Source organism: Coregonus clupeaformis, chromosome 1 (genome assembly GCF_020615455.1).
Source record: "Coregonus clupeaformis isolate EN_2021a chromosome 1, ASM2061545v1, whole genome shotgun sequence".
NCBI classification, from domain to species: domain Eukaryota; kingdom Metazoa; phylum Chordata; class Actinopteri; order Salmoniformes; family Salmonidae; genus Coregonus; species Coregonus clupeaformis.
This window is the reverse complement of record NC_059192.1, coordinates 50,032,831-50,164,733: the sequence shown is the minus strand read 5'-3', so window position 1 is coordinate 50,164,733 and position 131,903 is coordinate 50,032,831. Positions and strand designations below refer to the sequence as shown.

The 131,903-nt window shown below is 43.8% G+C and overlaps 1 protein-coding gene across 1 annotated transcript; it reads right to left on the bottom strand.

Annotated features, from left to right (window-relative positions):
* Positions 1–13,734: 13,734 nt before the first annotated feature.
* Positions 13,735–130,864, bottom strand: LOC121569551 (tight junction-associated protein 1-like). Its single transcript, XM_041880615.2, has 10 exons — positions 130,557–130,864; positions 82,600–82,715; positions 76,450–76,508; positions 73,780–73,980; positions 68,190–68,218; positions 50,677–50,838; positions 43,009–43,075; positions 34,748–34,855; positions 34,468–34,551; positions 13,735–17,632 (listed from the first exon to the last, which is right to left on the bottom strand). Exons 4-10 carry the CDS (start codon positions 73,936–73,938, stop codon positions 16,145–16,147), a joined length of 2,097 nt encoding a protein of 698 aa, XP_041736549.2. The 5' UTR covers positions 73,939–73,980; positions 76,450–76,508; positions 82,600–82,715; positions 130,557–130,864; the 3' UTR covers positions 13,735–16,144.
* Between the last annotated feature and the right edge of the window lie 1,039 nt (positions 130,865–131,903).

The following is a 131,903-nucleotide window of genomic DNA, read 5'->3' as shown; positions in this document are numbered from 1 at the left end:
AAGACAAAAAAACAGAAAACTTGAGCGTGTGTAACTATTCACCCCCCAAAGTCAATACTTTGTAGAGCCACCTTTTGCAGCAATTACAGCTGCAAGTCTCTTGGGGTATGTCTCTATAAGCTTGGCACATCTAGCCACTGGGATTTTTGCCCATTCTTCAAGGCAAAACTGCTCCAGCTCCTTCAAGTTGGATGGGTTCCGCTGGTGTACAGCAATCTTTAAGTCATACCACAGATTCTCAATTAGATTGAGGTCTGGGCTTTGACTAGGCCATTCCAAGACATTTAAATGTTTCCCCTTAAACCACTCAAGTGTTGCTTTAGCAGTATGCTTAGGGTCATTGTCCTGCTGGAAGGTGAACCTCCGTCCCAGTCTCAAATCTCTGGAAGACTGAAACAGGTTTCCCTCAAGAATCTCCCTGGATTTAGCGCCATCCATCATTCCTTCAATTCTGACCAGTTTCCCAGTCCCTGCCGATGAAAAACGTCCCCACAGAATGATGCTGCCACCACCATGCTTCACTGTGGGGATGCTGTTCTCGGGGTGAACAGAGGTGTTGGATTTGCGCCAGACATATCGTTTTCCTTGATTGTTAGGCCTACTGCTGCTAGGTAGCTCTCTCTCTGCTCTCCCCCTCCCCTCTGTCTGTCCTTGATTGCAGGAGTGAAGTCTGGTGTGCGGGAGTCAGGGTTCCAGCTGCAGCTCATTCACCATAATCACCTCAGCCTTTAAGACCCGGTCAAACTTTCCACTCATCGTCAGATCATAGTCAAGACAACCATGTTAGTCTCGCTGCCGACTCAACCTGTCTGTTTTCGCTCTTGTGTTTTTTGGACTGTTTATTTACTTTTTCTCCTGTGCCACAGATATTTGGAACCTGACTCCTGCCTCCGCTTCACTCCTGCCACCACCGTCCTGCTCTCCACTATCGGGCCTCTCCTTTGGACTCACCACGGACACTAGGACATTACGGTACCACACCTGCCCTGACCTGGATCTGTACCCTCCCTGTAACCTGGACTTGCTCTTCCCCATTTATTGGAAACCTGGACTATTGAACATTATAATAAACCTGTTAAAACTTCTCTGGCTTGGTGTACTTGTCTGCATTTGGGTTCTATCCAGTTAAATCATAACAGTATGATCTGACCAACATGAACCCAGCAGACAGTAACTCGGATACCACCCCAGAGTGCACTCAAATTTGGACTGCCATAGCCAATCAGGGCATTCTACTTGGCCAACATGATACCCTGTTTAAGACGATTGCTGAGGACAGTCAGGTGCTGCTTAATCAGGTTCAATTACTCACCAATCAAGTGTCTGCCCTTACTACCCCTTCAGCCCAGATCAGAGAGCCTTTTGTTCCTGCTCCAGAGCGCTATGACGGGAACATGGGAACCTGTGGCGATTTTTTGACTCAATGCTCGTTAGTGTTTGAACAACAGCCCCTCACCTACGCCTCAGAAAGAGCCCGTATTGCATACCTTATCAACTCTACTAGCGGTTCCGCTCGTGCCTGGGGATCCGCGGTCTGGGAGAGTCAGTCGGACATTTGCAACGCTTACGTGGCCTTCACCACGGAGATGAGGAAGGTTTTTGACCACCCCGTACGAGGCAAGGAGGCTGCGAAACGGTTGTTTTCTCTTCGGCAGGGGGCTCGTAGTGTGGCGGAGATGGCAGTGGAGTTTCGGACTTTAGCAGCAGTGAGTGGTTGGAATGACGAGGCATTACAAGGAGTGTTCATCAATGCTTTGTCTGAGACTTTAAAAGATGAATTGGTGTCATATGATGAATCGCCTACGCTGGATAATCTTATTTCACTCACTATCAGGTTGGATAATCGGATTCGGGAGCGCCGCCGGGAGAGGAGTGTTAGTTCCAAGCAACCTGTCTGTCATCAACAAACTCCTCCCTGCATCGTCCCTACGGAGAGAGCCGTGTCTTCCCGAGTCGATACGAGGAGCACTGAACCCGAAGCCATGGAGGTGGGTCGTGCACGGTTGTCCTCAGAGGAGCGTGCACGTCGTATTCAGGCTCGGGTCTGCCTGTATTGTGGAGAAGCTGGTCATTTCGTTCCTTCCTGCCCAGTTCGTCCGGGAAAAGGGCCGGCTCATCATTTATGGGAGAAGTTTTGGTGAGCCGAGCAGCGGATTCTTCCTCTTCTCCCCGCATTCTGCTCCAGGCATCCCTCCAGTGGCAGTCCCAGAATTTCTCTGTTAGTGCGCTGATTGACTCTGGTGCCGACTAAAGCTTTTTGGATAGAGAGTGGGCTCAACAAATGGATTTGGAGACTGTTCCTATGGACTGTCCGCTGCAGGCTAAGGGTCTAAATGGACAATTGTTGACCCGCATTACCCATCAGACTGTTCCTGTTTGTCTTAGAGTGTCGGGAAATCATCAGGAGAACATTCAATTCCATATTATCGACTGCCCACAGACTCCCCTGGTCCTTGGTATCCCCTGGCTCATAAAACACAATCCACACATTGATTGGGTGACAGGTAGCATTGTTTCATGGAGCACATTTTGTCATGTGAATTGTTTGTGTTCTGCTCAGACTCCTGCCAGTACTGTGCCTCAACCTCCACTGGAGTCCATGGATCTTTCTGCTGTTCCTGACGTGTATCATGACCTGGCATCCGTTTTCTGCAAACACAGAGCTACTTCTCTTCCTCCTCACCGGCCTTACGACTGCGCCATTGACCTCCAGCCAGGAGCCCCGCTCCCCAGCAGTCGCCTGTACAATCTCTCCCGGCCGGAGACGGAGGCTATGGAGAACTACATTCGGGACTCCTTGGCGGCAGGTATTATGCGTCCTTCCTCGTCACCTGTAGGAGCGGGATTCTTTTTGTTGCTAAAAAGGATAAGACCCTCAGACCCTGTATTGATTACCGTGGACTTAACAACATCACCATTAAGAACAAGTATTCTCTGCCTTTGATTAATTCTGCTTTTCCCCTCCTTCATGGTGCTACCATCTTTACGAAACTGGATCTACGAAATGCGTATCACCTGGTGCGCATTCGTAAAGGGGTGATGAATGGAAGACTGCCTTCAACACACCCTTGGGACATTTTGAGTATCGGGTTATGCCTTTTGGGTTGTCTAATGCCCCTGCTGTTTTTCAGGCACTAGTCAATGATGTCCTTCGGGACATGTTGAATCGGTTTGTTTTTGTCTATCTGGATGATATCTTGATTTTCTCAGAGTCCTCCCAGGAACATGAACTGCATGTGCGCCAGGTGTTGCAAAGGTTGTTGGAGAACAAACTGTTTGTGAAGATGGAGAAATGTGAATTTCATGTGTCTGAGACCTCTTTTTTGGGTTACATCATAGCTCAGGGGGAGCTGCGGATGGACCCAGCTAAGATCTCTGCTGTCACGGACTGGCCAGCTCCCTCTACCCGCAAAACAACTTCAACGATTCCTGGGGTTTGCGAACTTCTATAGGAGGTTCATCAAGGACTACAGCCGCATTGCGGCGCCACTCACCGCTCTCACCTCCATCTCACGACCGTTCGCTTGGAATGAAGGGGCCGAATCAGCGTTCGAAGAACTGAAACATCGCTCGCCTCGGCTCCCATTCTGATGCAGCCGACCCCGACCGCCAGTTTGTCGTGGAGGTGGATGCATCCGACACTGGGGTAGGTGCAGTGTTGTCACAACGTTCTCCTGAAGATAACAAACTGCATCCCTGTGCTTTTCTCTCAAGGAAACTTTCTCAGGCAGAGAGGAATTATGATGTTGGAAATCGTGAACTGCTCGCCGTTAAGCTGGCTCTCGAGGAGTGGCGACATTGGTTGGAGGGGGCGAACAACCCTTCATCGTTTGGACGGATCATAAGAATCTGGCTTACCTCCAGTCAGCGAAGCAGCTCAACCCCCGTCAAGCCAGGTGGGCACTATTTTTTGGGAGATTCAATTTTTCTCTGTCTTACCGTCCTGGGTCACGCAACGTCAAGCCTGACGCCCTGTCTCGTGTTCATTCGGCTGTTGATACTGGTAGTAACCCCTGAACCCATTTTGCCTCCTACCTGCAGTATTGCAGTCATCACATGTGACATCGAGGGGATTGTTAGACAGGCTCAACATCATCAAGCTGACCCTGGGAGGGGTCCTCCTAACCGGATGTTTGTCCCTGAGTCTGCTCGCTCCCAGGTACTTCAGTGGGCTCACTCGTCTCCCCTTACCTGTCACCCTGGAGTTTCGCGGACCCTTGACTTTGTGCGACGGAAGTTCTGGTGGGCCACGATGGAGGCGGACACTCGAGCCTTCATTGCTGCTTGTACGGTATGTGCACGAAGTAAAAACTCCACCCAGGCCAGCGCTGGTCATCTACGACCTCTACCTATACCCAGCCGGCCCTGGTCGCATATCGCTATGGATTTTGTCACTGGACTTCCCCCTCATCTGGTAAGACTGTCATTCTTATGGTGATTGATCGTTTTTCTAAGTTCGGCTCATTTTTTGGCCCTACCTAAACTGCCCACTGCCAGAGACGGCTGATATTTTGTTGAACATGTGTTCCGCTCTCATGGTCTACCCACGGATATTGTCTCTGACAGGGGTCCCCAGTTTGTCTCCCAGGTGTGGAAAGCTTTCTGTAAAGCTTTGGGCATTACATCCAGCCTGTCCTCTGGATATCACCCCCAGACCAACGGGCAAGCCGAGAGAGCGAACCAGGAGATGGAGACCGCACTTCGCTGTGTCACTGGGTCTAACCCTGGGTCATGGAGCTCCATGCTCCCCTGGGTGGAATATGCTCATAACACCTTGACTAACGCTTCCTCTGGTTTGTCTCCTTTTCTGTGTGCTCTGGGTTATCAACCTCCCTGTTCCCTTCCCAAGAGAGGGAACTTGCGGTACCCTCGGTGCAGTCCCACATGCGCCGCTGCTTCAAGGTCTGGAGGAAGGCCAGGGTAGCTCTGTCCCGAGCTTCAGGCGTACATGCAGAGGCAAGCCAACCGTCACCGGTCCCAGGCTCCCGGTTACTCTCCTGGTCAAGAGGTATGGCTGAAGTCACGGGACCTTCCATTGAAGGTGGAGTCGAAGAAGATGGCGCCTCGTTTTATAGGACCGTTCAAGATACTGTCTATTGTTAACCCCTGCGCGGTTAAGCTACAGCTTCCTGCCTCCCTACGGGTTCATTCCACCTTTCATGTTTCCCAGATTAAGCCTGTGTCGGTTAGCCCTTTGTGCCCGCCCTCTCGTCCCCCTCCTCCGCCCAAGATCGTGGGTGGGGGTCCGGTCTACACTGTCCGGCGACTTCTGGATGTTCGCCGCCGGGTCGTGGTTTCCAGTACCTGGTGGATTGGGAGGGTTATGGTCCTGAGGAACGTTCCTGGGTGCCCAGGAGCTTCATTGTGGATCCTGCTCTGGTTCGTGAGTTTCATAGGTTACATCCTGATAAACCCTGTCGGCCGCCAGGGGGCGTCCGTAGAGGGGGGTACTGTTAGGCCTACTGCTGCTAGGTAGCTCTCTCTCTGCTCTCCCCCTCCCCTCTGTCTGTCCTTGATTGCAGGAGTGAAGTCTGGTGTGCGGGAGTCAGGGTTCCAGCTGCAGCTCATTCACCATAATCACCTCAGCCTTTAAGACCCGGTCAAACTTTCCACTCATCGTCAGATCATAGTCAAGACAACCATGTTAGTCTCGCTGCCGACTCAACCTGTCTGTTTTCGCTCTTGTGTTTTTTGGACTGTTTATTTACTTTTTCTCCTGTGCCACAGATATTTGGAACCTGACTCCTGCCTCCGCTTCACTCCTGCCACCACCGTCCTGCTCTCCACTATCGGGCCTCTCCTTTGGACTCACCACGGACACTAGGACATTACGGTACCACACCTGCCCTGACCTGGATCTGTACCCTCCCTGTAACCTGGACTTGCTCTTCCCCATTTATTGGAAACCTGGACTATTGAACATTATAATAAACCTGTTAAAACTTCTCTGGCTTGGTGTACTTGTCTGCATTTGGGTTCTATCCAGTTAAATCATAACATTGATGGCCAAAAAGCTCAATTTGAGTCTCATCTGACCAGAGTACCTTCTTCCATATGTTTGGGTAGTCTCCCACATGGCTTTTGGCGAACACCAAACGTGTTTGCTTATTTTTTTCTTTAAGCAATGGCTTTTTTCTGGCCACTCTTCCGTAAAGCCCAGCTCTGTGGAGTGTACGGCTTAAAGTGGTCCTATGGACAGATACTCCAATCTCCGCTGTGGAGCTTTACAGCTCCTTCAGGGTTATCTTTGGTCTCTTTGTTACCTCTCTGATTAATGCCCTCCTTGCCTGGTTCGTGAGTTTTGGTGGGCGGCCCGCTCTTGGTAGGTTTGTTGTGGTGCCATATTCTTTCCATTTTTTAAATAATGGATTTAATGGTGCTCCGTGGGATGTTCAAAGATTCTGATATTTTTTTATAACCCAACCCTGATCTGTACTTCTCCACAACTTTGTCCCTGACCTGTTTGGAGAGCTCCTTGGTCTTCATGGTGCTGCTTGCTTGGTGGTGCCCCTTGCTTAGTGGTGTTGCAGACTCTGGGGCCTTTCAGAACAGGTGTATACAGTGGGGAGAACAAGTATTTGATACACTGCCGATTTTGCAGGTTTTCCTACTTACAAAGCATGTAGAGGTCTGTAATTTTAATCATAGGCACACTTCAACTGTGAGAGACGGAATCTAAAACAAAAATCCAGAAAATCACATTGTATGATTTTTAGGTAATTCATATGCATTTTATTGCATGACATAAGTATTTGATACATCAGAAAAGCAGAACTTAATATTTGGTACAGAAACCTTTGTTTGCATTTACAGAGATCATACATTTCCTGTAGGTCTTGACCAGGTTTGCACACACTGCAGCAGGGATTTTGGCCCACTCCTCCATACAGACCTTATCCAGATCCTTCAGGTTTCGGGGCTGTCGCTGGGCAATACAGACTTTCAGATCCCTCCAAAGATGTTCTATTGGGTTCAGGTCTGGAGACTGGCTAGGCCACTCCAGGACCTTGAGATGCTTCTTACGGAGACACTCCTTAGTTGCCCTGGCTGTGTGTTTTGGGTCGTTGACATGCTGGAAGACCCAGCCACGACCCATCTTCAATGCTCTTACTGAGGGAAGGAGGTTGTTGGCCAAGATCTCGCGATACATGGCGCCATCCATCCTCCCCTCAATACGGTGCAGTCGTCCTGTCCCCTTTACAGAAAAGCATCCCCAAAGAATGATGTTTCCACCTCCATGCTTCAAGGTTGGGATGGTGTTCTTGGGGTTGTACTCATCCTTCTTCTTCCTCCAAACACGGCGAGTGGAGTTTAGACCAAAAAGCTCAATTTTGTCTCATCAGACCACATGACCTTCTCCCATTCCTCCTCTGGATCATCCAGATGGTCATTGGCAAACTTCAGACGGGCCTGGACATGCGCTGGCTTGAGCAGGGGGATCTTGCGTACGCTGCAGGATTTTAATCCATGACGGCGTAGTGTGTTACTAATGGTTTTCTTTGAGACTGTGGTCCCAGCTCTCTTCAGGTCATTGACCAGGTCCTGCTGTGTAGTTCTGGGCTGATCCCTCACCTTCCTCATGATCATTAATGCCCCACGAGGTGAGATCTTGCATGGAGCCCCAGACCAAGGGTGATTGACCGTCATCTTGAACTTCTTCTATTTTCTAATAATTGCGCCAACAGTTGTTGCCTTCTCACCAAGCTGCTTGCCTATTGTCCTGTAGCCCATCCCAGCCTTGTGCAGGTCTACAATTTTATCCCTGATGTCCTTACACAGCTCTCTGGTCTTGGCCATTGTGGAGAGGTTGGAGTCTGTTTGATTGAGTGTGTGGACAGGTGTCTTTTATACAGGTAACGAGTTCAAACAGGTGCAGTTAATACAGGTAATGAGTGGAGAACAGGAGGGCTTCTTAAAGAAAAACGAACAGATCTGTGAGAGCCGGAATTCTTACTGGTTGGTAGGTGATCAAATACTTATGTCATGCAATAAAATGCAAATTAATTACTTAAAAATCATACAATGTGATTTTCTGGATTTTTGTTTTACATTCCGTCTCTCACAGTTGAAGTGTACCTATGATAAAAATGACAGACCTCTACATGCTTTGTATGTAGGAAAACCTGCAAAATCGGCAGTGTATCAAATACTTGTTCTCCCCACTGTATATACTGAGATCATGTGACACTTAGATTGCACAAAGGTGGACTTTATTTAACTAATTATGTGACTTCTGAAGGTAATTGCACCAGATCTTATTTAGGGGCTTCATAACAAAGGGGGTGAATACATATGCATGCACCACTTTTCCGTTATTTATTTTTTAGAATTATTATGTTATGTTTTTCATTTCACTTCACCAATTTGAACTATTTTGTGTATGTCCATTACATGAAATCCAAATAAAAATCCATTTAAATTACAGGTTGTAATGCAACAAAATAGGGGGATGAATACTTTTGCAAGGCACTGTAACGGAGCATGAGAGCATATGGTAAATCAGCACCATCACACCATGACAATGCAGCAGTGTTATCATTCATCACCCTATATAATACATTGACCCCACCCTCATCATCCCCACAGCCCTCAGTCAAAGCTGATTAAGTGGTGTTTACTAGGACAGCCATTATCCCCATCAAATCCCCTTGCTTGAGCCCCTTGTGCCTACATGCATTTCTAACCTGGCCCATGTTAGTTATGAAATTCTATTGAGGTTTCTTGCAAAACTTGACATCAATACATCTTAATGTCTCTCTCCAGTGTGTTTAGTGATGTTATGGACATAGCACTAACCTTAACATTAACTACATTATTATGACATTCTATAGAATATGTAAGTCGCTCTGGATAAGAGCGTCTGCTAAATGACTAAAATGTAAATGTAATATTATTTGTTATCTTTGATGTCTTAACACATCTGTTTTCTTTGTGATGTTGTGGACTGAGGGTACAACACGTCGAGATTGAGGCATGAATCTCTGCATGAAAGAGAAATAGAGAGCAGGAATTAGAGGCCATTCATTTCGATGCACATTCCAGAACAGCACATTCTCATGTAAGCATAAACCAATCACTCTCTACAATTCACATTCAGTTTGGTTGGTAATCAGTTCCCAAGGACACTAATGTTATCTTAACTATCACTGATCTACTGAGTAATACAGTGAGGCAGGTTTCTGATGTTGGGTAGCATAAATGAAAAGTGCTCCATTTCCGTAGGAGAGCAGCCAGGACAGCGAAATAATATGAGTGGAAACAGATATCCATAATTAATGGACATCTCGGATCAATTTTCCAAGTTGGTAAGTGACCGTGACAAACAGAAGCCTGTTTTCCAGTGTATCATCGTATCACTATATGCAACCCCTCGCAGGACATGTGCTCCAAGGGTCCCTACATCTGGTGGCATGATAAAATTGTCATCAAGGGCACAGCCATTAGTTTCAATGTTGATTATCATGTCAATGTGACGGACTGACAGTAACTGTAAGTAGGCTACTTACAAACGTATTGTTCATAAGCAGATTGCTGACCCTGTTGCAGTCAACTTCATTGGATGCCATACAAAGAGATTCCTATAAAGAGGAGGACAGAATGCCCACAGGGAGGCAGGCTGGTTCACTGCTGCACCATACCAAACATGAAAGCTGCAATACTGGCAAAGATAAGATTGTCTGCTATGCAATCAGATGCCTCTGTGACGTGAAGAATCTCCTCTCTAATACAGGCATTTAATTCAATTAGGGTTCCTTTTTAATCGCGGTCCTCTTTCTCAGACAATGAAGGCATCGTTTGAGCCATGGAAATCTAATTTGAGCTGAAACCAGATCTTATTCTTTTGATGGAGCTCTAATCACCTAGGTTTTACCATTCTGTGAGAACCTTTGAGCGTTTACCAAATGACACGTCTAAATCATTCACACATATCACAGGAGGGTAAAGTCTTTAGGTTTTTATGTTTGTATTCATATCAGTTAATCATTGGGGGGAAAACTCAACCTCCAACCGGACTAACAATTTGAAAGTGTTCCTCAATTGCAAGTCCAGGATGACAGTTATTATCAGTAGGGGGCACTCTTGGGTAAGAGTTCTAATCTTACAAGGGAAGGGAAAAGTGGCACATCATATCGTTTAAAGTAAAAATGTTGACATAACATTGCTTAAATTAACATAACCAGACCACAAAAGTAAAGTTTAAAATATTTTATTTGTTTTAAAATATACATCAGTTTACAAATTCAGAAAATAAAATTAGTACAGGTTTAACAGTCTTTTTTGTATAATTTTGTCTTTGAAGTAATTTTTTAACAGGGAGAACATTTTTAAAAGCTTACATACAAAACAAATGAAATCTACAAAGCCATGAAATAATCGGGAGTGTGATGAATATGCAACCAAAGAAAACAAACATAACGGAGCCCACTTTTCTCAGTATGCGAGAATAGTCAGATTGCCACTCTTAACTCAGTAATCTGGATTTGGGACCCTACAACAGTCTCCTCGTAATGGCATACATCAGGTACCCTAGAATAAAAAAGTTATAGGTATACCAGTATTTATCCCCATTAAGCACAATCACACAAACACTGGATACATAATTTCATATACTTAAAAATTCACCTGCAGCCAAATAAAATAAAGTGCTTTATTAGGCATGTGTTTCTGAGAGCATATAACAAGCATTTCATTCATGTCAATGGGAGAATTCAACGACTGAACACCATAAATGTAGACATGAATAAGATAAGATATAAATAATAAACAACAATGGAGGCATATATTGATGTGAGAAGACAGTGACAGCATCTTTATTAGTATTCCTGAACCATCTCATTGCAATGACACCGCCCTTGGGCAGGGACTGGCTTTGTCATCAAGCTCAGATTGTATGATTACTCTGCCTGTGTGGGATATTACACTGTAAACCCTGCCTCTGTATTCATATGTAGAGCCAGGGTTTTCTAATTGCATAATGTAATACTTTACACTCCAGTTAGTCAAATATTCTTGCAGATGATCAATATTTTGAATAAACTCCTGGCGCTATGTCAATATTGTCACAATGGAGACAAGGCTCCTATGAACAACTGGCTGGCTGTTTAAATCATGCTCAGACTAAAACCTACACAGTAAAAATAACTGAGCTAGCTACCTGTTAAAGGTCACCGTCACAGAGGGATTATCGTCATGACCAGTATGTTTATTCCACCACATCAGATAAAATTAGTGATGAAGCTGACATTTTTCAACATTTCTCAGACTAAATTTAAAAAGCTCCACTTGAGTGGAGCATCTTGGGAAGGTGACCTTGGATCAAAGAAGTGACGCATCGTCAGATGTGTTCAATTATATTCCTGAAAGAGGAGTCATTAAAGTTGCAGGAGACCAGATATAAATGCCTATTTATACTGCTGAGTACATTAGAGCCTGCACATTTTATCCTCTTTTTTTATTTCCGTTTTGTATTTGCACAAAACCTTGTCCACAGCACATCTGAGGAGCCCATGAAATATTAAAAACGTACATTTCCATGTTCAAGACCATGACAGACTACCCTTCCTCCTTTTGAAGTATTAGAGACCTATTTCTGAGGGTAATAAAACATGAATAATTTAGCCAAGGTTTGTTACAACTCTATTAATTATGGGTTATTAACAGTTTATTTATACATAATGAAAAATACCAATAAGCAGACCGTAAGCAAAAGAAAAGGTGGTTTAAAAAAAAGTGTAGCGTGGAGTGATGTGAACCGTGTGGATTTGGGAGCCCTCAGTCCTAGGTCCCGGTCCGTTACGTTACACTGAAGAAAATGGCGTTGAATTATTCAGGGACCAGGAGTGCAGCAGAAAGCCTCCAGCGTGTTGGATATAGTATGTGGAGAGCCTTTTATACCGGGATCTGGTGACTCATCTCGCTCTGGAGGGAACACAGTTACCTCATAAGACCTCAGTAACTGGCGGCGGTACAGTACTTTACAGAACAATGTTACCAGTTCCTTGATATGTGGCTTTTACTTGTTGGTCTAAGAGTAGAGGTTTTAACAGGGGGGACTAAGATCCACATCTATACATATATAGTGAGAGGGCGGGCTCAAGAGACATCAAGGAGGAATATTTCTAGGTGGTGTCTGTGTTCCAGATCAGAATTAGGTGGGAGGGAGGGCATTTTGGGCATTTCTATAATGTGGTATGGACAGAGTTTACTTGGCAAAAGCCCTCAGTCGTAATCATGAAGTGCTGTTGCATTTATAATCTTTGATCATTTAATTTGTGCACCTTCAAAATGTAAGTACAGTGCATACATTTTGTTATGTTATAGCCTTATTCTAAAATTGATTAATCTACACACAATACCCCATAATGACAAAGCGAAAACAGGTTTTTAGAAATTGTTGCAAATTTATAAATAAAAAATATATAAAAAATCTTATTTACATAAGTATGCAGACCCCACTCTGTGAGCTCAGGTGCATCCTGTTTCCATTGATCCTCCTTGAGATGTTTCTACAACTTGATTGGAGTCCAACTGTGGTAAATTCAATTGATTAGACATGATTTGGAAAGGCACACACCTGTCTATATAAGGTCCCACAGTTGACAGTGCATGTCAGAGCAAAAACCAAGCCATGAGGTCGAAGGAATTGTCCGTAGAGCTCAGAGACAGGATTGTGTCGAGGCACAGATCTGGGAAAGTTTCTTCAGCATTGAATATCCCCAAGAACCCAGTGGCCTCCATCATTCTTAAATGGATTAAGTTTGGAACCACCAAGACTCTTCCTAGAGCTGGCCGCACTGCCAAACTGAGCAATCGGGGGAGAAGGGCCTTGGTCAGGGAGGTGACCAAGAACCGGATGGTCACTCTGATAGAGCTCCAGAGTTCGTCTGTGGAGATGGGAGAACCTTCCAGAAGGACAACCATCTCTGCAGCACTCCACCAATCAAGCCATTATGGTAGAGTGGCCAGACGGAAGCCACTCCTCAGTAAAAGGCACATGACAGCCCGCTTGGAGTTTGCCAAAAGGCACCTAAAGGACTCTCAGATCATGAGAAACAAGATTCTCTGGTCTGATGAAACCAAGACTGAACTCTTTGGCCTGAATGCCTAGTGTCACGTCTGGAGGAAACCTGGCACCATCCCTATGGTGAAGCATGGTGGTGGCAGCATCATGCTGTGGGGATGTTTTTCAGCGGCAGGAACTGGGAGACTAGTCAGGATCGAGGGAAAGATGAACGGAGATCCTTGATGAAAACCTGCTCCAGAGCGCTCAGAACCTCAGACTGGGGCGAAGGTTCACCTTCAAACAGGACAACGGCCCAAAGCACACAGCCAAGACAACGCAGGAGTGGCTTCGGGACAAGTCTCTGAATGTCCTTGAGTGGCCCAGCCAGAGCCTGGACTTGAACCCGATCGAACATCTCTGGAAAGACCTGAAAATAGCTGGGCAACGACGCTACCCATCCAACCTGACAGAGCTTGAGAGGAATGGGAGAAACTCCCCAAATACAGGTGTGCCAAGCTTGTAGCGTCATACCCAAGAAGACTCAAGGCTGTAATCGCTGCCAAAGGTGTTTCAACAAAGTACTGAGTAAAGGGTCTGACTACTTATGTAAATGTGATACGTTTTTTTATTTTTAATACATTTGCAAACACTTCTAAAAACCTGTTTTTGTTTTGTCATTATGGGGTATTGTGTGTAGATTGATGAGGGGGGAAAAAACGATTCAATCCATTTTTGAATAAGGCTGTAATGTAACAGAATTTGGAAAAAGTGAAGGGGTCTGAATACTTTCCGAATGCAGTGGATATGATATTACACTGTCATCAGCCCATAGAGGGTGGCATGAACAAAACAACCAGATGGCTTAGAGTCTGATTTGGAGGGTTAAGAACACTGCATGAGGCGTGTGACTTCATACTGGATTACTGCCTTATACTGAAGGCCGCTGCAGAGCTTTCACTGTGAGCTGTCAATCTGGGATCAATAAAACAGCAGGACTGTATCAGACTTCATAACCAAACAATCAAGAAGCCATTAGAAAGGCCAACAATGACATAAATGAAAATGCAGACTTTTGCCTCAGTCAATCATCCTGTACTAAAGCTACATAGAGAATGTCTGATGCGGAACACATTTTATGGATTACAATTAAGACATAAAATCAACATCGCTGAATACAGAACGATAAGTCAATTGAATATACTGGACCAAATGAAAGTCCAAAACATGCACACAATCAAAAATCAATCCATAAAATCACAAAAATTATAATCTCTTGAATGAATCAATATCCCCTATCCATACAAAAGCATGTAGATGAAAATGGACCTATAGCGAATATAAACGCTACATACTGTAAAGCCATGATTACATTCCAGATTAGGTATTGTATTTAGAAAGGGCCAATTGATCTGAACTCTCTAGACCAGAATATCTAGGAGTGGGGACATCTGATAAGCAAACTGATGAAATACATAAAAGGTTGGCTGAACAGAAGAAAACATATCAAAATAATTTTCCTCTTCACAGTTTACTAGTTACCGGTATGACATCCTCTGTGAACCACCACAACGGAGACTGAGTAATACACCAATAAAAATACTTTCCTGTTCAGGAAATTGTCAACGGTAAAGAAATACCAAAAATCTCATCAACCAGCCCAGTCATACCATGCAGGTCTTTTGCCTTCGATTATTCCTTGTCACTTAGATGTTCTAGACACATACTGTTGTTGTTACTGAATACATTGCTAACAGAAGTGGCACACAATGAGAATTGAAGGCATCTTCAAGGATAATTCTTCTCCCCCCAGAACCCAGTGAATACTTCCAAAACACGTCCACAAAAATGCCTTGAGAAGGATGTCTTGGTTCTTCTGAAAAGTACTGACACCATGTTTCATGGCATTTGGGTCTTCCTTTGCAATACCCCATGTAAAGTACTAGAGTTAACAATAGAACTATCGGCCTGTTTGTTTCTTGAAATGAAAATACATTGATGACAAAATCCAATGACAGATCAATAACAGAACAGAAGTGAAAGAATATAAATACTTTGACTGTTCTCGATCATCAACATCATAATATCTCCAGACCTCAGCCATAAAATAGTTGCATAAAAATCTAAATGTCAAAATCTACATTATTTGAATGAAGAAGCGATTGAAGAAATAAAATGTTAACACTTACAATTATAGAAAGACAATATAAAATAAAATCAAACAATTAAAAATCAATGAAAATTGTATTTTTGTTATCGAGAAAATAAACTTTGGAGTGAGACCAACAATTTCCGGAATTCATCGAGGGTGACCTTCCTAGTTCTTGTGTAGTTGACCAATTACAGAGAAGTGAGCCCTTAAGAGTGGGTGCTTCAGAGGGGCATCAGAACCAATATTTTCTGGGATTTGGGGGGGTTAGAAACCCCCCTCAGACAAAGAGGGATAGGCACTGAGAGTCTGTGTGGGGGTCAGGTCCACCATCCACTCACACCAGACAACAGCATGTGCTTGCAAGTGCTCGCACTCTCCACCATTCGTCCATTCAAAGATGGAGGGAAAGTTCTGATGTTATCAGATGCCTGGGGGAATCCAGGGCAAAAGAGAACAAACAAGGGAGAAGGCAACAACTCCATCCATCCTGCATATCGCCGATCATCTCAAGTGATGAGATGAAACGTTGCTCCATCTGGGCTGTTCCATGAGAACACACACTGGCTGGATGTTTACACACAGGAAATGACCGTGTATGGCTATATCCTGTAGTCGCCATTCTCCTCTCTGCAACAGTTTTGGAGTGTTTGAGAGACAGAAAACTAACCTCATTCAGAAACCCCTGAAGGACACTTTGTTCTGCTACTGGAGGATATTGCAGCTCACAGTTCACAGTGGCAAACAAAGGAAAGAACGCTGCAAACTTTACAGTTCAACTGGAAGCCAGGCATTGCACATATCTCTAAAGAATAGTCAGCTCTTGAATGTGGTTAGTAGAGAATGTGTGTATTTCCTGACTAAACTCATGAGAGACAGCAGCACGGACAAAGAAAGGACCAACACGAATCATCTCTCTCTTTGCTGGTAAGATAAAGAGTCCACAGAACAGAGAAGAGACGACAGATGAAGTGAGAGGAGAAAGTCCCCTAGTCTCAGTCCAGCAGGTTACCATGCTCCTGTGCCCGGGTCAGGCTGTCTTTGCGGTGCAGGTGGTGGACTCCCATCCTCTTTGGACTCTTCAGGGGTCGGCCGGGGGTGGAAGTGGAGGAGTTAGCGGGAAGGGGAGGGGTGTTCTCTGTGTAGTCCTCTAGCCCTGCCAGGACCCGGGGGACTATGACGGGGAAATCCTGGGGCAGGATGTCTCTCTCCTCTGCAGAGCTGCCTACAGACCCAGTCTCCTCCACAAAATCATTCCTCTTGGCCTCCGCCGGGCTGGTCTCTATGGTGATGGCCGTTGACACGGTGTCGCCACTGGCGTCGTCTTGGTCGTTGTCCAGTGAGTCCAGGGCCATTAGCAGCTGCTCGCTCTCCTCGGTGGAGAAGTCTGCTCCGTAATGTCCCCTCCTGGTGCGGAGGTCAGCCATGCTGCTGGTGTCAGTGTCCAGGCTGGACTCTCGGCTTGCTGTCCAGCTGTGGGTGGAGGACCCCTCCTCCCCGTCCGAGTAGGCCCCCCTGTCGGACCCCCCGCCCACTGGCTTGCCGGTCCGGGTCCTCTCCAGGTCCGTGACCGTCTCGCTGCTGAAGGAGGTGCGGTTAACCAGGGTGCCCTCAGAGGATGGGGCCATCTTCTCCACAAACATGCGCTGCCAATTGGCCAGCAGGTCCTCCTCGGAGCTACCTGAGCTGGCAAAGGCGCTGGGGGGCTGAGGGGGGCTGCTGAAGGGGCTGGACTGGCTGGAGAGGGGTTCTGCTGTGTCCAGCTGAGTAGGGGTGCGGCAGGGGTCACGCTGCCTGCCTCCCCCTGAGGAGGAGGAAGCCCCAGATCCCCAGCCCCCGTCCGACACGGCGGGGCTGTTGGGCACGGTGCGCTGGCGCTCGTTCTCCTCGTCGTTCTGCACCAGGCTGAGGGAGATGGCCTGGCGTGTTGCGTAGGTGCAGTTGGGCAGGGGACTGTTCTTGGGGATCTTCACCTTGTCGTCCGAGGAGAACTCTATCACCTTGCGGCCGGGATATAGGGGGTGGGGCGGAGGGGGGGCTGGGTAGGGGTTGAGCTTCTCGAAGGCCCCACCCTCTCTACCCTCCTCTCCTGATTGGCCGTCTGCTGACAGGCTGCTCTGGCTCCGACACATGCCGTTCTGCTGGAGGAGCTCCTGGGCCTGGCTGCTCTGGGCTGGGGCCCTCCTGCTGTGACCGGGACCCCCGTTCTCTCTACCCCCTTCTCCTGCCTGGGGCCCCGTCATGTCCACATGCACAAACACGTCCTCTGCCTGGGGCCGGCCTGAGCTACTGCTGGACTGGGCAGAGTTGAGCACCAGAGGCTCAGGCTTCTCCAGGACGCGGGCAATGACGGAGGTGGGCACCACGTCGGCGGGCGTCAGGCTCATGGTGTCAGAGTCCTGGCCCTGGGCTCCCTGGGAACTCTTATCCGGCAGACTGGCCTTCATGTGCTTGTTCACCATGTCCTGCAGCTCATAGGGCAGCTGGAAGACAAGAGAGGAGACACAAACACAAAACGTGACAGATTTCACAGACAGGCAAAGAGATCATGTCAAAATCAAAAGTCACAGGCTTGTCAAACTCTGATGACTTTCTGAACTTTAAGGCTACTTTAAAACTAGAGTCCTGTGGTACACTAAAGTACTTAATATTAGACGTAACTTGTATAGAAAACACGTTACTTAATAATGAGAACAACTCCCCCACCTGCAGTATCTCCCAATTCCCTCCATTAACTTGAACAACTTTAAAGGTCCAATGCAGCTGTTTTTATCTCAATATCAAATAATTTCTGGGTAACAACTAAGTACCGTACTGTGATTGTTTTCAATTAAAATGGTCAAAAAGAAAACAAAAATAGCTTCTTTGCAAAGAGCAATTTCTCAAGCAAGAATTTTGCTAGGACTGTCGAAGTGGTCTAAGTGGGGAGGGGAAAACTGAAAACTAGCTGTTATTGGCAGAGCGTTTTGGAACTCTTTCTTATTGGTCTATTAACTAATTTACCGCCTGGTGATGTCATCAGGCAGGCCAAAATTCCATCCCACCAAAACAGGCAGAAACGTTTGACGGTCTTTTACAGCTCTTACACTAAAAAGGGCATTATCATAATTTTCACAATTTCACAGTATTATTCCAACCTCATAGCCTGGAAATATATATAAAACACAGGAAAATCACATTTTGACTGCACTGGGCCTTTAAAAACCTGCATCTCACAAGGGCTGACAAATCTTTCCGACTTGCGGCGCTTTTAAACAGCATGTGATGCCACTTTAAGAGCTATTTAGATCCTCATGTCAAATGCATTAAGCTTTCATTTTCCCTAATAACCGAATGGCAAAGACTTGGCACTCATATCTCTCCCATGCAAGGACTTTGTGCTCCCATCCAAATTAGAAAGCGGCACATCTCAGTGGGATACGAGTAGTCATGATTGTCAATTACAGTTCCAGATTATTTCTAAAAGACCTGCTGTGATCCTGTAGTGGATCAGTCTCCCTGTGTAAGAGCAGTGAGTGACACTAACACATGGCTGCTAAATCAGACATCACTGGGCTGTCTGATGCTAGATATGTGAATGGAAGAGAACAGAGGGATCTACAGTGAGGGAAAAAAGTATTTGATCCCCTGCTGATTTTGTACATTTGCCCACTGACAAAGAAATGATCAGTCTATAATTTTAATGGTAGGTTTATTTGAACAGTGAGAGACAGAATAACAACAAAAAAATCCAGAAAAACACATGTCAAAAATGTTATAAATTGATTTGCATTTTAATGAGGGAACTAAGTATTTGACCCCCTCTCAATCAGAAAGATTTCTGTCTCCCAGGTGTCTTTTATACAGGTAACGAGCTGAGATTAGGAGCACACTCTTAAAGGGAGTGCTCCTAATCTCAGTTTGTTACCTGTATAAAAGACACCTGTCTACAGAAGCAATCAATCAATCAGATTCCAAACTCTCCACCACGGCCAAGACCAAAGAGCTTTCCAAGGATGTCAGGGACAAGATTGTAGACCTACACAAGGCTGGAATGGGCTACAAGACCATCGCCAAGCAGCTTGGTGAGAAGGTGACAACAGTTGGTGCGATTATTCACAAATGGAAGAAACACAAAATAACTGTCAATCTCCCTCGGCCTGGGGCTCCATGCAAGATCTCACCTCGTGGAGTTGCAATGATCATGAGAACGGTGAGGAATCAGCCCAGAACTACACGGGAGGATCTTGTCAATGATCTCAAGGCAGCTGGGACCATAGTCACCAAGAAAACAATTGGTAACACACTACGCCGTGAAGGACTGAAATCCTGCAGCGCCCGCAAGGTCCCCCTGCTCAAGAAAGCACATATACAGGCCCGTCTGAAGTTTGCCAATGAACATCTGAATGATTCAGAGGAGAACTGGGTGAAAGTGTTGTGGTCAGATGAGACCAAAATCGATCTCTTTGGCATCAACCCAACTCGCCGTGTTTGGAGGAGGAGGAATGCTGCCTATGACCCCAAGAACACCATCAAACATGGAGGTGGAAACATTCTGCTTTGGGGGTGTTTTTCTGCTAAGGGGACAGGACAACTTCACCGCATCAAAGAGACGATGGACGGCGCCATGTACCGTCAAATCTTGGGTGAGAACCTCCTTCCCTCAGCCAGGGTATTGAACATGGGTATTCCAGCATGACAATGACCCAAAACACACGGCCAAGGCAACAAAGGAGTGGCTCAAGAAGAAGCACATTAAGGTCCTGGAGTGGCCTAGCCAGTCTCCAGACCTTAATCCCATATAAAATCTGTGGAGGGAGCTGAAGGTTCGAGTTGCCAAATGTCAGGCTCGAAACCTTAATGACTTGGAGAAGATCTGCAAAGAGGAGTGGGACAAAATCCCTCCTGAAATGTGTGCAACTACAAGAAACGTCTGACTTCTGATTGCCAACAAGGGTTTTGCCACCAAGTACTAAGTCATGTTTTGCAGAGGGGTCAAATTCTTATTTCCCTCATTAAAATGCAAATCAATTTCTAACATTTTTTACATGCGTTTTTCTGGATGTTTTTGTTGTTATTCTGTCTCTCACTGTTCAAATAAACCTACCATTAAAATTATAGACTGATCTTTGTCAGTGGGCAAACGTACAAAATCAGCAGGGGATCAAATACTTTTTTCCCTCACTGTATCTGAACTTCAGTCAGCGCTGTAAAAAAAAAAACGAACCTCCAATGAGATAACTGAAGGGTGGCGAGAAAGAAAGAGAATGTGAGTAGAGGCAGTAAAGAAAAAAAGGCCGGCATCTAGGGACCTTCTATCACGGTTTTACTGGGTGTGACGAGCTATGGCTGAGATATTGATTTGTGGAAAATGGGCAGAGAGAATAAGCGATTCCACAGTCCCCGCTCGCTGATGCCCTAACGATCCTGGTGAACAACGATCGGCACGCCCGCCTCCCCTTCACTTCCTCTGGTCAGCAGGGTGGGCCAGGCAGGATCAATACAACAGTAAAGGGCTGCCAGGTGACTCCTACTCTACTAGTCAGAATTTGACATGACATACCCCTGACCTCTGCCCAATTACATATAGAGATCTAACAAGCTGCCAAGAGTCATGGGTCATGACTCTAGCAAGAAGTGTTTCATTCTTCAGTGAGTGAGATACCTTTTTTTAGCACCATTCTTTCCTGTAGAACACTGGCTGTATTATTATAAGCACTGCAGACAATCATTGTGATGTAAATCTGCATGGGTCCATTGATGGCCACAGTCATGGTCATTTTACATGCTATTGTACTAACCGCCTACTCACGGCAAATTCTATCAATACGCATAAACTCAACAACAGAGGAACAGTTTGAGGCAAAGTGGGTATCATATATATGGCATAATGCCTAGGGAGACAAAAGCTTAGCTTTCTCAGAACAATCACATGTGCAGCAGTGTGAATTGGTGCTTGCAGACAGCCAATCCACTCTAGTGATAAGCTTCAGGACTGGGCTGCTGGGCAACTCCTGCCATGCTGTATAATTGACTTGTGTTTCCTTAGCCAATCTTCAGAATCCATCAAATCTCCCACAGATGGCTGCTGCCCGCATGATAAGATGATTTGTATACACGGCTGAGGGAGATGGCCTCCCCTCCCAGGGAGCAGCTCACCTGGACACAGGATGACTCAATGCTGTCTGTCTGACAGCCTGTCTGCTTGCCTCTCTGCCTCTCCATGTCCATACTGCCAGATCTTTTCCCAGGAGGACTCTATAACCATGGTTATCCATGTTTCCCTTTGGTGTACTTTTATGATGCTTCTGTCTTACTTATTCTCTCCTAATGGATAAGGACTGTCAAGGGGATATTGCCTTATGGCCAATGCTTTGATAAAAAAAAAATATGTCATCATCTTCAAGGCACTTCACTTGTTTTGTATTGCGAAAATAGCTCACTGCAGCAATTGGATCTCAATCTGAAGACCCATTACAAGAACTACCACTTTCTGGGACTATGTTCTCATCTATGTCCTGAGTGGCTTAGTTGGTTCAAGGTTGGCGCTGGCAATGTTAAGATGTTTGAAATGCCAAGATGCTACAAATGTATGCACTCATTGTACCAAACCCCCTACAGTTGATGTCCACGCCCCCACATAAATCAAATTAGCATAATAAAAACATCCCCATACAAATCTGCCTGTTTAAAGCATGTCGGCCTTCAGCATCTGCGGTGAAAGGCGGCAGAGCTACAGCAGTGTTTTTCAGACCATGAGACATCACGAAAATTGGTCACGAAAACATCTGTAGCGTCCGAACGGTTGTTTTGCTCTAGGATGCCCACAAGCCTCACAAGACTCGTCTGAAGGTAGCCCGGTACCAGTTTGAAAAATGAATGGAAGCATGGAAGTAGTTTAGTGCCTAAAAAAAGGGGTTAAATATGTGTAAAACATTTTTTAAAGTAGTTTCATGATCTTTCTTATATCTCTCATAGGATAGAGACTTGAAAACAAATGTTCTTTAGATTTCTTTTTTTACTATCTGTTTTCCCATGTATGAATCTGTTATTCAATGCGTTTCTATGGGCTAATAGCGGTAAAGCCAAATTCAATGTTCCATCAAATAATGTTTTTATATATATATACTAAACGGTCAAAAATTTTAGAACACCTACTCATGATGAGGATTTTTCATTTAGATAAACAAAGTTAATCACAACATGACGAACACGGAGCCAGGGTTAAACATGGGTAGATCGCTGTTGCTAGGCAAGAACTTAATTAATTCCTCTCACTGGGTTTGTGTGTGAAATGGGGATCTGACCTCGGGTCGAATTCCTCGCTCTTACCTAATCCACGGCTGTCCTACCTTATCAGAGACTGAAACCAGACTGTAGCCTTTTGCCTCTCTCCTCAGACAAAGTCCTGAAAACGGAGCCAGAGTTGAACAGAGTTCAGACTAAACATGAGTAATTACAGCATGATGGGAGGGGAGAGAGGGGTTGGGTTTGGGTATGTTTGAGATATTGAGTGTGGACCTGCCATGTCCAACAATCAATCTCCAGGTCAAGCCAGGGTGAGCCTGGGTTGAACAGAGTTCAAACTGAACATGATTATTTTTGCATGACAAGGGCTTGATTGATTGTACCATCATTGTTTCCAAACTGAATAGAAGTCAGATTTCGCCACTATCATAGACTAAGGAAGTGGGCGGAGCGGTCAAGAGGGGGAAACTGAAGACAGTGGTGGGGGAACCCAAGAGGGAGGGGTTTTAAGCTCAAATGTATGTAAATATGACTATATAAACGGAGAGCTGAGTGGTAGAAGAAAGATGCTTTGCAAACCACTATTGCGTATGTAATAAAGTCTATCTTAATTCTACAAAAACTCTGAAATACTTTTGTTCTTTGATTAGTATAAGGACGAATTTGCTACATTACTCATTCAAGAGTTTTCTTTATTTTTACTAATAGTGAAGACATCAAAACTATGAAATAACACATATGGAATCATGTAGTAACCAAAAAAAAGTGTTAAACAAATCCAAATATATTTTATATTTGAGATTCTTGGCATTCTCTCAACCAGCTTCATAAGGTAGTCACCTGGGATGCATTTCAATTAATAGGCGTGCCTTCTTAAAAGTTAATTTGTGGAATTTCTTTCCTTCTTAATCTATTTCAGCCAATCAGTTGTGTTGTAACAAGGGGGGGGTTATACAGAAGATAGCCCTATTTGGTAAAAAAAAGTCCATATTATGGCAAGAACAGCTCAAATAAGCAAAGAGAAACGACAGTCCATCATTACTTTAAGACATGAAGGTCAGTCAATACGGAACATTTCAAGAACTTTGAAAGTAGCAAAAACCATCAAGTGCTATGATGAAACTGGCTCTCATGAGGACCGCCACAGGAATGGAAGACCCAGAGTTTCCTCTGCTGCAGAGGATAAGTTCATTAGAGTTACCAGCCTCAGAAATTGCAGCCGTAATGAATGCTTCACAGAGTTCAAGTAATAGACACATCTTAACATCAACTGTTCAGAGGAGACTGTATGAATCAGGCCTTCATGGTCGAATTGCTACAAAGAAACCACTACTAAAGGACACCAATAATAAGAAGAGACTTACTTGGGCCAATAAACACGAGCAATGGACATTAGCAGGGACGGCCTGTTCAATAGGGCGATATGGGCGACGCACTGCCAAACGTGAAAAGGAAGGGATTTTTTTTCTAATCAATTATATCACGGCAACAGTAGTTATCAGTGTTGTAATCTGATCTGACTGCCACTAAATGTCAAATCAGGCTAAAGTCGTGCTTCAAATGGCCCCGCCCGTTTTTGGGCGATTTCAGTCAGGTTGAAAATCGCCCAGAAGTCTCTCATAGCCTGTCATGTAAAATCTATTTTTTTCAAATTTCAAAGCTTTCAATACATTCTCTATGGGTGTCTGTGGGCTTGCACTTACGCGCTTTCGTCATACGTGACGTAACCATGAACGTAACTAAGACAATAGCGGCTAGCAGCGTCTCTTTGCGACCTGCAGTGTGGCGTTATTTTATGTTTTTAATTTGTACACTTAGTGGCGTTATTTTATGTTTTTAATTTGTACACTTAGTTTACAAACATTCTGCCAACCATGGATTTCGAGTGGTGGGTTTTGGACTGATCTTGTTGATCGTGTACATACCCGCTACGAACGGACTAAATAATGAAAACGTTGCTGGCAGCGGAATCCAATACAGCTGGGAGACTTGGCTGGATGACAGAGTCCCAGACAGAGAAGTGGAGCCGGCCGGCTTCACCCTGGTCGGAGCGGACCTCGATCTGACAGTCACAGGGAAAATCGATCCTGGTAAGAGAGCGACTCTGTACCCCCGAGCCCCGACATTGAACTGCTTTCTGTGTCACTGTGACCTTACTATCTGCCCCGTGAGTTCCCCCAATTGTTTGTTACCGTTGTGTACTGTTGATAATCACAAGTTTACTGGAGAACTGAGACCAAGTAGAGACTTTGGACAGGGTGGATATGCACAAGATTTTAGTCAGACCAAGCTATAACATTATATATTTACTACGACAGTACATTCAACCAAAAGCTAATATAACAAAGGCATCAGAGATTATTTATAATCTGTCACAGAAACTGGAATCCATCTCCCCAGATCAGTCAATAAATGCTTCTGGTATTGACTTATATGCTGCCCCTGTCTTCATGTTGTTGCTGGACATATCTTTTTTTAAATGTGTGTAGGTCACCTAAATCATCAGAAAAATTGCCCCTCCTGAGAATTTTTTCAGGAGCCGCCACTGGACATTAGGCTGATGGAAATGTGTCCTTTGGTCTGGAGTCCAAATTTGAGATTTTTGGTTCCAACCGCCGTGTCTTTGTGAGACGCGGTGTGGGTGAACAGATGATCTCCGCAACGTGTATTTCCCACCGTAAAGCATGGAGGAGGAGGTGTTATGGTGTGGGGATGCTTTGCTGGTGACACTGTCTGTGATATATTTAGAATTCTGCAGCGATACGCCATCCCATCTGGTTTGGGCTTAGTGGGACTATCATTTGTTTTTCAAAAGGACAATGACCCAACACACCTCCAGGCTGTGTAAGGGCTATTTTACCAAGAAGGAGAGTGATGGAGTACTGCATCAGATGACCTGGCCTCCACAATCCCCAACCTCAACCAAATTGAGATGGTTTAGGATGAGTCGGACCGCAGAGTGAAGGAAAAGCAGCCAACAAGTTCTCAGCGTATGTGCGAAAAGTATTCCAGGTGAAGCTGGTTGAGAGAATTTTTTTATTTTTTATTTCACCTTTATTTAACCAGGTAAACCAGTTGAGAACAGGTTCTCATTTACAACTGCGACCTGGCCAAGATAAAGCAAAGCAGTGCAATAAAAACAACACAGAGTTACATATGGGGTAAAAAAACATAAAGTCAAAAATACAACAGAAAATATATATACAGTGTGTGCAAATGTAGCAAGTTATGGAGGTAAGGCAATAAATAGGCTATAGTGCAGAATAATTACAATAGTATTAACACTGGAATGCTAGATGTGCAAGAGATTATGTGCAAATAGAGATACTGGGGTGCAAAAGAGCAAAATAAATAACAATATAGGGATGAGGTAGTTGGGTGGGCTAATTTCAGATGGGCTGTGTACAGGTGCAGTGATCGGTAAGGTGCTCTGACAACTGATGCTTAAAGTTATTGAGGGAGATAAGAGTCTCCAGCTTCAGAGATTTTTGCAATTCGTTCCAGTCATTGGCAGCAGAGAACTGGAAGGAATGGCGGCCAAAGGAGGTGTTGGCTTTGGGAATGACCAGTGAGATATACCTGCTGGAGCGCAGACTACGGGTGGGTGCTGCTTTGGTGACCAATGAGCTAAGATAAGGCGGGGATTTGCCTAGCAGTGATTTATAGATGGCCTGGAGCCAGTGGGTTTGACGACCGAACATGTAGTGAGGACCAGCCAACAAGAGCGTACAGGTCACAGTGGTGGGTAGTGTATGGGGCTTTGGAGACAAAACGGATGGCACTGTGATAGACTACATCCAATTTGCTGAGTAGAGTGTTGGAGGCTATTTTGTAAATGACATCGCCGAAGTCAAGGATCGGTAGGATAGTCAGTTTTACGAGGGCATGTTTGGCAGCATGAGTGAAGGAGGCTTTGTTGCGAAATAGGAAAGCCGATTCTAGATTTAACTTTGGATTGGAGATTCTTTATGTGAGTCTGGAAGTTGAGTTTACAGTCTAACCAGACACCTAGGTATTTGTAGTTGTCCACATACTCTAGGTCAGACCCGTCGAGAGTGGTGATTCTAGTCGGGTGGGCGGGTGCCAGCAGCGTTCGATTGAAAAGCATGCATTTAGTTTTACTAGTGTTTAAGAGCAGTTGGAGGCTACTGAAGAATTGTTGTATGGCATTGAAGCTCGTTTGGAGGTTTGTTAACACAGTGTCCAATGAAGGGCCAGATGTATACAAAATGGTGTCGTCTGCGTAGAGGTGGATCTGAGAGTCACCAGCAGCAAGAGCGACATCATTGATATACACGGAGAAAAGTGTCGGCCCAAGAATTGAACCCTGTGGCACCCCCATAGAGACTGCCATAGGTCCAGACAACAGGCCCTCCGATTTGACACACTGAACTCTATCTGAGAAGTAGTTGGTGAACCAGGCGAGGTAGTCATTTGAGAAACCAAGGCTATTTAGTCTGCCAATAAGAATGCGGTGGTTGACAGAGTCGAAAGCCTTGGCCAGGTCGATGAAGACGGCTGCACAGTACTGTCTATTATCAATCGCGGTTATAATATCGTTTATGACCTTGAGCGTGGCTGAAGTGCACCCGTGACCAGCTCGGAAACCGGATTGCATAGCGGAGAAGGTACGGTGGTATTCGAAATGGTCGGTGATCTGTTTGTTAACTTGGCTTTCAAATACTTTCGAAAGGCAGGGCAGGATGGATATAGGTCTGTAGCAGTTTGGATCTAGAGTGTCACTCCCTTTGAAGAGGGGGATGACCGCGGCAGCTTTCCAAATGCCAAGAGTGTGCAAAGCTGTCATCAAGGCAAAGGGTGGCTATTTGAAGAATCTCAAATATAAAATATATTTGGATTTGTTTAACACTTTTTTTGGTTACTACATGATTCCATATGTGTTATTTCATAGTTTTGATGTCTTCACTATTATTCTACAATGTATCAGCTGATCATAAAACAAGGGAATAAAATGAGGTGTGTGAACAGATCTGCAGCTTGTGGCAGATTGTTGGGTTTCCCAGCAGTAATCAATTATGGCAGGACTGGGAGATCTTTCTGCTTAGATGAATTATACTTGCCTGGCTACCAAAACTCCTTGCTCTGGCCAAACGCTACGCCCACGGACGTTAGTTTCTTCTCCGCAATGAGTCGATCTGAGTACCTCCCAGGAACCAATGGGTTGGGCCAGAGCCAGAACACACGTGGGTAAAGAGGCATTTTGAAAATGTGTCTTTGGCTTTGATACTCTGATTGGTTAAAGAGAGTACTTTGTTTAGTACAACACCCCTCATTTTGACGTCACCACAAACAACTTCAACGATGACAGTCTCAGACTGAAGTATGTAGCCAACAGAGCCGTGTACGAATTCAGGCAAGAATGATACATCCCCTAAAAATAGTCCTGGCTGGCAGTCACGGCCCTGCAGCGACAACATGGTTGTCACATCGGCAGTAATAGTCCTCTAGAGACCAGAGCATCAGGCGTTAAGACAGCACCGTCGATTCATATACTAACTAACTGAAGGTGTTAGAGCAGCAGGTAGCCCTGTGGATCAATGGACTAGGAAAAATACCTTAAATCCCTAAGCCGCACCTTCAAACACTGTCTCTCATTTACTATGGGGGATTGGATTGTTAAGAGCACAGGTAGCGGAGACCATGACGTAACTAAAATTCACTGAAAAGGGTCGGACTTTGGCACTAAAATTAGGCATCTACCAGTTTATTTATAATTTAGTTGAACAAAAAGTAGAATATCTATAAACTGCTACTTTTGAAATGTAATTCAAATCGTAACTGCAAATCAAGTGTATCCAGACATAAGCACTAGTTGTTCATTTCTTACAACCAACATGACAGTATTGACTGTTCAGTGTTTAACATGTGATGCCCAACTTCCATCAACAAGTCTCCTTCGCACCTATGGTGATTAAGTCCTAGACCACTGTTATTCTACCCACAAGCAAGCATACAAGGCCCTCCCTCGTCCGTCATTCGGCAAATCAGATCATGACTCTGTACTGTGCTCAAACAGGAAGCACCAGTGACTCGCTCAGTTGAAAAATGGTCACCAGAATCAGAGGTTATGCTACAGAACTGCTTTGCTAGCGCTGATTGGAATATGTTTTGAGACTCTGCCGATAACATTGACGAGCTAACCACCAGTCACCGGCTTGATTAGGAAATGCATTGGCGGCGTTGTCCCCAAAGTGAAGGTTCGCTACTTCCCCATTCAAAAGCCCTGGATTAACATGGAGGTTAGAGCTAAACTAAAGGAGAGGGCTACCGCACACAGGGCTATTGCTGACAACCTTGAGGCTACAGCTGAGGACAGGAACAAGAAGTCCCTCTATGACCTCCGCAGAGTCATCAAATAAACAAAAGGACAATATAGGAATAAGGTGGAATCATATTGCACAGGCTCCAATGCCTGCTGCATGTGCCAGGGACTACAGCCCCTTACGGATTACAAAGGAAGACCAAGCTGTGATCTGCACAACGATGCCCCTCTACCAGACGAACGCTTCGACAACCACAACATTGTGCTGTGTGTTGGGGCCACCCCACTGACCCAGAGGACTAGGTGGTCTCGCTCTCCAAGCCCGACGTGAGTAAGGTCTTTAATCAGGTCAAAACCTGCAAGGCCGTGGCGCCCGACGGTATTCCAGGGCACGTTCTCAGAGCATGCGCAGAACAGCTGGCAGGAATATTCACGGTCATTTTCAACCTCTCCTTGCGCCAGTCTGTAATCCCGACATGTTTTAAGACGACCACCATCATTCCTGTTCCCAAAAACTCTAAGGCTTCATGCCACAATGACTACCACCTTGTAGCACTCACAACTGTAATCATTAAGTGCTTTGAGAGGCTGGTTATGGCACACATTAACTCCACCATCCCAGACACCCTAGACCCACTCCAATTTGGCTGATTATGGACTACAGGAACACTAATAATTTGCTCACACACACATTATGCACATACATTTATACTGACTCTACACACACACAATCATTATATACGCTGCTGCTACTCTTATCATATATCCTGATGCCAAGTCACCTTACCTATACATACAGTGGGGAGAACAAGTATTTGATACACTGCCGATTTTGCAGGTTTTCCTACTTACAAAGCATGTAGAGGTCTGTAATTTTTATCATAGGTACACTTCAACTGTGAGAGACGGAATCTAAAACAAAAATCCAGAAAATCACATTGTATGATTTTTAAGTAATTCATTTGCATTTTATTGCATGACATAAGTATTTGATCACCTACCAACCAGTAAGAATTCCGGCTCTCACAGACCTGTTAGTTTTTCTTTAAGAAGCCCTCCTATTCTCCACTCGTTACCTGTATTAACTGCACCTGTTTGAACTCGTTACCTGTATAAAAGACACCTGTCCACACACTCAATCAAACAGACTCCAACCTCTCCACAATGGCCAAGACCAGAGAGCTGTGTAAGGACATCAGGGATAAAATTGTAGACCTGCACAAGGCTGGAATGGGCTACAGGACATTAGGCAAGCAGCTTGGTGAGAAGGCAACAACTGTTGGCGCAATTATTAGAAAATGGAAGAAGTTCAAGATGACGGTCAATCACCCTCGGCCTGGGGCTCCATGCAAGATCTCACCTCATGGGGCATCAATGATCATGAGGAAGGTGAGGGATCAGCCCAGAACTACACGGCAGGACCTGGTCAATGACCTGAAGAGAGCTGGGACCACAGTCTTAAAGAAAACCATTAGTAACACACTACGCCGTCATGGATTAAAATCCTGCAGCACACGCAAGGTCCCCCTGCTCAAGCCAGCGCACGTCCAGGCCCGTCTGAAGTTTGCCAATGACCATCTGGATGATCCAGAGGAGGAATGGGAGAAGGTAATGTGGTCTGATGAGACAAAAATAGAGCTTTTTGGTCTAAACTCCACTCGCCGTGTTTGGAGGAAGAAAGATGAGTACAACCCCAAGAACGTCATCCCAACCGTGAAGCATGGAGGTGGAAACATCATTCTTTGGGGATGCTTTTCTGCAAAGGGGACAGGACGACTGCACCGTATTGAGGGGAGGATGGATGGGGCCATGTATCGCGAGATCTTGGCCAACAACCTCCTTCCCTCAGTAAGAGCATTGAAGATGGGTCGTGGCTGGGTCTTCCAGCATGACAACGACCCGAAACACACAGCACGAAGGAGTGGCTCCGTAAGAAGCATCTCAAGGTCCTGGAGTGGCCTAGCCAGTCTCTAGACCTGAACCCAATAGAAAATCTTTGGAGGGAGCTGAAAGTCCGTATTGCCCAGCGACAGCCCCGAAACCTGAAGGATCTGGAGAAGGTCTGTATGGAGGAGTGGGCCAAAATCCCTGCTGCCGTGTGTGCAAACCTGGTCAAGACCTACAGGAAACGTATGATCTCTGTAATTGCAAACAAAGGTTTCTGTACCAAATATTAAGTTCTGCTTTTCTGATGTATCAAATACTTATGTCATGCAATAAAATGCAAATTAATTACTTAAAAATCATACAATGTGATTTTCTGGATTTTTGTTTTACAGTTGAAGTGTACCTATGATAACAATTACAGACCTCTACATGCTTTGTAGGTAGGAAAACCTGCAAAATCGGCAGTGTATCAAATACTTGTTCTCCCCACTGTACGTTTCAGTTGTTCCGAACTCACTAAACTCGCACTAAAGAGGGAGGCTTGCTGGGCTGGTGCTAGCACATGTGCAGATCAAATACACAGCTGGAACGCTGATTAAGGTGTTTACATCTCCTAATAATTCGAAAGATTGCTGAGAAAACCAGGTGTGTTAATCAGCGTACGCTTACTTCGATTTTGACCTTACGTCGATTTAGATAAGCAGAGTAAGGTGTTTACATGATTATTGCATAATCTGCCTACTGCCATAATCCATTTAATATCTAATTATTAGTGTGTATGTAAACGTACTCAGTAAAACATTTGTTGGTTATGGAAGTGATGACCAGAGGAGCCTCCTCCTTCATAATGGCATTGTTCAAAACAATTGGGACGTAGCTAAACATGTTCTTTAATCGAGTTTTAGGGAGTGAAATTAGGGGAGAAATATGAATCGAATGGATTTTACACTTCAGAAAAACATTTAATCGAAGAGACGGATTCATAGCACAACACTTTGGTTTCGATGGATTTGTTTAATTATACTGACTTCAAGTCCTTTGTTGGCTGTTGTATTGATTATCCAGTAGGCTCTGATGAAGTCAGTGTTGAACTCAGTGGCTCACCCAGAGGTGAGAACAGAGACAGGGGTGCTTGGAGTTTTCTGACATTTACATTTACATTTTAGTCATTTAGCAGACGCTCTTATCCAGAGCGACTTACAGTTAGTGAATAAATATTATTATTATTTTTATACTGGCCCCCCGTGGGAATCAAACCCACAACCCTGGCGTTGCAAACGCCATGCTCTATCAACTGAGCTACAGCCCTGCCGGCCATTCCCTCCCCTACCCTGGACGACACTGGGCCAATTGTGCGCCGCCCATGAGTCTCCCGGTCGCGGCCGGCTGCGACAGAGCCTGGATTCGAACCAGGATCTCTAGTGGCACAGTTAGCACTGCGATGCAGTGCCTTAGACCACTGCGCCACTCAGGAGATACAAGTAAAAGCTGTTTAAATTCCTGTCCATTGCAAGCAGCTATAGTTTAATGAGGTTGTGAACTAGGGGGCGATTCCACGCCAGCGTAGGTGGAAAACATTGTGGGTATCTCAGATTGTTCTGGCAATTCTCACATAGAAACTTTATTGGGAGGAAGGATGTGTGACATGCTTTTTACATTTGTATCACAAACCATTGTTTTGTTTTTTGATAATTATGAAAGTGGCAATTTTAGGCCCTTTTTAGACCTATACATGCCTCCTATGAACCATACATGATAGAGACAACATCTTGATGTCATTATACTCCTTATAGTGTGCTCTCAAATATGGAGTATGTCTAGATTCTGAAATACAATTTCACATTCATTTATTCAACATTAAAATATGAATATTAAAATCCGTAAGAGTCTAAGTAACATAATCCCTATGAAAATATGTCAGTTTAAGGTAGAGATCTGTTTTTTTGCATGGGCTGCGTCTCAATCCACCACATCCGCCTATGTCAGTCTTCTGTATCTGCGGTGGAAGGTGGCCGAGTTAAATTCTCACGAATACGTCTGTAGCGTCTTGCAGACTAAGAAAGTATTACAGTGCATTCAGAAATTATTCAGACTCCTTCCCTTTTTCCACATTTTCTTACATTACAGACTTATTCTAAAATTGATTTTTTTTTTCTTCAATATACACACAATACCACATAATGACAATAAATGTTTGCAAATTTATAAAAATAAAAAACCAGAAAAACCTTATTTACATAAGTATTCAGACCCTTTGCTATGAGACTCGAAATTAAGCTCAGGTGCATCTTGTTTCCATTGATCATCCTTGAGATGTTTCTACAACTTGATTGGAAAGGCACACACCTGTCTATATAAGGCCCCACAGTTGACCATGCATGTCAGAGCAAAAACCAAGCCATGAGGTTGAAGACATTGTCCGTAGAGCTCCGAGACAGGATTGTGTCGAGGTACAGATCTAGGGAAGGGTACCAAAACATTTCTACAGCATTGAAGGTCCCGAAGAACACAGTGGCCTCCAACATTCTTAAATGGAAGAAGTTTGGAACCACCAAGACTCTTCCTAGAGCTGGCCGCCCGGCCAAACTGAGCATTCGGGGGAGAAGGGCCTTGGTCAGGGAGGTGACCAAGAACCCGATGGTCACTCTGATAGAGCTCTAGAGTTCGTCTGTGGAGATGGGAGAACCTTCCAGAAGGACAACCATCTCTGCAGCACTCCACCAATCAAGCCTTTATGGTAGATTGGCCAGACGGCAGCCACTCCTCAGTAAAAGGCACATGACAGCCCGTTTGGAGTTTGCCAAAAGGCACCTTAAGGACTCTCAAACCAGGAGAAACAAGATTCTCTGGTCTGATGAAACCTAGGTTGAAATCTTTGGCCTGAATGCCAAGCGTCACGTCTGGAGGAAACCTGGCACCATCCTTATGTTGAAGCATGGTGTTGGCAGCATCATGCTGTGGGGATGTTTTTCAGCGGCAGGGACTGGGAGACTAATCAGGATCGAGGGATAGATGAACAGAGCAAAGTACAGAGAGATCCTTGATGAAAACCTGCTCCAGAGCGCTCAGGACCTCAGACTGGGGAGAAGGTTCACCTTCCAACAGGACAACGACCCTAAGCACACAGCCAAGACAACGCAGGAGTGGCTCTGAATGTCCTTGAGTGGCCCAGCCAGAGCCCGGACTTGAACCCGATCGAACATCTCTGGAGAGACCTGAAAATAGCTGTGCAGCGACGCTCCCCATTCAACCTGAACGAGCTTAAAAGGATCTGCAGAGAAGAATGGGAGAAACTCCCCAAATACAGGTGTGCCAAGCTTGTAGCGCCCTACCCAAGATAACTTGAGGCTGTAATCGCTGCCAAAGGTGCTTCAACAACGTAGTGAGTAAAGGGTCTGAATACTTATGTAAATTTAATATTTAAGGTTTAATTTTTATACATTTGCAATAATTGATAAAAACCTGTTGTTGCTTTGTCATTATAGGTATTGTGAATAAGGCTGTAATGTAACAAAGTGGAAAAAGTCAAGGGGTCTGAATACTTTCCGAATGCACTGTATCGTACACACATGTACCTCATAGCGTTGAATGCCCAACACTCACACACACACATGCTGTGATTAAGCGGCCAGGCAAATCTCAGCTTTTTTATCCTCTCCCTCTTTCGATTCTTTTTGTTTCTCTCTTTGCCTAGTCCTCTCTGACGCCAGGGTCAGACAAAACAAGTGAAGAGCTCCGCAGACTTTTTAAAAACCACCCAGGCGAAAGCTCTCCCCCTCTTTCTCTCTCTCTCCCACATCCAAGAGTGTCACTACGGAGTGCAAAACACATTCAAGCTCCAACAATGCCAATGTGACAAGTGGAAGGCGTTTTATAGACGAGCCTCAATCATTTCCATTATACGATCAGAGCTATACTTACATCTGCAAACTTGTGGTTTCTGAAATGGGACTTATTGCACTTCAACAGCTGCACAGCCAAATTGCAATCTTGCCGATAGCGCTCCTGTCAGGGAGAAGAATCAACAAGATCAACAACAAGGCCATTTCTCATACAGCACTCAGACTCACTTTATTCTCAGAACAGTGTGGTTGATCAGTTCAATGTTTTAATCTTACCACACACTGTGGTTCTATATTATACACATAACTTAATATCTGGTATGTGATAACTCAAAGAGGGACAGTGAGATAACACCCACGTTCAACTCCTCCAGCTTGTCAATGGTGTTCTTGGCATCCAGGAGTTTGTTGGTGAGCTCCACTATCTCCAGGTCCATGGTCTTCTTGTCCCTCTCCACTTTACGGAGCTGTAGAAAGAGAATGGTGGTGGGAGGCATAATGTTAGAGAGCAGCTTCACGCATCATTCACATTGGGATAACCATAGCCAGTGCACTAGCTGCTGGACTCAAACAGACCAAACATATGGAAACTACATGTTTGACTCAGTTCTATTTATTCCATTCCAGCCATTACAATGAGCCTGTTCTTCTATGGCTCCTCCCACCAGCCTCCTCTGAAGTACACATAGGGAGTGATTTCCTCATTGATTACAGTTAAAGCATGTCTCCTCCTTCATCCTCTCCGCTAGCTGACACAGCAGCACAGAGACTGAGGCTGCTGCTTTTGCTATCCACTCAGCTCAGCAGTGTGGTTAGAGAGAAACAAAAACCGTACCGGCACAGGATATGTCCTACATAAACAGATCGATAGCACATTATGAAGTAACACAGTGTGAACTCAAAGGACTCTGGGTCTGAGTCTGTGCCGAGTCCCCATAATATGTAGTTACTCCCTCTCCTACTCACCCATGCAATTAATTAGGGGAAAAAACGACCTATAACTTTAGGAAAACAGCTGGGCAGGTGACATGCTATTGTATTTTTAGAGGGCCAGTGAATCGCTTCAGTTATCATACAGTTATGTGATATGACAGGTAAAGGGCCATGACAGGCAACAGTTGATAAAATACTCTGTAGCTTCAGCACTAACATTTTCTGATTATCCTGATATTATTATATCAGGATTTAAGGGATTCTCTAATATAAAAAGATGTCTCTGATTTCAGATGTACCACAGGAATAGCCTGTGGTCGTCAGTGGCTGTGGTGACTATGCTTTTAAGTAAGATTTAGCCTACAAATTGTGCTTGGTACAGTAGGGACCTCACACTATACGTGCAATACCTGTCAAGTTGAGTTTTAACAACAGAAGAGTTCCCTATTTAAAATTGGAAAAACAAACGCCGGTTTTCTCTGGGCTTCTGAACATTCTCTCGCAGCAAATAATCCCCAAACCCCTGAGCTGGAGAACTTCCAAACCAATTAAGAGTGCGGATCCAGATTCTGTGACTCCTGTGTGTGTGTAGTGTGTTTGTGTTAGTAAGTGAGCGCAGGTCCAGATTGTACATTAATATGAATACATCAATATTGTGCATTAATATTCACCACAGGTTCATTAGAGCCTCCAGTGAGCCCACTGCGAGTGGCTTGGACCTGCACTGACACCTTGTAAGCCCACCAGCCGAGCGCCACCCTGATCAGGCTTGCTATTCTGTTCGGGGGGCCCTACCTGCAGCTTATATCTGACATATTGTCAATTTACTGGATGTTAACTGAAGCCGGCACGGCAGTGAGCACTTAGGAGCTCTGTCCGGTTGTTTCAGATCCAATCCTCACCAAGGGATAAGGTATAGTCACTACCATTAAATCACACCTGCTTGAAGAGAGGATAGAGAATCAGTGAGAAGGGGAGTTACTGAGAGACATATACACAGAATGAGACCCAGACTGTAGCTCCTGCTCCATTGCTTGCCATGTCAAAAATGAACCAATTATCTGTACAGTATATTCGCAACTGAAGAGGCTGAAAGAAAAAAAGCCAGTCAGCCCCTCATTGTGATGCAGAGACGCAAGCTCAACTGGGCAAAGACACGGCCATAAAACACCTAAGTGATCTCTACTACAGCACTTGTGCTGCAGCGCATAACAAGCCTACGGTAACTCAAAAGGGGATATATAGAGAGGTGGGGGACTTGAGACTAGAAAACTAAAGTTTGAATCACTAGGCACACCTAGAGAAACACATTATTTCCCCCCAACACCTCATGCCCAACCCCAACCCCAACCCCCATGCAAAGGGCCATAGCAGAGCTACATTAGACAGGATGATCTACTGCGGGACATCTAGAGCAGTTTGCCAGGACAAGACAGGAGGATGGAGAGACGTCCTAATTCAGAGACAACAAGCAGAGCATTAATGAAAACGACAACAGTAATAAATGATAAGCGTGGGGAGGAGGAGGGTGATGGGGGGAGGTAGACGGGAGAGATAAATAATGATAACGCAACTGCGTAGACCCAGGTTTGACTGATAGCAGCCTGATGAGACAGCCCGTCACGAAGCAGCAGCATGAGGAGAGAGGAAGAGAATGAGAGAAAGAAAAGAAAGAAGAAATAAGACAGACGGATGGTGAGAACGAAGACAACAAGTCAGAACATTTTGGTCTCTTCTTTTACACACTTAGCAAGATCTCCAGTGCTTCATCGGTTAATAAGGTTTCTGATCGCGAACTCCTCTAACGCAACACGTCAGAATATGTTGAAACAGGCATGCAATTTAAGCCACAACTGTTCGACAGTGGTCCATAGGCTTATTCCCAACTTACACTATCAATAAACTCATAATAGAACTCTAAAGAGAACTGGGAAATATCACACATTTAGGCTTAACACAAAAATAATGGAATCCCCAAGGATGAGGAAGGAGGATTTGAGAGATGTGTACTAGCGGTGGCCGCGAGTACTCGATTCAAGGTTTGTAATTTGTTTACTTATAATTGAATACTCAATTTACAAATGCAACAATTTTGCTAGTTAAATTTATAAGCACTGACAAAATGTCTAACTAAGTTGTGTTTATTGTCTGGAGTATGTCAAATGCTTTGAAAATATGTTATGTTTTGTTTTCAGTTGTGTATCAGAACAACCAGTAATTGGAACAATTACTGCCAACTTTTTCCCTTCAGCCCCGTTTCACGCTAAGATGCGAGTACTCAAAATTATTTTAATGAAAGTACTCAAAACACAGACATTCTTTTAAATGCCCATCCCTACTGTGTATGGCTAAAGGCCGCCTCTGACTGGGTGAGTGTGAGGACAGAGCATGTTTTGGGCAGAGTAATCCTCTGGCCAGTGAAAAGAGATTACCAGCCCATCCATCCTCTCATCTATTTTGCTAAAGCTACCTCCTCTACACCGACAACAGGGCTGGACTAAAATCAGACAGTAGAATGTTTGTAGATAATTCGACAGTAAATAGGCCTATGTGCTGTGAATCCAGTCTGGGAGGGCTAGCCTGTGGGTAACGGGCAGTCAAGGGAGACTGCTTGTAGTTGTGTTCAGATCACTTGCCATGCAGAGTTGGCAGTTACACAGCAACATAGTTTCTGTCTTTCCCTAGTAACACAGTGCAGCTTGACTTTGATTGTCACACAGCTATCAGAGGGGACAGGGGACTGTACTACAGCCACCAGCAAAGGATCACAACTATATTCACTCAGTTGCCAGTTTATTAGGTACACCCATCTTGTACCGGGCCAAACCCTCCTTTGCCTCCAGAACAGCCTGACATGGAAACGTTGCACAATTGGTATCAAGTGACCTAATGTGCGCCAGGAAAACATTCCCCACACCATTACACCACTGCCACCAGCCTGTACGGTTGACACCAAGCAGGACGGAGCCATGGACTCATGCTGATAAGAGTGGAACCTTGTGTGGTCGTCTGCTGGAATAGCCCATCTGTGACAAGGACCGACGATTTGTGTGCACACCTAGATTGTACAGCATTTGCACATTATTCTTTTTTAAATTCTTCAAGCTCTGTGAAGTTGTTGGTCATTGCTAGACAGCCATTTTCAAGTCATGGCATAGATTTTCAAGTCGATTTAAGTCAAAAGTGTAACTAGGCCACTCAGGAACATTCAATGTCGTCTTGGTAAGATACTCCAGTGCATTCGGAAAGTATTCAGACCCCTTGTCTTTTTCCACATTTTGTTACGTTACAGCCTTATTCTAAAATTGATTTAATTGTTTTTGTTCCTCATCAGTCTACACACCTTATCCCATAATGACGAAGCAAAAACTGGTTTTTAGATTTTTTTGCAAAACTTTAATATCACATTTATATAAGTATTCAGACCCTTTACTCAGTACTTTGTTGAAACACCTTTGGCAACGATTACAGCCTCAAGTCTTCTTGGGTATGACGCTACAAGCTTGGCACACCTGTATTTGGGGAGTTTCTCCCATTCTTCTCTGCAGATCCTTTCAAGCTCTGTCAGGTTGGATGGGGAGCGTCGCTACACAGCTATTTTCAGGTCTCTCCAGAGATGTTTCGTCAGGTTCAAGTCCGGGCTCTGGCTGGGCCACTCAAGGACATTCAGAGACTTAGGGTCGTTGTCCTGTTGGAAGGTGAACCTTCGCCCCAGTCTGAGGTCCTGAGCGCTCTGGAACAGGTTTTCATCAAGGATCTCCGTTCATCTTTCCCTCGATCCTGACTAGTCTCCCAGTCCCTGCCGCTGAAAAACATCCCCACAGCATGATGCTGCCACCACCATGCTTCACCGTAGGGATGATGCCAGGTTTCCTCCAGACGTGACGCTTGGCATTCTGGCCAAAGAGTTCAACCTTGGTTTCATCAGACCACAGAATGTTGTTTCTCATGGTCTGAGAGTCCTTTAGCGGGCTGTCATGTGCCTTTTACTGAGGAGTGGCTTCCGTCTGGCCACCATAAAGGCCTGATTGGTGGAGTGCTGCAGTGATGGTTGTCCTTCTGGAAGGTTCTCCCATCTCCACAGAGGAACTCTGGAGCTCTGTCAGAGTGACCATCGGGTTCTTGATCACCTCCCTGACCAAGGCCCTTCTCCCCCAATTGCTCAGGCTGGCCATGCAGCTAGCTCTAGGAAGAGTCTTGGTGGTTCCAAACTTCTTCCATTTAAGAATGATGTAGGCCACTGTGTTCTTGGGGACCTTCAATGCTGCAGAAATGTGTTGGTACCTTTCCCCAGATCTGTGCCTCGACACAATCCTGTCTACGTACATAATTTTTTTGTTTGTTGCTCTGACATGCACTGTCAACAGTGGGACCTTATATAGACAGGTGTGTGCCTTTCCAAATCATGTCCAATCAATTGAATTTACCACAGGTAGACTCCAATCAAGTTGTAGAAACATCTCAAGGATGATCAATGGAAACAGGATGCACCTGAGCTCAATTTCGAGTCTCATAGCAAAGGGTCTGAATACCTATGTAAATAAGGTATCGGTTTTTTATTTTTAATACATTTGCAGAAATTTCTAAAAACCTGTTTTCACTTTGCCATTATGGGGTATTGTGTGTAGATTGATGAGGATTTGTATTTATTTAATCCATTTTAGAATAAGGTTGTAACGTAACAAAATGTGGAAAAAGTAAAGGGGTCTGAATACTTTCCGAATGTAATGATCTAATGTTGATTCGATCACAGAAAAAAAGTTGATCTCTATAGTGCAAATTAATGGGGCGAACTCAGTGAAGTTCAATCTCTTGCGTCTCTGCGCGGCATTGGCATTTCTTCTGAGCGAAAGTCCTGGAGGAAGCGCGCGGCACGCACGCACAAAGCTTAGAGGGAACAACATTTAGGCTTGCCATAACAAAGGGGTTGAATACTTATTGACTCAAAACATTTCAGCTCTTCATTTTGTATTAATTAGAACATTTAGTATTCTAAAAACATAATTCAATTATTTGACATTGTGGGGTATTATTGTGTGTAGGCCAGTGACAAAAAATCTAAATGTAATCCATTTTAAATTCAGGCTGCAACACAACAAAATGTTGAACAAGTCAAGTGGTGCGAATACTTTCTGAAGGCACTGTAAATATAACTATTCTGACAGACCATTTACATTTGATGGGAACTCAATATTGGGCCAGGGGGCACGTTTCCTTTGACAATGTGATTGGAAAGAATGTACATAAAGTATGCACACACATACACATACCACCGACATATACACACAGAGAGTACACCCCCATTTAACATTGTTACTATTATTCTGTTGATTTCCATAACCTGTTTATTGTAACATTGTGCTTTGGCAATATGTATCAATATGTCATCGCAATAAAGCACATTTACATTTAATTGAGAGGCTAATCAAACAACCATCAGACATGTGGGGACTGCAGCGCACATATAGAGCACATCTAACATCGATGCATACTTTATGTTCTGATATTTAATACATGATTGATGTTAGTGGAGAAACAATGATGATGTGAATTCACGGTTGTTATGTATGGTTGGCGAGTCATATTGTGATCTTCCGATAAACCTATATCAAGCATCATACATAGTTAGCCATGTTTTAAAAGGGACAGTCTGGGATTTGCCATTGTGGGAATATGTACAACTGTCCCTCTTTTTACACATAAATTCCATAGTTGTCACTTGTGGTGGGTTTGGAGCGTGCGCACACACACAGGTTTTCCTGGCGTGCTGCCACAGGGAATAGCAGCGTTGTGGACCTTCCCATCTCCCAGGGGGCCTAGCAGAGACATGGGTGATAGAATGATTTGGCCTTTCTATTTAGTCAATTCCCTAGCTGCACTCTGTACCACAGAACCTCCCCCCCCCCCAAAAAAAAATGGCTGACAGGTGTGGGATAATGAGAGTGCACTTTAGAAAATACACACACACAGCTGTATGGGAGAGACTCTACCCCAATACAGAATAGATCCACTGACCTGGTATACTGGGAAACTCAGTGACATAGAAACCTGCAATTGGAAGTTGTAGTGTTTGCAAATCTATAATACGTTTGACCAGGGAAAGATCAAAAGGAAAAGTAATATTTTGAAAATTGGAGTGAAAGTTAATTTGAGATTAAATAATTAAAGGATCAAACAGCAGTTTAAACAATTACAAAGCCATTTCCCTGTTCGGTAAAAAGCTGAGGGATGGGGCTGGAGCAATGTAACCACTCAAATTCATAGACAGAGCTATGGATGCAAGGACTGACCATCCATGATATCAAAAATGTAGTTTAACCTCTACGGGACCGGTGTCCCGTATACAGGACAGTTGCGCTAACGTGCGCTAATGTGATTAGCATGACTGTTGTAAGTAACAGGGAACTTTCCAGGACATAGACATGTCTTATATGGGCAGAAAACTTAATTAACTTAATTATTGTTAATCTAACTGCACTGTCCAATTTACAGTAGCTATTACAGTGTAAAATACCATGCTATTGTTTGAGGAGAGTGCACAACAACAAAAAACGTATCACAGCAACTGGTTTGATACACTCACCTCTGAAGGTAAATAATGTACTTACATCCAGTAATCTTGCTCTGATTTGTCATCCTAAGGGTCCCAGAGATAAAATGTAGCATAGTTTTGTTTGATCAAATCCATTTTTATATTCAAATGTAGGAACTGGGTTCTAAAGTTTGAACCCCTGCTGTCTCTGACTCCACACCCACCCCGCCGGCCATCTAGATGTGTGAAAGTTAGTGTATAAGCTAATGATCCATCATGTATGACATTCCTGGGAATGTGTAAACTTACATTTTGTACTACCATATAATTTTTGTATGTTCTCTATATTTATGTACTTGAAAATGTATAAATTGACCAATTCGGCACGTTTGGGCAGACTTCATACAAAATAGTCCAGTTTTGCAATGCTTCACTGGATCAAACTGAAACTTTGCACACACACTGCTGCCATTCTAGTGGCCAAAATCTAAATTGCGCCTAAACTGCAATAATATATTGTGGCCTTTTTCTTGCATTTCAAAGATGATGGAACAAAAAAATAAATAGAAAACACATGTTTTTTTGTTTGTATTATCTTATACCAGATCTAATGTGTTATATTCTCTTACATTAATTTCAAATTTCCACAAACTTCAAAGTGTTTCCTTTCAAATGGTATCAAGAATATGCATATCCTTGCTACAGGCAGTTAGATTTGGGTATGTCATTTTAGGCGAAAATTGAAAAAAAGGGTCCCGATCTTTAAGAGGTTAACGATGTTTTGAGCCTATATTGTTTGTTTACATTTACTTTGTTTACAAACATTGGAGTAATGCAAACATATATTTTGGGTTCTGATGGGGTATGACAGTTGAACTAAGCTAATGAGGCATTTATAAGTTATATTCTTAAAGAATCAATGGGTACATATAATTAATTCATAAGACCAAAAATGTATGTAGCAACTACATCTATATTAATTCAAAAGTCCAAAAATTTATGTAGCAACTGCAGATTGCCCCTTTAACTTTATGGTACAAGTTGTGCGTAAAGGTTTCCTTTCAAAAGTAGTCACTAGAAGTACATGAAATGTGTGTTGTCCAATGAACACCTATAGATAAGCTCTGAGGGCAGTTGAAAGAGTTGAAACGTTACCAGGGCATGAAGCTTCTCCTCCAGGTCCTGGTTGGCCCGCTGGGAGGCAGTGTAGCTGTTCTGCAGTCTGTGGAGCAGAGAGCAGAAAACAGAATGTGTCTCAGTTAATAGTGCAGTGCCTACAGAGCTGAGCCCATCCAGATAGAAAGGTTATTGGAAATCCACAGATGCTATGCTGCAGACTGAGATGAGGCCACTGGTACAGAACGTAACACTGCATTAAGAACAACTCAACCACTTCAGCTTTATTTTTATTTTTATGCAATTACCTCCTATCATAGTTCAGATGATGCGGTTGTCTTCTCATGTGCGTCGTCTCAGACTGGTTGTCAAATAAATGTAAAATACTGGCCGTATAGACCAGAGTTATTGCCGCAATAAGGCACCAGAAAACGGGCACGTCCTGAAGTAAAAGTATGCATACTGTTCTTTTAGCAGTCACATCCGTACATTTAGTTCAGTTTATTTCCATTTGTATTCAACAGCAGAGTGGTATGAATCTTCTCAGAGCACTTAATGAAGCCATCAGAGTTTTGCTCGTGACGTTTTTCAACAGGTTAGACATTCGGCACAAATTACAAGAGATGGGAGGAAAGGGGAGAGAGGAGTCTGAACTAAACCCATTTCAATAGGGCCAATAGCAATTACTTTCCCACTGTATTCACTGCCTCCTAAATTGGCTAGATAAATTCCACTCTGAAATGAGAGGTTGTGGATTTTATGTAAATGCATTATGATGCAGAGGAAATTCAAAGCGCTAAAATGGCAACATACCAATTTTACACATAGCTTTGCTTTTAAATGTATGAGATGGGCCCTGCAGTCATGTACTGTACAGGTATTGATGTTCCTGTTCTATACAAATAGCTTACAGCCCCTGATTGTGCACCACCATTATCATAATCATCATCAATGTGTAATGGTGAGCAACAGTAATGAGGTGTGGGAATCAGGAAGTTCTGGGCACCAAAGCACACCGCACTGTAAGCTTTCAGTGAAATATTTTCAGTGAGTGTGACTCATGAGAAACTACGTGCAAGTCAACTCCCTGTGAAACTTTTTGAACAAAGAAACCCAAAGAAAAATGTTAGAAAATCAGTATTTGAAAGGTGTAATGAATCTTCCGCAGGTTGACGTTTATCGTCATGAATCTTGCCCTGTAAGTAGAACTGAGCGGTTTCCGCTAGATGGGCCAGCTGCAAAGTCAAAATTGGCTAAGGGTTAGGCATTACGGTTAGCAGTGTGGTTAAGGTTAGGTTTCAAATCAGATATTATGACTTTGTGGCTGTGCCAGCTAGTGACCACACTGCAGAGCTGCCTCCAGGGCAAGATTCAAGACAATAAATACCAACCTGCAAATTTTTCAGTACCGGTAATTTCTAATCACGTCTCTATGTCCATTGTTATATTAGTCATTTTGCCTTTGTTCACCTTTGTATGGTTCAAACCCCATCTCACAGAACCCCCAGAGCATATGATGCAGGACTATGACTGAAAAACCAACATCTGAAATCCAATAGAAGTGTCAAAAAAAGCACACCAATGATCACCCTTTCCATTGAGAGCGGATTACAAGGCCACAGTCTAGCAGCTTGTGATCCTTTCCCCGGTAGTATGGTCTGCACAGTGCACCATGGCCTCTAGCCTGTTAGTCTCATCTCCTCTCTCTGCCCTGTGTGCTCATTTTGCCATGCAGATGTGGACATGTTACAACAACTGCCTCTCCCGGGCCAGGTCAACTGGCCAAGTGATTGATTCATCAATCTAACAATATTGCATAAGGACACACACACTGGTGTAACCTTGCCCTGATTACAACCCTAATGCAATGACACTAAAGTTATTGCAGTGTCCAGTGTGTATCAGCGCTACCATTGCGTATCAATTGGATTCATACTACAAAACACCTGGCTTTGACCTACATATTTCCCTCCCAGTAACACCAGCATTTCTTATTACCCTCTGGCACATCCTTCTCATTCCTCACTAATCAAAAAGTGTTCACTGCAAATCACCACCGATGATTTTCGGTCTCTTTGTCCCAATCAAAAATTCATAAACACATTTGAGCAAAGCTCACTGATTCCCACAGAGACCACAGTGGTAAACTCCCGCTGCATTTCAGTGTTCAGAGGATAGTGATTAATTTGATTTAGAGCTGATGGAATTCAAAAAATAGGCAGAACAATTAGAGTCACTTTATGTCTCCACCAAGAAGTCGGATTGAATAGTCTGGCTGCCGTAAACAAATTAAATCAAGTCCTCAGAGAGTAAGTCACATGTGAAGGCTGCTCCTGGGTTGGGTAAACTAAATAAATAGATAAATACAAAATTATAGGGGGGGCAATGCAAATAGTCTGGGTAGCCATGATTAGCAGAGAGAACAGTCTATGACTAGGGTGGCTGGTCTTTGACCATTTTTAGGGCCTTCCTCTGACACCACCTGGTATAGAGGTTCTGGATGGCAAGAAGCTTGGCCCTAGTGATGTACTGGGCCGTACGCACTACCCTCTGTAGTGCATTGCGATCGTAGGCCGAGCAGTTGCCATACCAGGCAGTGATGCAACCAGTCAGGATGCTCTCGATGGTGCAGCTATATAACTTTTTGAGGATCTGAGGACCCATGCCATATCTATTCAGTCTCCTGAGGGGGAATAGGCTTTGACGTGCCCTCTTCAGCCCTCTTCACGACTGTCTTGGTGTGTTTGGACCATGATAGTTTGTTGATGATGTGGACACCAAGGAACTTGAAACTATCAACCTGTTCCACTACAGCCCCGTTGATGAGAATGGGGGCGTGCTCAGTCCTCTTTTTTTTTTCCTGTAGTCCACAATCATCTCCTTTGTCTTGATCACGTTGAGGGAGAGGTTGTTATCCTGGCACCACACGGCCAGGTCTCTGACATCCTTCCTATAGGCTGTCTCATCGTTGTCAGTGATCAGGCCTACCACTGTTGTGTCGTCGGCAAACTTAATGATGGTGTTGGAGTCGTGCCTGGCCATGCAATCATGGGTGAACAGGGAGTACAGGAGGGGACTGAGCACGCACCCCTGAGGGGCCCCCGTGTTGAGGATCAGCGTGGCAGATGTGTTGTTACCTACCATTACCACCTGGGGGCGGCCCGTCAGGAAGTCCAGGATCCAGTTGCAGAGGGAGGTGTTTAGTCCCAGGGTCCTTAGCTTAGTGATGAGCTTTGAGGGCACTATGGTGTTGAACACTGAGCTGTAGTCAATGAATAGCATTCTCACGTAGGTGATCCTCTTGTCCAGGTGGGAAAGGGCAGTGTGGAGTGCAATAGAGATTGCATCATCTGTGGATCTGTTGGGGTGGTATGCAAATTGGAGTGGGTCTAGGGTTTCTGGGATGATGGTGTTGCCTTTCAAAGCACTTTATGGCTACAGACCAGGTAGTCATTTAGGCAGGTTATCTTAGTGTTCTTGGGCACAGGGACTATGGTGGTCTGCTTGAAACATGTTGATATTACAGACTCAGCCAGGGACATGTTGAAAATGTCAGTGAAGACACTTGCCAGTTGGTCAGCGCATGCTCCGAGTACATGTCATGGTAATCCGTCTGGCCCTGCGGCCTTGTGAATGTTGACCTGCTTAAAAGTCTTACTCACATCGGCTACGGAGAGCGTGATCACATAGTCATCCGGAACAGCTGATGCTCTCATGCATGCTTCAGTGTTGCTTGCCTTGAAGCGAGCATATAATTTATTTAACTCGTCTGGTAGGCTTGTGTCACTGGGCAGCTCGTGGCTGTGCTTCCCTTTGTAGTCTGTAATAGTTTTCAAGCCCTGCCACATCCGACAAGCGTCAGAGCTGGTGTAGTACGATTCAATCTTAGTCCTGTATTGACTCTTTGCCTGTTTGATGGTTCATCGGAGGGCATAGCGGGATTTCTTATAAGCGTCTGGGTTAGAGTCCCGCTCCTTAAAAGCGGAAGCTCTACCCTTTAGCTCAGTGAGGATGTTGCCTCTAATCCATGGCTTCTGGTTGGGGTATGTACGTACGGTCACTGTGGGGACGACGTCATCGACGCACTTATTGATGAAGCCAGTGACTGATGTGGTGTACTCCTCAATGCTATCGGAAGAATCCTGGAACATAATCAGATAGGACATAGGAGTGGAGCACTCACATTAAACAACGGTAATCCAATTTAACCATTATCTTTGCTGAGGCTACATTGATATGTGTGATCATCTAGTAGGGACACGCAGATGGACCAGCGTATCCCGCATGCTCCGATTTATGATGGAAACACTGCAGGGATAATTGAAAGTGACTGGCTGCTCGGACTGAAAAACAGGAAGAGATGCCTCTTGATTGGAGATAAACTGGGATGATTGCTTTTGAATTCCCCCCCACACACACACAGGGGATTTGAAATAAGCAGCCATGTGTTTTCTTAACATTACTTAACCCCAGAGCAAAACCATTTCTATATGCATATGAACAGTAAATGACAAAGCTGTTTTCCCATATACATATTGTCCGCAAGATAAAAATGAAATGGTACATTTACATATAAAGAAAGATATGGGACATTTATTGGAAAATAATTCAAATGGTGGCAACATATTTCACGATTTAATAGACATCTTGTGCTTAAGAAACAAAATGGCAAACATTATCACCCGACACCAGATCGGGAAATGTGTGCCGCAAAGTTATGTTTACCCGCAAAAATTAAAGATTCTAGCTTTATTACCTCAACTATTTTTCATTGTGCTCCTACATTTCATTGTGTGCACCTACATTTTTCAATTTAGGCTGTGGTGGAGAAATCAGAATTAGCTAAGTAACATAGATAATTAAGATGTCTTATCTGCAGAATATGCTTATATGATTGAACTGTTGAACTCTTGTTATTAGAATGTCTCCTTTCGGACTCTGGTGTGGGCAGCTGCACTTCCTCCCTCATTTAGGCCTCAGTCACCTGGGGAGAAGTCAGGCTTGTCTATCACATGTCCTTGTTGCTACGCAGAATATCAGAAAGAGAATAGGGCAAAGGAGGTCAGAAGGAAACATTGTTTCCATATGTGAATATGTGTCTTTACCTATTGCAAACCATGTGAAGGGATGGCGTGAGTAATGGGAACCAATCACTTGTCTCCACAATGTTTGTGTGCCAGTCACCCCCTCCTTGGGCCTTGGGGGAGATTGTTCTCTCCCCTGGTTCACTTTTTAGCAAGGTGGAGACTAAGTAACAATAAATGTCCTTTTAAAGTTCTTAGTACTGAACAAAACAACACGTTCTTTGTATTTGGGGCCAAGGTCTGGCACAGGATGTGTGGGATTAGAGTTTGGAACCATTGTACGTAATCTCTGATGTTGCACCTATTCTGAGACAGTATATAACCCTGAGGCTCACTCCACTCAGTGGGCTCTCACTCTACTCACTTTGGTGTGGATATTGTGACCAGCTCCCTTATCGATACGTTTTTAATAAAGTTAATATTCTGATTGGTGATTGACCTTGTCTCTCCTCATTATTGATTAAAGTATCCACCACAAGGCGCACACCCGCTCCTTGTTAAAAAGGTCAGCCTTGAACCCTTCTAAGTGTGGTGGTGGGAACCTCATTGAACATTACCATGTCACTTCATAATGACATTAGCTTTACAATCTCATTAAAGCGAGACAGTTTCTTGTCTCATTAAAAGATGGATTAGGCATACCCCCCACCAGTACACGCACGTCATTTTGTAGCCTTTTTTTTATTAACCTGCCATTAACACAATAATCGTTGGGCCTTGAGGGACCCCCCTTCGACCTAATGAGCAGTCATTCTGACTGCAAAATTCTAACAGTGTTATTAATACATTTAATATATGCTATAGCAAAAATAATCATTTGGTTGTGCTTATGAATGTCTTAGGTAACAGAATACAAAACCATTTTTATAAATTTTTGTTACTGTAGACTATGTAAAAAAAAAAAATTGTGTGTTGAATGCACTTTATTAGTGGAGTGCCTTTGTTACAACTATGAAACAGAACAAATGTGTTGGAACAAGGTAACAGCTTATTTCTTATACAAAAAATGGAAAAAAATACTCCAACCACCAACACGCACGGTCAGTAAGATGCGCGGCCAAACGATGAAAACATCAGTAGCTTAAACAACATAAATGCCAAGTGTGCTTGATAAAAGTGAAAATCAGTACAAAAGCACTAATGGCATTATTATGAATAATAATAGTCAATTATTGTCAGCTCATGTCACATAAACAACGAAAGCTGCTGAGTGCATTGCTGATGTTATTTGCTTGAGATGTAGGTCCTGCTCTTTCAGTGATGACATTTTGTGCTGATAATTGGCCCGTGGCATTGTCACTGGCTTGTTCTATCCAACGGTGCAGTCTCTTCCTCTTTCCTCTCACCGTTTCATTTGGTGGTGGCACAGGCACGCTCTCAGAATCAGAAGAATCAGAAGAAGAATCGTCAGAGATGTCATGATTCATTTCTTCCCCACCATCAGTAGGTTTCAGTCAGATTTTGTAGCAACGCTAATGCAGCATGTGCATCCGTTCGTCTTGGTCTTCTTGTCATTGTAAATTACGTAATCCAAGTAGGCCAGAGTAGACTGATAAAACTGCTTGGATTCGATGGACTGATATAGGGATACAAATTAGAATAGATCAATATAGAATGGCCCAACCTGTTCTTCATTCACAATTGGTGATTACATAATTATGCATCGTTCGCTTCCCCTCGCTCATCATACTTTACTTCATTTATTTCATCTGTTGTTATATGTGTTACAAGCTACAAGTTGTACACAGATGGGACTTGGCTTGCCTTTTACTTCAGAATTAACTTGATTGACAAGCAGATGTGTAAAGATTGATTTCTTAATCAAGAGCTGGGAGGTGGGTTGCAGGTGTACTGCCAGGGAAAGCAAACACAGCAAACAAGAATAATAATCTGCAGGAGAAACCTTTGCTTTTAATCAGGTTCTGAAAGACTGGTGGCCATGTATTGTCAAGGAAGGCCTGATGTTATCACCAACTAGGGCTGACAGAGAACGTGTGGTGGGGCACAGAAGAGCCCTGGGGCAACATCCTCTGATTGAACAACAACGTTATGAAATATAGATTATACACTGAGTATACAAAACATTAAGAACTCTTTCCATGACATAGACTGACCAGGTGAATCCAAGTGAAATCTATGATCCCTTATTGATGTCACTTGTTAAATCCACTTCAATCAGTGTAGATGAAGAGGAGGAGACAGGTTAAATGATTTTTAAGCCTTGAGACAATTGAGACATGGATTGTGTATGTGTGCCATTCAGAGGGTGAATGGGCAAGACAAAATATTTCAGTTCCTTTGAACGGGGTATGGTAGTAGGTGCCAGACACACCGGTTTGTGTCAAGAACTGCAACACTGCTGGGTTTTTCAAGCTCAACAGTTTCCCGTGTGTATCAAGAATGGGCCACCACCCAAAGAACATCCAGCCAACTTAGGGGGGGTGTTCCTAATGTTTGGTATAATCATGTTCCATGTGGCAGAAACTTAACAAAACAAAAGGAAGTGAGTGAGCACAGTGTGCGGTGTAAGGGAAGGGAATATTATCTGTGTTACGAGATAGTGAGAGTGCTTCACATAACATTGACAATTGGCTCAGGAAATGAGGGAGGTTGAACTCGTCACCTGCGGAACTTGTCTCTCATCTTTTCCAGGTCGTCGCGCGTGCGACCCATCTCCTCCTGCATGTAGTGGCGGCTGGTCTCAAACTCAGTCTCGATGGCCTCCATCTTGTGGGTGGTGTGGGAGAGCCGCCGGCGCAGGTCTTCATTCTGCTGCTGCAGGATCCTGGAGGGGAGGGACGGGTGGAGAAGGAGGTAGGGGGGGACAGTCAGCCCAGGTGCAGTGGAATGATTCACAGACAGTATTGTTTTTTCAAATATTGACTAGACTAACAAGATAAACAGAGAGCCATGAGAACTTGCTTCAGCCACAGAATTCAGGGAGACACAGTTAACTGACAGTAGATACTGAATTTGAGTGAACAACAAAATGGGGAATAGAGAAAATCATAATTAACAACTATGAAAACTGGCATATGAGAAAGAAAGAAAGAGACATTAGTTTTGCAGGTGCATGCATATGAGTGGGTGCATATTTATGACATATTTTCTTCTGTGTGCTTAAGAGAGAGAACACATGATTGTCCGCAGCCCTCTGTGTGTGTCTGCAGCGGGCGGGCGAGTGGCCTGTGTCACGGGTGATTGATTCCCTGACTGTGCCTAGGACCCTTTGCCCTAGTGTGTCTGTGGATTTCATGGGAGAAGCTGTCAGGATGCTGGGGGGACAGAGCAGCTGACATGGGACAGGACACATCTGCTATCTGCCACAACCCACTGTCCCCAATTCTCTTACCACATCACACCATGCAGCATCCAGCCACCCACTCACTGCACACTTCTATTAAAACCACAGTTTTCTCAGAGTCTGTCCAATCAGATGGACTCCTACACCTAGGGGATCATGCTGCTGCATGACAGCGGTTAAAACGAGACCACAAGGTTTTTCAACACGTCACTGACACATCCAACCAGCAACAACAGATAGCTCAAGAAAAAGCACAAAGAAAGCAGGGAGAATGGAGGAGGAGAGAGAGAGAACAGGGTATGCAGAGACGGGTAGCTAGTTGGCAGCAGAAAGCTCCTAACTACCGTCCACTGACGTACGTTTAGGCTGTGACTTCCAGTAGGCTCAGATTAGGTTGGGAGAATCAGGCAATTGATTGTGCAGATATGGGACCACATCAGGAACATCCAGGTGCGTTACCCTGTGACAGGGTGTGATTGGGTGTGACAATGTGGAATCAAATTAGCCCTCGCACCACTGTCTGTTCCCCTGCGCTGCGTCTGCAAAGATCAATGGAACTTTTTCCCCACCTAACAGCTTGCAGACACTAAATCTTTAAATCGACGCGAGCTCCCATCCTGACACTTCCAGTCTACTGCTTCACAGAGGGGAAGGAAGGAATAGACACACGTTTAGCGACACACCTGCCAACCAGAACAGCTCAAGAAGAGAGAACATCAATGATTCATGGTATGGTTCTGGTTGGTGGGGGGGCGGCCAATGTTTTACTCTATAAATACACACAGGATTTCACGCTTTCTTCTGGGCTCCTTCAGGGCACAGGTTTGAGTAACAGGCAGAAAATTGGTCTTTGGCACAGTCTGTGGGTACTACACAGTACTTTCATTCCTTTTGTAAATAACCCATCAGTTAGTACATTTTGCAGACTGGTAGGAAGTGTCATTGACATCCAACTAAAGAAACAAAGTGAAAGTCCACATTTACAACGTAAACAAAACCTTTCCAGGAGTTTTAAGAAAATGCTCGATGACTTAACGAATGACAACTCAATTAATATACAGATATCAGATAAGGGAGGTGGGATTGTGATTTCTAATACCAACATGCAAATTGAAAAAATAATAGTATGTTGCATGATAAATGTTACAAGAAGATTTCAATCCTACCAACTATAAAATAAAGTCCTCGATAAAGGACTACAAAATAAATGGTAGACAGAACAGGAATTTAAATATCTTTCTGTCCCAAAACCTACAGTTTCGACCCTTTATGGTCTGTTTGAGGTTCACAAATCAACCACAGACCCTCCATTAAGACCCATCGTTTCAGAAACAGAAAAAGTGTCTGGTTATGTGGACTTCACATTTATCCATTAGTCAAACAGTTGCCATCTTATTTAAAAGACACCACTGATTTTCTAATGAAACTAAAACGTATATCAGTTATTAGTGAAGGAAATTGGCTAGTCACTCTTAATGTCTCATAGCTATATACTGTGGCAGCCTAGGGGAGTCAGAGGTGAAACTCACAATAAAATAACACAGCGGGAGACCGTTTTGTGGTGCTCAAACAAAAGTTGTTCTTTAATAAAGGTTGGGGGAACGGGGAGGGGAGAAATCCAACTAAAGGCCTCTCAGGTCACTGTGTCCTCCTTGGCGGCTCCTCGGACCGCCTGTGGCATGCTGCCCGGGAATGGGTCCTCTTCCTTTGAGGGCAAAGAAAAGGAATAGAGAGAGAGACAGGTGAGTCAAACATTGCCTAGTATCTTCTTTGTCGTCTGATCGAGGTGCTCATCATTCTCACTCCGGTTCTTCTGAGGTCTAGGCATACCCTCTGCCTGTCTGCCCAAGCGTCCGAGTGACTGCACCTCTACTTATACCCATTTGGGGTAATGAGGGACAGGTGGGACCAATTCCAGGTGCTAATTGGTTGCAGCACCTGGACTTGGTAGTATTGGTGTTGAATCGCAGCCCCAGTTGGTGCCTGTAGAACTGTCCATGGTGCTGACTCACCTTGGCCTCTCTAGCCCTCTGGAGCTGACCAAGGTCCTGCTCCTTCCTTTGTAGCTCCCTGCTGGCCCCCGGGTTGCCACATACCACCCCCCTCAAGCTCATAGCCGGCTGACAGGCTGTCGATCAACCAGCATGCATCCCTCCTGGACAGGGCATCGACATTCCAATGGGATTTCCCGGACCTGTGCTCCACGATAAAGTTAAAGGCTTGCAACTCCAAAAACCATCTAGGTTCCCATTCCCTCCTCCACAAAGGGAATCTCTGAAAACATTTAGCCAGGGGAGTTCTCCTCCCCGGGGTGCTCTTCATCTCGGTCGGTGCCGGGGGGACCCAAGGTGGGATTGGCTGGGGCCTCCGCAGAGTCTGAGGAGGTGGGCGGGGAAGCGGCGGCATAGGCTGGTATGACGCTTCTACTTCGGGGAACCGTTCTCCTTTACCCCAAAGCTGTTCTCCTAGGGGCTGTGGCCCCTCTGTGAAAATTTGGGCAGTCCCGGCCCACTAGGACATCTACTGGAAATGTCTACTACCCCGGCTACAATCACAAAGCTACCTTGAGGGGTTTGCACTTCCACATGGCAGGTGGGGTAACTTTTCGTATCCCCATGTATACAAGCCACTGTTATGGGCGGCCCTAAGGGGTCGGCGGCAAACTGAGGCTTGATGAGAGTGACCATACTACTTGTGTCCAACAAGGTGGCCGCGTCCTGCCTGTCTATTTTGACGGGGATCTGGGGGGCTGCAGTTGCTTCGTGTGCCCAGCAGGTTGTGAGGTAGTCGCACCGTCTGGTGGTCTTCTCTGCGGGACTGGCCGTCAGCATGGACTCGTCGTTTCCCAGGCAGCTTCAGGCCAGATGTCCCTCCTGGCCACAGGTTTAACACCTTCTCTGGTCCCCGCTAACTAGTGGCCGCCGCCTCGGGGGTGGTCTGGGTTCAGTAATAGGAGGCCGTCATGAAGTGGGGTTCAAATATGCGTCTCCCTTTCTACCACGCGTTGGTTTGGCCTCGCCTTCAGGCCTACTGGGCTCTGGCCTACTGCTTCACAACATCTCTACAGTAACCTGGTGATTTTCTAATAAAAGCAACCAGGGCGTCAACTGACGGGGGGTTGCTCTGGGCAGCATGGCACTTTGCGTCGGTGGGGAGGCCCCGGATACATTTGTCTATTACCGGTCGATCTATTGCTGATGGCCCATCCCCCGTGGTAAGCCAACTTCGAGTTAATCTAACCAGCTTGGCTATTTGAGGTCTTACCGCGGCGTGGCCATCATGGGCCCAGGAGTGGAACCGTTGGGCCCGGGTTTGTAGGTTGTGCCCATAATGGGCCAAGATAGCAGTTTTCAGAGCAGCATAGTTGTCGACATCCGCCAATGCCAAGTCCCTACAGGCCTTCTGTGCTTCTCCAATCAAAAAGGGGGCCACTTTGCCAGCCCAGTCCTCCTTGGGCCATCGATCTCTCTCTGTAGTGCACTCAAATACCTCTAGATAAGCTTCAATGTGATCTTCAGCAGTTAGCTTGGTGAGGACCTTGGCTTGTTCCGTCATTTGGTCCGGCCGGACCATGGCTTGGCTAAGCTGTGTGACGGCCTCCTGAAGGGCAAGGAGGCTTTGGGCTTCCACCAGCTTCATATTTTATTGTGGTTCAGAGCATGGGAGGGTTGTGCCCGCATTCTCCACCAACTGCGGTAGCCCAGGGGAGTCAGAGGTGAAACTCACAAAATAACACAGCGGGAGACCGTTTTGTGGTGCTCAAACGAAAGTTGTTCTTTAATAAAGGTTGGGGGAACGGGGAGGGGAGAAATCCAACTGAAAGGCCTCTCAGGTAACGGGTGGGTCACTGTGTCAGCCGTGGCGGCTTCTCGGACCGCCTGTGTTAATGAGCAAAAAAAAGGGAGAGAGAAAGCGATGAGTCCGAGGTTTCAATACTTGCTCTCAACTTGTGCTGGGTGGCATGCTGCCCTGGAATGGGTCCTCTTCTTTTGGGGGACAAAGAAAAGGAAGAGAGCGAGACAGGTGAGTCAAACATTGCCTAGTATCTTCTTTGGCGTCTGATTGGTTCTTCTGCGGTCTAGGCATACCCTCTGCCTGTCTGCCCAAGCGTCCGAGTGATTGCACCTCTACTTATACCCATTTGGGGTAACGAGGGACAGGTGGGACCAATTCCAGGTGCCAATTGGTTGCAGCACCTGGACTGGGTAGTATTGGTGTTGAATCACCAGCCCCAGTTGGTGCCTGTAGAGCTGTCCATGGTGCTGACTCACCTTGGCCTCTCTAGCCCTCTGGAGCTGACCAAGGTCCTGCTACTTCCTTTGTATCGCCCTGCTTGCCCCCAGGTTGCCACAAGACCAATATTCTGAATGATGGATGTATGGAGGCCCTCAAATTCTTCCTCTCCAACCGCTTAAGCAATGTGCCTACAAATTATATCATTGAGCTTGCACAACTAGTGCTTACTAAAAACGATTTTCTATTTGATAAATATCACTACCTATAGTCTTTTGGAACAGCAATGGGAACTCCATTAGCTCCCAACTATGCAAATCTATTAAATGGGGAAATTCAAATTTGATTTAATTTATGAAAATAATCCTTACAAAGATCATGTTAAATATTGGACCCGCTATATAGAAGATTGCTTTATGATCTTGACAGGTTCCGAATTAAATGAATTTCTTAACTACATGAACTCTGAAGTACAATCAATTTCCTTCACAATGGAAAATAACATTAACTCTATAGACTTCTTAGATGTACATGTTACAAAGGGACAACCTCTAAGTACTACAGTTCACAGAAAACCTTCTGATAGTTATCGCCCTCTCCTTGAGCGTTTTCGCTTGAGAGGATACCCTGCTACCTGGCTTGATAAAGCTCAAACACAAGTTAAAAGCTTGAACAGAAACCAGCTACTTAATAAATCCCAACAAAAACAGAATAGAGTTTTCTGTAAACTATATACTTACTTTCAATGATAGCCGTAATGGCATCAAGTCTATTGTCAATAAACATTTGCACATATTATCAGACTCCTATTTAAATTCAGCCTTCCAGAATCCACCTTTATTCACCTATAAACAATCAAGAAATCAAACATGTGGTCAGAGAGAAAAGAGGCATTCATAAAAGGATGCTTCCCCTGTAGATCTTGTACCTCTTGCAGCACGATAAGGAAATGTTCTAACTTTGTATGCCCTCAAACTTCTAGGACCTATGATATAAAGTAATGTATAATGTGCACTACTAAAGGAGTTCTTTATATGTTACAGTGTTCTTGTAATAAGATTTATATTGGAAAAACATCCCGCGCCTTGAAAGTACGCCTTGGAGAACATAACATATCACCTCGCCAGTTGCGAGACACTTTATAGAACAAAATCATTCTATTAATGAATTGCGTTGCGTCGGGATCTAAAAAGTTCATCCACCACGTAGAGGTGACTATGACAACAAATTACTCCAAAGAGAAGCCATGTGGATATATAAATTAAATTCTGTATCTCCACACGGTTTAAACGAATAATTCGATTTCACTTCCTTCCTATAAGCCACATTTAGACTGTTATACAAGAACACTGTCCATATCAGATTTTGCATATCATTTATGAGTTGGCCCCACATATTTATGAATGGCTGTGCCCGATGTACTTTGTGGTGGGCTATCTCATTAATTGATATGATGTATTTAGGTGAGCGGACACCTGGGGCAGTTGATATGTGAGTTGCCCTTCGTGCCCGCTCCCGTACCCTATAACTCAGCATTTCTTTGTGACTAATTTGTATACAGGTAGACCAGAAAAGCCACATCCCTGATTGGCAGATGAGTGGCAAGCCTGATTAGAAGCACCTGCTGCTCATCTGTTGTTCTTTACAAATGCTGTTTTAAATGAAAAGAAAATTGTACCTACACACTGAAGGCTGTAAAGCCGGAACGTCTGTGTACGTTATCCCTGATGCAGTGAAATGAATTACACATTAACAACGCAAATAGTCTGGGTAGCCAATATTAGCTATTCAGGAGTCTTATGGCTTGGGGGTAGAAGCTGTTAAGAAGCCTTTTGGACCTACACTTCGCGCTCTGGTACCGCTTGCCGTGCGGTAGCAGAGAGAACAGTCTATGACTAGGGTGGCTGGAGTCTTTGACAATTTTTAGGGCCTTTCTCTGACACTGCCTGGTATAGAGGTCCTGGATGGCAGGAAGCTTGACCCTAGTGATGTAATGGGCCGTACGCACTACCCTCTGTAGTGCCTTGCGGTCGGAGTCCGAGCAGTTGCCATACCAGGCGGTGATGCAACCAGTAAGGATGCTCTCGAAGGTGCACTGTAGAACTTTTTGAGGATCTGAGGACCCATGCCAAATCTATTCAGTCTCCTGAGGGGAAATAGGCTTTGTCGTGCCCTCTTCACGACTGTCTTGGTGTGTTTGGCCCATGATAGTTTGTTGGTGATGTGGACACCAAGGAACTTGAAGCTCTCAACCTGTTCCACTACAGCCCCGTCGATGAGAAGGGGGCATGCTCAGTCTTCTTTTTTTTCCCTGTAGTCCACAATCATCTCCTTTGTCTTGATCACACTGAGGGAGAGGTTGTTATCCTGGCACCACACGGCCAGGTCTCTGACCTCCTCCCTATAGGCTGTCTCATCGTTGTCGGTGATCAGGCCTACCACTGTTGTGTCGTCGGCAAACTTAATGATGGTGTTGGAGTCGTGCCTGGCCATGCAGTCATGGGTGAACAGAGAGTACAGGAGGGGACTGAGCACGCACCCCTGAGGGGCCCCCGTGTTGAGGATCAGCGTGGCAGATGTGTTGTTACTTACCCTTACCACCTGGGGGCGGCCCGTCAGGAAGTCCAGGATCCAGTTGCAGAGGGAGGTGTTTAGTCCCACGGTCCTTAGCTTAGTGATGAGCTTTGAGGGCACTATGGTGTTGAACGCTAAGCTATAGTCAATGAATAGCATTCTCACGTAGGTATTCCTCTTGTCCAGGTGGGAAAGGGTAGTGTGGCGTGCAATAGAGATTGCATCATATGTGGATCTGTTGGGGCGGTATGCAAATTGGAGGTCTGGTTGGGGTGTGTACGTACGGTCACTGTGGGAACAACGTCATTGACACACTTATTGATGAAGCCAGTGATTGTTGTGGTGTACTCCTCAATGCCATCCGAAGAATCCCGGAACATATTCCAGTCTGTGCTAGCAAAACAGTCCTGTAGCTTAGCATCTGCGTCATCTGACCACTTCCTTATTAACCGAGTCACTGGTGCTTCCTGCTTTAGTTTTTGCGTATACGCAGGAATCAGGAGGATAGAATTATGGTCAGATTTGCCAAATGGAGGGCGAGGGAGAGCTTTGTACGCGTCTCTGTGTGTGGAGTAAAGGTGGTCTAGAGTATTTTTTCCTCTGGTTGCACATTTAACATGCTGGTAGAAATTAGGCAGAACGGATTTAAGTTTCCCTGCATTAAAGTTCCCGACCACTAGGAGCGCTGCCTCTGGATGAGCGTTTTCCTGTTTACTTATGGCCTTATACAGCTCATTGAGTGCAATCTTAGTGCCAGCATCGGTTTGTGGTGGTAAATAGACAGCTACGAAGAATTTTGAGGAAAACTCTCTTCGTAAATAATGTGGTCTACAGCTTATCATGATACTCTTCCTCAGGCGAGCAAAACCTCAAGACTTCCTTAGTATTAGATTTCGTGCACCAGCTTTTGTTTACAAATACACACAGACCGCCACCCCCTACCGGAGTCAGACGTTCTATTCTGCTGATGTAGTGTATATCCCTGCCAGATGTATGTTATCCATGTCGTCGTTCAGCCACGACTCGGTGAAACATAAGATAATACAGTTTTTAATGTCCCGTTGGTAGGATATCCTTGATGTTAGGTCGTCCATTTTGTTTTATCCAATGATTGTACCTTGGCTAAAAGGACTGATGGAAGAGGCAGATTACTTGCTCGCCGTCAGATCCTTACAAGGCACCCCAACCTACGTCCACGATATCTCCGTCTCTTTCTCATGCGAATGACAGGGATTTGGGCCTTGTCGAATATCCTTCGCGTCCGACTCATTGACGAAAACATCTTTGTCCAATACGAGGTGAGTAATCGCTGTCCTGATATCCAGAAGCTATTTTTGGTCATAAGAGATGGTGACAGAAACATTATGTACAGAATAAATTACAAATAACGCGAAAAAACACACATAATAGCACAATTGGTTAGGGGGCCGTAAAACAGCAGCCATCTCCTCCGGCGCCAGCTTCTATATCTTTGTCTGAATTTGTGGGTTTTACGCACCAGCCAAGCTTCTGGGAGAGCGCGATGGTTCTCTTTTGATTAGTACCCTGTAACCCTGTACAAGTTTACTTGAGGTAAGTATGCATGCATACAACAAATACAGTGCATTCGCAAAGTATTCAGACTCCTTCCCTTCTTCCACATTTTGTTACGTTACAGCCTTATTCTAAAATGGATTTCCTAATTTTTTTCCCTCATCAATCTACCCACAATACCCCATAATGACAAAGTGAAAACAGGTTTATAGATTTTTTTTGCAAATAAAAAAAATAAAAAACAGAAATACCTAATTTACATAAGTATTCAGACCCTTTGCTATTAGACTCGAAATTGAGCTCAGGTGCATCCTGTTTCCATTGATCATCCTTGAGATGTTTCTACAACTTGATTGGAGACCCCCTGTGGTAAATTCAATTGATTGGACATGATTTGGAAAGGCACACACGTGTCTATATAATGTCCCACAGTTGACAGGGCATGTCAGAGCAAAAACCAAGCCATGAGGTCAAAGGAATTGTCCATCGAGCTCAGAGACAGGACTGTGTCGAGGCACAGATCTGGGGAAGGGTATCAAAAAATATCTGCAGCATTGAAGGTTCCCAAGAACACAGTGGCCTCCATCATTCTTAAATGTAAGAAGTTTGGAACCACCAAGACTCTTCCTAGAGCTGGCCGCCCGGCCAAACTGAGCAATCGGGGGAGAAGGCCCTTGATCAGGGAGGTGACCAAGAACCCAATGGTCACTCTGACAGAGCTCCAGAATTCGTCTGTGGAGATGGGAGAACCGCCCGCTTGGAGTTTGCCAAAAGGCACCAAAAGGACTCTCAGACCATGAGAATCAAGATTCTCTGGTCTGATGAAACCAAGATTGAACTCTTTGGCCTGAATGCCAAGTGGTAAGAGCGCTAGGCCAGTAACCGAAAGGTTGCTAGTTCAAATCCCAGAGTCAACTAGGTGAAAAATCTGTTGATCTGCCCTTGAGCAAGGCACTTAACCCTAATTGCTCCAGAGTCGGCGTCAATGATGGCAACATTTTTATTGCACACCACACACTTGTACAGGTTACAAACTTGTAACAGGATAAATATAAGCACCTCCTATTTGACCTTTGACCTTTATAAGAAGCAGAGCTTATGCCTTGGGTAAAGAATAGCAAAGGGAACGTAATCCACTCTACTCAGCTGTAAATGGAAGCAGTGAGGAAAAATGTAGATTAACTATATGGTACAACACAAGGCTTGCACAGAACACAATTCCTGCTAACCAATGCACAGTGTGTATATAAAAGCAAGGATCTAAATTGGATGATTTAGCATTACGGTACAACAGCAAAGCAAAATGAGCATGTCACAGCATAAAAGGGTCTTGCAATTACAGACTACCGAGCACCTGAGTCCACAGTGGTTGGGCTACTTTTTAAGCGGTGTTACAAACAGCTCTAAAAGCCTTGCACATTGAGATGCTCCACAGGAGCCAACGAAGAGGTGGAGGAGAGTGGCAAAGGCACATTGGGGAAATAACTGCGATAAGAGAAAATAGTGATTCCCAAACTTTCAGAAAGTAATTTGAAAGACTGGGACAGTAAGACATTCTCAGAGGGTCAGGGGTTTTACATGCATTAGACTTTGTCCTTGTGATCTTAGAGAGGTAGGTGTGTGCATCATAGTGAGCTGAAGAAAAGTGAAATGCTATCAAAAATTGAACAAAAAAATAACTCATTTTGCAACAGTGAAACACCCAACAGCAATGCTTAGGATGTCCAACAGAATGACAGCCCTCCCTAGGCCTCTGATGTCTAGTTCCCTGACTGCTTCATGGCAACAGCATGGTCAGTCATCTCATCACTGTCACTACTTATCCGTCTTTCATAGGGGCCATCCCATGGTAGTCACAACATGACACTGTGAGTGACAGTATACAACAGGTACACGTCTCGAGATAAAGGCTGGAAGGATGCATTTGTGTGTTATGTCTAGTCAACCGTACAGAAAGTCAGACACGGCATATAGGAAAAGAGGTAAACAAAAAGCCTCTAATTAAAATAACCATGGTTGAGCATGGTTGGTTCAGAGGGCAGAGGCCGTTTAAAACTCAGTGAGGCACAGCAAGGTTTCAGTGGAGAATGGGAAACAATTTCTGGCCGAGTTGGACTTTTATGACCTTTTCCCATCCGGAGGGGTATGGTGGAAAGAGGGAGAGAGAGGATGAAGATCTGTCTGTCAATCGACGTATTGGTAATCCCATTCATCTGAGAAACACATGTTGGGAGATTTGCATATGCAGTAGACAAACAGCCAAGATTCTATAGAACAGCATGACAAAACTGCTCTACTACTGGGGAGACGGACCAAGCTCTGGCCTCTGTGGAGGCTTGGTGCCTTGAGGAATTCCAGGGCAAGAGTGGGCAACTGGGCGGTAGGCATTAACAGCGGCACTCAGCTCAGGTCCGGTTGTATTCAGTCAGTCAGACACAGGTCATCTCCCACAGAATTATTCAACATCCCACACGAGCACAGGGGCATCTAGGCCAATCAATTACATCGCCTGTGTGCCACAAAGCAGCTTACCAGCATTTACCACCACAGGGAAGAGAGGGGGGGACAGCCGCTACATCAGCGGAAATTCATTAAGCATTACGGCCTGATGCCCATATGTGTGGATAGTGGCCTGACAACATTTACCCTTTCGAGCGTCACAGCTTGTTCACTGACACCAAAGGGTACTTCACTGTAGCATTCCATAGAGACAGCGCTAGACTTCACTGCGAGAGGATCAGATTAAACTTCAAAACACAGGCCCTGTCACACACACACACTTGATAGATTTCGTAGTAATTAGCTGAGTATAGGGATTCCTGTGGGAGAGGAAGTGGAGCGGAGGAGGACAGGAGGACTGATGGAGAACTGATGGAGAACTAGTGGTCTGTCTCTGCTTTGACTCATCATTGGCTGTGGCAGCAGCAGGTGTGTACTTTTCACAGCCTGGACTGCCGAGGCTCTCGGGGAGGTCCGGCAGGGAAATGGCACTGATCACACAGATTCACTCTGAGCCCAGTCTGGGGTGGGAGGAGGAGAGGGAGGAGGGCTGGGAGGGAGGTGTGGGTGACGGATGTTGGTGCTAACAGCAACCTGCTCCTCTTCCACTCTCGCTCGCCCACCTGTGCAGCGCCCATCGGACCACACCGCAGGGCCTAGTCATCATTGCACCAGATGGGATCACCCATATCTCTATGAACCCTCCCTCCCCTCTGTCTCAGTGCTACTGATGCAGTGGCTGGGTGTCTGAGAGTGTTTTCAGACTTGGTCACTTTCAGCCAATTTTTGTGAACTCAGTGTGGTTCGCTTATTTTTTTGTGCAGTGTGAACACACCAAAGGAACTCAGACCCCTCAAACGAGCCCATCTCAAGAGGTGGTCTGAGTTCAGGTCCGGTTCCCTTTTTTTAGGGCAATGTGAACACAAAGCTCCCCAGGTTCACTTGTCATTATTCCCGCATACACACTAGATTACTGCAACACCATTTCCCCTGCCATAACCCCTCTTAGTGGTGCCACAAAAGTGAGAAGATGATATGCAGGGGCGTATTCATTACGCAAATTCTGTTGCGAAACGTTTCTTAAACGGAAGCAGATGGAACGAAACGGGGAGGAACCTACCTGAATTTGTCCAATAGAAACTCTAGAAACTCTTGTTTTAGTTGACTGTATGTCTAATGATTACACCCAAGGTAGGCAGAAAAAAACGTGTGCTGTTTTTGGACATTGATTAGCGAGTTTTTAGTTGAGATTATTTGTTTGCAATATGTGATCTATAGGCTAAGAGAGCTTCATAAGCTGTTTATTCGATTGTGGGGTTTGAATAGTGTGAGAAGACAACAGCATATTTGGTGAGAATCACAACATAGGGCAGTGGTTCCCAACCTCGGGGGCGCCAGAGTTCACAGGGGGGGCGCGTGATCTCATTTGCTTTGAGGTCAAACATGCATAAAATGTTCCACTATAATTTAATTGTAAAATGAATACATTATAAAATTTTATTAAAAATCATATGCTTGCAATGCCAAGGCCAATCTAAAAAATAATAATAATGACAGAGAAACGTAAAAGCGGTAATTCCCCGGAAAAATGTGCACGTCAATGACCCGCGCTCAATCAGTTTCAGCTAGCTGCTCGTTTTTCCTTCAGTCTGAACATCACTATTTTATGAATAAAACAACATGTCTAAGAAATGTAAAAGTGCTGATGACTCATCATCAGAAAAGAAAGTAAGGCTATATCTCGAGAGTTATCTTAACTTCGGTTTTTTGAAAGACAGGACAGGACTCGGCCAGAATGTGTCCTTTGTGGCGAGAAGCTAGCTAATGACAGCATGAAGCCAAGCAAAATGCAACGACACCAGGAAGCCAAACACCAGGAGACTATTGGTGAAGGTCAGGATTATTTTTAGAGGAAGAAGCAGTTGGCACTATCAAAAAGATCCACAGACATCAGAAAAGCATTTGAAAGAGTAGGCAGTGATTTACACAGAGCCACGGAGGCGTCATTTGAGTGTTCGCTATTAATTGCCAAGGCTAAAAAGCCGCACAATATTGGAGAGCAGCTAATCAAACCCGCCTGCCTGAAAATTGTAGAGGCGCTGTGTTGCCCACAGGTGGTGGATAAAGTGAGAACCGTCCTACTCTGACAACACTGTCAGCGACAGAATTGATCAAATGGCTGGAGATTGTCAAAACCAGCTGCACGAGAAGCTTAGGAATGTTCCCTTTGCCATTCAGTTGGATTAAACAACAACAGTGTCAGACGAATCCGTGCTCATTGTTTATGCGCAATATATTGACGGTGATGACTTGAAACAAGACATTCTAATGTCTACCAATCTAGCCACAACAACAACAGGCCAATATATGTTTTATAGCTATGGACTCATATCTCTGGTCCAACAATCTGCCCTACGAAAATGTTGTTGCATGCTGCACTGATGGCGCTGCAGCGTTGATGGGCAAAACCAAGGGATTTAACAGCCGATTGAAGGAAAAAGCCCCGGGGTGCGCAATTTTCCACTGCATGCTACATCGCCAAGCATTGGCCAGTAAAAAACTTTCGGAAGACCTTAGTAACACCCTGGCAACTGTTGTTAAAGTTGTAAACTTTATTAAGGCTCGCCCTACTAACAAGAGACTGTTTGCCCAGCTGTGTGAGGATGAACTGCATTAAACACTGCTGTTACACACAGAGGTACACAAGTGCTTGTGCGTTTTATGGAACTGCAGGAAAGAATAAAGGAATTCTTGCAAGATCACAATCAACCACTGTGCGAACAGCTGACTGATGCGTTTTGGATCAAAACGGCATACCTAGCGGATACATTCACTCTCTACAATGAGATAAACAAGCGGATGCAGGGTGCTGAATCAAACGTCATGCAGTGCAAAGACGCTCTCAACGCTATTGTGCGGAAACTGGAGTACAGAGTCGGAAAAATGTCAAAAGGGGAGCTAAAACAATTTCCACTGCTGATGAAACAGTCTGGTGGTACTGTACCTGCGTCTTTACGCACTGAGTTCACCCGGCACATGAACATGCTTCGGGTGGAAATTAAATCCCGTTTTGCCGATGTTGACGAATACTTATCAAAGGAATAGTGGGTGATGGACCCTTACATTTGCAGTCTCGAGGACGGGGAATACCTCGGCTGTGAAGATGAGCTTGCTGAGCTTCAAGCTGATTCTGTGTCAAATAAAGGATAGAAAATAATTTCTAGCTCTTAAAGCGGCCTACAATGCGTATACAATTTTCAATTACAGCATCATTTAAATCGGCGGTTATGCTTCCGCTATTTATTCTGTTACCAATATTTATTACATGTTAATAGTATTTTCTGATTACAATTATTATGTCTCATCTTTTAATTAAATGCAATCTATTAGCTATTAAAATGTACAATGCGGAAAGTATTAAGACCCCTTGACTTTTTCCACATTTTGTTACGTTACAGCCTTATTCTAAAATGGATAAAATTATTTTTTCCCTCATCAATCTACACACAATGCAAAAACAGGTTTTTAGATTTCTTTGCAAAAAATAAAACAATCTGAAATATTACATTTACATAAGTATTCAGACCCTTTACTCAGTACTTTGTTGAAGCACCTTTGGCAGCGATTACAGCCTTGAGTCTTCTTGGGTATGACGCTACAAGCTTGGCACACCTGTATTTAGGGAGTTTCTCCCATTCTTCTCTGTAGATCCTCTCAAGCTCTGTCAGGTCGGATGGGGAGTGTAGCTGCACAGCTATTTTCAGGTCTCTCCAGAGATGTTCCTGTTGGAAGGTGAACCTTCGCTCCAGTCTGAGGTCCTGAGCGCTCTGGAGCAGGTTTTCATTAAGGATCTCTCTGTACTTTGCTCTGTTCATATTTACCTCGATCCTGACTAGTCTCCCAGTCCTTGCCGCTGAAAAACATCCCCACAGCATGATGCTGCCACCACCATGCTTCACCGTAGGGATGGTGCCAGGTTTCCTCCAGACGTGACGCTTGGCATTCAGGCCAAAGAGCTCAATCTTGGTTTCATCAGACCAGAGAATCTTGTTTCTCATGGTCTGAGAGCCCTTTACGTGCCTTTTGGCAAACTCCAAGCGGGCTGTCATGTGCCTTTTACTGAGGAGTGGCTTCCGTCTGGCCACTCTACCATAAAGGCCTGATTGGTGGAGTGCTGCAGAGATGGTTGTACTTCTGGAAGGTTCTCCCATCTCCACAGACGAACTCTGGAGCTCTGTCAGAGTGACCATTGGGTTCTTGGTCACCTCCCTGACCAAGGCCCTTCTCCCCCGATTGCTCAGTTTGGCCGGGCGGCCAGCTCTAGGAAGAGTCTTGTTGGTTCTAGACTTCTTCCATTTAAGAATGATGGAGGCCACTGTGTTCTTCGTGACCTTCAATGCTGCAGACATTTTTTGGTACCCTTCCCAGATCTGTGCCTTGACACAATCCTGTCTCTAAGTTCTACGGACAATTCTTTCAACCTCATGAATTGGTTTTTGCTCTGACATGCACTGTCAACTGCGGGAGCTTATATAGATAGGTGTGTGCCATTCCAAATCATGTCCAATCAATTGAATTTACCACAGGTGGTAAACCAAGTTGTAGAAACATCTCAAGGATGATCAATGGAAACAGAATGCACCTGAGCTCAATTTCGAGTCTCACAGCAAAGGGTCTGAATACTTATGTAAATACATTTTTTTACGTATTACGCAAACATTTCAAAAAACCTGTTTTCGCTTTGTCATTATGGGGTATTGTGTGCAGATTGATGAAGGAAAAAGGTAATTCAATCAATTTTATAATAAGGCTGTAATGTAACAAAAAGTCAGGGGGTCTGAATACTTTCCGAATGCATTGTAAGTAGGTATATTTAGCTGTCCGATAACACACTGATGGAATGGCTTGTCCTGCACTTTGTAAAAACCCAGAGTGCATTGAGTGAATGTTGGAAAAAGATCTTGGTTGCTCTCTAAACATAGCAATGTGAATGCAAAGAGGACTCGGACCACAAAATAGGTGAAGTGAACTGACAAAAGGCAAGGGTGGTGTGAAAACAAAGGGAACTGAGTTATTTTGCTTCTTTTTTACCCCCTGTATTTTAGCCCCCTTTTTCTCCCCAATTTCGATCTTGTCTCATCGCTGCAACTCCCCAACGGGCTCGGGGGAGGCGAAGGGGGAGTCACGTGTCCTCCGAAACATGACCCGCCTAACCGCGCTCCTTAACAACCACCAGCTTAACCCGGAAGCCAGCCGCACCAATGTGTCTGAGGAAACACTGTTCAACTGGCGACTGGGGTCAGCCTGCAGGCACCCGGCCCGCCACAAGGAGTCACTAGGGCGTGATGAGCCAAGTAAAGCACCCCCGGCCAAACCCTCCCCTAACCCGGACGACCCTGGGCCAATTGTGTGCCGTCTTATGGGACTCCCGGCCACGGCGGTTGTGGCACAGCCCAGGAATGAAACCGGGTCTGTAGTAACGCCTCTAGGCACTGCGATGCAGTGCCTTAGACCGCTGCGCCACTCGGGAGGCCCAACCCAGAGTTCACTTTAAAGAGGACTGGGATCGGTTCTTTTAAAGAGGACCACATGTAAAAACACCCCGAGTGTGGCCTGCCCGGCTCCCTCTCCCCAGGAAGCGTCTAGACAGGAGCAGCTGGGGGGCTCCAGGGCAAGGCTGGCTGTGGCCATGGCTCGGTGCCAACCTGGCTGTCTACTATAAGCAGCCTATCTACCCACTGCCAATCAGGTCATGCCACCGGGGGCTACAGCTTCCCACAAAGTAAAGACTGAGCTATACAGTACACTGAAGAGGTGTCAACACTGGGCTCAAAGTGAGGCAGGCAAATAGACACAGAAACCCATACCAAGACATGCTGAGGTTCACATTTTGGTATTTTCAATCCTGTGGCTGAAGCATCTCACATCTCACAGAAAATACAACATATATTTGTCAAGATAAGCATAAGGAGATTATATTAAGAACCACTTACTTGATCCTGTCTGCATCTGATAAGGAGTCCTGCAACAACAGAAACATTCGATTAGTTTGGCCATTGTGGATATGTTTGCAACAAAACAGACATTTTGCTGGACTGGCAATCATTACTGGCTGTCATTTCCTGAGAATAAAGCATTGTCAAGAAAAAAACATGGGTATAAAATCTCAGATGCCCTGGCATACTCTGCCATATGGGGGGAAAATGAGTAATTGCTTTTAAAAAGGCTATCTACAACCTTGAGGTATTGAGCGAGACGGGCAGTGCGCAGACCTTGGAAACAGCTGAGATGCAGTCTGTGACAACAACCCACATAATTTCAAACACTCACTGGCTTTCAAGGTAGAACTTGAAGCAGAAATTGTACACAGGTTCTACGTTTATAATAACCAATTTTGCACTGCACAGAATTCAGATTCCTTGGTAGTTTTCAGTGTTGGCCATATTTCTGTTGAAGCCAAAGTTATAGAGATGAGCAGCCAGGGCAGAATTTAAAATGATGTCTCTCTTAGCTGCACAGGTCAATACGTACACGCCTCATGGAGCTATGAAATGACAGCCCCTGTCATTCTGCCAACTAAAAAAGCCATCATTTTACACAGAAGGTCCGTCTGCACATCTACAGCACTTAAGAGGCTAGTTATCAGCACTAGATGTAATAATATAGTAGTCTCATCTCTGTAGGATAATTGCACTTTAATAATCAAGAATAATCGTTACAGGCATAATGGCCATTCTCAACAATGGCGATACAGTGGGGAAAAAAAGTATTTAGTCAGCCACCAATTGTGCATGTTCTCCCACTTAAAAAGATGAGAGAGGCCTGTAATTTTCATCATAGGTGCACGTCAACTATGACAGACAAAATGAGGAGAAGAAAATCCAGAAAATCACATTGTAGGATTTTTTATTACATTTATTTGCAAATTATGGTGGAAAATAAGTATTTGGTCACCTACAAACAAGCAAGATTTCTGGCTCTCACAGACCTGTAAGTTCTTCTTTAAGAGGCTCCTCTGTCCTCCACTCGTTACCTGTATTAATGGCACCTGTTTGATCTTGTTATCAGTATAAAAGACACCTGTCCACAACCTCAAACAGTCACACTCCAAACTCCACTATGGCCAAGACCAAAGAGCTGTCAAAGGACACCAGAAACAAAATTGTAGACCTGCACCAGGCTGGGAAGACTGAATCTGCAATAGGTAAGCAGCTTGGTTTGAAGAAATCAACTGTGGGAGCAATTATTAGGAAATGGAAGACATACAAGACCACTGATAATCTCCCTCGATCTGGGGCTTCACGCAAGATCTCACCCCGTGGAGTCAAAATGATCACAAGAACGGTGAGCAAAAATCCCAGAACAACACGGGGGGACCTAGTGAATGACCTGCAGAGAGCTGGGACCAAAGTAACAAAGCCTACCATCAGTAACACACTACGCCGCCAGGGACTCAAATCCTGCAGTGCGAGACGTGTCCCCCTGCTTAAGCCAGTACATGTCCAGGCCCGTCTGAAGTTTGCTAGAGTGCATTTGGATGATCCAGAAGAGGATTGGGAGAATGTCATATGGTCAGATGAAACCAAAATAGAACTTTTTGGTAAAAACTCAACTCGTCGTGTTTGGAGGACAAAGAATGCTGGGTTGCATCCAAAGAACACCATACCTACTGTGAAGCATGGGGGTGGAAACATCATGCTTTGGGGCTGTTTTTCTGCAAAGGGACCAGGACGACTGATCCGTGTAAAGGAAAGAATGAATGGGGCCATGTATCGTGAGATTTTGAGTGAAAACCTCCTTCCATCAGCAAGGGCATTGAAGATGAAACGTGGCTGGGTTTTTCAGCATGACAATGATCCCAAACACACCGCCCGGGCAACGAAGGAGTGGCTTCGTAAGAAGCATTTCAAGGTCCTGGAGTGGCCTAGCCAGTCTCCAGATCTCAACCCCATAGAAAATCTTTGGAGGGAGTTGAAAGTCCGTGTTGCCCAGCGACAGCCCCAAAACATCACTGCTCTAGAGGATATCTGCATGGAGGAATGGGCCAAAATACCAGCAACAGTGTGTGAAAACCTTGTGAAGACTTACAGAAAACGTTTGACCTGTGTCATTGCCAACAAAGGGTATATAACAAAGTATTGAGAAACTTTTGTTATTGACCAAATACTTATTTTCCACCATAATTTGCAAATAAATTCATTAAAAATCCTACAATGTGATCTTCTGGGGAAAAAATCTCATTTTGTCTGTCATAGTTGACGTGTACCTATGATGAAAATTACAGGCCTCTCTCATCTTTTTAAGTGGGAGAACTTGCACAATTGGTGGCTGACTAAATACTTTTTTTCCCCACAGTTGCGGCCAAATATATTGGCACCCTTGCACTTTTCTTAAATAATTCCCTTTTTCTTCTAAAATCGGTTCAAAAAACATTTGGTCCCCACACCTTGTTATCTGATTTTCAACATTGCAGAACCAATAATATTTTTGTAAACTTAAGTTTACAATTTTAATTTAGAAAATAAAGACAAAAAGGCATGGACAAAATTATTGGCACCCCGGAGATAGTACTTGGTTGCACAGCCTTTGGCCAAGATAACTGCAGACAAACTCTTATTTTAGCCATCTTTGAGCTTGCTGCACCTTTCTACTGGCAATTCTGCCCATTTTCAGCAGCAAATATCAGAGAATACTTCAATGTTTGAGGGGTACCCTCCACCAACTGCTGTTTTCAGCTCTTGCCATAGGTTATGAATGTGATTCAGATCTGGACTCTTTGCTGGCCACTCCAGAACAGTCCAGCATCTCTTTTTGAACCATTCCTGGGTGCTTTTTGATGCGTGTTTGGGGTCGTTGGCTTGATGCAAGACCCACAACCTTCAATGGAGACCCAGTTTTTGGACACTGGGTTGAACACAGGACCCCAAAACACATGATAATCTGCTGATTTCATGATGTCTTGCACACGTTAAAGGCCCCCAGTACCAGAGGCAGCAAAGCAATGCCACAGCATTATCGAACCTCCCTCATGTTTGATTGTAGGGAGGGTGTTTTTCTGAATTGAAGGCTTAATTTAGTCGTCAGTAAACACAGCGCTGATCTCCGTTGCCATAGAGCTCTAATTTAGTTTAATTGGTCCACAGAACATTTCCCCCAGGATTTAGGATTGTTTAGGTGGGTTTCAGGCAACAATCAGGCTTTCTTGTGTCTCCTTCAGCAGTGGGGTCTTCCTATGTTTACCAACAACCAAATGAAGCATTCAAAGAAATTAACACCCTCCCTACAATCAAACATGGGGGAGGTTCAATAATGCTGTGGGGTTGCTTTGCTGCCTCTGGTACTGGGGGCCTTGAATGTGTGCAAGACATCATGAAATCAGCGATTATCAAGGTTTTTGGAGTGTAATGTTCAACCCATTGTCCAAAAACTGTATCTGTTGAAGGTTGTGGGTCTTCCAGCAGGACAACTCCAAACAAACATCAAAAATACACTGGAATAGTTCAAGAAGAAACACTGGACTGTTCTGGAGTGGACAGAGAATAGTCCATATCCTATGGCGAGAGATGAAAACAGCAGTTTGTGGAGGGTACCCCTCAAACATTAAAGTATTAGAGCAGTTTGCTGCTAGTGGCTCCAAGAAGCATTTGTTGGCAGTTTTCTTGGCCAAAGGCTGTGCAACCAAGTACTAGCTCCGGGGTGCCAATAATTTGTCTATGCCATTTGTCTTAAGTTTACAATTTTAATTTGGAACAAAGTTTACAAAAATCAAATTGGTTCTGCAATGTTGACAATCCAATAACAAGATGAGAACAAACGTATTTTTCAATTTGAAGTGCAAGGGTGCCAATATATTTGGCTGCAACTGTAGCTACAGCAGAATACAGTGCATTAAAATAAAGATATCTAAAAGTAAAAGGATAGACTCACATGACACAGCTGCACAACACTGAACTTTTCAGTTGGATTGAACTAGAACGATGGCTAGTGAATGCCACTTGATTGATTGTACGTTCCTGCTCATTCAAGCCATCTGGGGAGATTACTTACCTTCAGTTAATGGCGAATGTCATTTCTATTTATAATATAACGAGAGTTGCAGCTAAGCAACTCGCAGGTTGAATCAGCTCTCGACACCAATACACAAAGATTTGTTGAGAAGGCTTCCAAAAAAAATTCTGGAAGGTGTACAACAATGGAGGGGGGAAAGAAGGAGAACTTCTCCTCACATACCTTGATCTGTGATAAAATAGAAAAAGAGCTGTGTTGTGATACTGTTGTCACTTGTTCCCTCTCAGAGTGAGGAGGCTGGGGCACATATTTAGCTGTGGGTCTATCCATAGTGCCCTTGTGCTGTGTCCTGGTGTCCAGCTGAGAAGGCTGGTGCTGTTGTTGCAGGTGATGGTCCCCTTGCCAACTCTTGTCCTCCCAATCAGTCTCACTGCTGCGTCGGGAGCTGGAGTCCCCTCCACCCCCCACATGACTGTAGATTGGCCCCTCCAATTTGGGCCTTGCTCCCTCTCGATGGGGGTTTGCCCTGAGGGGGTCTGCCCTACGCTTCTCTGCATCCTGGTCCGGGCTGTCCTTCCTCAGGGGGATGCGCCAGGTCTTGGGCCGGCCCTCTTTGTCCTTCCTGGAAGGCCTGTCCCTGTTCAGCGCCGAGGACCACTCGTCCCACGGCCGGCTCTTCTCAGACTTCCTCTCGGCTCCTCGCTTCTTCGCTTCAGGAGTCTGGGGGGCATTCTGTGCTTGGTGCTGGTTTCCCTTAGTTGGTCTTGGGGCCTCTTGCTTTTTTCCACCCAGCATCTGCATTCTGGCAGGGCAGATGACCCTGGTGGTGACATCATCCAGGAAGTTGGAGAACTTCAGCTTATTTTCCAGAAACTGGATCTTTGTCTCGGAGGGCGCTGAGCTGGGTGAGGTGGAAGATGGGGAAACCTGTCTGGTTGAGGAGGTCTTGCCCAGATCCTTCCTCTCAGTCTCCCTGTCCAGAGACTTGCTCTGGGGTTTCCGGCCACGGCCACGGCTCTGGCCCAGCATCTCAACAGACTTGGACTTCCTGAGGTCTGAGAAGTGGACGCCCAGCTGGTTGGGCTGCTTTAGGATCCCCTTAGGAGGGAGGGCCGGTCTCTGGAAGGATGTCTGCTGGCGGTGTTGACCTTCTCTGGGCACCAGGATCTCTGCCTTGTCCTTGAAGACCAGCGAGCGCTCTATGCTACGAATGGACTGGGCTGTGGAGGCGGAGTGGCCACATCGCTGGGAGTCCGCTGAGCTGAGGTCCTCGTCTCCAGAGAGGGCGAGCAGGCCCTCACTGCGGCTCAAGAAGCGGCTCATCCCCTGTACGTCCCTGGCTGCCTGGTTGGCCGTGACGCCCACGGTGATGCCTCCATGGCTGAAGATGCGGGGTGGTGGCAGGACGGTAAGCTCCAGGCTGGACAGGCTTGAGACGTCCAGCTCGCTGTCCGAGAGCAGAGACCAGGAGGGGGAGAATATATTGCGGCCCTCAGGACTAACTGGGCATTTCGGGTAGGGGTCTGTGAACCTTGATAGCTGAAAACCTGGGGTAAGGTTTGGAATGCGAATTACCTGGCAGGGGTCGGGCGGGTTGGGGCCCGTGGTGTGGGCAGGCGCAGGCGGTGTGCTCCCACTAAGGTCCTCTCGAAACAAGGGCAGGCTGTTGCGTGTCTCGCGGTGCTGAGGCGGAGCCTTGCGGTACGGCTTCCTGGCCGGGACAGCGCTCGTCATCCTTGGCGCTCAGCGTCCGTCTGTCTGTCCGTTCTGTTATTCCTGCCAGGAGACAAGCATTAGATGCGGTGGAAGTAGCACCAGCCCTGAGTCCTGCTCTGTGCAAAAAGCCAGCTGTAAAGGTCTATGTGCAGTTCCCCAGTCTCTCTCCCTCCCTCACACAAGCATTCGCTCTCTCCCTGGCTCTCTACTCTCCCGCTCTCTCCTAAAGTGGCTGCAACGAAAAAGTGGTTTGAATCAATAGGGCTTTGAGAGCAGCAGCATTGGACAGTAAAAAAAAGTGGCTGCCTGGTGCAGACTGTCAGTGGTGGAGAGTGGAGGGAGGGGTTTGGGATGCCACTTCAAATGAACATCATACACATGTCAATTTATGTGTTGTGATGTGGAGAGCTTCTAAAATATCTGCTCTCAGAATTCTGCCTGCAGAGTATGTGTGTGCATGTGTGTATGTGCAATAGAATGAGAGAGAGGAAAATCTGAGCATGCCCTCAAGCCTACGATTGATTACAAGCAGAAGTGTGTTTCCAATAGAGGAACTCTTAAACTCCAGTCCACTGGCTGGCAGCATTGATTTTAGAATGTGAAAACAAGCCACATTTGTTAGGAAACAAAGCCACACCCCCTACACACTGATGTACCGGAAGGCACTTTTAGGAACACAGGCACACCCACACTAGTGGTCATAAATGACTAAAAAGCTTAAGCTGAACAGGAGAAGGACCCGTCACTATATCCATTCTGATTGATGACTTGGCTTCCGCTGAGTCACTCTGTAGCCCTGTGGATCCAATTGCCACAGTCAGTGGAGAAACACCATAGAGCTTAGACCTATCCTTCCTGCCAGCACAGACTAGGATACTGTAGTCCTCTCTATATCCATTATACATGTTGCTTATGCCAGTCTGATGCACTCATTGCACTGTAAGCCATATAAATCCTCTTTTAAGAGGTTCAGATAGAAAAGGGTAGATTGAAGGTCAGCATTTGTATCCCTGATGAGAGCATTCTGAGATACATTTTAATGATTAGGAAAACGTTATTGTGGAATATATTAAGGTCTCAATGCCCTCCTCAGTATAACAGTGTGTTTTTACCAGACACGGCGTCAGCAAGAGAAGTGCTGCCCCTATTAATTTTCACGAGGGCACGCAGAGAAATGTGCGGGGGATTGTGGGAGGTGAGCGGCGAGAACCTTGTTAGCAGAGCGGTAGAAAAAGTTGAGCTCTACTTTATGCAAATTTCACACAACCACCATTGCCAGGTGAGGAGCAGATGTTTCCTTGATTATCTTCCATTCATGAAACATGGTTCCGCCTGTCATTTTTTCCAGGCAATCAAAACCCAAAAAGATGGAGGAAAGCTAATCATCACTGTGTCTTGTTTTCCAATTCTATATAAATGTCGCTTTGCTAGAATACAGAGACAAAATCAGAAGGTCTACGGCATGGAGGAAGATTGCAGAGAGATTAAACATTATAGAGTCTTAAAGGAGGCCTGGGTAAGGCCAAAATGTCATATGCCAACTTTGATAAATTATTTCTCAATTATGCTTTTAGATACGAAATGTAAAATGTCAACAATCCTTCCTCCAAATGACCAAGCATAAGCATTGCACCTGTACTACCATTACTGTACCTCAATTCAACCTCGCAAAGTTTGCATTTCCTCATTTAACTTCTCAAAGAATTGCCATACAGGACTTCACTGCTGTCGCTTGCCTTTCTCTACCATTTTTCCAACTGTTAACAACAATGACGTAGTGGTGGAGAGTCGACTCCAAAATAATTTACTCCAACTTCTTGCACGTCGACTCCCATTTCTGAGTGTCAAGATTCTGTGTCAAGACTCCTAAGATTTAGTATTTTTGGAACAGAGGAGACTGATTAGTTGCCGTACTTCAGAGAACACTCGCATCTTTAATAGCAAGTTAGCTAGGGACGGAGAGAGAGGGGAGGGGCAGAGTATAGGCAGGTCGGCCACCAGACAGACAGCATCAGAACCATGTACTAGGCCTATCTACCGGCAATAAAACGCTGTATCTCACAGTTTCTTGGCTTCAGTAAAGCAGGGCCTATCATCAATGAATAGGCTAGGATATTCTCCACGCACAGAATGAAGACTGAACACGCACTCATCATTAGGGAAGAGAAAGAGCAGGCGAGCTATCGCAAGGGAGAGAGAGGAGGGGGCAGGCAGAAAGAACCGTGCGCATATGTCTTGGTAATCTGTATCTCGCATTGTCTTGACTTTCATTCCTCGCAAATTTGCTAAAGTAACCTAAAGTTTGCCTCTTACTCTCCGATTTTATTTAAATTACACAACTTTCCCTAGGCCTTTATAGCCTATCATCTAGTTAGGCTATAACAGGTACATAATATGGTTGTGATAACTGTACTGTGATTTTTATTTTGTTAAACCCACACACCTAAACATAGCCATATACTGTACTGAAATAACCCTAGATATAATTATTAAAAATATTAGCTATTTCTATGAAATTAAGCACCATACCCAAATTCTGAGGTATTCCAGCGTTGTCCTCATCCACAGGTTCTTAAATCCCAGGCATTCTGAAACACACAGAGGAGCAGGCTGAATTTAGATCACAGGCATTCTGAAACACACAGAGGAGCTGCATTTAGATCAAAGGGTTCCAGTAAAGTAGTTAATAGCTAGTGACTTCATTTCACACGCCATAGAAAGGATTCAGTGCATGTGCTGCTATGCTGGGTTCCCTACTCCAGAATCGTGATACACCAGGGGACACACTCACCTGAGACAACCCTACAAACATTCTGTGTGTGTGTCTGTCTGATTAGCTACTGCTTTATCACACCTAATGATGTCCACTGGGATTTGAGTGACATGGCTCACAATGCTAACAGGTTTCAAAAATGGGTCATTGAAAATCCAGGAACGTTTCACACACTCAAAACTGTTCTGAGGCCCTCTAACTAAAATGTTAAACCAAATATTGAGGAGTGTGACACATATGAGTGGAAATTCACACAAAGGTTGATAGCACAGTAAGGACACTTCCTACAACATTCAGTGCTCCACTTTTCTGATCTTCAATTATCGTTGATTTGGTGGCAATTATATACTGAACATGCAACAATTTCAATGATTTTACTGAGTTACAGTTCATATAAGGAACTCAGTCAATTGAAATGAATACATCAGGCCCTAATCTATGGATTTCATATGACTGGGCAGGGGCGCCAATCAGAATGAGTTTTTCCCCAACAAAGGGGCTTAATTATAGACAGAAATACTCCTCAGTTTCATCAGCTGTCTGGGTGGCTGGTCTCAGACGATCCCGCAGGTGAAGAAGCCGGATGTGGAGGTCCTGGGATGGCGTGGTTACACGTGGTCTGCGGTTGTGACTGCCAAATTCTCTAAAATGATGTTGGAGGCAGTTTATGGTAGAGCAATGAACATTCAATTCTCTGGCAACAGCTCTGGTGGACATTCCTGCAGTGAGCATGCCAATTGCACGCTCCCTTAAAACTTGAGACATCTGTGGCATTGTGTTGTGTGACAAAACTGCACATTTTAGAGTGGCCTTTTATTGTCCCCAGCACAAGGTGCACCTGTGTAATGATCATGCTGTTTAATCAGCTTCTTGATATGCCACACCTGTCAGGTGGATGGATTATCTTAGCAAAGGAGAAATACTCACTAACAGGGATGTAACCACATTTCTGCACAAAATTTGAGAGAAATAAGCTTTTTGTGCATATGGAAAAGGTATTGGATCTTTTATTTCAGCTCATGAAACATGGGACAAACACTTTACATGTTGCATTTATATTTTTGTTCAGTATAAATAAGGCTACTATAAAGGTTATCAGTAGTAGAAAAAAAGCTGGGTAGGCTTGTGTTTAAATGGAGTAGAATACTCTAGTTTAACACAGCGAGTGTTTGATATTACTGTAAGATCTCTTGAAGGATATGTATATTTTCTAAATAAATCAAGTTTAAAACAAATTTAAAATGGTTTACTGGCAACTACAGCATTCCAGTAAAATGTTTTCCACTACCTCCTCTGTTCTCTCAGAGTCTGTATCTGCCTTGAGCTGATCCAATACAATATTTATTCAGTGTAAAAGTGCTCTTTCTTTTGTGTCGTTCAGGGCCTTCTGCTGTGGATAAGCAAGCCTTGCAGGGGGATGTGGCAGAGAATAACACATGTGAAGGCCTGTGCTATGGCCGCCAGCCATGCGTGACAATCAGCTGTTGGTGCTGTGGAATTCAGCCTCACACATGCATTCAGACACACACACACACACACACGTCTGCAAAGTGCAAACATGTACGTGGACACACACACACACTTCAGTTCAAACAGTCTCACACTCTCCAATGGCACTACCTCACACCATCATCCGTATCTACCCCACAGGCTAGGAGACACAGCAAGGCCATCACTCATCATAAAGTATTCCATGTTTTAATGCATCTTCACAGTGCCATGGCTAATTGACAGGGGTTAATATTTATCTGAGGACCAGAGACAGTAAAGAGGGCTGCTTCTAAAAAGGCGCTCACAGCTGTGTGTGATATTTTACCTAATTGAAAATCATGTCGATTACAGACTAGGAGAAAATAATGATGGAACATAGGCTGCTTTTATACAAGCAGCCCAATTCTGATCTTTTTTTCAATAATTGGTCTTTTGACCAATCAGATCAGCTCTGAAAAAGATCTCATGTGAATAGATCTGATGCGATTGGTCAAAAGACCAATTAGTGAAAAAAAGATCAGAATTGTGCTGCCTGTCTAAACAAAGCCATAGTGTCTTCCTCTCCAAGGTCACCCACAGTGTTTTAGATAGGAGGACACTCCTTAAGGTCTCTATGGAACAAGCCAGTCAACATTAGGGAATCAGATTACATTTTTAAGTCTAAATTAGGCTTACATCCTAAAGGCACAGCTATGGGAAGAGCACTACCATAGAGCTTTATGATGTTATTAGCCATAGAAATATAATTACTATTTTAAGAGCCATCCTACGGCCACCCCTGAACAGTGGGTTGGTTTAGGAGCACCCTAATGGTGATGTATTTCTTATGACTCTGCCCTGGCAGCACTCTGTTTAGAACTGTTGGGATGTTGCTCCTCATTATCTGTGCTCCCCCTGCTGTCATTCTGTGCTAATGTGGCTCTTTAGATGCCTCTTAACTCCATGTCCAGCATCCAGTTACCAGTGGTCACCCTGCTTTGTCCTACATCCTTCTATTTTCAGCCTTCTATTGACTGCTTTTAAGAGGACAATTGGCTGACCTTAACTGACATTACCTGAACAGCTGACTAGAGGAAGATGGATTCTCCCCTATATCTGGTTCCTTGACAGGTTTCTTCCTTTCTTCTGGGAGAGTTTTTATTAGGCCCTAGGCTGGCTCTTGGAGGTTTAGTCCTTGGCTTTGTTGAACTTTCTGTAACAAATGACTGTGAAAAGTGTGCTTGACTAACAAAGTTTGATTAATTGATTGTTCCGCCATTTTGCCACATCAACCCAATATAGACCAATTAGAGCAGCTGTTGGTGCCAAGGCTTTAATTGGGTGGTTTTAGGGGCGAGATGAAAGCACACAGCTTTTGTACACAGTAGTGCTGAGCGATTAACCAACATTTCGTTAATCTTTCGGTTTTTAAACAACTAATTGACCGATATTGGTTCAATTATTTGAATTCCATTTCGTTCTGTTTTTTCTGTCAGCTCAATGCACAGTTTCTCTAAAGATTAATTGGATCAAGCGCGAACAGTGAGATGTAGTAGGGATTAAGTGATTGATAGTTGGTATTCAGCAGTCATAAAAGTATGCCTTATTTACTTTGAAGAACTACTAAAATAGTGATTTTGTCAGACAGCCTAGGCAGCAGCTCTATAGAGATTAGATGACTTGGAATGAAACAAACGTAATATACACAAGAACTGAAATATTTTATTAAAGTAATGTGAATAAATGATGGTTAGGTGATAAGCAGTAATGGGCAGTCAACTACCATCATGGGACTTGTATTGTTTCATTCTGTGATGTTACAGCATTCAACCCACATAATGCATTTAATGTAAAAAAATAAAAAATTCAAAACCAAAAACCATGATTATTTATTTATAATCGAACAGACCTCAAAAAGCACTAATCGCTCAGCACTAGTACTCAGGTAAAGTCACCTGAATTGGTCCAATGAAAAAGCAGCTACATATAAAGCAAGCCTAGTGAGGGTTGTTTGCAAAAAAACGAATGTTTCCACTGAGGTGAGGGAAGGGTAGTGCTCTATTATTAACAAGCACCTGGACTGGGCGATGGTGTGCTTTACAGTGAGGGAAAAAAGTATTTGATCCCCTGCTGATTTTGTACATTTGCCCACTGACGAAGAAATTATCAGTCTATCATTTTAATGGCAGGTTTATTTGAACAGTGAGAGACAGAATAACAAAAAAATTATCCAGAAAAACACATGTCAAAAATATTATAAATTGATTTGCATTTTAATGAGGGAAATAAGTATTTGACCCCCTCTCAATCAGAAAGATTTCTGGCTCCCAGGTGTCTTTCATACAGGTAACGAGCTGAGATTAGGAGCACACTCTTAAAGGGAGTGCTCCTAATCTCAGCTTGTTACCTGTATAAAAGACACCTGTCCACAGAAGAAATCAATCAATCAGATTCCAAACTCTCCACCATGGCCAAGACCAAAGAGCTCTCCAAGGATGTCAGGGACAAGATTGTAGACCTACACAAGGCTGGAATGGGCTACAAGACCATCGCCAAGCAGCTTGGTGAGAAGGTGACAACAGTTGGTGCGATTATTCGCAAATAGAAGAAACACAAAATAACTGTCAATCTCCCTCGGCCTGGGGCTCCATGCAAGATCTCACCTCGTGGAGTTGCAATGATCATGAGAACGGTGAGGAATCAGCCCAGAAATACACTGGAGGATCTTGTCAATGATCTCAAGGCAGCTGGGACCATAGTCACCAAGAAAACAATTGGTAACACACATTGCCGTGAAGGACTGAAATCCTGCAGCGCCCGCAAGGTCCCCCTGCTCAAGAAAGCACATATACAGGCCCGTCTGAAGTTTGCCGATGAACATCTGAATGATTCAGAGGAGAACTGGGTGAAAGTGTTGTGGTCAGATGAGACCAAAATCGAGCTCTTTGGCATCAACTCAACTCACCGTGTTTGGAGGAGGAGGAATGCTGCCTATGACCCCAAGAACACCATCCCCACCGTCAAACATGGAGGTGGAAACATTATGCTTTGGGGGTGTTTTTCTGCTAAGGGGACAGGACAACTTCACCGCATCAAAGGGACGATGGACGGGGCCATGTACCGTCAAATCTTGGGTGAGAACCTCCTTCCCTCAGTCAGGGCATTGAAAATGGGTCGTGGATGGGTTTTCCAGCATGACAATGACCCAAAACACACAGCCAAGGCAACAAATGAGTGGCTCAAGAAGAAGCACATTAAGGTCCTGGAGTGGCCTAGCCAGTCTCCAGACCTTAATCCCATATAAAATCTGTGGAGGGAGCTGAAGGTTCGAGTTGCCAAACGTCAGCCTCGAAACCTTAATGACTTGGAGAAGATCTGCAAAGAGGAGTGGGACAAAATCCCTCCTGAGATGTGTGCAAACCTGGTGGCCAACTACAAGAAACGTCTGACCTCTGTGATTGCCAACAAGGGTTTTGCCACCAAGTACTAAGTCATGTTTTGCAGAGGGGTCAAATACTTATTTCCCTCATTAAAATGCAAATCAATTTATAACATTTTTGACATGCGTTTTTCTGGATGTTTTTGTTGTTATTCTGTCTCTCACTGTTCAAATAAACCTACCATTAAAATTATAGACTGATCATGTCTTTGCCAGTGGGCAAACGTACAAAATCAGCAGGGGATCAAATACTTTTTTCCCCTCACTGTAGCTTGAATAATTTACCGGAGGAAGAGATGCCTACGGTTCATATAACCAAGCACATGGAAAAAAAGTCATTCTTTTCCAGCGACATCGCGTATGGGAGAGAGAAAAACAACCCAAGTCATTACGTTCCACTCAGGGCTCTTGACTTGTTGGAACCTGGGTGGCTTTCTTTCTCCACCATTATAGAGGCATAATGAGGCTGGAGCTACTGTACTGACGCAACAACGAAAGACCAAACATTTACAAAAGAAAAGTGCCTCTTCTGTCTCATTTACATTAAGTAAACAGAAAACCATTACATTACATGACATAATCCTCTTGTATGAATAAATAAATAAACCTATTTAAACAGGCTCTATTTCAAGCCTACGAGTGAAAAGCATTCTTCCCCGAGGAAACCATAGCAGAATATCCAAACAGCAGGAGGTTCACAGTGTGCCACGCTAAACTTCACTTAAAAGCGATTCACAAAACAATAACACCACAATGTGCAGAAGGGAAATGAATGTGTATAATAGGAGTGATTTTGTGCACCTTCCATACACAAGAGAGAGAAACCAAGGACAGAAAGTAATGGATGGAAAGCATACTTTGTGTGTGTGTGGTGTGTCTGTGAGGGGGTAGAGAGAGAAAGCAAGGAGGGGGTGGGGGGGTGAGAGAGAGAGGGAAAGAGAGAGCAAAAGCAGTAAAGCAGGATTATAGGGAGAATTGCGTATGAATAGCCCCTCACCTTTAAGAGTGTATGCTGCGTGCTCCAGACTCAAATTGCCCTGAGTGCGTCCCCTCTGGTCCTCCTACTCTTCGTCTTCTCTCTCTTGGCATGTGAACCCCTGGCCTACTGATATCCTGAAACAAAAGTAGGTGATGGAAAAACACAGCCGTGTTAGTACCTCTGGGCTATCACTCTTCGGATACGGTAACAAGCCAGACAGAGCTGGGGATCAGGGGACAGTGTGTGTCGAGTGCAAGCCTCATAAGGGAGTAGGTTTCATTCTCTGTCCTTTCCATTCACTCCTACACAGTCTGACTGACTGACTGCTGCCACACACTAGCTAGCTCCCTCTTCTACTCTAGAATGAGCGTGGGGATGCTACTGAGAAAAATATATTTTAGACAGCCACTGTGCCTTCTCAAAGTGACTCACTATGCTCTATTTGTCAGAATCCGACTCGAAAAGAGAAGGCCTTGATAATACATTTCTGCTTGGATTGAACTCTGTCTGGAAGACAGACCGCATTACTTTTCAAACACAGATCCAGTGTTTCCGATGTGAGCATGATTCAAGGAAAACTCCACCTAAAAACTATCTTTTGGTATTTGTTTCATTAGTCCATTGTTGAAATAGTCCCAAAATGTTTTGCTTGTCAGCAATCAAGATTTCAAGAGATTTCAAAATACAGGAATTATCCCAGTATGATGCATTTTGCATCACATTCGGGTTACTTAATTGTTCCCTTGGATGAGCCCTGCAGTTGTGAGTGCATAAACTCATTTGTTCAAAGTAAGGTCACAGGAGCCAAACCGCCCTGTCAAGAGCGTGACTAATACCCTGGGCCGAGCTCAATTGCTACAGTAGACCCAACTAAATTTCTCACCTCCAATTTAATTAAGGCTTACCTAGGATATAATGGGATTTTTAATCCTCCATTTGCATAACATTTATGAAATAGAGTAGCCAATGACCCCTGATAAATGTTTTCCTGGAGACAATAGCCAGTCAGTTTACATAGGTGCACTGGCAAATCAGGGCTAACTTACTGAACTGTCTGCCAATCACAGAGAGTCAATGAGCTGTAAAGACAAAGCTATGAAAAAAAGGCTTTCCAGGGTTAAAATGTGTGCTAATGCGGGTTGGAGAAGGTTCACAGTACACCTTGGTTGCAGCGGAGATTAAAATCCATACTGGAGTCCACATGTAACCGAAAAATGTCAGATTGAAGTCTTAGTAAATCCATTTTTCGGCACTGCAGTGCACTGGGATATAATAGGCTACAGCATGTTTTTCATTGGGATTAATGGGCAGGTTTGGGCAAGCTCTATCTTTCAGAATACTTTAAATGGTTCAGAGAGACAATACAAAACACCATTCATCAGGTAGTCCTAAAGCATACTGAAACATCCAAAGCTGGGATATAAATAACATACAAAAGGTGAGCGGGGTGTGAATCAATCGTACTGTGTTATGCATGTGGGGGAGTGACAAGGACATCTGCAAATCCCTTTAAGTATCAACAATTACAGTCATATTGGATGTAATTACTGAGCAGGTGTAGAGTTCTCATGCTCAGCCCGAACCCAACGGGCCCGACAGTCTTATACCAGGCTGGGCCTCAAATTCTGAGAATTGACTCGGGCCGGGCGGGTTTCGGACTTGCTGCGCGGTGTAAAAAAATTAAAAAGACTGCGTGTCTGCACACCTTTTACCACTGCTTTCTCTTGTTTAATTATTCAAGACTCCCTTTGTTAGCCTATTTCACTTTCAAAATAAAATGTTTGATTGTATTTAAAGGCATGAATGACTAGTATGCTGTGTAATGACATGAAATAATGAATAAGTTACGTTAAAGAGATGTTCCGGAACTTTGGCGACTACATAAGTATTTTTTAAACCTCTTGCTTTGGGATGGATGTGTCAATGTGTAGTTCATACATGCATAATCTATGAGCAGAATTACTATTTTACCTCAATTAGCCATGAAATCCTTAGTTTGAAAGCAACTGTTGTCTGGAAGCTGTGTGGCACCATTTTGAGTACTGCAAGCTTGGCCCACATGGGCTAGCCCCTTAGCCAATGAGCTTCAGCCCCTCGTCATTTCAGTGACAGCTAGTAAGATGCACATTAACACGTTGCACAGTGAAAGAAGGCTGGCCCAGGCCTGCCCAGCGTTATCCAATGAGGTTGCAGGGCAGGCCCAACGGCTCAGTGACACAGCAGAGAGAGCGCAATGACGTACTGCCCATATCTGCAAATACTGTATTTTTGCACATATTTTACTTCCTGCATTGCTCCCATGGGTACCCTCGCAAAGGCCACAAGTCCACCCATTATGCGTTAATTGACTTGAATAGGGATGCCCTTTCTATTAATTATAGAATAGGGATGCCCTTTCTCCTCCCCTCCCCTCCTCCCTCTCTGTGGATGACTTCGTCAACCATTTTGAAAAGAAGGTTGACGACATCCGATCCTCGTTTGTTAAGTCAAATGACACTGCTGGTCCTGCTCACACTGCCCTACCCTATGCTTTGACTTCTTTCTCCCCTCTCTCTCCAGATAAAATCTTGCGACTTGTGATGGCCGGCCGCCCAACAACCTGCCCGCTTGACCCTATCCCCTCCTCTCTTCTCCAGACCATCTCCGGTGACCTTCTCCCTTACTTCACCTCGCTGATCAACTCATCCTTGACCGCTGGCTATGTCCCTTCCATCTTCAAGAGAGCGAGAGTTGCACCCCTTCTCAAAAAACCAACACTCGATCCCTCTGATGTCAACAACTACAGACCAGTATCCCTTCTTTCTTTTCTCTCCAAAACTCTTGAGCGTGCCGTCTTTAGCCAACTCTCTTGCTATCTCTCTCAGAATTACCTTCTTGATCCAAACCAGTCAGGTTTCAAGACTGGTCATTCAACTGAGACTGCTCTTCTGTGTCACGGAGGCTCTCCGCACTGCTAAAGCTAACTCTCTCTCCTCTGCTCTTGTCCTTCTAGACCTGTCTGCTGCCTTTGATACTGTGAACCATCAGATCCTCCTCTCCACCCTCTCCGAGCTGGGCATCTCCGGCGCGGCTCACTCTTGGATTGTGTCCTACCTGACCGGTCGCTCCTACCAAGTGGCGTGGCGAGAAGCTGTCTCCGCACCACGTGCTCTCACCACTGGTGTCCCCCAGGGCTCAGTTCTAGGCCCTCTCCTATTCTCGCTATACACCAAGTCACTTGGCTCTGTCATATCCTCACATGGCCTCTCCTATCATTGCTACGCAGACGACACACAACTAATCTTCTCGTTTCCCCCTTCTGATAACCAGGTGGCGAATCGCATCTCTGCATGTCTGGCAGACATATCAGTGTGGATGACGGATCACCACCTCAAGCTGAACCTTGGCAAGACGGAGCTGCTCTTCCTCCCGGGGAAGGACTGCCCGTTCCATGATCTCGCCATCACGGTTGACAACTCCGTTGTGTCCTCCTCCCAGAGTGCGAAGAACCTTGGCGTGACCCTGGACAACACCCTGTCGTTCTCCGCTAACATCAAGGCGGTGACCCGATCCTGTAGGTTCATGCTCTACAACATTCGGAGAGTACGACCCTGCCTTACACAGGAAGCGGCACAGGTCCTAATCCAGGCACTTGTCATCTCCCGTCTGGATTACTGCAACTCGCTGTTGGCTGGGCTCCCTGCCTGTGCCATTAAACCCCTACAACTCATCCAGAATGCCGCAGCCCGTCTGGTGTTCAACCTTCCCAAGTTCTCTCACTTCACCCCGCTCCTCCGCACACTCCACTGGCTTCCAGTTGAAGCTCGCATCTGCTACAAGACCATGGTGCTTGCCTACGGAGCTGTGAGGGGAACGGCACCTCCGTACCTTCAGGCTCTGATCAGTCCCTACACCCAAACGAGGGCATTGCGTTCATCCACCTCTGGCCTGCTGGCTCCCCTACCTCTGCGGAAGCACAGTTCCCGCTCAGCCCAGTCAAAACTGTTCGCTGCTCTGGCACACCAATGGTGGAACAAGCTCCCTCACGATGCCAGGACAGCGGAGTCACTCACCACCTTCCGGAGACATTTGAAACCCCACCTCTTTAAGGAATACCTGGGATAGGATAAAGTAATCCTTCTACCCCCCCTTACCCCCCCTCCCACTGGCTATAAGGTGAATGCACCAATTTGTAAGTCGCTCTGGATAAGAGCGTCTGCTAAATGACGTAAATGTAAATGTAAAATTATATTTCAATTCCAGCACATGCAGTCAGGAGTGGAGGAAAGGAGAAAATGTGTATTCAAAAACAAAGTATTGTTTTTGCTATTCAAATGTTTATTTCGGAGACTGACGTCATTTGGCTGGCCAATTACAATCATCCAAAATTCCATGACCGTCATAGCCCTAGCGGCAGCAGCACAGGGACCCGTTTTGTCTGGAGCGATACTTTCAGAACTATAAAGTATGCAAATATTACGTAAATACAGAAAACAGGACGGACTCTCACAGCTTGATGGTGGATAGATTATATAAGGTTACTTACTATAGCCTATAGGTCTACGCGAGTCAAGAGCAAAATAATACACTTGATTTAGGCTACATTATTGCATGCTAAACAAATAAATTAGCTACCACCTCCACTTATTTGCCCAGCCAGAGATCAATTATCAAAATATACCGACAGAGATTCAGTGAAACAAAATCACATTGATTGATTAATCAGACAAGTCACAGACTGTTAGTGGGGAGTAGGACAGGCTACTACGCGAGTGAAGAGCAAAATCTACTAGTTAAGCTACATAACATGCTAGCAAAATGTTCTGATCAGTGCTTATATGAGCAAACTAGAATAAAGATGATCATGAGCATGTTTCCCCTATATTCATTTAGCAGAAGCGGGCCGCCGCTGCTAAATCGTTGCCGCCACTTATTTATAAAGAAAATGTAATATATAAATTCCTGCCGAGACATGCATTTAAAGGGATTATTTATGATTAGTCACTTTAACTCTACCCACATGTACATATTACCTCAATTACGTAGACTAGCCGGTGCCCTCGCACATTGACTCTGCACCGGTACCCCCCTGTATATAGCCTCTCTACTGTTATTTTATTTTACTGCTGCTCTTTAGTTGTTTGCTTTTATTTTTTATAAAAAAAATAAAAAATAAAAAATTATAAGTAAGCATTTCACTGTAATGTCTACACCTGTTGTATTCGGCGCATGTGGCAAATAAAATTTGATATGTGAGATATTGGCAATTAAGCCTTTTTCTACTTCCCAGAGTAAGTTAACAACTTCCTTCAAACTGCATGCAGAGACATAAAAATAGTATCCATGAGTTCATCAGACTGAGTAAGTAGAGGAAAAGCTTAAAAAGATGCACAACAAATTAGTATCATATTGCACTAATTGTATTAGTAACATATCACACAAATTGCTAAAATCGTATATATCATACAAATAGCAACACTTGTAACATATCACACAAAATGGATAACGTAGTACACAAAAAACAGGACCCGTTTTGGCTCGTGAGCATCACTTTCAAAACTAGTGGCTGAAATTATACAAAAGTTTGAGTGTATTTAAGATCAGAGTGACAAGTTAAAAACGTATATTTGTAGCAAACAGAGCGAGCAGTGGCACGAAGGAGAGCCACAAGTGCACAGCCACCGCTTGCTCCTAATCATCTCCCTACAGTGCTGGGGCACGCATCAGTTATATTTCAGATGGTGTCAACATAATTACATTTTTATCCATTTTGGAGTAGAATGTATTTTTTTTTAGTCACAAGAAGTGACCTTCTCAGTCGTTCTACAAAATGGACCCCGGCAGCAAAGTGGATCTAGTTAATCCATGTTGCTTTATTGGAGACATGGAGGGGAATTGTAAATATCATATGTGATGGATCAATCTGCTTCGAAATGGATCAATCTGCATCAAAAAACAGTTTTGTAATGAAACATTTCTTTCTAACTGCTCTTTGGAAGACTGCAGAGAGAAGACAGCAGACACTTAAATGGGCCTATCAGTGAGAGCTGCCATGGACTCTTCTTCCTGAATGCACCATATTGTCTCACCTGACTCTGGCCCTATGACACATCCCTTCCCACAATCCCACTCTGTCTATGCTAAACCGTGTGCCGTGTAATCCCATCATCTCTCTAATTCTGCGCTTCGTAGAACATCAGACTCCGAGATGGACAGACAGGCCTGGACAGAGACAGTTGACACACCTCTGAGAGGTGACTGTGACATTCTTCCAAGGGAGAACAACTATCCCCTCTCATTGAAGCCGGCCTTCAACTGGAGTTACTCAATGAGAGAGGGCAGCACTGAGCTAGCTAGCCTGCAACATCACTTCCTGGAGTAGCTCAAACTGCTCCATGAGATGCCATCTTAAATGACTTAATTTGGCTTCAATGCGCTATTGAGTCTTCACATAGGAACAAATGGTGTCTCGTGATTGATGGCATATGCAGTCCTGTGTAGCTCAGTTGGTAGAGCATGGTGCTTGCAACGCCAGGGTTGTGGGTTTGATTCCCACGGGGGACCAGTATGAAAATGTATGCACTCACTAACTGTAAGTCGCTCTGGATAAGAGCGTCTGCTAACTGATTAAAATGTAATTGTAGTCTTCCATACTATAGTGACATTAGTTCCTCGGCCAGGGCCCAGGACATGTTTGAGTCATGGGGGCCTGAGGGCTGTGGTGCAGAGGGAGCGTCCGGCCGGGTCTGGGAGCTGTCAGCTCGATGTGTGGTAGCCTCCTCACTCTCAGGCCATGGCTTCCTGTCTCCCCGCGGAGCATATGGCACCAGGAACCACACAGTGGCAGAGAACTGAGTCACTGGTTGACTGACAATACATTTCTACACAGCATCATCCTTAGTACATAGGTAGTTATTCATCTAGTATCTTGGCCATATGCTAGATTAATTTTCTTTAAATTGTATTTTACATTTTCTGTTAACAACCACCATGCAATCAACCTTGTGCGCATAAAAATTGGATTTTCAACATCTATAATTATAATTTGTGCCATTTGGAGGAAATTGAAAATGGCATACTAAAACACAAACAGAACAATGAATCAAACACGGTTTCCCAGGGAAACTATTACCAAGAGGCTGACGGGTGTGTTTAATTACTGCCGTATTGAGGCTGGTTGGAGAAAACTTTAATACAGTTTGAAGCTTTGAATTACTCCCATAAAGGGGTTATACGATCTACACTATGGTAATTATTTTCCTTGAAGCTCAACTTTCTCACGATAACATTTTAGTCATTTAGCAGACGCTCTTATCCAGAGCGACTTACATGAGCAATTAGGGTTAAGTGCCTTGCTTAAGGGCACATCGACAGATTTTTCACCTAGTCGGCTCGGGGATTAGAACCAGCGACCTTTCAGTTACTGGCACAACGCTCTTACCCACTAAGATACCTACCAAGCTATAAGACTTGACTAAAAACGCCCAAGGGCTAAGCAAACTGTTAGCTAAACCAAAAGACAAAATATGCAATTCTGAAACATTCTTTGTCATACCCATACTTGCATTCTAAATAGTAGCTATTTTGGGTATGCGAAAATGGAGCATGCTTTAAATGACAGGATGTCATCCTTATATCAGTTATTCATCTAGTAGAATTCTCTGCACACTACTGAGGAAGAGAATCGTCTTTTCAGACCCAAGTGTGTTTGACAACAGCTGATAATCAAATAAGGGGACAGGCTGTAGCAAAATGAACATTTACATTTTAGTCATTTAGCAGACGCTCTTATCCAGAGCGACATACAGTTAGTGAGTGCATACATTTTTTCATACTGAATGACAAATGAACGAATGGTGGAAAACAACGCAATTGTGCATACGATGACATTCTCAGTATGGGGGAGCCTAGTATGTTTTTTAAAATTGCTGCATATATTTTTACTAAACAGTACGTTCCAAACAGTATGTAGGATGATACAGTTGAAGTCGGAAGTTTACATACACTTAGGTTGGAGTCATTAAAACTCGTTTTTCAACCACAAATTTCTTGTTAACAAACTATAGTTTTGGCAAGTCGGTTAGGACATCTACTTTGTGCATACACAATGGAACGAATTGCAAAAATCTCTGAAGCTGGAGACTCTTATCTCCCTCACTAACTTTAAGCATCAGTTGTCAGAGCACCTTACCGATCACTGCACCTGTACACAGCCCATCTGAAATTAGCCCACCCAACTACCTCATCCCCATATCGTTATTTATTTTGCTCATTTGCACCCCAGTATCTCTATTTGCACATCATCTATCATTCCAGTGTTAATACTAATTGTAATTATTTTGCACTATAGCCTATTTATTGCCTTACCTCCATAACTTGCTACATTTGCACACACTGTATATATATTTTCTGTTTTTGACTTTATGTTTTGTTTTACCCCATATGTAACTCTGTGTTGTTGTTTTTAATCGCACTGCTTTGCTTTATCTTGGCCAGGTCGCAGTTGTAAATGAGAACTTGTTCTCAGCTGGCATACCTGGTTAAATAAAGGTGAAATAAAATAAAATAAAAGTGCATGACAAAAGTCATTTTTCCAACAATAGTTTACAGATAGATTATTTAACTTATAATTCACTGTATCACAATTCCAGTGGGTCAGAAGTTTACATACACTAAGTTGACCGTGCCTTTAAATAGCTTGGAAAATTCCAGAAAATGATGTCATGGCTTTAGAGGCTTCTGATAGGCTAATTGACATCATTTGAGTCAATTGGAGGTGTACCTGTGGATGTATTTCAAGGCCTACCTTCAAACTCAGTGCCTCTTTGCTTGACATCATGGGAAAATCAAAAGAAATCAGCCAAGACCTCAGAAAAAAAATTGTCTGGGAACAATTTCCAAACGCCTGAAGGTACCACGTTCATCTGTACAAACAATAGTATGCAAGTATAAACACCATGGGACCACGCAGCCGTCATACAGCTCAGGAAGGAGACGCGTTATGTCTCCTAGAGATGAACGTACTTTTGTGCGAAAAGTGCAAATCAATCCCAGAACAACAGCAAAGGACCTTGTGAAGATGCTGGAGGAAACAGGTACAAAAGTATCTATATCCACAGTAAAACGTGTCCTATATCGACATAACCTGAAAGGCCGCTCAGCAAGGAAGAAGCCACTGCTCCAAAACCGCCATAAAAAAGCCAGACTATGGTTTGCAACTGCACATGGGGATAAAGATCGTACTTTTTGGAGAAATGTCCTCTGGTCTGATGAAACAAAAAATATAACTGTTTGGCCATAATGACCATCGTTATGTTTGGAGGAAAAAGGGGGCGACTTGCAAGCAGAAGAACACCATCCCAACCGTGAAGCACGGGGGTGGCACCATCATGCTGTGGGGGTGCTTTGCTGTAGGAGGGACTGGTGCACATCACAAAATAGATGGCATCATGAGGAAGGAAAATTATGTGGATATATCTCAAGACATCAGTCAGGAAGTTAAAGCTTGGTCGCAAATGGGTCTTCCAAATTGACAATGACCCCAAGCATACTTCCAAAGTTGTGCCAAAATGGCTTAAGGACAACAAAGTCAAGGTATTGGAGTGGCCATGACAAAGCCCTGACCTCAATCCTATAGAACATTTGTGGGCAGAACTGAAAAAGCGTGTGCGAGCAAGGAGGCCTACAAACCTGACTCAGTTACACCAGCTCTGTCAGAAGGAATGGGCCAAAATTTACCCAACTTATTGTGGGAAGCTTGTGGAAGGCTACCCAAAACATTTGACCCAAGTTAAACAATTTAAAGGCAATGCTACCAAATACTAATTGAGTGTATGTAAACTTCTGACCCACTGGGAATGTGATAAAATAAATAAAAGCTGAAATAAATCATTATCTCTACTATTATTCTGACATTTCACATTCTTAAAATAAAGTGGTGATCCTAACTGACCTAAGACAGGGAATTTTTACTAGGATTAAATGTCAGGAATTGTGAAAAACTGAGTTTAAATGTATTTGGCTAAGGTGTATGTAAACTTCCGACTTCAACTGTAAGTACACCGTATGCAGTTTTAGTAAGTAGTAGGCAAGTCAAATTTCGGACACGGACAGGGCTCTAAACTAAAACATTTAAACTTTGATATAGACTATATGAATTCTAGTTACTTCTGAAGCACCTTGTGCCCTAAAAATGAATATGTACTGCAAATAAATTGATTTAATATAAAAAGCTAAAATATTTATACAAATACCTGTCATTGAAATGAAAAAGTAATTTGTGGAATATTAAGGGTCCAATGTAGACATTTTTATTTCAATATCAAATCATTTCTGAGTAACAATTAAGTGCCTTAGTGTAATAGATTTCCATGAAAATTGGCAAAAATAGCTTTTTAGCTAGGGCTGAATTTTGCTAGGACTGTCTGGGAGTGGGCAGGGGACAACTGAAAACGAGCTGTTATTGGCAGAGAGGTTTGGAACTCTTTATTGGTCTATTAACCAATTTACCGCATGGTGAGGTCACCATGGAAAGCAGAAATTCCCGCCCATGCAAACTTGCTGATTAGAAGGTCCTGTATAGATTGTATTTTCAACCAGCAACTACCAGGAAATAACAATGATCAAATTTGTTCACACTTTTACAGTGTTCGTTTCATCAGCTGTTGTACATTATGATATAAAACACAGGGAAAACATAATTGACTGACTGGGCCTTTAAGTCTCTACATTATGTAAAATCACTATTTCCCTATTGAGATGCATCACATTGAAAATTGTACACCGTCTCCTTTATTGTCAAGTTTGTGATGAAAACATGCAAGACATCGGTCATTCATTTATTGATCTCCTGAAGAAGATATCCCTTTTCCTTTCTGTTCCCCCAAATGTTTGGATACACTGGTATAGTTACCAGGTTGTTAGCTAGCTAATGAGGTAACAAACATGACTGAACAAGGTGTAAAACAAAATGTGGCCTGCGAGTAGTTTTAGAACGGCTTGCGACATGGTTTCTGAATATAAAAGCCCCCCCCCCCAAAATCAGTGACAGGAAGAAGAAAAAAAAAAACATTGTGCCGGTAATATGGTGAGATATTTTGAACTGTTTGGGTTAAAAACAAGCAGTTTTCCCTCTATTAATTGTGCAAGCATGTAGTGTTGTCACGATACCAGAATTTTGACTTCAATACCGATATAAATTACACAATCATACATTCAATTTGACTTTGTTTATACCAATCTAACTACATAACTGTAATAATGTATTTGAATGGTAAATCTCTATTGATAAACTGGGTAAATCAAGATGTACCCTAGGCCTATTCACAATACAGGTGAATGCATATTCAATAGGAGTGTGTGCATGCATTGAGTTATTGAGCTTGATTTGGATGATGGTGTTACAGTTGACAAACAATCTATTCCCCTTCCATGTGGCACTTATTTTAATTGTACTGATCAACAACATTTGCTTAGAAATAGCTTATTTTATCAATGCCTGCTCTCTCTTTAACCAGTAATGATGTCATTTACGAGCCAAGAGGGGAGCAGCCTGTCGGAGCCCTCAGTTCACTGAGGCAATACATCTTTGGCTGAGGGAGAGACGTGAGGGTGACCAATTAAGTGAATTAATAAAGTTTTTGATGGCAATCAGCTTTGTAAGCTAGCAAGGAAAGTTGGCCTACAAAGCTGGAAGCTACCGGTATCTTCTTGCATTGTAGTTATTCTAGCCTGTATGGACATTGTTTTGCGAACAGTAATTAACAGTTTCAACATTTCTACATGCAGTGTCGCATTATTCAAGTGTGTTAACTTCTATGCAGCCTGTGTGTGGAGCTAAACATGATGCAGCCCAGACTCCCAGTGCAGGCTAGCAATGAGTATGTGGAGCAGGCACAGAACATTGGCTGCGCTGATACAGACTTGATCCGTGAGACATTTGACAGAAGTACCGAAAGTAACAACAATTCTAGTACCAAACTATTTTTCATGCTCTAGTATCGAAAAAGTACAGTGCAACACTACAAGCATGATGCTAACGAATCTGTAGTCGGGAAACAACGGTACAGCCTTATTACAACAATATATATATATTTGTTAAATATTTTTTTTATTTTTTTGGGTCGCACTGCTGCTACCATTTAAAACTCCAGGTTGCACAGCAAAATATTTAGGCGCATATGCGACACTTTAGAGCCCTGGACACGGACAATAATTTACCAAAATGAAGTGTCAAATTCATCGAGATGGGTATGAGGCTCTAGGTCTACGTTCACTGTGCTGCCTTATTATGTGACAAAGCAGAAACAAATCTGCACGTCTACATCCAACACAGTCGTGAAGAAGGCACAACAATGCCTCCTCCCCGTCAGGAGGCTGAAGATTCGGCATGGGCTCTAAGATACTGAAAAAGTTCTACAGCTGCACCATTGAGAGCATCTTGACTGGCTGCATCACCGCTTGGTATGGCAGCTGCTTGGCATCCGACCGCAAGGCGCTACAGAGGGTAGTGCGTTCGGCCCAGTACATCACTGGGGACGAGTTCCCTGCCATCCAGGGCCTCTATACCAGGTGGTGTCAGAGGAAGGCCCTACAAATTGTCAAAGACTCCAGCCACCTGTCATAGACTGTTCCCTCAGCTACCGCACAGCAAGTGGTACCGATGCACGAAGTCTGGAACCAACAGGACCCTGAACAGCTTCTACCCCCAAGCCATAAGACTGCTAAAGAGTTAGTTAAATATACTGTGGAAAAAAAGTCAACTCAACATGCAACAATTTTAAAGATTTTACTGAGTTACAGTTAATATTAGGAAGTCAGTCAATTGAAATAAATTAATTAGGCCCTAATCTATGGATTTCACATGACTAGGAATATAGATATGAATTTATGTAGCTCAGTTGGTAGAGCATGGCGTTTGCAACGCCAGGGTTGTGGGTTCGATTCCCTCGGGGGGACAGTATGAAAAAAATAAAAATTATGTATGCAGCACTCACTAACTGTAAGTCGCTCTGGATAAGAGCGTCTGCTAAATGACTAAAATGTAAATATGAATCTGTTGGTAGGGGCGTGGATCAGAAAACCAGTCAGTATCTTGTGTGACCACCATTTGCCTCATGCAGCACAACACATCTCCTTCGCATAAAGTTGATCAGGCTGTTGATTGTGGCCTGTGGAATGTTGTCCCACTCCTCTTCAATGGCTGTGCGACATTGCTGGATATTGGCAGGAACTGGAAGAGGCTGTCATACACGTCGATCCAGAGCATCCCAAACATGCTCAATGGGTGACATGTCTGGTGAGTATGCAGGCCAACTGGGACATTTTCAGCTTCCAGGAATTGTGTACAGATCCTTGTGACATGGGGCCGTGCATTATCATGCTGAAACATGAGGTGATGGCGGGGGATAAATGGCACGACAGTGGGCCTCAGGATCTTGTCACGGTATCTCTGTGCATTCAAATTGCCATAGATAAAATGCAATTGTGTTCGTTGTCCGTAGCTGTAGCCTGCCTATACCATAACCCCACCACCACCATGGGGCACTCTGTTCACAACGTTGACATCAGCAAACCGCTCGCCCACACAACGCCATACACGTGGTCTGCGGTTGTGAGGCCGGTTGGACATACTGCCAAATTCTCTAAAAACATCGTTGGAGGCAGCTTATGGTAAAGAAATGAACATTCAATTCTCTGGTAACAGCTCTGGTAGACATTCCTGCAGTCAGCATGCCAATTGTGCTCTCCCTCAAAACTTGAGACATCTGTAGCATTGTGTTTGTGTGACAAAACCGCACATTTCAGAGTGGTCTTTTATTGTCCCCAGCACAAGGTGCACCTGTGTGAAGATCATGCTGTTTAATCAGCTTCTTGATATGCCACACCTGTCAGGTGGATGGATTATCTTAGCAAAGGAAAATATATATACAGTCTGTGCAAATGTAGCAAGTTATGGAGGTAAGGCAATAAATAGGCTATAGTGCAAAATAATTACAATTAGTATTAACACTGGAATGATAGATGTGCAAGTGATGATGTGCAAATAGAGATACTGGGGTGCAAATGAGCAAAATAAATAACAATATGGGGATGAGGTAGTTGGGTGGGCTAATTTCAGGTGGGCTGTGTACAGGTGCAGTGATCGGTAAGGTGCTCTGAAAACTGATGCTTAAAGTTAGTGAGGGAGATAAGAGTCTCCAGCTTCAGAGATTTTTGCAATTCGTTCCAGTCATTGGCAGCAGAGAACTGGAAGGAATGGCGGCCAAAGGAGGTGTTGGCTTTGGGGATGACCAGTGAGATACACCTGCTGGAGCGCATACTACGGGTGGGTGTTGCTATGGTGACCAATGAGCTAAGATAAGGCGGGGATTTGCCTAGCAGTGATTTATAGATGGCCTGGAGCCAGTGGGTTTGGCGACGAATATGTAGTGAGGACCAGCCAACAAGAGCGTACAGGTCAAAGTGGTGGGTAGTATATGGGGCTTTGGTGACAGAACGGATGACACTGTGATAGACTACATCCAATTTGCTGAGTAGAGTGTTGGAGGCTATTTTGTAAATTACATCGCCGAAGTCAAGGATCGTTAGGATAGTCAGTTTTACGAGGGCATGTTTGGCAGCATGAGTGAAGGAGGCTTTGTTGCGAAATAGGAAGCCGATTCTAGATTTAACTTTGGATTGGAGATTCTTAATGTGAGTCTGGAAGGAGAGTTTACAGTCTAACCAGACACCTAGGTATTTGTAGTTGTCCACATACTCTAGGTCAGACCCGTCGAGAGTAGTGATTCTAGTCGGGTGGGCGGGAGCGTTCGATTGAAGAGCATGCATTTAGTTTTACTAGTGTTTAAGAGCAGTTGGAGGCTACTGAAAGAGTGTTGTATGGCATTGAAGCTCGTTTGGAGGTTTGTTAACACAGTGTCCAATGAAGGGCCAGATGTATACAAAATGGTGTCGTCTGCGTAGAGGTGGATCTGAGAGTCACCAGCAGCAAGAGCGACATCATTGATATACACGGAGAAAAGAGTCGGCCCAAGAATTTAACCCTGTGGCACCCCCATAGAGACTGCCATAGGTCCAGACAACAGGCCCTCCGATTTGACACATTTAACTCTATCTGAGAAGTAGTTGGTGAACCAGGCGAGGCAGTCATTTGAGAAACCAAGGTTATTTAGTCTGCCAATAAGAATGTGTTGGTTGACAGAGTCGAAAGCCTTGGCCAGGTCGATGAAGACGGCTGCACAGTACTGTCTATTATCGATCACGGTTATAATATCGTTTAGGACCTTGAGCGTGGCTGAGGTGCACCTATGACCAGCTCGGAAACCGGATTGCATAGCGGAGAAGGTACAGTGGGATTCAAAATGGTCAGTGATCTGTTTGTTAACTTGGCTTTCAAAAACTTTCGAAAGGCAGGGCAGGATGGATATAGGTCTGTAACAGTTTGAATCTAGAGAGTGTCACCCCCTTTGAAGAGGGGGATGACCGCGGCAGCTTTCCAATCTCTGGGGATCTCAGACGTTACGAAAGAGAGGTTGAACAGGCTAGTAATAGGGGTTGCGACAATTTCAATTACCTCGTACCCAATGCACATTGACTCCGTACTCGTTACTCATTTTGTATTTTTCTATTATTTATTTTCTCTCTGCATTGTTGGGAAGGGCCCGTAAGTAAGCATTTCACTGTTAGCCTACACCTGTTGTTTACGAAGCATGTGACAAATAACTTTTGATTTGACCAACTGAACAGACAAACCATTGCGCAAATTATTTCATGGTAAAATCTTAAATAATCATTCCTCCTCAAAAATTCAACACAAATAAAGGAAGAGTGTACAAAGAAAACATGTCTTATACAGCAGAACATATGTCAATGTACAGTTTATTTTAGGCTAGATGGAAATTAGGCAATGATAAAAAATTAGAGATTTTGCTCACAGCCCACAGATCCAGTCGTCTGATCATAATTAGTGAGAAGGTTAGCATTTCTACTCCATTGCTTTTAACAGCCAGCAGAATCTTAAAAGCTACCACTCCAAATGGACAGTTTAACAAGTCTATCAACTCAAAGCTGCATCTGTGAAGGGCAACAGACGCTGGCTCTTTCATCCAGTGAAAGTACCATCCTTTAATCATGATTAGAAGCTGGTCCATTTAAAAACTTAATACAAAGTTAAACACTCCCTAATTGCTGTAGCCACAGCAATTGTAACATTCCACAGATTCCTGCGGGGGTTCAAGGTCTGGTTAGGTGACTGGCTCTATGCGGTTTGGCCAGAAAGGCCAGGTGATTTATCCCCTCCTGGATAACCTGATGCTCAGGCCCAATACGCCTCATTCTTTCTCAAAGATTGAATTTCAGACATATTTTCTAAATGACCGATTTTCAATCTCTACAAAACTATCATGATCTGAAGGAATACTGCTGTTTAAGCATAAATCCAGCATTTGGCTCAGGTCTGGCTGCCTCTGAATCATGAAGATCGCTCTGCTTTGGTCTGCTGCTGCTTCCATTCCTCATTATTTTTAATAAGAATGTGGAATTCCTCACACCTGAGCCCAGGAAGCTCTCTCACAAATTATGAGCAGCACTTGACTTTGGGATGAACATTTATCACATATATAACTTCTGAATCAGACAGCTAAATTATTCACAATTCTTATATTAAAAGGTCAATGAGGGTCTTAGTTGGAACCCGAGGAAAAGTGGACGTCACTACTGATTAAATTTACTTTTTATCTCTTCCCCTTGAACTAGAGCCAGGATTTGCAAGAGTGCCATTTCCAGTGTAGCGCTCCATCTCCAATTCTCCACAACTCAAAAAGCCCAAATGGACAGACTAAAATGGTCTAGAAAGGCACAGCTTCGATGACAGCAGACGAGTACTGAACTGCATGGGAGAAGAAACAGAAATAAGCCCCCCCAAACTGACCATTAGAGTTTGGGTTTAGTTCACAAAGGCAGGGACAGTAGTCACAGGGAGGCCGATTAGCCTACACAGCAGCCTCACAAACAAGTGGCACGGCGTCGCACAGTGCAACTTTCAAAAGCAGCGCTGAAGTGATGTTCGTGCATGGTAATTCAGCTCTCAAGTTGACAGCTAATAAAAGAGAGCAGTCCTAATTAAATCAGTAACACCCTCTGCTCATCCCTCCTCTGCTCCCGTCTCCTCTGGGCAAAGACAGAACATTCTAACAGAGCCCTCGTCTCTAGGGACAGCCACTACAGGCATAGTTTTTTTTACTCCCTTTTTCAATCTTGTATCATCACTGCAACTCCCTAATGGGCCAATTGTGAGCCGCCCTATGGGACTCCCGACACGGCCGGTTGTGATACCGCCCGGGATCGAACCCGGGTCTGTAGTGACGCCTCTAGCACTGCGATGCAGTGCCTTAGACCGCTGCGCCACTCGGGAGGCCCCATGGGCATCGTTTTAAAACACATGACAGACGCCAAGGGAATACGACACACTGAAAGACACACACTAATAAATAACTGCGAACAGGCGGCCAAGACCTTGTGCACACATGGAGAGCACTTCTCTTAGGTTTGCCTACAGTACTTACAAGTGACATCTAGTCATTTTTCACAGTCATGCACACAAAGCAGACCCCTCCAGTCTGCAGAACTATACCAGGGTGGGAGAGTAGCCTATAGCAAGAGGCAGTGGGACTGAAGAGTACACAAAGTTACATCTATCAGGTTAGGTTTATAGGCAAGCAACACTGAAGCACGCATGAGAGCATCAGCTGTTCCGGACGACTGTGTGATCACGCTCTCCGTAGCCGATGTGAGTAAGATCTTTAAACAGGTCAACATTCACAATGCCGCAGGGCCAGACGGATTACCACGACGTGTACTCGGAGCATGCGCTGACCAACTGGCAAGTGTCTTCAATTACATTTTCAACATGTCCCTGACTGAGTCTGTAATACCAACATGTTTCAAGGAGACCACCATAGTCCCTGTGCCCAAGAACACTAAGGTAACCTGCCTAAATGACTACAGACATTGACTACATACGTCTGTAGCCATGAAGTGCTTTGAAAGGGGCTTTAGTGGAGCAGGTTGAGAGCTTCAAGTTCCTTGGTGTCCACATCACCAACAAACTATCAAGGTCCAAACACACCAAGACAGCTGTGAAGAGGGCACGACAAAGCCTATTCCCCCTCAGGAGACTGAAAAGATTTGGCATGGGTCCTCAGATCCTCAAAGAGTTCTACAGCTGCACCATTGAAAGCATCCTGACTGGTTGCATCACTGCTCGGCCTCCGACCCCAAGGCACTACAGAGGGTAGTGCGTACGGCCCAGTACGTCACTGGGGCCAAGCTTCCTGCCATCCAGGACCTCTATACCAGGCGGTGTCAGAGGAAGGCCCTAAAAATTGTCAAAGACTCCAGCTACCCTAGTCAGACTGTTCTCTCTGCTACCGCACAGGTCTACACCTGTTGATTTGATTTGATTTAATACTTAATTCTGATTCAGACCTATAATATTGGGCTCTGGAGAAGTCAGGGATTACAGTGAGCAGAAAATAAAAGGCTAACAGGCATAAGAGATGGCCCTAGCCTGGGATTAGTGAGTATTCCCATTCTCATTTCAGTGCGCTCTATACTGCGGCTCAGCTCTGTGCCTTCTCTTTACCTGCACGTACCAAAGCAGAGCCTTAAAAGAAAGTGAGTGCAGAGCTATACAGGCTCAAACACTGGAAGGAAAGGGAAAAATGCATGCTTCTCACACAACCACTGTGAAATGGACTAAATCAATTTCTGCAGCAGTGAGCAGCGAGCTGAAACTGGCTCACTTCAGTCCTCCAACTTAAAAGGGTATTTTTCTTCCACGATGAGTCTTCAAAATCGGAGGCTTGTGCCGTTTGTGTCGAGACTTGGCATCTAGAGGGCACTTGACTCAAAGTGGTCATGGGCAGCACAGACAAGCAGACAAAGCAGTTAAACACACACACACACACACACACACACAAATACTGTCTACTGTTACTATTTACTGTCTGTTATTCTGATGTAGTTAAGGTTTCCTCCAGTATTGTCATCCAAAGGGGGTTATTCTCCATCACGACCTTTGAATTAAATTATTTTAGACTGGCAACCTTACAGTTAACCATGTCCTGTGTCAGTAAACTGCTAACCAAATAACATAAGCTAGTGGTCTTGCATAGGCTGAGAAAGGAAAAGACTGCAGGAAGGAAAAAAATAAATGTCAGAGACACCAGCGGCAGCCTGGTGTGCAATCCATCACCAGCCCGAAGTGCCCTGCCATTACGATGGAAATAATATGAAGTACATAAATGTCAAAGTAAAAGGTTTCTATAATGAATAAAAACCTCCCTCCTTGTCATTGCATGTAATGACCAACAGTGAGCATGATATAAAAGGATGTAGAAAAAAATAAAATAATAATAAACGTTATAAATGTGCATTTGAGTGTAGCCTAATACCATGGCTGTCACTCAATTTCATTCGCTCAACACAGTCTTAACATTACCACTCTATCCAGATGTTAAACATACTATACAAAGAGTAGTATCCTATGACTTGGAAATAAACACAAACAATAAACAAAGGTTGTCAGAGCCTGGTGAACGTGCTAGTCTGTAAAAAGCTCATTATAGCATGGAAGAGGAACCCTGCTGCTGGAATGCAGTGGGGGAGAAAAGGAGGAGAAGACGCGGCTGTATCACTTTTCAGAAAGGCAGTAGAGGGAAGCTGATCTACCTGAGCAATGTTATCCAAAGCCTGAGGACAGATAGTGACTCCCATCCATGCGTGAACTCATGTTTCTCTTTCATTACCCAACACTGAATGAGCAAATAACAAACACGCATGCACATGAACACTGCCCACCTGCACTGGCTCATGCTGTTTTTCAGCATGAGCCAGTATAACTACACACCACACACACATACCCATACACCTGCCTTAAGCCCAATTAGGCTTACAGTATGTTGAGTTCTGTCTACTTCTCTCCCACTCTTTTCCTCTCCCACCGTCTTGTCCTTTCTAGTGCCTCTCCTTAAATCTTTAGTGGGAACAGGAGGAACTTCACAGTGACTACTCTGAGTAAGGATCAAGACATTCAACAGATGTTACAACAGCTTGTGATATCAGTCTAAAAGAGACGCTCATATTTTTGAAATTATACATTTAGATTAAGAGGGAAAGTGGGCAAAAAATAGAAATTGAGAGAACAAAGTAGTAGAATGAGAGAAAGACACAGGAGAAGAGAAGCAGAAGAAGTGAAAGACTTAATTTTTTTAAAGTGTAGAATCAAAGGAGGAGAAACATTAGGCAGTCTAGCCTATAGGCTTTGGCTCAGTGCTTGAGGAGAGAGCCAGATGAAACACCTCATTATTTCATTAAAAAATATATACAGTGAGGAGAACAAGTATTTGATACACTGCCGATTTTGCAGGTTTTCCTACTTACAAAGCATGTAGAGGTCTGTCATTTTTTTATCATAGGTACACTTCAACTGTGAGAGACGGAATCTAAAACAAAAATCCAGAAAATCACATTGTATGATTTTTAAGTAATTAATTTGCATTTTATTGCATGACATAAGTATTTGATCACCTACCAACCAGTAACAATTCCGGCTCTCACAGACCTGTTAGTTTTTCTTTAAGAAGCCCTCCTGTTCTCCACTCATTACCTGTATTAACTGCACCTGTTTGAACTCGTTACCTGTATAAAAAGACACCTGTCCACACACTCAATCAAACAGACTCCAACCTCTCCACAATGGCCAAGACCAGAGAGCTGTGTAAGGACATCAGGGATAAAATTGTAGACCTGCACAAGGCTGGGATGGGCTACAGGACAATATACAAGCAGCTTGGTGAGAAGGCAACAACTGTTGGCGCAATTATTAGAAAATGGAAGAAGTTCAAGATGACGGTCAATCACCCTCGGTCTGGGGCTCCATGCAAGATCTCACCTCGTGGGGCATCAATGATCATGAGGAAGGTGAGGGATCAGCCCAGAACTACACGGCAGGACCTGGTCAATGACCTGAAGAGAGCTGGGACCACAGTCTCAAAGACAACCATTAGTAACACACTACGCCGTCATGGATTAAAATCCTGCAGCACACGCAAGGTCCCCCTGCTCAAGCCAGCGCATGTCCAGGCCCGTCTGAAGTTTGCCAATGACCATCTGGATGATCCAGAGGAGGAATGGGAGAAGGTCATGTGGTCTGATGAGACAAAAATAGAGCTTTTTGTCTAAACTCCACTCGCCGTGTTTGGAGGAAGAAGAAGGATGAGTACAACCCCAAGAACACCATCCCAACCGTGAAGCATGGAGGTGAAAACATCATTCTTTGGGGATGCTTTTCTGCAAAGGGGACAGGACGACTGCACCGCATTGAGGGGAGGATGGATGGGGCCATGTATCGCGAGATCTTGGCCAACAACCTCCTTCCCTCAGTAAGAGCATTGGAGATGGGTCGTGGCTGGGCCTTCCAGCATGACAACGACCCGAAACACACAGCCAGGGCAACTAAGGAGTGGCTCCGTATGAAGCATCTCAAGGTTCTGGAGTGGCCTAGCCAGTCTCCAGACCTGAACCCAATAGAAAATCTTTGGAGGGAGCTGAAAGTCCATATTGCCCAGCGACAGCCCCGAAACCTGAAGGATCTGGAGAAGGTCTGTATGGAGGAGTGGGCCAAAATCCCTGCTGCAGTGTGTGCAAACCTGGTCAAGACCTACAGGAAACGTATGATCTCTGTAATTGCAAACAAAGGTTTCTGTACCAAATATTAACTTCTGCTTTTCTGATGTATCAAATACTTATGTCATGCAATAAAATGCAAATTAATTACTTAAAAATCATACAATGTGATTTTCTGGATTTTTGTTTTAGATTCCGTCTCTCACAGTTGAAGTGTACCTATGATAAAAAAATGACAGACCTCTACATGCTTTGTAAGTAGGAAAACCTGCAAAATCGGCAGTGTATCAAATACTTGTTCTCCCCACTGTATATAATAATAATAAATAAAACAAATCAGCAGCAGACCACACCTCTGCCATTTTCAAATAGACCTACCAACCAGAGGCAACAGAAAAGGTCTCCATACTTATGGAACAAGTGAGAACATACTGTATAATGGGGAATGTGGGAATTCTCTGACGAAATGATTAGGCCTAGACTGCATTTAGGGCATGCGGAAAAATGGAATAGAATAAATTGATGGAGAAAGAATGTAGGGCTGGGAGATATGGCCAAAATATCATATCACAATATTTTTTGGCTGTATGACAGTATTTAATGTTTTTCAATAGTAATAAACAAATACAACAAATACATTCTAAGTGGTTTTAAAAATGGGGCTTTCTGATAGTTTTATACTGTTCAATCAAACTTCAACAAGGGTTGGGCGGCAGGTAGCCTCGTGGGCAAGAGCGTTGGGCCAGTAATGGTCACTGGTTCAAATCTCTGAGCCAACTAGGTGAAAAATCTGTTGATTTTTCAAGGCACTTAACCGTAGTCGCTCTGGATAAGAGCCACTGCTAAATGACTAAAATGTTTTAAAAAATGAAAAGCTTCATTTCTTAAAAACGTTTTATATCTTGTTTTTTCTCTCCAAATAAGCTTTGTTGTACAATGCATTTCAAACATTCAGCAATAATCGAATGAATTCAGGGCTTGTGAAATTATACTATAAACCTTCCCCAACCATAAGACCCACTAATAATTAAAATAGTTTATTAAAATAGTTTAACCTACCTTTTTGCAGTAATCACTGACCTGGCTTTCAAACTGCTTCTCTAATAGAAATCCTCGATCACACCTGAAGACGATGTCATGGCGACATCGGCTAGCTAAGCTCATGCGTAGAAACATGTCATCGGGTCTAATGGTCGTCTCGCGCGCGAACTGCACATCTGCAGGCCGTCAATTCAAAGGCACTCCTTCGATATAAAGTAGTTTGACGAAAAAGAAAGCGTGTCAGTTTGTCACTTTCACAAGGTTGGAGTAATAACATGTTCAACTACTCGCAATGTTGCGTCTCTCGGTTTAGAAACTCTGACTAGACTAAAAAGAAAAAATTAAAACAAGCGGTTCATGGAACAAATCAAAACAAATGTTATTTGTCACATGCGCTGAATACAACAGGTGTAGACCTTACCGTGAAATTCTTACTTATGAGCCCTTAACCAACAATGCAGAGTTTTAAAATATAAACATTTACTAAATAAACTAAAGGAAAAATAGTAACACAATAAAGTTACAATAACGAGGCTATATACAAGGGGTACCGGTACCGAGTCAATGTGCAGGGGTAGGGGTTAGTCGAGGTAATTTAGGTAATATGTACATATAGGTAGGGATAAAGTGACTATGCATAGATAATAAAGAGAGTAACAGCAGCGTATGTGAAGAGTGTGAAGAAATGTGAGTGTCCCTGTGTGTGTTGGAGTGTCAGTGTAGTATGTGTGAGTCTGTGGTTAGAGCCCAGTGAGTGTACATCGAGCCTTTGCAAGAGAGTCAGTGCAAAAAATAATAATAAAATAAGGGGTTCAATGCAAATAGTCCGGGTAGCCATTTGATTAACAGCAGTCTTATGGCTTGGGGGTGGAAGCTGTTAAGGAGCCTTTTGGTCCCAGACTTGGCACTCCGGTACCGCTTGCCGTGTGGTAGCAGAGAGAACAGTCTATGACGGGTGGCTGAAGTCTGACAATTTTAGGGATTCTTCTGACACCGCTTGCTATAGAGTATAGAGATCCTGGATGGCAGGAAGCTCAGCCCCAGTGATGTACTGGGCCGTGCGCACTACCCTCTGTAGCGCCTTGCGGTCGGATGCAGAGCAGTTGCCAAACCAAGCGGTGACGCAACCAGTCAGGATGCTCTCGATGGTGCATGTGTAGAACTTTGAGGCTATGAGGTCCCATGCCAAATCTTTCCAGACTCCTGAGGGAGAATAGGCGTTGTTGTGCCCACTTCGACTGTTTTGGTGTGTTTGAACCATGATAGGGATGATTCCCAAACACACCGCCCGGGCAACGAAGGAGTGGCTTCATAAGAAGCATTTCAAGGTCCTGGAGTGGCCTAGCCAGCCTCCAGATCTCAACCCCATAGAAAATCTTTGGAGGGAGTTGAAAGTCCGTGTTGCCCAGCGACAGCCCCAAAACATCACTGCTCTAGAGGATATCTGCATGGAGGAATGGGCCAAAATACCAGCAACAGTGTGTGAAAACCTTGTGAAGACTTACAGAAAACGTTTGACCTGTGTCATTGCCAACAAAGGGTATATAACAAAGTATTGAGAAACTTTTGTTATTGACCAAATACTTATTTTCCACCATAATTTGCAAATAAATTCATAAAAAATCCTACAATGTGATTTTCTGGATTTTTTTTCCTCATTTTGTCTGTCATAGTTGACATGTACCTATGATGAAAATTACAGGCCTCTCTCATCTTTTTAAGTGGGAGAACTTGCACAATTGGTGGCTGACTAAATACTTTTTTCCCCCACTGTAAATCCACAAGTGTTCTATAGATTACACTATTAGGTTGTGTTTCTTACATCTGTTGAAGTTGAACAGTATAAAACAATAAATGGAGAAAGAACCATTGAAATGCACTACTCATAAAGCAAATGTAGAACTTTTATTATTCAAAACATAAAATACCGTAAATAAAAATTACAATAGCGTAATATACACTGCTCAAAAAAATAAAGGGAACACTTAAACAACACAATGTAACTCCAAGTCAATCACACTTCTGTGAAATCAAACTGTCCACTTAGGAAGCAACATTGATTGACAATACATTTCACATGCTGTTGTGCAAATGGAATAGACAACAGGTGGAGATTATAGGCAATTAGCAAGACACCCCCAATAAAGGACTGGTTTTGCAGGTGGTGACCACAGACCACTTCTCAGTTCCTATGCTTCCTGGCTGATGTTTTGGTCACTTTTGAATGCTGGCGGTTCTTTCACTCTAGTGGTAGCATGAGACGGAGTCTACAACCCACACAAGTGGCTCAGGTAGTGCAGCTCATCCAGGATGGCACATCAATACGAGCTGTGGCAAGAAGGTTTGCTGTGTCTGTCAGCGTAGTGTCCAGAGCATGAAGGCGCTACCAGGAGACAGGCCAGTACATCAGGAGACGTGGAGGAGGCCGTAGGAGGGCAACAACCCAGCAGCAGGACTGCTACCTCCGCCTTTGTGCAAGGAGGAGCAGGAGGAGCACTGCCAGAGCCCTGCAAAATGACCTCCAGCAGGCCACAAATGTGCATGTGTCTGCTCAAACGGTCAGAAACAGACTCCATGAGGGTGGTATGAGGGCCCGACGTCCACAGGTGGGGGTTGTGCTTACAGCCCAACACCGTGCAGGACGTTTGGCATTTGCCAGAGAACACCAAGATTGGCAAATGCACCACTGGCGCCCTGTGCTCTTCACAGATGAAAGCAGGTTCACACTGAGCACGTGACAGACGTGACAGAGTCTGGAGACGCCGTGGAGAACGTTCTGCTGCCTGCAACATCCTCCAGCATGACCGGTTTGACGGTGGGTCAGTCATGGTGTGGGGTGGCATTTCTTTGGGGGGCCGCACAGCCCTCCATGTGCTTGCCAGAGGTAGCCTGACTGCCATTAGATACCGAGATGAGATCCTCAGACCCCTTGTGAGACCATATGCTGGTGCGGTTGGCCCTGGGTTCCTCCTAATGCAAGACAATGCTAGACCTCATGTGGCTGGAGTGTGTCAGCAGTTCCTGCAAGAGGAAGGCATTGATGGTATGGACTGGCCCGCCCGTTCCCCAGACCTGAATCCAATTGAGCACATCTGGGACATCATGTCTCGCTCCATCCACCAACGCCACGTTGCACCACAGACTGTCCAGGAGTTGGCGGATGCTTTAGTCCAGGTCTGGGAGGAGATCCCTCAGGAGACCATCCGCCACCTCATCAGGAGCATGCCCAGGCATTGTAGGGAGGTCATACAGGCACGTGGAGGCCACACACACTACTGAGCCTCATTTTGACTTGTTTTAAGGACATTACATCAAAGTTGGATCAGCCTGTAGTGTGGTTTTCCACTTTAATTTTGAGGGTGACTCCAAATCCAGACCTCCATGGGTTGATAAATTTGATTTCCATTGATCATTTTTGTCTGATTCTGTTGTCAGCACATTCAACTACGTAAAGAAAAAAGTATTTAATAAGATTATTTCATTCATTCAGATCTAGGATGTGTTATTTTAGTGTTTCCTTAATTTTTTTGAGCAGTGTATTTTGGCCATATTGCCCAGCCCTAGACGGGATCGGTAGCTCTCAGATTGCATCTCTGACCCGCTCACATTCAACGAGCATCGGTGACAGCCGGGCGCCCCGAGTAGGCAACAATATGGGGATTTTGTCGCCAATCTCAAAAACATGTCTGGGAATCAGGGCCAAAATCGTGTAGTATACGCCCGGCTTAAGCAACACCTGGTGGGAAAACTCAACCAAAATATATTTCTAATTAACCCAAGAGTTCATCTGCGCCATTTACAGTGGGAGCAAATGAAGCATAGTGGGCAAAACGAGCAAGGAGGTGGGCAGAGACAAGCAAGAGCTAGCGAGCTCCTATTGGCACATTGTAGCATGTTTCTGTTAGAGAACGCCTCTTCTGTGAAGTGTGTGTGCACAAACTCAATCCGACCTTGCGTTCCTAAACATAATTTTTTGAAACATTGGCAAAGCGTACATCCTCTCCCACTACACGCGACTGGACTTCCTCTCACTACCATATTTGGTGGTGAGAAAACAATCTTAACGGATGCTTCAGCTTTATAGAAAGTGCTTAAAGTTTTTGCATACCCCACCCTATCATGAGACACCCATGTTTTCATCACTGATGACCCCCTTTGTCTAACATGAGATGACACCCCTAACAGGGATTTGTCAGCCTGTGTGTGGGGGTCTGAAGGAGGATATTTTTGTAGTGCTGTTGCACTGTGCGCATGAGCCTCATTTGAAATTCCCATTTGGAATGGGTGCCAAGAGTGTCTGAGTGGATAGGTCAAATCTCACAAATCTCATTAAAATGTCGCTAATATTGTGGCCACGCTACTAGTGGGGTCTACAATCATTCCAAGAAGAGACATCAATTACCTGGCTAATTATCAGTGATATTAGGCTATATTTAGAGTTAACAATCTAGCTGACCACTTCCTCAGGTGGTGAATTATCCACAAATGAATTAGTCTGTGATATTAGTGCCCAAAGACATGTAGGAAAATAAATATATATACAAATAAATAAATTAAGAACATTCTGGAACCCTATTTTGATAGTAAAATAATAGCAACAATTGCCTAAGTGTCAAACCTGAAATTCACTGGTTTAGATTGCACATAAAAATATTTGGAATCATGCATTAGTGCTTGGACATGTTAGAATAAACAATTTATTGAATCATACCATTTTAGTAGACTAGTCTAGTACACTTTGAATGACTTTTAATGCGTGACCCCGCAGCGTTTGTGATGTGACCGAATCATGGGCGGGTGCCACCAACTGAAAATACACTAACGTTACTGCATGATTGTTGCGGGTTTACTAACACGTTAGGTCTATTAGCTATACTGACTATGACATTACTTTAGCTAAGATGGTGACAATGACGTAGGCTGTGTGTGTAGCGGTTTGGCTTGGAAAGGTTTTTTCACCTGGTCACATACAGCTGATGTGTTGTGCATTGAAGTCCACAAGTGAAGGGAAGCGGTGAGAGGAGGAGAGCGCATAGATGCGAGAAGGAATACAACGAGGCTGTGTGTTTACGCGTGATCAGAGGTGTATTCATTCCACCGATTCTGTTGAAAAAACGTTTCTTAAATGGAACAAAATGGGAATAAACATACCTGAATTTGTCCAATAGAAACTCTTGTTTGCAACTGTTGGACTAATGATTACATCCCTAGATCAGCTAGATGCAGGCAAGAGTGTGCAAGGCGGTTTTGAATGTCACTGTCTGTCCATGTGTCACTGTCTGTCACCTCAAATTTGTCTCTCGACCTGTGTGCGGCACTGACCACCACTGATTTTCACACTATGTTGAGGTAAAAATCTGAGTATAATGCTTGTATGGATGTCAACCCCAACACGTTCATGTCATTGTTACCAATCAACTGCATTACAGTTCAAAACGACTGACTAACCTCAACGATTTACGTATGCTAGCTATGCTAACCAGCTTATACGAACAAGAGTTAGCATTTAGCAGTCACTTATTCTAAACCTGATATATTTGGCGAACAGCCAAATACATCAAAATCGGACTTAAGTAAACACGTTACAATACATGACGGATCTGACGAATATCCATATTTGTTGAATGCGAGCCAATCTGGTCAATGGAACGTCTGTTGCGAGTGTACACGAGTTTACCAGTCAAATTGCCAGGGTTAGAGGTTCCAAGCCCGTTCTATTCATTACATTTCTAAGTGTGCTGCTGCTGCATTGTGGGGGTGTTGCCTAGACAACCGAGGACTCGTTTGCTTGTTTCAGCAAGGAGCAAAACCATTTTAATCACGTTAAAAGAGTCCATGTTACGGCCTTAGGGACTCAACCGCATGAATGCCCGGCAGTCCCGTCTTCAGTCAGCTGTTCGTTCCACACACAAATATATTCACACACACACACACACACACACACACACACACACATATATAAAAATTATAACGGTTAGTCGGTTATCATGACGGTCTTCATCCATAACCATCGTTACACAGTAATTGTGCCAGTCCTAGCTGCCACTGCTGCAGTTGCAGCCTGGCCACAAAGGCAGTCATGCAAGGACGATCTCAGGATGCAGGGACTTAAGCCCCAGCCGGCAGCTGATAGCAGTGGCAGGCAAAGAGAGGTAGCCTGTTTAAGCCTAGCTAGCTAAGGCCTGCTGAGGATTAAGGCTTCCCAGACTCTGACTGACTGAGACACCGCCAGCCAGGACTAACACAAGGGAAGGGAAGTGGCAGGAATAAGAGAGGGAAGGCTTGATGGAGGGAGAGGTGGGGCACTTTGAATGGCTGTGGTTGTAGGTCATTGTACAAATACTGCAGCAGGCTGTCACGGGCGACAATTCATTTTAAATACTCACAATTCAGTTTGAAATACTGGATTTACCAGGTAATCAACAGATTAAGAGAGACAAAGTGTGTGTTTGCGTGCGTTTGCTTTATTCTGTTTACTTTTTTCCCAAATTACATTTAGTTTTTCCAGGTTTACACTTTTTTTTTTATAGAAAAACAACAACAAAATTGGATGTTCTAAGTCCACAACCATGCTTTAACCACATCAGGAGACCACTTTAGGTCTGGGAAGACATTTTACATTTTGGGTGTAGTTACCCTTTAATTCAACTGCACACCAGCTAGAGACCTTTGTTTGGTTAGCAGTGTATCTGTAGCGTTCATGTGATTGTAGAGTTTGCAAAACAAATGGCAACTGGACTGATGCAAATAATTATAATTATATTCTGCCAGGTAGGGATAGGCTACTTTCTAGTTAACATTTAATTGAGAAGGTTTTTTGGAAAGCCTTTTCATCATCTACCAACAGACGGTTATCCTTAGCATCATCACTAATGGCTACACAAAGTGCAGGCACCCCACACAACACAAACAGACAGGGGCATCCCTGTGCCGTTTCCAAAAGTTGCAGGAAAATACGAATCACTGATGCATTTTGTTCATGTCAGGGTTATAATTTCAAGCACAGATTCAACCACAGGGAGGTTTTCCAATTCCTCACAAAGGGCACCCATTGGTGGATTGGTAAAGAAAAAGAAAAGCTGACACTGAATAACACTGAGCTTTGGTGAAGTTATTAATATTGCCTTGGATGGTATATCAATACACCCAGTCACTACAAAGTCCTCCCTAACTCAGTTGCCAGAGAGAGAGGAAACCGCTCAGGGATTTCACCATGAGGCCAATAGTGATTTTAAAACAGTTACAGAGTTTAATGGCTGTGATAGGAGAAAACTGAGGATGGATCAACAACATTGTACTTACTCAACAATACTAACATAAATTACAGTGAAATAAAGGAAGCCTGTACAGAATTGAAAGAAAAAAAACATTCCAAAACATGCATCCTGTACTAAGGCACTAAAGTAAAACTGCAGAAAATGTGGCAAAGAAATTAACGTTGTGTCCTGAATAGAACCAGTTATGTACCACTCTTCATATTTAAAGCATGGTGGTGGCTGCATCATGTTATGGATATGATCGTCATCAACAGAGTTTATTTGGGACAAAAATAAACAATAGAGCTAAGCACAGGCAAAATCTTAGAGGAAAACCTGGTTCAGTTTGCTTTCAAACAGACACTGGGAGACAAATCCACCTTTCAGCAGGACAATAACCTAAAACACATAATAAATAAATAGCCAAATACAGTTCAGAAAGTATTCAGACCCCTTCCCTTACAGCCTTATTCTAAAAATGATTAAATAAACATTTTCCTCAATCTAAACACAATACCCCATAATGACAAAGCGAAAACAGGTTTAGAATTTTTTACAAACGTATTTCAAATAAAGAACTGAAATGTTTCCATTGATCATCCTTGAGATGTTTCTACAACTTGATTGTAGTCCACCTGTGGTAAATTCAATTGATTGGACATGATTTGGAAAGGCACACACCTGTCTATATAAGGTCCCACAGTTGACAGAGCATGTCAGAGCAAAAACCAAGCCATGAGGTTGAAGGAATTGTCCGTAGAGCTCCGAGACAGGATTGTGTCAAGGCACAGATCTGGGGAAGGGTACCAAAAAATGTATGCATCATTGAAGGTCCCCAAGAACACAGTGGCCTCCATCTTTCTTAAATGGAAGAAGTTTGGAACCACCAAGACTCTTCCTAGAGCTGGCCGCCCAGCCAAACTGAGCAATCGGGGGAGAAAGGCCTTGGTCAGGGAGGTGACCAAGAACCCAATGGTCACTCTGACAGAGCTCCAAAGTTCCTCTGTGGAGATGGGAGAACCTTCCAGAAGGACAACCATCTCTGCAGCACTCCACCAATCAGGCCTTTATGGTAGAGTGGCCTGACGGAAGCAACTCTACCAGGAAAAGGCACATGACAGCCCGCTTGGAGTTTGCCAAAAGCCTCACGTCTAGAGGAAACCTGGCACCATCCCTACGGTGAAGCTTGGTGGTGGCAGCATCATGCTGTGGGGATGCTTTTGAGTGGCAGGGACTGGGAGCCTAGTCAGGATCGAGGGAAAGATGAACGTAGCAAAGTACAGAGAGATCCTTGATGAAAACCTGCTCCAGAGCACTCAGGACCTCAGACTAGGGTGAAGGTTCACCTTCCAACAGGATAACGACCCTAAGCACACAGCCAATACAACGCAGGAGTGGCTTCAGGACAAGTCTCTGAATGTCCTTGAGTGGCCCAGCCAGAGCCCGGACTTGAACCCGATCGAACATCTCTGGAGAGACCTGAAAATAGCTGTGCAGCGACGCTCCCCATCCAACCTGACAGAGCTTGAGAGGATCTGCAGAGAAGAATGGGAGAAACTCCCCAAATACAGGTGTGCCAAGCATGTAGAGTCATACCCAAGAAGACTCGAGGCTGTAATCGCTGCCGAAGGTGCTTCAACAAAGTACTGAGTAAAGGGTCTGAATACTTATGGAAATGTAATATTTCCATTTAAAATTGTATATACATTTGCAAACATTTCTAAAAAACAGTTTTTGCTTTGTCATTATGGGGTATTGTCTGTAGATTGATGAGGGGGGAAAAATACTTAATCAATTTTAGAATAAGGCTGTAAAGTAACAAAATGTGGAAAAAGTCAAGGAGTCTGAATACTTTCCGAATGCACTGTATACACTGGAGTTGCTTACCAAAACTACATTAAAATGTTCCTGAGTGGCAGTTACAGTTTTGACTTAAATCGCCTTGAAACTCTATGGCAAGACTTGAACATGGCTGTCTAGCATGATCAACAACCAACTTGACAGAGTTTGAAGAGTTTAACAAAAGAGTTATGGGCAAATATGGTCCAATCCAGGTGTGCAACGCTCTTAGAGACTTACCCAAAAAAGACTCAGAGTTGTAATCGCTGCCAAAGGTGATTCTAACATGTATTGACTAAGTAGGTTGAATACTTATCTAATCAAGATACTTTAAATACATTTAAATCCCAATTTGTAACATCAAAATGTGGAAAAGGCCTTTGCTTACTGAAAGCCCAGTGGTATCTTATGTTCAACTGAATTTGGCTATTGTTTGGTGTGACCTACCAAGTATGCACCTGACATGTCATGATGATTGGTTTCAATAACACCTCAAATGTATCACTGATATGTCACTCAGTCATTCCTCCCCCTTTCAAAACATTTAATAAATGCACTCTGAATGTACTTGTGTTTAATTATACCAATTAGGTTAGGCTAGATTCCTTTTAAGAGAGCTCGAGCGTGCACTTCCCACCACCTCTCCTCTGAAGTGATGACCATTCACTCAGACATTTCAACAGGTTATAATAGGGAACAAGTAACTTCATTAACTTTTAATAATGCCTGAGAAGCATTTAAGATGTGAATGAGGGAGGGAGAGGTGCTGACAGAGCAATAATGAGCACGGAGAAAACAAATCACTGGATAGTAAGAGATGGACAAAGATCTAGCCCAGAGGCTTCTAAAAGCAGTCGCTGATACTTTTCAGGCGTATTAAATAAGCTTTGGTGAAGTTAAGTTCCAGATTCAATCATTTAGAGAGCTGATTGGTCTTGAACTGCCCGCAAACACTATAGTGCAGGTTGTTTATATCCACCTCTGTCAGACCAACCGGAAAGTATGTGGCAGGTCACAGATAATTGGATTGAGGCAACAAATAAACAGAATGAGAGTCTTGACAGGCTGAGAATGGGAGCATGTGGCTGAAGAGTCAATTTGCACAATAAATCGCCTGGTGCTGCTTTCTGAAGTGCATTCTACCAAAATGGGGGCACTTAGGGGCAACTCGCTCCACACGGCTACGAGTTTCCCAGAGAGCAGCCTCCCTTTCACCAGCCCCCTGGCTCTTCCTCCTCCACACACATAACAGATCAACAATCGTCTGCCGAGCTATCTGGTAAATGGTAGGGACTGTCCAGTGTCCACGTTACCTCCATGCGCTTGCAGCAGCTTTTTGAATGCCCAGCGGCAAGGATAATGAACCGTCGTGCAGTAGTCGGGTGGCTCCAATTGAGCTGAAATCCACTGCCTCAGACATTCCAGTTCCACTGTCTCCAGAGAATGATTAATATCTCAGCTATAAAATCAGTCTCAAATTCTATTACCAGGTCCAACCCACGACTTCACCTTTGAATGTCTGGTTTATGACAAAGCCTGCCCTCACAGACTTTTGTTTTTCTCCAACAAATATTATTAAATTAAACATGAGGTGGCATGGTGAAGAGCACAGGCTCCCGACACAGCTCTCCTCTTTAACACACAAGTGCAACAGATTTAATTTCCACGGAGTGTTGAACCATTTTATTTTACAAGCTTCAATTAAGTCTTTGAATAAAAAATAATGAGAGAAGGTGGGAGGCGAGCTTGAGTGTGGCGTCGTCAGCGATTAGCTGCCAGGTGTAGGCTATACTCTGATGTTCATTTGAAGAATCGATCAGGTCTAACAATGAACAGGCAGAACATGCATGGTATTAGGCTATAAAATACAATGATCCAGTACATAACAATCCCGTGTTCGGCTAGGCCTATAGGCCAACATGTCTTTTCACTCTCACATGCATTCTTACTCTCTAAGCTCCATCAGCAGCCATACTTTACAGTGTAATCTTGCCACAAATCCCAACGCAAAAATCTCAGTCTCTTCTCTTTCATAATTGACAAAACCCAAACAGAGCTCTACATTACCATACCACACTCATCCTGATACAAAACCTCTCTGCTTTCTCTCGAAGCTGGATTTATCACTCTCTGAACTACCAAGCTCATCCTTCCACCACAACACCCACAAACCTCATGAGTGTGTGCTTGCCACGTGGGCCCCAGAGTGAGGAGTACTTATCCCGGCTGCAGCTCTCTGGGACTGGTGGCAGAGGCTCCCTCTCAGGGGAGAGAGAGATCAGGAGAGACACCGAGCGGTGCTGACAGCTCTTTAGCCCCGTCTCCTCTCTTCTCTTCCCTGGAGCAGACACATAGGATAACAGAAGTGCTGCCCACTTTGCGTTCACACTAGCGTCAGTTAGGCCATACAAATCTCCCAAGAGGCAATAATCTCGATTATGTCGCAAGGTGTTGAACTAAGTTCGCTATAGTATTTTAACAAGGTCCACTTTTAAAAAAATTGTATCCGTTAAACATTTAACAAAATGTTTATAGCCTAGTTAGCCAGCCAGAACCACACTCTCTCAGATACATCCTTCAGCACACCACATGAAGTGTGCATCAGATCCATGTTATAGGGCTGACCCCATTTAGTCGACTGGTCGATTGTTTGGTTGATAGGCTGTTGGTGGACCGAGATTTTTTGTCGAGCAGTAGCCATTTTTGGGGGGGTTTTCATGGTGCACAAGATACCTGTCTGATTCGCACCTGTCTCAGTGCACTAATCCATTGCGAGGCCATGGGGATGGCACAGTCCATCACTCAAAATACATATGATACAGAAATTGTATATGGTTATATTATGTACAAATAATGGTGCACCACTAATAAATTGAATATTATTTTGTAACAAATGCGCATTCTCCCGCGATGGATATGGTCGCTGTCCGCAGTTCTGAAACAATCTTCAGCGCGCTTTAGAATTGGCGCCTTTCCTTATGTTGCTATGTGCATAATCACAAAATTAACCAGCATATTGGAATTGATGACAATAAAGCGGAGGCAGCAGCAGAGATGAGGAAACAGCCCTGGCCTTAAACCCTATTCGGACGGGATTAGTTTTACTGGGGGTGGTCGGGTAATGTAATTATTTGCACAAGCACAAAACACCACATCTGTAATATTAGTCCCATCCAAATCTGACATGTCAGTAATTTGTACATGGCAGGAGAGTAACAAATCCTGCCAGAATAACCTACTGTTTTTTTTACAAACTCCAAGGTCCTCTGATAATACTAGTCCCGTGTGAATCGACATCCATGTGTTTTGAGAGAAATATGTCTGAGTTTGACTGGTGTTGCTCACGGTTTGAGCAAGAAAACAATAACTGATTTGATCAATTGAATGAAGTGCTGCGCATAGCCTATATATGAAGGGCCTACATGTATCAACTTTCACAGTGAATGCTTTTGTTCATATGTTTTGTGCGTATGAAAGTAATATTTAATGTAACCCTTGCTGTTAATAGATCGCAAAGCAGCATACAACTGACCTAAACGTTTGGAAATAAGTTCACCTTCGCATCCATAGCCTTAAAACGCATCTCAAGTGTAAGTGCACTGTTTAGCTAACATCTGAAGGCTGGGGTGCATTTAGGACGTCTACTGTGGATCGCTAAAATATCCTAATGATTATGATCACACCTACTCAATTCAAATACTAAAGCGACACTATACCAAAGATGGTTTGGTTTGGTTTACAAACTTGGGAACCCAGCTCGAGTTATCACTGTAGCCCCGTTAACGCCAATACTTGTTTAAATATATTCACGCCTAGAAAAAAAACTCCAGGCTTCCGTCATAACTGTCAATTTATTGGGAAAAAATAAAGAATTACAGGGGGCAGTTTGGAAAAAAACTAATCCCATCCGAATCGTCCTCTGGAATAACGGACATTCTGGGGTAATAATTACATCACCAACGTTCTCTAGTAATACTAGGCCTGTGCGAATAGGGCTTAGCCTAATTGTCTAAAGCCCTATTCGGAAGGGATTAGTTTTACTGGGGGAGCGCAGGTAATGTAATTATGTGCACGAGCACAAATCACTACATCCGTAATTTTAGTCCCGTCCGAATCTGCCATGTCAGTCATTTTTACTTGGCAGGAAGGTTATTATCCCAGCCCTAAAAACCTACTGTTTTTCTGCAAACTCCCAGGTCCTCCGATAATACTTATCCCGTGTGAATCGTCATCCCTTTGTTTTGAGGGATATTACAGAGTTTAACAGGTGCTGCACCCAGTTTGGGTAAGAACATGGGAAGAAATGTATGCTTAAAACAAAGTGCTATGATCGTAGCCTACAGATGATTTAACCGTTTTGTCACACATCAACATTCCTATTGACATATTCATCTTTTAAAAGATGAAGTGGATGATATTGTGCCAATGAATTGATAAATTGCCGAATACGTCAGGTAATTAAATGTCTGCATAGGTTTCAGTTCATGGTTCTTATTGATAAGCATTATTATTTTGACTTTCTCCGAACTGAAGGCCATTAGGCTATCCCGATACATTTTAAATATCTTCACGCCGAGAAGAGCCTCCAGGCCTCCGTCATAACGGTCAATTTTGAAAGAGGATTATTTTTAGATAAAACTAATCCCCTCCAAAGCGTCCACTGGAAAAACGGACATGGTGGGGTAATAATTACATTTACATTGACATTTTAGTAATTTAGCAGATGCTCTTATCCAGAGCGACTTACAGGAGCAATTAGGGTTAAGTGCCTTGCTCAAGGGCACATCGACAGATTTTTCACCAAGTCGGCTCGGGGATTAGAACCAGCGACCTTTCGGTTACTGGCACAACGCTCTTAGAACCGACGTTTTATAGTAATACTAGTCCCATGCGAATAGGGCTTAAGAAAATTGAAGAGAGAAAACCAACTTAATTAGGTCTATAACCAAAAGCCTAACTGTTAAATGTGCCTGGCTTTATAAATCACCCATATCTATCTATAGTTGAAGTCGGAAGTTTACATACACTTAGGTTGGAGTCATTAAAACTCGTTTTTCAACCACTCCACACATTTCTTGTTAACAAACTATAGTTTTGGCAATTCGGTTAGGACATCTACTTTGTGCATGACACAAGTAATTTTTCCAACAATTGTTTACAGACAGATTATTTCACTTATAGTTCACTGTATCACAATTCCAATGGGTCAGAAGTTACACTAAGTTGACTGTGCATTTAAACAGCTTGGAAAATTCTAGAAAATGATGTCATGGCTTTAGAAGCTTCTGATAGGCTAATTGACATCATTTGAGTCAATTGGAAGTGTACCTGTGAATGTATTTCAAGGCCTACCTTCAAACTCAGTGCCTCTTTGCTTGACATCATGGGAAAATCAAAAGAAATCAGCCAAGACCTCAGAAAAAGAACTGTAGACCTCCACAACTCTGGTTCATCCTTGGGAGCAATTTCCAAACGCCTGAAGGTACCACATTCATCTGTACAAACAATAGTATGCAAGTATAAACACCATGGGACCACGCAGCCGTCATACCGCTCAGGAAGGAGACGCGTTCTGTCTCGTAGAGATGAACGTACTTTGGTGCGAAAAGTGCAAATCAATCCCAGAACAACAGCAAAGGACCTTGTGAAGATACTGGAGGAAACCGGTACAAAAGTATCTATATCCACAGTAAAACGAGTCCTATATTGACATAACCTGGAAGGTCACTCAGCAAGGAAGAAGCCACTGCTCCAAAACCACCATAAAAAAGCCAGACTACGGTTTGCAACTGCACATGGGGACAAAGATCGTACTTTTTGGAGAAACGTCCTCTGGTCTGATGAAACAAAAATAGAACTGTTTGGCCATAATGACCATTGTTATGTTTGGAGGAAAAAGGGGGTCCTTGCAAGCCGAAGAACACCATCCCAACCGTGAAGCACGGGGGTGGCAGCATCATGCTGTGGGGGTGCTTTGCTGCAGGAGGAACTGGTGCTCTTCACAAAATAGATGGCATCATGAGGAAGGAAAATTATGCGGATATATTGAAGCAACATCTCAAGACATCAGTCAGGTAGTTAAAGCTTGGTCGCAAATGGGTCTTCCAAATGGACAAATACTTCCAGTTGTGGGAAAATGGCTTAAGGACAACAAAGTCAAGGTATTGGAGTTGCCATCACAAAGCCCTGACCTCAATCCTATAGAAAATGTGTGGGCAGAACTGAAAAAGTGTGTGCGAGCAAGGAGGCCTACAAACCTGACTCAGTTACACCAGCTCTGTCAGGAGGAATGGGCCAAAATTCACCCAATTTATTGTGGGAAGCTTGTGGAAGGCTACCCGAAACGTTTGACCCAAGTTAAACAATTTAAAGGCAATGCTACCAAATACTAATTGAGTGTATCTAAACTTCTGACCTACAGGGAATGTGATGAAATAAATAAAAGCTGAAATAAATAATTCTCTAATATTATTCTGACATTTCACATTCTTAAAATAAAGTGGTGATCCTAACTGACCTAAAACAGGACATTTTTACTAGGATTAAATGTCAAGAATTGTGAAAAACTGAGTTTAAATGTATTTGACTGTAATATATATATATATATATACACACACACATATACACACACACACACTACCAGTCAAAAGTGTGGACACACCTATTCATTGAAGGGTTTTTCTTTATTTTAAAAATGTTTTACATTGTAGAATAATAGTGAAGACATTAAAACTATGAAATAACATGAAATCATGTAGTAACCAAAATAGTGTTAGACAAATCTAAATATATTTTATATTTGAGATTCTTCAAATAGCCACCCTTTGCCTTGATGACAGCTTTTCACACTCTTGGCATTCTCTCAACCAGCTTCATGAGGTAGTCACCTGGAATGCATTTCAATTAACAAGTGTGCCTTCTTAAAAGTTAATTTGTGGATTTTCTTTCCTTCTTAATGCATTCGAGCCAATCCGTTGTGTTGTGACAAGGTAGTGGGGTATCCAGAAGATAGCCCTATTTGGTAAAAGACCAAGTCCATATTTTGGCAAGAACAGCTCAAATTAGCAAATAGAAACAACAGTGCATCATTACTTTAAGACATGAAGTCAGTCAATAAGGAACATTTCAAGAACTTTGAACGTTTCTTCAAGTGCAGTCGCAAAAACCATCAAGCGCTATGATGAAACTGGCTCTCATGAGGACCGCCACAGGAATGGAAGACCCTGAGTTACTTCTGATGCAGAGGATAAGTTCATTAGAGTTACCAGCCTCAGAAATTGCAGCCCAAATAAATGCTTCACAGAGTTTAAGTAACAGACACATCAACATCAACTGTTCAGAGGGGACTGTGTGAATCAGGCCTTCATGGTCGAATTGCTGAAAAGAAACCACTACTAAAGGACACCAATAAGAAGAAGAGACCTGCTTGTGCCAAAAAACAAGAGCAATGGACATTAGACCAGTGGAAATGTGTCCTTTGGTCTGGAGTCCAAATTTGAGATTTTTAGTTCCAGCCGCCGTGTCTTTGTGAGACGCGGTGTGGGTGAACGGATGATCTCCGCATGTGTAGTTCCCACCGTAAAGCATGGAGGAGGTGTTATGGTGTGGGGGTGCTTTGCTGTTGACACTGTCTGTGATTTATTTAGAATTCAAGGCACACTAAACCAGCATGGCTACCACAGCATTCTTCAGTGATACGCCATCCCATCTGGTTTTGGCTTAGTGGGACTATCATTTGTTTTTCAACAGGACACCCCCAGTCTGTGTAAGGGCTATTTTACCAAGAAGGAGAGTAATGGAGTGCTGCATCAGATGGCCTGGCCTCCACAATCCTCCGACCTCAACCCAATTGAGATGGTTTGGGATGAGTTGGATGGCAGAGTGAAGGAAAAGCAGCCAACAAGTTCTCAGCATATGTGGGAACTCCTTCAAGACTGCTGGAAAAGCATTCCGGGTGAAGCTGGTAGAGAGAATGCCAAGAGTGTGCAAAGCTGTCATCAAGGCAAAGGGTGGCTATTTGAAGAATCTCAAATATAAAATATATTTTGATTTGTTTAACACCTTTTTGGTTACTCCATATGTGTTATTTCATAGTTTTGATGTCTTCACTATTATTCTACAATGTAGAAAATAGTAAAAATAAAGAAAACCCTTGAATGAGTAGGTGTGTCCATACTTTTGACTGGTACTGTCTGTGTGTGTGTGTGTATATATATATATATATATACACACACATACACACACACACATACAAAAATAAGACAGATCTTGTGTTTGTTTAATAGCCTACTGATTCCGTGTGCACCAAGCCTCATGCAACGGCAAAATGTTAGATAAAGCAATTTCACAGATTTGGCTGTTTTTTTTAAATCTTTGCTATGCTGTAATAACGGCGTTACAATTGTTTTTTCGTTAGAACAGACAGGTATTACTTATAATTCACTGTTCCAAACAGGCATAAAAATAATATTGTAATCTAACAGCACCTGTTTGTCACACATAATATGCACGCAGCTCTCGCTCCTATACCCTCCTTTTTCTTGATCTCCTTATTGTTATTATTACAATTATGATCATCATTATAATAAGTAATGTCGTTATCATTAGTAGGCTTTGTATAGTAGCCTTGTATAACCACCATCGCGCTGTAGGCCTAAGAGCGCGTCCTGTTTAGTCTTAATACCGTAACTTATTAAGGCCTATATTTCAATATATCGGCTACTGTATCAATCAATCATTCACCCGTTCGTGCCATCACACAGCATACGAGACATTCATGAATTTTAGTTTTAAAAATAAATAACAAAGGGCGCTTTGAATAATTAGCCTCAACAATAAATAAACCACAATTCATGAATGCATGCAACTGTTTTTAGTCTGCTGTAATAAAGGCTTATATATATATATATATATATATATATATCTATATATATTAATTTTTCAGTTAGAACAAAATCTCTGGTACACTTATTTATTTAGTGTTGTTTACACTGCTCCAAATGGTCAGACAAAATAATATTGTAGTAATCTAACAGCAACTGTTTGGCACACATAATACTCACGCAACGCTTGCTCCTATATCCACCATTTTCTTGATCTCCAGTAGTTTCCACAACTAAGTAAAATGTCTTCCACAGATCTGACTTCCCCTTTCCCTCCTGAGCAACCAGTAAACATTAGCCCGTTTTGAGCTTCTTTTTCACGTCCTACGCATCCATTTTGCTGTCGACATTACTGTGTTCAGAGTTTGTTATAACCAATTTATTGATGTGATTATGATAGGCTATAGGTCAGGCCCTATTGATCACATGAATGTGATGCTTACATGTTTCACATAAAGAGAGCAAGGGTTGAGGGAATAGAGAATGTTTTTCATAAACAAAATTAAGGATTTCGGTAACAGACCTTTTCAGTAAGAAACAAGTAAGAAACTAAATGGATGAAATTATGTTGCAGCTTTAGCACGGACAGCGCAATAAACACTTGCTGTGCTGTGGTGCCTTTTCGCTGCAGTGGGAAGGAGAGCAAGACAATGTGCGCCAGTCACACAGGCACCCGCTATATATTTTTTTAACACAGTGTGACCATCGGGCTCTTTGAGTCATTTGTGTGTCTTAATTATTTAATCAAATGGTGTGCTTAAAGCATCAGACAAGCTCCATGCATACCCAAATCTAAATGAAAATGATACAAACCTAAAAAGTAACTTCTATTGCCAACTATGTAAAAACAGCTGACATAAAGCCAACAAATAAAAATATTGCAGCCTTCACCCCAGTCTGAGGTCCTGAGCGCTCTGGAGCAGATTTTCATCAAGGATCCCTCTGTACTTTGCTCTGTTAATCTTTCCCTCGATCTTGACTAGTCTCCCAGTCCCTGCCGCTGAAAAACATCCCCACAGCATGATGATGCCACCACCATGCTTCACCGTAGGGATGGTGCCAGGTTTCCTCCAGATGTGATGCTTTGCATTCAGGCCAAAGAGCTCAACCTTGGTTTCATCAGACCAGAGAATCTTGTTCCTCATGGTCAGAGTCCTTTAGGTGCCTTTTGGCAAACTCCAAGCGGGCTGTCATGTGCCTTTTCCTGAGGAGTGGCTTTCGTCTGGCCACTCTACCATAAAGGCCTGATTGGTGGAGTTCTGCAGAGATGGTTGTCCTTCTGGAAGGTTCTCCCATCTCCACAGACGAACTCTGGAGCTCTATCAGAGTGACCATCCGGTTCTTGGTCACCTCCCTGACCAAGGCCCTTCTTCCCCGATTGCTGAGTTTGGCCAGGCAGCCAGCTCTAGGAAGAGTCTTGGTGGTTCCAAACTTCTTCCATTTAAGAATGATGGAGGCCACTGTGCTCTTCGGGACCTTCAATGCTGCAGTCATTTTTTGGTACCCTTTCCCCAGATCTGTGCCTCGACACAATCCTGTCTCTGAGCTCTACGGACAATTCCTTCGACCTCATGGCTTTTGCTCTGACATGTACTGTCAACTGTGGGACCTTATATAGACATGTGTGTGCCTTTCCAAATCATGTCCAATCAATTTAAATTTACCACAGGTGGACTCCAATCAAGTTGTAAAAACATCTCAAGGATGATCAATGGAAACATGATGCACCTGAGCTCAATTTCGAGTCTCATAGCAAAGGGTCTGAATACTTAAGTAAATAAGGTATCCATTTTTTTTTTTATAAATGTGAAAAATTCCAAAAACCTGTTTTGGCTTTGTCATTATGGGGTATTGTGTGTAGATTGAAGAGGATTTCTTATTTATTTAATCCATTTTAGAATAAGGCTGTAACGTAACAAAATGTGGAAAGAGTCTATGGGTCTGAATACTTGAATTGAACCAGTAATTACAAAGAACTGTTTCTCGCCTGCGCAGAACAATAAGGTTGTTAATCGTATTTGCATACTTAGTATGCTCATTAAATGCAGGGAGGGCTGGGTGGAAAATGGGACTGTGTCTGTAAGATTTGCCCAAGACTCAACAACACCCTATGTGGTCCTCTGTAGCTCAATTGGTAGAGCATGGCGCTTGTAACGCCAGGGTAGTGGGTTCGATCCCCGGGACCACCCATACGTAAAAATGTATGCACACGTGACTGTAAGTCGCTTTGGATAAAAGCGTCTGCTAAATGGCATATTATATTATTATTATTATACTTTCTGAATGCACTGTATATTATTTAGTTTATGTAAAGACAAGATTAAATCAAGAATAGTCTGATGGGTTAAAATATTAGCCTATCACTTGTGAATTATATATTATCACTTGGGAACGATGCCCAGCGTAAGGCAAGAAACAATGCCATTTTGTTGCAACTTTTTCTAATCATAGTCGCACACCTCATGTAGCCTAGCCCATTGGCCTATATGTATTGATAAGGTTTGAATCACAACTTAAAATTAAGCACATTAATCCGCTTTACAAGGGGTGTACAGCCTAACTAAATAAGCAGCACGTGAGTTTCAAGTTTGGGGAAGATCATTTTCACCATAACAATGCACCTTTATAATAAAAGCATGACATGCATAATCGCATTTGCAGTCACTTTTGCTAATGGTGTTTTCCCGCTAATGGAACATTCGCGCTTATAGCCTACTGCCATGTGCGCATTGCTGCGCTTATAATGTGAAGAAATAGCCTATTAGTTTATCACATTTTAAGCTAAACGTTCTGATCTGCCTCATTGCGTAAAACTCATTGCGTAAAAAGTTTTTTTGATGCTAGTGGTTGTATTAATTTGGGATCTATCGCATCCCATAGTAGATTGACATAGGCTAGTGCTTCTGCTGTTCGTTAGGCCTACTCATCTTGTTGGTTGACGAAAAGTAAATGTGGACAGTTCTTCCAATATCTTCAATATGCACCTCGGAATTGGAAAAGGACGTGCGCAGTTGCGTCCCCAAAGTGTCTGTCTTCACTTGTAGCCTGTGAGAAAGACCTGATCACGTGCGTGAGAGCCATGTGAGTGAGAGGTGCTTCGGAGCACGCAGCACTCAGGGAGAAGGGCACAACGGCCACTGGCCGCAAAAGGCATGGATTTTTATAGGGGGCATTACGGCCACACAAAGGGGATGCCAACGGGAAATTCAAGGCATTATCAAGTGCTTGTCAAATTGTGAATGACAGACAGATGGTGTATACAGCCGGCGCAAAAACTAAGCAGAGCTCATGCCTTTCAACCAACTTTTTTCAAATCATCATTAGAGAGTTGTATCATGCAGCCTTACAATGTATTAAAAATCAAAACATATAGCCCAATGTTTGTAGAATGACTAAAGTTACATTAATAACTCTAAATTAAGCATATAGGAGTACCTATTTTTTTGTTAACTGCTCAACACAGAATAGCCACATGTGCGCACTCCCTCAAATCATTGAGAAAATATCCTTTCTATTTTATTCAATTGTATTCTTCATACTATAAAACAATATAAACCAATGCCACGGAATTCTAACCAAATCTTGTCTGCTAAATGAACTAGTGTAGCCCACAGCCATATGGCATAGCCAGATCAGGACCTAACATAAGGACAACTCAGAGTATGCTATTCTTCTGAAATAGACTACATTTTCTTCATTTCATGTTTTTTTAGACCTGTCTAAAATAAATAATGGATGTATTGTGAAGGTGTAGGCTATATTACATGAATTTATTATACTTTTTTAAATGGAGATGTTCCAAAGGTCTGCATCAGTGGCTTGTAGGCTATGTGTGGAAGCCAGGAGATGCTAAATGTGTTTATGTTAATTAACAGTCAATTACTGTGCGACCGACAGTTATTTGCTTGACAATCATCGGCTGACAAAATGTAATGTCCGCCACAGCCCTAGCCATGGTTGGTAGCAAAATAGGTACATATGAGGACAATGAATGCCAGCAATTTCTAGTTCCATGGTGTCTCTGTCACTAGAAACTGCCTGAGGGGATGCCTGATGGTGAAGTGAGCCGATCAAGGACAGTTTTGGGAGATTCAAGGTGGCATTGACATTGGAGAGATGCAATTCATATGCCATGTAAGGCCCAATAAGTTGATGGCATTTCTTGTCAGTTGTCAATGAGTGTCAGGTTGTGTTAGTTCATTGTAGTGAACACCTGCCTTATGTGCTTGTCATGTGTGGTTGCATCCTCCCCATACACCATAATGTCACCAAGTCAATATATACAGCAACTCCAGGGTAGACAGCCAGGATGGTGGACATGATTGTCTGGAAGAAGGAATGTGCCAGCTCAACCCAAACAGGATAATAGTGCACCGGAACATCCCAATGTACACTGAACAAAAATATAAATGTAACATGTAAAGTGTTGGTCCCATGTTTCATGAGCAGAAATAAAAGATCCCAGTAATTTTCCATATGCACAAAAGGCTTTTCTATCAAATTCTGTGCACAAATTTGTTTACATCCCTGTTAGTGAGCATTTCTCCTTTGCCAAGATAATCCATCCACCTGACAGGTGTGGCATATCAAGAAGCTGATTAAACAGCATGATCATTACACAGGTGCACCTTGTGCTGGGGACAATAAAAGGCCACTCTAAAATGTGCAGTTGTGTCACACAACACAATGCTACAGATGTCTCAAGTTGAGGGAGCGTGCAATTGGCATGCTGACTGCAGGAATGTCCACCAGAGCTGTTGCCAGATAATTGAATGTTAATTTCTTTACCATAATCAGTGTCAACCGGACTCACAACCGCAGACCACGTGTATGGCTTCGTGTGGGCGAGCTGTTTGCTGATGTCAACATTGTGAACAGAGTGCCCCAAGGTGGCGGTGGGGTTATGGTATGGGCAGGCTTAAGCTACAGACAACGAACACAATTGCCTTTTAATCGATGGCAATTTGAATTCACAGAGATACCATGACGAGATCCTGAGGCCCATTGTCATCCGCCACCATCACCTCATGTTTCAGCAGGATAATGCACAGCCCCATGTCGCAAGGATCTGTACACAATTCCTGGAAGCTGAAAATGTCCCATTCCTTCCATGGCCTGCATACTCTGACATGTCACCCATTGGGCATGTTTGGGATCCTCTGGATCGACGTGTACGACAGCCTGATCAACTCTACGCGAAGAAGATGTGTCGCGCTGCATGAGGCAAATGGTGGTCACATTAGATACTGACTGGTTTTCTGATTCACGCCCCTACCTTTTTTTAAGGTATCTGTGACAAACAGATGCATGTCTGTATTCCCAGATGTGAAATCCATAGATTAGGGCCTAATGAATTTATTTCAATTGACTGATTTCCTTATATGAACTGTAACTCAGTAAAATCGTTGACATTTTTGCATGTTGCGTTTATATTTTTGTTCAGTATACATCATACATTTAGTGAGCCAGCAGGTCATGTTGGATTCAACAGACATATTGGACTAGCAATGAATCAAAGCTCACTTCTAAATGATAAGGAGGTGACTTAAGAGCCCAATCCTGGAGGGGCAAGTTGTAGAGCTAGGGAGAGGGTGTCAGAGTCCAGGGTTGGATTCTCTTGCCTTTGGTTGGAGCCTCTCAGTTGCCTCATTGATCCTCAAAGAGGCTTGTGACTTGGAATACTTGGTGTTGCCATGCCAAGCAGTCTGCTACCTTTTTATACATATATCCAGACAAAGGTGTGAGTGTATATAGTGGGCATATTGGATTCCTAACATAGTTCTCATACACAAAAATAGTATTGAGTACAGGTCATAAGTACACTACACAAATCTGAAAAATTTCTCATCTACAACGTGTACATATACAGGTGATTAAACCCCCATTTAATGGTAATGTGGCAGCCATATTGGATTTTGGACACAATATTGGATTTGGATTCAAATCTAAAGGGACCCCCTAACGTAATTGCAAATAAGGGCTAAACATAAAATATGCTAAAAATTTGTTTTCAGTGTGAGCCCACTTGCCATAGAGGTGATTACAATAGCCACAACATCAACAAAACATGTGTAACTATGCATTACTGTCAGGCAGGACCATACAGCACTGAATGAGAGCATATTTGACTTGGAAAGTTGTCTATTGAACTGCTACCAAAAAGTGAAGTTTACATTCATCATAAATATTCATAGTTGATATTTCAGACTATTGTATCTGTGTGTTTACATGTCTATATTTCCAAGAAGCTTTAAGATATCCCAATGTTGTTTGTTTGTGTATGTAGGGCAGAAAATGTATTTGTATTACACATTTTAGAAATATAAGAGCTTGCGATTCTCGTTTACATGAGCTTAGGTGGCCCACCCCCCTCCAGCCAGGCATTCTCCTTCACAGTTTGAGTTAAGGGGTTGTGTCACAATATCTATCAATTTAACCACTTTTGCAGTAAAATATTTGTATGCAACCATCCATTTCATATATGGGAGACCTTATATGGAAAAACATGGTTGTGCTTTGTTATACTTCGGGTAGGAGTATCTAAAAACTAAAGCCCTTTGAGGATTGTCCATGAGCCTATATCCCGAAGCTAACAGCTTGATATTTTGTAGGCAACATTATTACAAATGCGCCTCAATTGCTTCTTTTGAATAATATATATATATTTTTTTAAACATGCGTTCATGAATATTAAAGTTCTGATTTCAACATTTAAAGACCGAATTGTCTCCAGACCTCGCATTTAATGAAGTTTTCTTCAAAGTGAAAAAATGACAGGTGCTTAGATCAAACGATATGGCCGAATCAGAGCAAGCAAATCTGTGGCCATATTACTTTACCAAATGAGATAGCGATGCATTGACAGCATACTGGCATGACACCTTGCTCAGGGTCATCAATATAATTAAACGGTGCATTTATCGGTCAAGTCAAATCATAGAGTAGGCTATATAGGTATGCAAACTAGCACCTCTGTCGATACTGGTCTGGGTTACACACGACATAACCTGCGGCAATGTCCGATTCAATGATTTATCCAGTTAAATCAAATGCCAAATATATTCTCTGATATCCTTGTTAACAAATTAGCTAGCTAAGAAATAAATACTATCGTCGATTTGTTGTTATTTATTCACGGTCAGGCGATAGCGAATGTCAATAACGTTAACGTTACCCATTGTCGAGTTCGGTTCTGTGTGGCCCACTTCAAAGGTTGTATCGAATTCTGATCACAAATTATATCTACAAAACGTTAGCTTGTTAGAAATAGACAGTTAAACTTCAATCTTACCTGTTTAGCTAGTGTCCGACTGTTACACCAAATAATCTCAAAAATCAGTGTCAACAGAGGGTTGAGTCAAATCCGTAATAAACTTTATCCGCTCTTCTCAGGACGGACTCTGCAGTTCGGTCGCAAGGAAGGAAGCTCGTGCACTGGCACAACTCGATTATTCGATCACGTTGCGTTGTCTAGACTCACGAATGACAGTGGCTAGCCATTAAGCAACAACACAATCGATAACTAACGCCTTATTATCTCTCAACCCTAAATTCAGCTATGGTTGTTCCCGGATAAAGTTGATCTCCTACCCTCCTCTATCGCCATCTTTACCCGCGGGGTACACTGGGTAATCCTTAGGAATCCCCACGTACTGAGCGTCCTGACGTTCAAGATAGGTTATTAGGGAAAGGAGCTGGCAGGTGGTTTCTTCCAATTTAATTGCACTAGCTGCAGCACTTTATATCCTAGTGCAGGGGTTCCCAACCTAGGGGGCGCCAACGTTTCGTGGGGGGGCGCGTGACCTTCCTTGAAAAAAAAAAAAATATATATATATATATACAGTACCAGTCAAAGGTTTGGACACACCTACTCATTCAAGGGTTTTTCTTTATTTTTTACTATTTTCTACATTGTAGAGTAATAGTGAAGACATCAAAACTATGAAATAACACATATGGAATCATGTAGTAACCAAATAAATGTTAAACAAATCCACATTTATTTTATATTTGAGATTCTTCAAATAGCCACCCTTTGCCTTAATGACAGCTTTGCACACTCTTGGCATTCTCTCAACCAGCTTCACTTGGAATGCTTTTCCAACAGTCTTGAAGGAGTTCCCACATATGCTGAGCTCTTGTTGGTTGCTTTTCCTTCACTCTGCAGTCCGACTAATCCCAAACCATCCCAATTGGGTTGAGGTCGGGGGACTGTGGAGGCCAGGTCATCTGATGCAGCACTCCATCACTCTCCTTCTTGGTAAAATAGCCATTACACAGCCTGGAGATGGGTTGGGTCATTGTCCTGTTGAAAAACAAATGATAATCCCACAAAGCCCAAACCAGATGGGATGGCGTATCGCTGCAGAATACTGTGGTAGCCATGCTGGTTAAGTGTGCCTTGAATTCTAAACAAATCACAGAGAGTGTCACCAGCAAAGCACTCCCACACCATAACACAGTTCACCCACACCACGTCTCACAAAGACACAGCGGTTGGAACCAAAAATCTCCAATTTGGACTCCAGACGAAAGGACACATTTCCACCGGTCTAATGTCCATTGCTTGTGTATCTTGGCCCAAGCAGGTCTCTTCTTATTGGTGTCCATTAGTAGTGGTTTCTTTGCAGCAATTCGA

Bases quoted from the DNA above. Each gene is read 5' to 3' on its own strand.
- LOC121569551 (XM_041880615.2), bottom strand. From the start codon at position 73,938: ATGACGAGCGCTGTCCCGGCCAGGAAGCCGTACCGCAAGGCTCCGCCT. The intron at 34,856-43,008 runs GTAACGTTTCAA...CTCTTTCTACAG, and splicing joins AGGAGAAGCTTCATGCCCTG to CTCCGTAAAGTGGAGAGGGA. The intron at 34,552-34,747 runs GTGGGTGTTATC...TCTCCCTGACAG, and splicing joins ACAAGCTGGAGGAGTTGAAC to GAGCGCTATCGGCAAGATTG.